General features: G+C 42.0%; 1 protein-coding gene across 2 annotated transcripts; it reads right to left on the bottom strand.

The window, feature by feature from the left end:
- Positions 1 to 20,267: 20,267 nt before the first annotated feature.
- Positions 20,268 to 96,359, bottom strand: LOC308077410 (uncharacterized protein). Of its 2 annotated transcripts, XM_080418088.1 has the most exons (22): positions 96,226 to 96,359; positions 81,755 to 82,093; positions 80,682 to 80,957; positions 72,000 to 72,116; positions 70,870 to 70,899; positions 68,239 to 68,283; positions 62,047 to 62,664; positions 57,112 to 57,159; positions 53,178 to 53,672; positions 52,503 to 52,666; positions 52,196 to 52,416; positions 51,912 to 52,035; positions 49,891 to 49,979; positions 49,410 to 49,554; positions 46,877 to 46,986; positions 43,349 to 43,450; positions 43,093 to 43,195; positions 40,011 to 40,077; positions 39,554 to 39,612; positions 38,584 to 38,651; positions 28,093 to 28,151; positions 20,268 to 20,386 (listed from the first exon to the last, which is right to left on the bottom strand). In XM_080418088.1, the coding sequence occupies exons 1-21, from the start codon at positions 96,341 to 96,343 to the stop codon at positions 28,100 to 28,102; spliced, it is 3,390 nt and encodes a 1,129-aa protein (XP_080274214.1). In that variant the 5' UTR covers positions 96,344 to 96,359; the 3' UTR covers positions 20,268 to 20,386; positions 28,093 to 28,099. The 2 variants fall into 2 exon arrangements, with proteins under 2 accessions (XP_080274214.1, XP_080274215.1); XM_080418089.1 differs by lacking the exons at positions 68,239 to 68,283; positions 70,870 to 70,899.
- Positions 96,360 to 103,123: the final 6,764 nt, after the last annotated feature.

Below are 103,123 nucleotides of genomic sequence, written 5' to 3'. Positions count from 1 at the left end.
CCCCACCCATTAGGTGGACTACAAAACAACTGGCCCAGGCACCCCTCGACATAATCCCCCCTATACCCTCAACTCCACCACCTGAAATACCCCCCCCACTCCCACAACCCCCATTCCCCCCAACCAGCACAACCCCCCCCACAAACCCCACCCACCCAAACCCTCATGCCCTCCAACTCCCCTAACTCATACAACTGGATCACCAACCTTGTGTCCGGTGTGGATAGTGGAATAGTATGTAAGATCATTGAATGTCTTAAAGAGCCTATAAGCAAGGAGGAAAGACGGATGCCTTGACCCTAGAATCACCACAGCCAGGGAGGAGATGAGAGCAGCACACAGGGACTCGCTGACCAAAAAGGTGAGGGTCTGAGGGAGGAATATAAGCGGAGGAAGGAGGAGCTATATCAAGTGTATGCAACTGGAACAACGGGAGCTGACCCAAAAGATCAGGGACATTAAAGAGGTGCATGTTAACCAGAAACATGGCAAGAGCTGGAAGCTCATCAATGACATTTCTGGCAGAAGCTCTTCTCAGACTTCCAAGATCTGGGGAGAAAGCGCAGAGGAACGAGTTGAAACATGGTACCAGCACTTCAAAACACTCCTAGGAAATCCTCCTTCAACCGAAGAAGAGGATGATCCGATGCTCCTGTCTTCCATGACCTTCCCAAACCAGACGGTTCACCATGGATGAGTACCAGAGGGCCAAGGCTACTATCAAGTGAGGCAAGAGCTGCGGGGAAGATGGAGTGACAGCAGAGGTTCTGACAGCAGAGGTTCTGATGTATGTGCCCATAGACGAGGTGGTGTTGGATTTTATCAAGCACACACGTCTAGCAAGCTGCCGAAGCTGTGGAGCAAAATGATCATCGATCCAGTACCAAAGTCAGGCGAACTCACCAAGGCATTAGCCTGAGCTCACAAGTTGCCAAGACGGCTAACAGGAAGATCCTCAACCGTCTTAGACCCATCTTAGACCCTGTAATGAGAAACTCGGGCAGATACTGGTGCTGAGGAGGATTCTGGAAGGAGTAAGGAGCGGAATCTTTCAGTGGTGATCACCTTCATGACTTCCAAAAGGCTTTTGGCACCATCCACCGGGGGAATCTGATGAACATTCTCCGGGCCTATGGAGTTCCTGAGAAGATGGTTCAGATGATGGAGACAAGCTACTCGAGGCAGTCCAGGACTTCTAATAACCTGGGCCTGGACTGCTTCAATGGAACAGGACCTGAAGGTCCGGGGGGCACTTGACTGGAATGCCTTGCATGGGATGAGGAGAGTGTGGAAATCAGACATGGGAGAAGACCTCAAGAGGCGGCTGTTCGTATAGCTACAGTGGAGTCAGTACTGCTGTATGGGGCTGAGACATGGACCGTCACAGGACAACAGGAAAGGGCCTTGGATGGAGTCTACACAAGAATGCTATGAATGGCACTAGGAGTCACATGGACGGACCACATCAGAAATGTGGTCCTCTACAGGAACCTACCATGGGTCACAGACAAAGTCAGAGAGAGAAGGATGAGGCAGGGCACTGCGTCAGGGACCCATAACTAGTGGCAAGCAAACTAACACTATGAGAGCCAACCCAGGGCAAAGCCAGGAGAGACAAGAAGTGCACCACCTACGTAGATGCACTTCGGTGTAACAGCTTAGCCAACAATACTGTAGAGCTATACCCTGATGCTAGATAGGAGAGTGTGGAGGGCAGCGATTCAGGAGTCCCAAGTTGGTGTTGGCTAGACCACACTCACACATCGCAAAGACCCTATTCTATATGATCCGGCCTAACTGACCCATGCCCCCCTCAACATAATCCCCCCCATACCCTCTACCCCCAACTCCACCACCTGCAATACTCCCCCACTCCTACAACCCCCCCCCCCCCCCCAACTGCCAGCCCACACCTCTCCACCTCCATAACTCAAAACCACATCCCACTTCAGGGGTCCCGAGTTGGTGTTGGCTAGACCACACTCTCGCATCGCAAAGACCCTATCCTGTGTGATCCGGCCTAACTGGCCTATGCCCCCCTCAACATAATCCCCCCCCATACCCTATACCCCCCAACTCCACCTACTGCAATACTCCCCCACACCCACAACCCCCCCCCCAACTGCCAGCCCACACCTCTCCACCTCCCTAACTCAAAACCCCATCCACCTTCAGTAGTCCTGAGTTGGTGTTGGCTAGACCACACTTTCGCATCACAAAGACCCTATCCTGTATGATCCGGCCTAACTGGCCTATGCCCCCCTCAACATAATCCCCCCCATACCCTCTACCCCCCCAACTCCACCACCTGCAATACTCCCCCACTCTCACAACCCCCACCCCCCCAACTACCAGCCCACACCTCTCCACCTCCCTAACTCAAAACCCCATCCCACTTCAGGAGTCCTGAGTTGGTGTTGGCTAGACCACACTTTCGCATCACAAAGACCCTATCCTGTATGATCCGGCCTAACTGGCCTATGCCCCCCTCAACATAATCCCCCCCATACCCTCTACCCCCCAACTCCACCACCTGCAATACTCCTCCACTCCCACAAACCCCATACCCCCCAACTGCCAGCCCACACCTCACAACCCCCATAACTCAAAACCCCATCCCACCCCATACCCTCATACCCCCAAATCCCACCCAACACATTACCCCCACTCCCAGAACCCCCGGTCCCCATGCCCCCAACCAGCACACCACAACCCCCAAACTCCACCCACCTAAACCCTCATGCACCCCCCACCCCATACCCCCCCAACCACCACCCACACCTCCCACACCCTATAACTCCAAACCCCATCCCACCCCCATACCCTCATACCCCCCAACCGACACACCACAATATTTTCACAGGGTTGTTGGCTGCCACGGTGTTCACGTGTGATTTTTTAATAAATAATCACGACAATGACGTTCACATTTAAGCAGCAATGACAACCTCTAACCACAAGTTCAAAATGTTCAATGCCAAAACCTCCTATCTATACCTAAAAATGACCTCCTATCTACATAGATGCACATAGGAGGTTTTTACCTAGAAATAGTTAGGCTTACAAACAAACATTATTTTTGTTAAATAATGCTTTTTTTAATGCTCATTTTCAGATCAAGACATTCTACAGTACTGTATCAAGTATTACCATTATTTATTTTTTTCAACTCACACTCTTGGTGTGATAAAAGTGTCACCACCTGACACTAATCATTAGCAATCAACAAGGCAATGCAATTAACTTGACAGAGTTACTAACAAATACTTAACTAGTAAGGGGAGAAGACACTTTTTTATTTTGAAAATAATAGATGACTACAAACTGAAAGACATTTAGACGGTCTACATAACATAGAATTCCCAAGTTTCAGCTCTGTCTGCTGCTCAACTAGTTCTGGTGCAGATAAGAGGCTTTGCGCTTCAACATTTTAGCACTAATTGGCACTGAACAAGATAGGAGGTTTTAGTCAAATGACTTTTTCAGACAAAATGAGGGGCGGGACTATCTTGCAGACAGATTGAGCATGTGCAGCATAGCCTTAAGTACTCATCCACAGTGAAATCCGAAAATCATGAAATTTGCACATAGGAGGTTTTGCATTTTGGCCATCGATATGTGGTAAGTGCACTTGTAGCCTTAGAGCTTCTACACCATTTATACCCAAGTCTTTTCAAATGTTTACAGGGATATGATCCTGAATGTAAAACGCTGTCCCTCCTCCATATTCATCTCTATCCAATCGAATAATGTTGTATCCTTGAATAGCCAACTCAAAATGTATGTTTTCATCTAAATGTGTTTCTGTGAGACTACATATGTTTAAATGTACAAACCTTAACCCTTTTTTGGGTAATTTTAGAGACTTTTAGAAATTTTTGAAAATTTGAAAAAAATAAGAAAAGAAAAACTACACGGTTAAAAACCTAAACAGCAGCAGCATTTCATCCCTGAACAGGAGTAATGATGGATACACATTATTGGTCTCTATCAAACCTCTCTAGTTTTCAATGCTTGTGATGCAAACCCCACCAGAGTTCTCTGCTGCACCAATAGATTTAATAAAGACCTTACAGCTGATACTCCAAGTGGACTGGATTTTACCTTGCTTTTTGAGAGCCCTTGCTTTTCTGGCAATGTCTGCATTTTTTTTTTTGGTAAGATGTTTGTTTATGTAAAGCCCTTTAGCTTCCTACCCCGTTTCAGCAGATTTACTTTATGTTTCCTGTTTGCAAATCGAATGATTATGGATGGTATTGTTGGCCTGTCGTTCAGCCTCCTGGATGGCAGCTTGTGACATGCCTCAATATTCTCAATGTCTTTATCAAAGAGGAATGATTTTACCTGTTCCTCAGTTGACTCTATGTGTTCAGGACTGCTCGCTGAAGCAGGGCTTTTCACCGCCTGGACAAAGCTCTGTGGTTTGATCTTCCAACCTGAGATGATGACATCGTTCAACCTTAAATATTGCTCTAAAGTTTAGAGCAATATTTAAGGTTGACAGTTTAGAGTCTAAACTGTCCAATCCATTTTCCAGGAAAACAATTTTTCTTCTCTTGATCAGTGCTTCGTTTTTTTGAGCTGCTTCACATCACCAATCAGCTCGATCTGTTATGATGGCCTGTTGCTTCATCATTGTCTCCACATTAGAAGACATCATTTCCACTGCTAATTTCAGCTCCTCCATGTCCTTTTGCAGCAATTTCAAACCCATCCCGAATCTGCTGTTCTAGACTAAAAACTAGTCACACAGCAGATGAACCGATTTACTGGTGATTTCACAGCAAACCAACTTTGAGTAACACTCCACGCTTGTAAGGCCTTCTGGAGCCTGGTGGTTGCCTGCTACTGCTTCAGGCCTGTTTGGGGCCTGGTGGTAGCTGTCCTCCTGAAGCCTTGTGCTGGCCTGGTGGATGCTGCTGCATGCCTGTATGGCATTGGTTCTCAAAGTGGGGTCCAGGGACCCCCAGGGGTACTTGAGGGGGTTCCAGGGGGTCCCCAGCTAAATGATGGATAGGAACCAAATGGACCCTTATGGGTCTGTAACTCTGAGAGTGTACAAATGGAACAAAATTGGTGTTTATCGCCATGGTGAATGAATTTAATGAATGTATTCTTTTTTTCAGTGGAAAACATACATTTGTTTCTAGTCTGCAGTTTTAGTGTTGTCACAAATATATAAGTTTTTCAATACATCTGAATATTTGCAACACATTTGCTGCACTATTGATACTGTACCAGCCATGCCTCCTTCTATGTGTCTTGTTTCTGTATAGTGGACACGCATATGTGTGTGTGTGCGCGCTCGCACACACACACACACACACACACACACACACACACACACACACACACACACACACACACACACACACACACACACACACACACACACACACGTGAGACTTTCATGGCTGTAGGTCAAACAGGGCATGAGTTGTACCTGTTCAAAGTTGGCATTTTCAATTGAGTGCTATAGCGCCACCCTTTGGCCAACGGTTGTGAGTTTCGGGCCTTGGCTGTTTGGCATAGCCCTCTACCATATTGCAGAGTTTCGTAAAAAGCGTATGCACGGTTAGGCCAGAACTGCAAAAACGGCGGAAGAACAAGAAAGCCAAGGAATGCAATAAGGCTTCGAGCCTGATAGGCCTCGAACCCTTAATTATAAAGAACACGTCCTCAGCTTTTTTCTTTGCCAATTCTTAGTATTTTGTCTGAATATGACATTTATCTTAATATTGTTTTTAGCTGTGCAACTGTGAATAAAATAAATTAAACAATGGTATGTTTTGTTGAATGTCTTTACACAATACGTTTTCCGATCTTTCTGAAGCTCATACAAATACCATTGGCCAGGTTTCCCAAACGAATTTGAGCTCCTGCGTAGCCTAGAAGCTGCGTGAGAGCCTCCACGCACCTGCGCAGTAGCAACCCCGCCACGCCCTATCTTCGTTAGTAGCAGCTGTGTGTCCCCAACGTGCCATCTAAACTGGCTTCAGGAGATACCATCGTCGTAGGTTCTCGTTACGTGTGTGCTAAAACTACATTCGTGAGACAGCATAGACGTAAAGTCCTCCTGGACGAAGTCTACGTAAAGCCTACGTAAACTACGTAGGGCTGTCCTACGCTACACTGCAGTTTAAACACCCTTTGCGAAAGTGAAATGGATCATAAAAATACCAGAGGCAACTGTCAGATGTCCTGAAGCAGTCCACTCCAAATACAACTTTTTAATAATATATTTATGAATGAAATTACAGTGGTGAGTTGACATCTGCAAGGTAAATAAAACACTAAAGTGTCCCCATTATGCAAGTAAATTAAATATACTTAAAATACCAAAAGGAATGCAGAATGTCCCATTTCCCAAAATTAATATGTATTAAAATCTTTTGAAAATAGCAAATCTACAAGCTTGTGAAGCGTTGTGAGCTTGTAGATCTGCTAGTTTCAAAAGATGTTTTAACCATTCATAAACATGGCGAGCACAACAGCTGTCACTTTGTGAGAGGAACTGGGGACTTTCATCATAACGTTTAACTATAAAACTTCGAAATTAAGTAAACATGTTTAGCTCAGCATCATTTATATACCTTTAGTTAACTTGGCATATGCTTAATATTTTTATCAGACGATCGGATCATCCGTGAGAGTACAATTTGTAAACTTCGGGTTCATGCATATAGAGGACGAAGCCCTGGTTCAGAGCGTTAGTGAACTACAGCCACACATGTCCGTAAAGCGTCCGTCAAGTTGCCGTACGGACGCCGGAGGTCCCATCCACTCCCATGTTAAAAAAAAAAACGGAACGGTACTTCCGGTTTTAAACTTAACATGGGAGTGGATGGGACTTCCGGCGACCGTACGGAAACTTGACGGACGCTTTATGGACATGTGTGGCTGTACCCACTAACGCTCTGAATCAGGGCTAGAAGCAGCGCAGCTGCCCGCGTTGTGTGTGTGTGTGTGTGTGTGTGGTCGGTCGGTCTTTTCATGGATCTATTTCGCTACGATGTGTTACTACCGCCCCAGGGCGCTATAACAAACTGCTTCGTAGGGCAGCACTGCAGGGCTACGCCTCTCGCAGAAGTAGGAGGAGAGTAGGATACGCCATTCTGTCTCCCAAATGTAGTTTTAGCAGACACGTAACGCTGTGGACGTGGGAAGCGATTGCACGTTGGGCACAACCAGCTGCTACTAATGAGGGTAGAGCGTTGGTTTCGCCGGGTCCCAGGCTCCTACGCAAGCTGCGTAGGCTACACATGACCTGAAATCTACGTGGCTGCTATGGTACTGCGCAGATTGTGTGGACGCACGTTAGACCCGTCGTACAACCTGCGCAGGATCTCAACGCAGCATCTCTACGAATCTCGTTGGGAAACGCGGCCATTATTATTACAATAAAAAACAAACTAAAACTAAGCCTTTTCACAAAATAGCTAAACTAGCAAACTAACCGGAATTCAAACTAAACTGAAATAGAAGTCAAAAACTGAGAACAAAATAAAATAATACAACTATTATATCAAATACTGCTAAACTATAATAACCCTACCGCAAGACAGATGTTTAAACTGGCCCTCACTGTAGATAAGTTACATCACATCCTGTACAGGTCAAATAACCATATATATATATATATATATATATATATATATATATATATATATATATATATATATATATATATATGTAAGTAACTGTAGGCCTCCAGGTGAAGATTCTTTCTGTATTGACAATTCTCACTAAGCTATGAAGACAACCTACCACCAGAGGGCACTATGAACATGTTTAGAAGATTTGTAGATGTAGCCAATGTTTGTTTTGTTTTGGTTATGTTCATACTACTGACTTTCAGTGCTTTTTCTTCTAGTCAAACAAAGTGGCCACTGGGGGCTTTGAGGGTTTTCCTCAAAATCAGTTCAAATGGTTTTTTTTTCACAGGAAACTTGATAGCATTCATAAAAAAATGTTTATTTGAATGAATTCAATTCAAGCCATTTGATAACCGTGGCCATTTTGTTGACTTGCGTGCAGTATTCAACACCATAGATCAGTTTATTTATTAATAGATTGACATAATGTGGTTTACATCAAATTTGAGTCATCATTGTGTGTGTGTGTGTGTGTGTGTGTGTGTGTGTGTGTGTGTGTGTGTGTGTGTGTGTGTGTGTGTGTGTGTGTGTGTGTGTGTGTGTGTGTGTGTGTGCGTGTGTGTGTGTGTGTCAGTTAATGTGCCACTTACTGCTGTGGTTCCCAAACTGGGGTTGCTCTCTCTTTTTAAGCCTTGTCGAGCCCTGAGGCCCATAGGGCATGCAGGAGCCTGTCTCCTGTTTCCTTAGCGTGAGGCAGCTTGATGTACAAGTACACCCCCTGGACATGACACTAGTATGTCACAGGGACTTACCCCAATCCGACCCTTGATGCTGACTGGGGTTTGGGTCCCCCCAAATGATTTTCATTCATTGTGAAAATAGCCGATCTACAAGCTCAGTTCAGCTATTCTACAATTCCAAGTGCTTGTCAGGGTGGGGGGTCCCCAGTTCAAATATGATTCATTAGGCGGGTCACTGCCTGAAAAGTTTGGAACCCCTTGCCTTACTTCTGTATACCTTGTGGAGTCCCCCAGGGTTCAATGTTGGGCTAAATCCTATTTGCACTTCCTGGCCTGGCTCAGTCATAAATAAGTAGTTATTAACCCGTTATGAGCCTGTATGTGCACAGCCGGGTCCTGAGGTACAAACAGGGAAGGTGTGTTTAACACACACCTTCCCTGTTTGTACACACACAGTCCAGAAATCTTGCATAGTCGAGCTTTAAGTTGCTCATAAATATAATAATTCATAATTGAAATACAGAGTAGCAATGCATGGCAATGACTGTCTAGTGTTTGGTTCCATTCAATGCCATTTATTCTGTACTGTTTGACCCATGGTCACTCTGACAGGGTACTGGAGCATGGAAGTCATTGAAGGTGGCCTTTCTTTGAAATAGTTGACATCTTTGCATGACATTTTAACCCATTAAGACCGGGAAATCATCTGTCATTTTAGCTTTTAACCACTTTAACCATTATCTTATACATTGGCTATTCAAAAATAGCAGATCTACAAGTTCATAGCGCTGCACCGAGTGCAGCGCTATGAGCTTGTAGATCTAATATCTTTCGAAAAATCATGAAAATGTGTGCAAATCTTTGAATATATATTTTTCAAAGTGAACATTTTGTAACTCAAATCTTCTACAAATGTCTTCTAAGGGCGCGCTCCCACCAAAACATGGTCGGCTAGCGTTAAACGCAGGTTCATTTAGACACTTAGACACTTTAGACACTAACCATAACCCATATATGCAATGATATTCCATTCAAGTTTGGCGGTGTGACTCTGCTCATGTCATATTACAGATTCCTGTGCAAACATGTCACAGATCTTCAATCACAAACCCCCAGAGCAGAGCATTCAATTCAATTCAATTCAATATTATTAAATATTAACTACAATTGCCACACGACATCATAGTATGACAATATTAACAAGTTGTCTCAAGACATTTTACATGTAGAGAAGAGACCCGACAATCCCACCCTGAGCAAGCAATTTTGCGACAGTGGCAACGAAAAACTCCCTCTTAACTGGAAGGAACGTCAGGCAGACCCTAGGCTGGCGGCCTTCTGCCTCGACCGTGTCGGGGGAAAGAAGAGAGAGAGAGAGGGAGAGACAGAGGAGAGACAGAAAGCATAAAATCATAAGCATAAAATACAGTTTTACATAACATTGAACCTTCAATGCAATTAAACAACCACAATCATAGTACAATCCATAGAACACAGTACAATACACAGAATCATAGAACCACAGTACAAACACAGAATCAACCTATAACAATAATAACTAAATGCCACGGGGAGGAGGCCGGGGAGGTGGAGGGAATTTGAAAACAAGCACTGTACACCCAGCTTAGACAGCGAAGCACGTAGACTGAACAGAGAACTGAGGCTGCTTAAATGAACCACCATAGTTGCACTGTGGGTATGAGGGCGTGAGCGAGTTAACTTGTAGCAAATGAAATGACTAGAGGTTGAACGTACTGACTTAAAGGTGTACGACTGAATAGCTTATTAGCGAATGGGGTGGGTCTGGGGAGTATGAATGAAGTATATAAACGTTCTGCCTTCCGTGTCTACATGAACTATCGTTACACTGAATTTGTGCGCAGCCACAGTTTTTTACAGCCAGCGGATTCTAAAGAACGGGAGTGACCTACCTGTCACTCACTTTCAAGACCCTCCCCGAGTCCCGTAGCCCGCACCGCCTTCTGCCTTGAGCACCATGTTGCTTCCTGAGTCTTGGGACGGTCCGCCTTCGACTCACCCGCATGACCTGGGGAAAATCAGCTCCTGCCTCCAGCAGTTTTATGCTTCAAATGGACAAGTCGTGTAGAGTGGATAAACGCAAGGTCTGCGCGACAGGCGGAAAGATCCGCTCTTGTGTGAATCCATGCATTTACATTGACAAAGCATTGGCAGATTCTGCCCCAGAGGTAAAATAAAAGTGCAGTGGGAGCACGCCCTAAATCAGTTTTTTGAAATGTTGCTATGATACGTATTTGGCCGTGGACCCCCATCTCAAAATATGTTCCAGGGACCCCTCAGAAGCAAAGATTTGAGTTATAAAATATATATATATTCAAAGATTTGCAAACATTTTCACGATTTTTCAAAAATAGCAGATCTACTGCCGCGCTATGAGTTTGTATATCTGCTATTTTTGAGTAGACAAAGTATAAACTAATGGTTAAAGTGGTTACACTGATGCGTACCCGGTTTTAATGGGTAAAAAAATTTAATAAAGAAAAACCTCCACATATAATTATCAGATAAAGCACCATTTGTTTGTTATAAACGACCCTCAAAGTTATGATCTTCTTCACAGCAAACTTGGCACCATAGAAGTCCCAACGTTCAACCCCAACAAGATCACCAGTCTCAGTATCATTCTGGTCAGCCAGGAGAATCCTATGTAAGATGTGCAATAATACTCCCATCATTAGGCCTGTCACAATTATTACATCATCGTCTAGTCGCAATTATTTCGTCATAATCGTTTGTTGAAAAATGTTCATACATTATAAAAAGCTGAAATAGCATATCTACAAGCTTACAATGCTAAGTAAGTTTTAAGTATAAAATGAATAAATATGTCAGTAATTTCTTTCTATATTTCAGTTATATGTCATATCTGCCATGTGCGTTTTTTTTATTGCGACGCAAACGGAAATGTATTTTTTATTCATATGTTCCGATGTTCAATGTTCAAAAACACAATTAAATCGTTCATCGCAATTATTAGTGTGACAATTAATTGTCAACGTAAATGTGTAATCGTGACAGCCCTATCCATCATACAGCATGGGAAAGTATGACCAATGTTTCCCATGCAGTATGATGGGATTATTGTTTTATATACTTATGTTGCTTCACAAATGTAATTTCTTCATGTGTGCTGTTGAGTTATGTCATTGCTGTCAGGGCAGAAACCTCTTATCTCCATATTTTATAGTGTTTTTTGTACATTAATGCCCTGATCTCACTGCAGCACCACACGAAAGTATCAAAAGTAGCAGATCTACAAGTTTATCTTTGACTCAGCGTTAACGATCTGGTACCACCCACCCATAAAACAAACATGGGCAAATTCTCCTTCTACAGCACGGCCACCCAGGTTTGGAATAGTCTAACTCTAACCCCATCCCTCAGAAAATGCAGTTCGCTGGGCTAATTTAAAACAGCCCTAAAAATGCACCTTTCTTGAGGCCAAAAGAGGAGGTAGTACCATTTTCCTGTTAGACAGACAACCCACCCCTCCCCCCCCATTCTTACATATGTTATTTTTTCAGATTTTTTAGTTTTTTGTTTGTAGTGTTATTTCTTTCTGTATTTATGTGTTGATATTTCAACTGTTTGGTTGCTACTATATGTGTCTATGAATTGAATACCCAGGACCCCAATGGAAACAAGAAGCAAGGACTTTTTTGGACGGACCTTTTAGACAAAGTATTATAAATGTAATTGTGCTGTTTACATGTTTTGCCTAATAAAATATTCAATCAATCAATCAATCAATCAATCAATCAATAGGGACAACTCCCGTTGCAAGTTGATGATGTCATATGTCCATGTGGAATGTATGGAATGCATGTTAAAATAAAAAACAACGTAGTACTCCCTAAGGTTAATATGAGCATCAAAGCAACATTTTTAATTTAAATAAAATTTTAATCCTGAAAAGTAACAGTTTTGGACATAATGAGGTTTCCACCCGACGATATGTTGTTAAAACAATACAAACTGTGTTAAATAACAATAAACATGTTTATGAACATTTTTATTTAGGAAAAATTGTGCCGATCCATCTTTACAAGACTTGCAGAACAGGCTGGCTCCAGGACTTAAATACAATTGCACGGTGATGACTGAGTGAGTAACAGTGTTGTGTGGGCAGTGGTGGAAGAAGTACTCAGATATTTTACTTAAAGGAGGAGTTCACCCAAAAAATTACTTATTTTCTATCAATTACACACCCCATGAAGCCTTGATTTCATGGATTTATTTTTGTTTTTGTGGCATTCCTAAGACAATAATTTGATGACCATGTGTATTTCCGGTAGGAGACACAAATAATCTACTTTGTGTCTCCTACCGGATACATTAGCCGGTAGGAGACGGGAATCAAATTATTAGCTTAGGAATGCGACAAAAACTAAAAAGAATCCATGGATTCAAGGCTTCATAGGGTGTGCAATTGATAGAAAATAAGTAATTTTTTGGGTGAACTCCTCCTTTAAGTAAAAGTAGCAATACCACAATATAAAAATATTCTGTTACAAGTAAAGTATAAGTAAGTAAAGTACAAGTTCAAAATGTTACTTGAGTGAAAGTACAAAAGTATTATACTTAAAGTACAAAAAGTAAAAGTACTAAAATGTTTGCAAATAGCAGATCTACATAAGCTCAAAACGCATCGCGAAGCAACGCGGTGTGAGCTTGTAGATTGGCTGTTTTCAAATAGCCTAGGTATAAAATAGAGCTAAAGTGGTTAATGTATGTTTTATAATGTAATAATTTATATCTGCAAAGTAACTAGTAACAAAAGTTTTCCAGCGTTTCTTCTTAAGAAACTTACTTATGGGATATCATCGCCCTCTGGCGATACACAGAGCACAACACATACACTCCCGAGAACAATCTTTGATTGGACAGGATTCTGTGACGCAAACCGGAAACCGGTTGGGCTATAAAGCCTCCTGCGTCACAGGATACATCCTCTTCCTTCACTCTGCTACTGCGAATGCACACGAGTCCTGAAAGAACACACAAACTAGCAACCACAAACTTCGTCGAATCCCAGCAAAACCCACTGCGAGGGCACGGATTGCCGCTCTACGGGAGTTTTCGTGTTATAAAAGTTTATCGTGATTGATTTTAGAAACGCTCCCGCGTACTTTTCTATCCTCTCAGTCTTTCCACCGCGAGGTGCGCTAACTTAGGCTAACGCCGTTTGCGCGACTACAGGCCGCGCTAGGCCAAGTAGCTAAAGCTAGCTTAACTTAGCTGCGATACCACCTCGTGGCGACGAGAGGACAAAGAAGATGGAGGAACCACGGGTCTGCGGCCTAGCAGGCTGTGGTCTACCGGTGGCAGCAGACGACCGCCATCGGCTATGTATCCAGTGCCTGGGGCCGAACCACGCCTCAGGAGGGCCCAGGGCCTGGCGGCCTCTAGCAGCGGCGGCAGTGCTAGCACCGACACCGGCCTCGCCTTGGGCCACACGGCGTCGGTGCGAAGCGCAGGCCTCGACGCGCCACGTTCCAGTGGGGCCCGGAGGAAGGTCCGTGAAGAGGCGCCTCCATCGCCTGTAGCGGACCACGCCGTTCCGGCAGAGGCCTGTGGGCCGCCTGCTGGAGACTGCAGGCCTCCCTCCTCCCCCTCGTTTGACGTCCTCGCCTGGGGCGACACACCGACGCCGGAGGGGTGCTCCGATGGGGAGAACTTTGGAGGAGCGGAGGCCTTCCCAGAGGTTGAAGCCTCGCCCCAACGAACACGGGACGCTCCGAGGTCCAGTCCGGAGCCCACTGTTCCTGCAGCAGCGCGAGCGGAGGCCCCAGCGACTGCAGCAGAGGCCTGGTCAGAGGCTCCCGCACCGTGGGTGATGGCCCCTAGCCAGGTGAGGGAGCCTCTGGAGCCAGTATCGGCGGTGCTGCGGAGAGCTATCGCCAGGTGCGGCTTGGAGTAGCCATTAGAGACGGCGAGGGCCTCGGTCGGGGTCCCCATCCCGGGCTTCCAAGGCCTGACGCCCCTTGCTCCCCGGCAGGTGCCGTCAAAGCTCCTGCCCGAGCTAGTGGGGGTCCGCGCGGCCCTGCATCACGCCTGGAGGCGGGGCAGGACAGAACCGGACAGGTTGGGGTTCGCGACAAAGATCGCCTCTGCAGCGGACCTGGGAGTCGCGGGCCTTCCCCCCATGGACCCTACCCTGGCAACCAGGATAGAAAGGGCGAAGGCAGGTTCGGTGGGAGTGGGCCCGGGACATAGGCTCATTTTCACCGAACGCTCCAGGCAGCTTCACTCCGTGGCCCACAACGCCATCTTCAAAGCCTCGGGCTCGGCGGCGGAGATGCTGAATGCTGTGTCGCTGCTCCAGGGGTCGGCCGCAGTCAGGCTGAAAGAGCTGGTGGCGAAACCCCCCCCCCTCCGATCTCCATGGTGGACCAGAGGCCTGCGGCGGCAGCGGTCCACAAGGAGTGGGTGGCAGACGCGACAGAGTTGGAGAGGCTAATGCAGATAGCGATCCTCTGCACCTGCCAGAGCCTGGTTTGGACGGGTCGGGCCATGGCTCTCACTGCGGACCTGGAGAGGGCCCAGTGGCTGGACCTGGCCGCAACGGTGGGGGCGACCGCGTCTACGGGACTTATCGCCCTCCCCCTCCAGGCCCACAACCTCTTCGATAGCAGCGCGGACCTGATCGGGAGGACACAGGCGGAGGAGCAGCAGAGGCAAGGGACGGCTACTAGTCTTCTCGCCGCCGCCGTCGCTGGACGCAGGCGAGGAGCATCCAGGTCGTCCTCCGCCAGGACCAGTTCCTGGGAACGTCCCTGCGGCTCCTTCGGTGCTGTGGACGTGAGGCTGCGCCAGGACGCCGACACCCCCCCTCCGATCAAATCCTCCCGAAAAGGCCTCGGGACCGGTCGTAAAGGGAGGGGCAAATGACAGTCTAAAGCTGATCCCGTCACGGTCATTTGGCCGGCATCATGCAGGGTCAGCTCCCCACTTGGGGACCAGGACAGGCGCTCTTCTTGCCCCGACGGACAGGGCCACGGGCGGCTCCGCGGGAACACAGAGACTATAAGAGACGCTAAAGACAATTCAATTGCCATGCTGTCCTTTAAGTCTGATGTGTGTAATGTGCTTTGTGTGTGTGGAATAAACCTGTTGCCGTAACCACAAATGCTCATTTCTTCTCATACTAATGCTAGAGGCGGATCGCATCCCGGTGGGGTGCCCTGTCCTCGTAATTATGTTATGGGCCCTCAGTGTTCAGTTTGCACCCTGGACGGCATTCCGAACACTGCAGGGACAACTCCTGTGCGTGCCATGAACATGATGAATCAATCGCAGGTACTACCATTTTCTGCTATGAATCTTATGTCACCAGAGTATTGTTTTCACAGTGTGAAACAGGGGTTTTCTGTAAATAAAACATTTCTAACTGCGACATTGCAGTTCCCTCTTCCGTCCGGCAGATGGCTGCAAAGCTCATGTGTAGGACGGTCGAGAGCCAAAATGGCGGCCTCTCTCTCCTGTCCTGAAATGGCGGACGAGAGAAGGCGGAAATGTAGTTTTCAGTCAGCCCCGGTGTTGCACAGTCAGAACTCCCCTAGTGGGAAGAAAGTTTTGTTCCGTGTAGCAACAACGTCTCCACGCAAGAGGCCCGCCCCGGAAGACCTTCCTAAGATGGCGGTCGTCAAGAGGCGGAAGTCGACGGACCACCGGACCTTGGTGTTGCCCCTTCAACTCCCCCCGAGAGGGACGGGTGTTGCGTTCCGGGTAGCAACTCAACCGAGTGAGGGTTCCGACGTCCGGTCGAAAGGAGTGACGACGCCTCCGGTTCCCATGGAAACGGACTCGTCCTCCGAAACGGTGAGCCCCTCGCGTCTGTCGAGACGGAGACGAGGGCCACAACTACTGCCCCCTGTGGACGCCTTCCCACGGGCTGCTACAGTAGGGCAAGCAGTTTCGTTGGTTACCTTGGTAACGGGGCAGCGCTCCTCGGAGTTGATGACGTCATTGACCCCCTCCGAACCCACGAACCCTCTGGCTCGTTGCCTGGCGCAGTGGAAAGATTGCAAACCGAATCCCTGGGTGCTACGCTCAATTACACGGGGTTATAGGTTGCAATTTTCCTGTAGACCTCCTCTGACGGAAAAGGTCATTTTCTCCTGTGCATCGGGCCAGGCGGCTGTGACGCTGCGGGAGGAAGTTGTGTCTCTGCTGGGCAAGGGCGCCATCAGAGAGGTATCTCCGAATCAGAGCCGGCTAGGTTTCTATTCGGAATATTTCCTGGTGAAAAAGAAAGGGGGGGGCGTGAGACCTATTCTGAACCTCAAAGGTTTGAATACGTTTCTGAAGGTTTTCAATTTTCGAATGCTAACAACGGCTAAGTTGTTACGATCGATATGGCAGGGTGATTGGTGGACAAGTATAGACCTGAAAGATGCCTATTTTCACGTCCCAATCTACCCGGCTCACTGGAAATTCCTACGTTTTGGCTTTGAAGGCAAAATCTACGATTACACGGTGCTCCTGTTCGGCATGTCACTAAGCCCTCGGGTTTTCGTGAAATGCACGGATGCGGCTATCACCCCGCTACGCCAGCAGGGTCTCCGTCTGTCGACGTACATAGATGACTGGTTGCTTGTGGCGGGGTCGAGGGAGGAGGTGGCACGGCACACAGAGTTGGCCATTGCGCACCTGACGTCCCTGGGATTCACGATCAATACTCGAAAGAGTGTTCTGATCCCATCCCAGCAGACCACTTTCGTGGGGATTGCTTTGGACTCCTCCACAATGGTGGCGCGCCTGTCCAAGGACAGAGTGGCTGGTTTCCTGGCATGTGTACGCTCCTTACGCGTAGGGCGCAGGGTCGCGTACAGGATGTGCATGCAGGTTGCGGGTCTTATGGCCTCGGCCATACGCCTGATCCAGCTGGGCAGGTTCCACATGAGACCTTTTCAGCGGTGGATGCGGGGTCTTAGAATACCGCACACCATGAAATCTCGGAAGGTGGTGGTTTCGCCCTGGTGCGTAACGACCTTGCAGCCATGGTCTCAGGCGTCCTTCCTGTCCGGTGGGGTCAGGATGGGCGAGGTAGTGTCGCGAAAGGTGGTCACCACGGACGCTAGCCTCTCGGGCTGGGGGGCCGTCCATGACGGCTACTCAGCCAGGGGTGTATGGACCCCTGCTCAAAAGTTGTACCACATCAACTATTTGGAGTTGTTGGCAGTCTGCCCTCCGACGGTTCGAGGACCGCGTGGTGGGGTGTCATGTTCTGGTTAGGACGGACAACACCACGACGATGTGCTATGTCAATAAACAAGGGGGCCTGGGCTCTGTTGTATTGGACAATCTGGCACGCGAACTGACGCTGTGGAGCACATTGCGCCTGGCCTCGTTACGCGCCTCCCATGTACCAGGTCTCCTTAACAGCGGGGCGGACCTGCTGTCTAGGGGTGAATTTCGGTATGAGGAGTGGTCCCTGAAACAGCAGGTGGCGAACTGGATTTGGTCCAGGTTCGGTCGGGCTCAGGTTGACCTGTTTGCGTCTGGGGAGAATGCAAAGTGTCCGAGCTTTTTCTCCTTGAGCCGCAAGGATTCCTCCTTGGGGGTGGACACGTTGGCACATGTCTTGGCTGTATGTGTTCTGCTGTATGCTTTCCCTCCTTTGGAATAGATCCCTTCCATTTTGGAGCGGGTCAGGGTCCAGGGTGGAACGGTTCTACTGGTGGCCCCGGCAGGTGGGACGTGGAGATCTGAGATCTCTCCCCTCCTTTACGCTGAACCATGGCCTCTTCCACCTATCAGGGACCTCCTGAGGCAGGGTGGTGATGAGGTGTTTAACGACTCCCCCAGGGATTTGGACCTGTGGGTCTGGCCTGTGGGGGGGTCGATGTTGGGCCAGGGATGGTCGAACCGGTGGTTCATGTCCCTTGGGGACGTGATCTTTGCTGCCAGTCGTCCGGCCAGGGGCTTTCACTGTGGTGTGGCCTCTGTGGCTCTGACTCAACCAGAATGGCACCTGCGGTGCCATGCAGGGCATGGCCTGTTTAAGGATGTGGTCGTGGTCGGGGTCGATGGGCGCTAGCTTGGCTAGTTTGCCATTCCCCTGTCTGTCTGATGTTTCCTTTTTTATGCTCCCTTGAAGCCGGCAGGGTCGGCTTGGGGGAGTCAAGGGTGGGACAGGAGCCTGGTTCTCCATGAGGGAACCGTCAGTGTCAGCTGAGAGGCTCCTGTCTTTTACTCTCTTTTCTAGTCCCTTGAGACTTGCGTCTGGGGGTCAGGATCTTGCCGGGTGGCATGATCATTCTGGCCTTCTTGGGCGTACAGATTGGATAGGGTTACTCATGGGACTCCCCAGGGGGGGCGTGTATGTGTCCCATAAGTAAGTGTCTTAAAGAAGAGACGCTGGAAAACTAGGGGTTACATAGGTAACCCCAGTTTTCTTAGTTTCGTAGTAAGAAACTTACCAGAGACCCCCCTTCTGTGTGCTTCAGCTAGCAGGCAGAGTGAAGGGTTTCAGAGGATGTATCCTGTGACACAGGAGGCTTTATAGCCCAACCGGTTTCCGGGTTGCATCACAGAACCCTGTCCAATCGAAGATTGTTCTCGGGAGTGTATGTGTTGTGCTCTGTGTATCGCCAGAGGGCGATGATGTCCCATAAGTAAGTTTCTTACTACGAAACTAAGAAAACTGGGGTTACCTACGTAACCCCTAGTTTTCAAATAATTGTAGTGGAGTAAAAGTACAACATTTGCCTCTGAGATGTAGTGGAGTAGAAGTAAAGGTATTGAACATTGTAAATACTCCAGTAAAGTAAAAGTACCTCAAAATTGTAATAAGTACAGTACTTGAGTAAATGTACTTAGTTACTTTCCACCGCTTTGTGTGAGGAGGTGAGAGGGGACTGAAGGTCATATGTGGTCAAGTTCAAGTCTTTACTTATCAAATGCACAACACAATAGCACTAATATCAATGAAGGCAAATAAACTGGTTTTTGAGCTTTCATTCTTTCTTTCTGTCATTCTGTCTCTCTCTTTAGGGCCGAAATCAGAGCCTGCATCATGACCAATTCAACCTGTGGGGCCTGTTGGTAAACTACTGTTAGCAGTGGTGTAAAGGCAATTTTGGCTATTTGGTCCTAAAAGTTAAAAAATAAAATATTTGGAAAACTGTCTAAAGTAATATCAAGTATACATGATTAGAACATGATTAAACATTTTACAATTAAGGTGTAAGATATCTACAATTGCCACATGACATCATAGTATGACTAAGAGATGAAGAGTATAAAATTGGGCTGAAACGAAGCTCAGCTGATGGTCATTGAATACAAAGATGGCTGCCAAAAGTGTACAGAGGTATTAACACATTGAATGCCAATCGCGTAGATCTACGCGAACCTATTTAAAGCCGCAGCGTGCCAGTCGCGTAGATCTACGCGAACCGCCGATTCGCGTTGAAAATTTTCCAGGTGCACTTTCGGATTTTTTTTTATCCATTTCCGGTTCCGGTTTCATGACCGGAAACAGAATTATTTGGGATCCGGTTTTGACGATCACGCCGGCTCCCATTCTAAAGCGCACACTGAAACTCAATTCTCTTCCTGTAGTTTTTTCTCCTCGCATATCACTGTTTAACGTAATCCGCTCTAACTACAATCATGGAAATCCGTTTGACATGCGGTTTTCACTGGGAGATACAGTGAGATGTTGCGGATGTAAAGAGACAGTGTACGGCTCAATCTTAAGGATTTTAACAAGATCTATGGCGACATGAAAAAAATAAACAATAACACGTTGGCACTGGTGAGTACATTATGAGATTAACCTCTGGCGGTCAATGTGTTAATAGGGGCAGAGAATCATGGTTCACTGACAGCACTGTAGTTATGATTGGAGTATGTTACAGTATCACCCCACTGTGTGATCAAGTGATGAACATGTCCTTCAGGGTTGGCCTTGAGTTCCAGCGTTGCTCCTGGGCAAACTGGTAAACACACACGAACAGAGCAGGAAACATCTCCATCAGGTCAGCACCAGCTGCCTCTTTAGCACTGTGAAAACAAAGCAGTGATCTCTGGAGTCACAACATTTGATGGTGAACACTTAATCTCACTCTCTCACACACACACACACACACACACACACACACACACACACACACACACACACACACACACACACACACACACACACACACACACACACACACACACACACACACACACACACACACACACACACACTCTCACACACACACACACACACACACACACACACACACACACACACACACACACACACACACACACACACACACACACACACAATTCAGTAATAATAATCAAAGAGAATATTCAGTCAAAAAATATCTTTCGTACTGTAGTATACAAATTTAACTCAGTTTGTCAGTTTCCATCACATAAGGTAAAGTCTATGAGATTCTAAATGAGATTAATAGGAAGCCCTAGTTGTTCAATGTCCTGTACTGTTCTGTTCATTCTAGATGAACACCACATTACTGTATGATGTATAAATGTATAAATATATCAATACATGCAAACCAACACCCTGATAATGGGTTGTGTGAACCACAACCCGTGGCCCATTGGGTTGATGTCTTTGATACATTAATATTTGACTGTACATGCAAATCAATGTATCGTTGATCAATCAATGTACCTTAGTATCATTGTCCTACAATTCATGTATAACACTGATTAACAGAACAGACTTGGACCAACACTCAGGGAATTATTTTGTTTTACATGCAGGGAAAGTGCTCCATGAGAAGTGCTCCAAATACATACATACATACATACATACATATTAAAGATCAAATGGATCAGGGAAACAGAAAGAGGGTTGTGAGCCTTAAAGGGGAATACCACCCATTTTCAACATTAATGTCATTTATATACATTACGGCTGAGGCTGATGTATGGAAACATACACAGCTTACACAACAAGTTCACAGCTTTCTTTAGGACGCGGAAACGGGAGAAATTATTTTTTTTGGGGTCATGTGGCCAGTGATGACGGCAAGAGAACATATCGCTCTACACTTCATAAACAACGTTAATTGAAGGCATAGGATATCTGTCTGTCTGTGTCTGTCTGTCTGTGTCTCTGTGTCTCTGTGTCTCTCTGTGTCTGTGTGTCTCTGTCTGTCTGTCTGTCTGTCTCTGTCTGTCTGTCTCTGTGTGTCTCTGTCTGTCTGTCTCTGTCTGTGTCTGTCTCTGTGTGTGTCTGTGTCTGTGTCTGTGTCTCTGTGTGTCTGTGTGTCTCTCTCTCTCTCTCTGCCTCTGCCTTATCCCTCGAAACCGCTTATTGCTGCTTGCAGCTATATTTATTATTATTATTTGGCTGATATATATTTTGTTTAGTTTCTCATGGTTTATATATATATATATATATATTATTTTTTTGTTTGTTTTGTTGTTATTATCATTATGATTAATGCTATCAGTGACAGTATTGGTGGTAGCTATGTTAGGTGAATTATTATTGCTGGTATTTTTATTTTTATCTTTACTACCATTAGTGCTGCTATGGATGGTGTTGTCGTCATCATAATTTGTGAGGACGATAATATCACCCATGGCATTACTCTCCTTAACCAATATCATTTATCATAAAGAAAGGGGAGGATTTTGGGTTGATGCTAGACTACAACCAGGGAAGGGTTCCATGATGTTCATATATAATTTTCCTATTTTTTAATTTTAATTCTACATCGCGACAATTTAATGCAAATAGAAACCCCCTTGTTCCTGTACCATGAATAATTCCAAGATATACATAACAATAATTGTGTAATGTAATTTACAGAACATATTATGGCAAAAATAAATATACTTTCATGGAATGTACAGGGTATAAATAAGAATATCAAGTATAGCAGCTGTCTCGAATATCTTGACAGGAAAAGGATTGATATAGCTCTACTACAAGAAACTCACATAATGTCACAATATTTTAAAAAATTTGAAAATAATAGATACATAGTTGTTTCTTCCTCATCTGCTATGAATAAAACAAAAGGAGTATTACTTCTAATATCTAGAAAACTTAAATTCAATACTATTGAGAAAGGGAATGACTCAAATGGCAGAATCACTTATGTAAAGGGTATTCTGGGTGGCAAAGAGATATTGCTGTTATCAACATATGCCCCTAACACCTATGACTCTGCGTTCTATGCTCAACTAACAAAAACCTTAAAAAAATGATTCAGATTGTGGGATAATTTGTGGTGCAGATATGAATACAGTGTTATCACCTTAGATAAGTCAGGTCCAACCTCAGTTAACTCATCCAATACAGCATTTAAACATCTGGTGTCAAATCATTCATTGATCGATGTTTGGAGAAATTATAACCCAAGTTTAAAACAATACACCTTATTTTCAAATAGACATAGAACATTTTAAAGAATAGATTATATACTCATTTCTGCTCATATTTTTCGCTGTGTTAAAAAGACAGATATCAGATGTATTCTTAATTGAATATCCAAAACGTGCTACTAGATGGAAATTGAATTTAACATTAATGCAGGATTCATCATTCTGTGAGCAATTTAGATCAGACTTCTGCCCTTTCATTAATATCAATAAAAATAGCGTTACAGATGTAAGATTTCTATGGGATGCAACTAAAGGGTTTATCCGCAATAATACAATATCATTTGCTTCAGCACGTCACAAAGCCCATCATCAAGAAAAATCCAGATTGGAAAGTAGACACTCATTGCTAACTGCAGAACAACAAAACAACTACGATCAAGAAAGAGAAAGGGAGCTTTGGAAAGTGAAGTCCGAATTAAATGCTCTAATGGCACAAAAATCAGAGTTCCTAGCTCATAGAGCGAGGCAAACTGAGTATTTGAATGGAAATAATCCAAGCTTTGTGTTGACTAGGAAAATTCAATATAATGAACAGAAAGCAGACATTACATCAATCCAAAATAAAGAAGGAGCGATGGTAAACGATCCGGCCAAAATAAATCTTTGAATTTAAACTCTTTTATCAGCAATTGTATTCTTCTGAAGCCCAATTTTCAAAAGCTGATTTAGACTATTTTTTCGAAGACTTGGATCTACCTAAATTAACAGAACAACAAATAACTTGGATTCTCCCTTTACCCTGGAGGAACTATACGATGTACCGAAATAAATGAAAAATGGGAAATCACCAGGTTTCGATGGTATCCCACCGGAGCTGTACTTGACCTTTTGGGAAGAGTTGGGCCCAATACTACTCGAGACGTTCCAACAAGCCATTATGAAGGGGAGTTTTAATAGAGACATAAGTAATGCAATTATCACACTGATACAGAAAAAGGGAAAGGATGGAAACATTTGCGCAAACTATCGCCCACTGTCCCTTCTTAATGGAGACTTAAAATGATATGCCAAGGTCCTCGCTCGGCATCTAGAGACGATACTGCCAATATTGGTCCACCCAGACCAAACTGGATTTGCTAAACAAAGATTTGCATCAGATAATTTAAGACGACTTTTACATATTATTGACAAGGCTCCAAAAATATCACCATGTGCAGTGTTGTCCCTCGACGCCGAAAAGGCCTTCGATAGGCTGGAATGGGGGTATTTATGGCACACCATGAAGAATATGGCATTTGGAGACACATTTATAAATATGCTCAAAATCCTATATCATAATCCAACGGCCATGGTTATCACATCCAATCAGTGTGCCACACCCTTCCCTATCAGACACAGCGTTAGGCAGGGCTGCCCCGCCTCCGCACAATTATTTGCGTTATCTCTTGAACCCTTAGCCCAAAAAAATTGAAATTGTGCGGAAATAAAACCCATAATAGTAAATAACACTTACCATAACATTTCACTGTACGCAGACGATTTGTTATTATTCCTTGACAATACACCACGGTCCCTACCTTTAGTCTTAGATACCATAACATTTTTAGTTTTATTTCAGGTTACAAGATCAATTTGAATAAGTCAATCTTACTTCCCCTAAATACAGCAACAAGTAGTCCCCAGTTACATACAGAAATACCAGTGGGTTCTTGATTCAGATATTTAGGTATAGATTATAGAAGAGTCTTAAGAAGGTAATATCTGACGAGTTAAACCGTAGGTCAGTATTATTAATTCCAGGATTTTGGGAGAAGCTACAGGGGCTGGTATTCAAATATATATGGCGTGAACAGCATCCACAAATTAGCAATTGCACACTCCAAAACAGTAGGAAGGCAGGAGGGCTATCAGTTCCTAATTTTGAACAGTATTATTTCTCCTTTATGCTCAGGCCGTTGCTAAGATAGTTCAATAATGATTCTGAAGTACCATGGGTGAATATGGACATTGTATCTCCATATACATTCAAAGATATCCTCTTTTCTGATCTATCCCAAAGCTTTTGCCATACTAAATTCGGCCCAATAGCACATTAAATTTACGTTTGGAACTATATTGCCGAAATGGGACAGTGGGACACAAAATGGCACCTAGATACTCCTATTTTTGATAACAACTTCTTACTGTTGGGTGGGAAACCAGTTACATTTCCCAATTTGCAAAGACAAGGTATTCACAAACTATCTGACAGTGAATACGGTCTCAGATCCTTTCAAGAGCTCAAACTAATTTATAATGTCCCTAGTACAGCCTTCTTTTCTTATTTACAGATGCGCACTGCAATGCACACTTATGGTGTCCCATGGAATCAACCTTTACCTGTTCATCCTTTAATGCTTATAGTGAGAGGCATAAATGTTAAAAGTGGTTTTGTTTCTGGGTTATATAATAAAATACAAGAAAAACTAAACAGAACTACTGGGCGTCGTCAAAATGCATGCTGCACGGCACATCAGACGAAGGGAAGCGCTTTCGCGTACCAACAGCTGGGACCGCTGGGACAGGAATTTACTTCCTGAAGCCACACTCACACAGTCACGCTAGAGAACGCGTCGGCCCCATATACAGCCATTAGGCACAGGGGGAGGGGACGCATGCTGCACGTGATTGTGTGAGTGTGGCCTCGATTCCTGACACACAGACAGTCAGTCGCGCGACTCGCTCGCAGCACGCTGCTGGCTGTGTTACAGGCACTCGTCACCGATGATGAAATCACCGTGATGGTGTAAAATATGCCGTGAACGTTCCAATCTGGCGGATAAAAGCAGCGCTGCACATGGCACCAACCTTGGTGGGGGCACCAAACGGCATGAAGAAAAAATAAAAGGCAAAAAACTGCGGAATTTAGAAGCAGGGCGCTACAACATTGACATTTTTTCTCGAGCACCCGGGGGGCACCGGGGGGCACCGGACCCTTTATTTACCATGTATTTGGCGCGCACCAAGTAACATCTCCAGGTGCTCTTCTGAGAACTAGACCAAAAAAGTTATGTGCACCCCTGATCATAGGTACACTTCAACTGTGAGAGACAGAATCCAGAAAAAAAAGAAAATCACATTGTATGATTTTTAAGTAATTAATTTGCATTTTATTGCATGAAATAAGTATTTGATCACCACCACCACTCGTTACCTGTATAAAAGACACCTCTGCACACACTTTAACCTCGACTCCACAATGGGCAAGACCAAAGAGCTGTCTAAGGACATCAGGGACAACATTGTAGACCTGCACAAGGCTGGGATGGGCTACAGGACAATAGGCAAGCAGCTTGGTGAGAAGGCAACAACTGTTGGCGCAATTATTTGAAAATGGAAGAAGTTTAAGATGACGGTCAATCTCCATCTGTCTGGGGCTCCATGCAAGATCTCACCTCGTGGGGTATCAATGATCATGAGAAAGGTGAGGAATCAGCCCAGAACTACAAGGCAGGACCTGGTCAATGACCTGAAGAGAGCTGGGACCACAGTCTCAAAGAAAACCATTAGTAACACACTACGCCGTCATGGATTAAAATCCTGCACCGCACGCAAGGTCCCCCTGCTCAAGCCAGTGCATGTCCTGTCCCCTTTGCAGGAAAGCATCCCCAAAGAATGATGTTTCCACCTCCATGCTTCACGTTTGGGATGGTGTTCTTGGGGTTGTACTCATCCTTCTTCTTCCTCCAAACACGGCGAGTGGAGTTTATACCAAAAAGCTCTATTTTGGTCACATCAGACCACATGACCTTCTCCCATTCCTCCTCTGGATCATCCAGAAGGTCATCTTAAACTTCTTCCATTTTCAAATAATTGCGCAACAGTTGTTGACTTCTCACCAAGCTGCTTGCCTATTGTCCTGTAGCCCATCCCAGCCTTGTGCAGGTCTACAATTTTGTCCCTGATGTCCTTAGACAGCTCTTTGGTCTTGCCCATTGTGGAGTTGAGGTTAAAGTGTGTGCAGAGGTGTCTTTTATACAGGTAATAAGTTCAAACAGGGCAGTTAATAATGAGTGGAGAATAGGAGGGCTTCTTAAAGAGGTCTGTGAGAGCTGGAATTCTTACTGGTTGGTAGGTGATAAAATACTTATTTCATGCAATAAAATACAAATTCATTACTTAAGAAATGTGACTTTCTGGATTTTTTTCTGGATTCTGTCTCACAGTTGAAGTGTACCTATGATAAAAATGACAGACCACTACTGGGAAAACCTGCAAAATCGGCAGTGTATCAAATACTTGTTCTCCCCACTGTACCTTGTTTGCCACACATTTTATTATTAAATGATGATTCATCTCTAAGATTAACACCTCACAAAAAGAGAGCATCACCAGAGTATCTGGCCGGTTTAACGGCAGCAAAGAAAATGTTTGTAATGAGATGGAAACCACCTCATAATCTCAATATTCACCGTTGGAAGCTGTCCTTCTAAGTCTTGAGATTGGAGGCATCCAGTGCTAGAGCACAGGGCGCAAGGACAGAATCGATTCAAATATTACTTACTGCGGCCCAGAAGGTTAAATCAGTACTCCACTAACACGTGTACTTTGACATCTGAGACTGAACAAAAAGCTTGTTTTTTCCGTTGTTGTTCTTTTGCTTTTTTCCCTTTTACCTTGTAACAGGATTGGAGGGTATCTAACAAAAACAATTATGATTTACGTTGTTTTTTCACTTCATTGCATTATTTAAAAGGTTAAGGTTAAGAAGTGACTGTCACAACTGCCAGCAGGCAGGCTATACAGTACATGACTATACTGACGGACAATCTATGTACTGAAAAGACACTTTTGTATGCCACTGTGGGAACTTGTATGAACTGCTTGCCCACACAGGGATGTGATCTAATGTCTCTTACCTCTGAAAAGCCTGTTTTAAAAAAGATAAAATAAAAAATTGGTCACAAAAAAAAAATAACAGTGCTGAATTCAGTGATTGGCAATCAAAATCAAGCATTCAACCAAGCCGTGTAGTAATGTTTTAAAGGTGAATTCAATTCCAGCTGATAACCCTCAACACACCCCTGGGTGCACGTCTACTGTTATGACGTATATCTACATTATATCTAACATATCTATATATCTATGGCATTTGAATGCATAAATGTTTTATGAACATAGTCATTATATGATTTCATAAAAACTTTTAATACACCATACATGTACCTTTAATTTCTTATTGTAGTAAAACTAACCTCGTTCTTTGGACCGGTTCTGTTGCACCAAGTTTATTATATAGTTATAAAAAACAACAACACTAAAACATAAAATATAATAACATAAGAAATAAAATAAACTAGTAAGTCTGTTTTAAAATGAATTAAAACTAAACTGAAATTAAAAAATAAAGTCAAAACAATAGCAAAAATAACCTTGTCTTCAGAAGGAAGGGGAGGTGTTGATGTCTGATCCATGGACTTCATCTTCTTCTCTACAGAAGAACAACAAACAAACATTCATTACACATGATGAGTATAGAAGACATGAGGTCTGATACATTGTTTTATGACTGTACATAAATATCACTGTAAACTCATTAACCACATTCACACACAACGGCCATTTTGTTCTTACAGCATACTGGGAGGTGGCCCCTCCACCTCCAGTATGAAGTAACAGTTAAATAGACACAGCCCCCAGGCTGGAACAGTCATTAGAAAGTTGACACTAAAGTTCTTATTCATATTAAAAAGTAAATAGTAAAAATGCTGCTATTAATTCACATTTAAAAATGCTGCTATTAATTCACATTTAGCCTTTATAAAAGTAAATTTTATTTTCACTATTTGAAACAGGGCTTAAGTTGTTAATTCATAAATGGACGTTGTGCCTTCCCTTTTCACTACCTTACATGAAACAACATACCCAAATGGGTCCATTTGGTTCCATTTGTACACTCTCTACAATCAAATACTTAGTTACTACTGGCATAATACCTTACATGAAAAATGTTGCTACAGTTGCTGGTTATTAGTGTTTATTCATTCATTTTTAAACAGGGTCATGTTAATAACATCAAGTATGATCCACCAGACTAAAATCTGAAGTGCTCAAACATCATCTCAAACATTTGCACACATACAGTAAGTAACAGAGTTACAATGTTACATTGTAATAATTGCTATAGAGTGCTATAGAGGAGTCTCCATGTCTCTCTAGTTTCTAGTAAACAAAATCTAGGCAAAGGGCAAGTCATGTTAATAACATCAGTATGTTCCACCAGACACAACACACTGGCAATTAATCTGCAATGAATGAGCAACGGAACACCTGCAAATTGGCCTATTATAAATGTAGGTACTCCAGTGTAATAAAATGTATCTGCTCCTGATCACCTGCAAATTGACCTATTTTAAATCAATACTGGAGTTCTATTATTGTATCTCCATCACAATTAAACTGGAGTACTATTGCATTCCTGCATAACCAGTAGTCAAGAATACAGTTCACAGGTTAAACATTAGGCTATTAATTCACATTTTAGAAAGTGTTTACAAAAGTGAATTCTAGTGAAGCTAAGTACATAGATATTATTAGAAAGTTGACACTAAAGTTCATATTCATATTATGATGGGGGAGGAGTGCAGTGTTCATTTGACAGCTAATTTAGATTTTGTCTTAGTCATGGTCTTTTGAATAAAATTCCATTTAGTTTTAGTCATATTTTAGTCATCTGAAATGTTAGTTTTTGTCTAGTTTTAGTCGACTAAATATCATAAGATTATAGTCGACTAAATCTACAGTTCATTTAGTCGACTAAAATGTATTTTGGCGGTGCCTTGATGGTGTCACGTAATGGCTGATTTTACACTTGGTTGCATGCTGAAAATAGCAGATCTACAAGCTCCACACCTGAGCGCAACCAACATAAAATGACTTGACTTTTAGTTCTACTGGATCTCTTCTCCACTAGTCCCTCACTAATATTTTAGTCTAGTTTTTATTTGTTGACAAAATTGTCAATATATTTAGTCCTAGTTTTAGTCATCGTACTGATCGTAGATGAGTTTTTATTTAGTTTTCGAATGTCTTATGGTTTAGTTTTATGAATGTCCGAAGAACTAGCAAAGTAATTGTAATGAAGCGAGGATATATCAGAGAGATAATGATAACTTGTATGATATTTTAATATTAGGACAAATTCATTATGTAAAACCTAGTTTATTTATGTTTTACTTTGGTGTATTTGCCCTTACAGTAGAACCAGTCCAATGGCCCAATTTTCCGGTCAGCACGAAGCGGTGCAATGTGGCTTAGCGCCGAGCGCACGGCGCAATCGCTATCTTACCCCCGACACAGTAGTTAATTTCACGCCTCGTGCCCGCGTTGTCTAGGTAGCAGATGATGTTGGGACGATTTTGCGAGTGGGGTTGTGTTGGACTTAAAATGAGTTCAGTCAGACAACTCTTGGATTGGATAAGAATATATATATTTATTGAGCAAGCTTGAGCATAGATATAGGAAACATAAAGAAGCATAGTTTGGCGTCAGGTCTCCCTGTAAGAATAACATTTTAATAAATGTTACGTGCCAAATAGCATTTACAGGGAATGAATAAAGACCCCCACGGGGATCTAGAAACAGAGCCTACAGGTGGATGCCGGGGAGGCGGTGGGATGAGACTATTCATGGTCAGCAGCATACGTAGGCAAGCAAAGGCAGCAGATCCGGCAGGATCTCAGCAGCAGAGCAGCAGCAGCGTCGGCACGTCAGCGCAGCAGAAGAGCGCAACCAGAATGAACAGGTAGGCAGAGCAGTACTTATAACCCACCGACCAGGAGAAGAGTGTATGTGACTAGTCACCTGATCGGTTGGCACAATCCCTTGAGTTGCCTGGCCTGAACTAGCTCCGTAAACTGCGCCTCATTTCAGTCAGACAACTCTTGGATTGGATTAGAATATATATTTATTGAGCAAGCTTGAGCATAGATATAGGAAGCATAAAGAAGCATATTTTGGCGTCAGGTCTCTGAATCCATTCACTCCCTGTAAGAATAACATTTTAATAAATGTTACATGCCAAATAGCATTTACAGGGAATGAATAAAGACCCCCAAAACAGCAAGAACCCCCAAAACCGCTTGGGAACACAGAGCCTGACCTCAGACCAACCATCTGTGAGAATGGTGGAGCTCCATGAACTTTGAGTTCAACTAAGCATGAAATGTCCGAGTTCCTCAGCATTTGATTGTTAAGCTAAACTTAACAAATGCAAGCATGCATCCATGTGTTCAACAGGCCTGATGAATCCAGGTACCTGTTGATTCCTGAACCCAGGAGTCCTAGACGGTATCCTAATACGGTGTCCACTGCTGTGCCGCACCGCGAGTAGGATTCGAAAAGGACATTCTATTTATTTTCTTTTTCAAAGAAATCTGATATATATATATACATTTATATATAAATGAGGTCATCCTATGATGAATTATAACTATTGTTTATCATCCATAATAAATAAAGTGTACTGACTATGTGTGTAAAGACATGCTATCTTTACTTTAATGAATGTCATCCTTATTAACCAATATCTACGTAAGCTCCTGAGGACCATTGCCCCAGAGATTTAAGATAGCATATGGACAAGCAGCGCTGTAGATGTAGCTGCACCAATATGGAGGTTGTAGAAAGCCCGCAGCTTGAGCCGATCTCTCGCAGCTTTGCAGTGAACGAGTTCAAGTTTAGGCCTACAGATGGAGAGACAAACACAATGTTATTGCAATTCTGGATTAGCCCGGCCATCCTATGACCAATTTAACCCATTTTGGGTTCATGTTGCCATTTACCGTATAGCAACATGCATTTTATATTTTTTAATAACTATTTGAAGTTTCCAGAACTTAGTCAGGATTTAAATGGCGATTTTAGAATCGGCCTCGGTCTAAATGGGTAAAGCGCCATGTGGCAGCATTAGCAATTAACATCATAGCAGTTGATGCAGAAAGAATACGGTATACAAGCTTAAATTATAGCTTGCAGAGCTTGACGCAGATTATTAGACATCTTCCTATAATTTGAGTAACCTCTGTCCGTCTTGGTTGGGTCGTCTGTGCCCGATCAAACTGCGCATGCGTCGCGACACACACGCTGGCTCTGTGTGTGCGCATGCGTCGCATCTACAGATGTAGAATCTAGAACCAGAAGCAGAATTATTCTTGCAATTACCATGGTAAGCCACCCTGCACGATATGACGCCGTTATAGACCGCTGGGACAGAAATTTACTTCCTGAAGCCACTCACACATCCACAATGAAAAGTGCGTGCTTCACTGTGGATGTGTGGGGACACATACTTGCACGCCAATGCGCGAGTGTGGCCTCAAATCCTGACACAGTCAGTCGCACACCGCAAGCTGCTGGTTGCGCTGCAACACTCGTCACCAGTGATGAACACACCGTGATGTGGTGCCAAATATGCCGTGAGCATCCCAATCTGGCGGATAAAGCAGCGCCTTTTATACGGGGACAAAGACTTCCAGTCACCCAGCTTTTGATAAGCATGAGAAAAGCAAGAGCCCATCAACATAGTGTAACTATTGATAACAGGAGCAGCCAGGATCGGAGTCCCTCTTTATCCGTCCTGCGAGATATGTCGCGGCAAAATATTTTTTTTTTATTTGGGGCGCACCAGCCAACATGACAAATGACTGATATCTTGACTCCACTAAAGCCCCACCATCTATCCTGTTGCAATAACTTTACTTCTGTAAGCTTGTTGCTCATAACATAGACTGACCCAACGCTCCTGATTTCGTGTATAGAGGGGCGGGTGTATAGAGCCGGCGAGAGATTGCGCCTGATCCCATTGGTTCACCGATCTGTCCGTCAACACCCGCCCCGTTAACACAACATTACGAGCGACGCCCACTGCACTCTGGTTGGTTGGGAAGTGAAACACTTCCTCATACCGAGTACACCGACGCGCTGGGCCAGGCTTTTATTTTTTAGCAAAACTAAACAATAAAAGCCTGGAGATCGAGGCTACTCATAACATGACAACATCACTTGGCAACCAACTTTTCTATATACCATATACCTTCCACATGGAAGCAAGCATGCCGTGTTAGCTTGTGCTACAACCATCCAGCTATCCACATAAGCAAGGCATGCTGAGTTAGCTTGTGCTACAACCAATTTGATAGCTTTACACATGGGAAGTAAAACATGCTGTGTTTAGCTTGTGCTACCAACAATCCAAGCTTCCACATAAGAAGCAAAACAACTGAATTAGCTACGAACAATCCAAGCTTCCACGTGGGAAGCAAAACATGCTGTGCTAGCCTATGCTACAAACAATCCAGAGCTATCCACATAAGAAGCAAAACCTGCTGTGATAGCTTGAGCTACAACAATTCAAGCTTCCACGTAAAGCAAACCTTCCGTGATAAGAAAAAATCATAATGTTTTCTTATGATTTAATAATCATAAGTTTCACTCACACACACACACACACACACACACACACACACACACACACACACACACACACACACAATATATTTCAATAAAGAAGTGTTTAATGCCGTCTGTGGCTGATTCTGTCGGAAGTTCCCAATGGGCGGTAGTGACGCGCCCATCTGGTGAAACCCGGAATTACACTCAATGTAAACAGGAAGTAAACAAGGGTGAAAAAATGGCGTTCGGCCACAGACGGCATTAAAACACTTATTTATTGAAAGATATGGATTATTACATTAAAGTACTACCCCGTAGCGAGAGTTAACATTTGGGGCGTGGGAATAAGCACCTTTATTTTCAATTTGTACATGTTTAGAGTGTCTACGGGGTATAGTGCTGAAAGTCCCTGTGTCCATGGGGGGTGAACCCTACAACTCTCGTAGATTGAAAACGTCATAACCATAAATACGTCTACGAGAGTTGTATTCTACAGCTAATGCAATATACAAGACCACAAATAGCCTACCGCGAATGAGACGTGTTGTGAGCTTGTAGATCTGCTCTGACGCGGTGCACTGTGTGTTTGTGTGTGTGTGTGTGTGTGTGTGTGTGTGTGTGTGTGTGTGTGTGTGTGTGTGTGTGTGGCTGCGCTGCGCTGCTCAGGAGCGCAGCTGGCTGTCGGAGAAAAACACTGAATTGACATATGAAAATGTACGGATTGTAATGTGTAACTTTATTTAATATCAAAATAATATAGGCTACTGATATAATATCTTATATAATCATAATTATTAATAATTCATAATTATTATTTTTTAAATATATTTTTCTATTTATTATTGCTGTTCGGGCAAGCCCGAGAATCTGGATAGAATCTTGTAGTGTGAGATGCCCCCGATTTTTTTAATCGTGTAGTGTGTGCATGTTTAAGATAATCTGAGAGAGAATCTTGAAAGATTATCTTGTAGTGTGTGATGATACCCGATTTTAAATATCGTTAATATTAAGATTATCTCGTAGTGTAAGGCCACCTTTAGGGTCCGGGAGAGGGATAAGGGTCTGAAAACGTGCTGCTTTATGGTCTGAGGGCGGAAATATTTCTAGCTCTAGGTTATTTAAAGAGACACCAGTGGATAGCACAAGATCCAATGTATGTCCCTTTATGTGGGTTGGACCATTAACTGATTGTACAAAGTTAAAAGATTCATAAAGACTAATAAAATCAGTGGCTAAAGCAGAGGAAGACGGGCAACAGAATGTTAAAATCACCGACGATGAGGACACTGTCGTGCTGGGCCATAGAATTCATCTATAAAACCAAGAAGTTTGGGAGGCCTATAAATGAATATGCATAAAAGTGGAATCTTGCCTTTAAGGCCAGGACCTCAAATGATAAAAAACTAACAAGTTCAACCAAGGAGCACTTAAAATTATCTCTATAAATAACCGCAAGACCACCGCCCCGGCTTGTCAGTCTAGGGAGATCAAGACAGGAAAAGTCAGGGGGGGTGGCTGCCTTGAGAGAAACCATGTCATGAGGACCCAGCCAGGACTCTGTGATCATGAAAAAATCAATTTTGTTAGACATGATAAAATCTTGACAGATAGCAGATTTCAGATGCAGAGATCTAACATTTAAGAGATACATTAAGACAGGGGAAGTGGCAGGGGAGCAGATCACAGAGTGATTATGAATAGGGGGTCTGATTAAAATATTATTATTGACTGAGCGTGCTGGTGGAGTAAACAGGCAAGGCCTATTTCTAATGAGCACTGGTATGAAGGAGGGACTAGCTAAGGTGTCGTGGGGTAGGGGAACAGGAGACACTGGGGCAGGGGGACAGACAGGGGCTGAGACTAGGAGGGACAGGGGATGTAATACCAAAGTAGAGGTGGAGGGGTCACTATTGGGTCCTGTCCTCCTGGCCCATCAAGAGCTTCGTAGCTGGGTTTTGATGTTAAATGCAAGTAAACTAGTCCCCTTGTTATTAAGATGGAGGTTGTCTGGCTTGTACAGGTCTCTTCTGGTCCAGAAGGAGTCGAAGTTACTTATGAAACCATGACCCGTTGCTATGGACCGACAGCGTGGAATAAACTCCCATTAAAACTAAGACAGGCAGCCTCTGTCGATAGCTTTAAAGCACAGCTCAAGACCTACTTCTTCACTCTTGCTTTTAGCTGATTTTTTGGTTGATTTTTAAATCTCTGTGTTGTTACCCATATCCTCACTGTATTGCCTGATTCACTGCCTTTTGCTATTATCTTAATGTTGTTTTATGCTTTTCTTTTTTTTTGCTTTATTGTTAAATTGGTACTGTAATTGTATTCTTGCTCAGTAAAGCACTTTTGAGCTGCATTTCATGCCATGAAAGGTGCTACACAAATAAAGTACAGAGCCAAATAAAAGGTCATGTTTGCGTGGAGACGGAGACAGAGCAAGAGATAGGCTACAGACAGACAGACAGACAGAGTAATAAGTAGAAAGTGAAAGTAAAAACTTTAGGGTTTAGAGAAACTTTGTAAGCAATACTGAAGGTTTCTGGTATAAGCTATAACACACTTAAACAACATTAACTTTAACAACATAAAATAAGTAATAATGTACTTAAAATGTTTACACACACACACACACACACACACACACACACACACACACACACACACACACACACACACACACACACACACACACACACACACACACACACACACACACACACACACACACACACACACACACACACACACACACACACACCCCACTGAGCATTTTTCGGGCTATTAGACATCTAAAATACGTCTAAGGTCTAGTCTAAAACAGGGTTATAATTGGTCTAACATGTTGTGAAAGTTTTTTAGACGTCTAGGCTTACCCAGACGTTGATCAGCTGTTTTTTAAGCGTCTATTTATAGACCGTCTATATTATAGCCGTTGAAATGACATCTATAATATAGACGTCTATATATAAACTCTTAAAAAACAGCTGATCAACGTCTAGGCTAAGCCTATATACGTCTAAAAAACTTTCACAACATGTTAGACCAATTATAACCCTGTTTTAGACGGAGGTCTAATAGCCGACTATGGCTCACTGACACACACACACACACACACACACACACACAGAATGAGGAGGGAGACAGAGAGACGGAGCGAGAGACAGAGTGAGAGATAGGCTACAGACAGACAGACAGACAGACAGACAGACTGACAGACTATATGAACTTAGTGGAGGACTGTGTTTACTTCCCACTTCTTACAGTGTTCAGTTCTGCCAGATTGTGTGTCAGAAACAAGCAGCCAGGTCTATGAAAACAAGCCCAAAAGAAGTGACTAGGTCACATCATGATCTCTCTCACTCGCCCACACACACACACACACACACACACACACACACACACACACACACACACACACACACACACACACACACACACACACACACACACACACACACACACACACACACACACACACACACACACACACACACACACACACACACAGGGTCCCCAGCTAAATGATTAAATAATGTAGCATCAACATCAGTTTAACTAGTTACACTACACCAGCTATTTGATAGCAGGTATACAAGCTCATAACACATCGTTTAGCGATGCGCTGTGAGCCAATGTATAATATTACTGGTTAAATGATGTTGATGCTAATATCAACCCCCCCCCCCCCCCAGGACCCCGCTTTAAGACTCAGAAGCACTGATTTACATGTCATCTTCAACAGGATGTGACCATATTGAAGATGATATTTTGAACCACTGATGCACTGCTTCTCAAAGTGGGGTCCCTGGGGAGGTTCAGTGAGGTACCAAGCAAAAGTTCATATTAGCATCAAAATAATTGAACCAGTAATATACATTGGCTATTTAAAAACAGACAATCTACAAGCTCACAGCGCATCGCTACAGTATACAATGTGTTGTGAGATTGTAGATATAGGCTATTTTAAAACCTTTTAACAAGCATTTTCAAATGCAAAATGTGTTTTCTTCAAAATAATTCAAAGCCTAGACTACTATAGAGTTATCTATTATGTATTCTATTGCTAGTTTGCCATTTAAATATTCTTTCATCTTAACCCATTAAGACCAAGAACAGATCTCTGTCATATTTAGAACTTTTTGGGGCTATTCAAAAATAGCAGATATACAAGCTCATAGCATATGAAATTGTAGATCTGCTGTTTTTGAAAAATACAGATCTACAAATATATATTTTTTATAAAACATTTTTCTCTGTTACAACTTCAGGGTGTCCCTGGAACAAATTTTTTTGAGATGGGGGTCCACGGCCAAATACATTTTTTTTTTAAAAACACTGATATTATAGCAATACGTTTTTTTCAAAAAACTGTTAGGATTTAGAAGACATTTGTAGAATCTTCCAGAAGCAAAGATTTGAGTTACAAATGTTTGCTTTAAAAATATATATATATATATTCGAAGACCCAGGATAAAAAAAATAAATAGCAGATCTACATGCTCATAGCGCGGCACTCGGTGCCGCGCTATGAGCTTGTAGATCTGCTATTTTTGAATAGCCAAATAAATAAAAAAATTACACACAGATGCGTTCCCGCTCTTAATGGGTTAAACCAAATGAGTGGAATCAGTCATGGTGACTGAGAACCACACGACCACTAGATCTGATACATAAAGATGCATCAGCCCTACAAGCTACAACAACACACTATCAACAGAATAAATACATCCAAGAGCCAATAGCAAAACACTAAACAAGGTAATTCTTCACCAGTGGTGTAAGTACTGTACTTAAGTACAATGTTGAGGTACTTTTACTTTACTTCTACTCCACTACATCTCAGGGCAGGCAAATATTGTACTTTTACTCCACTACAATTATTTGAAAACCTTAGTTACTAGTTACTTTGCAGATATAAATTATTACATTATAAAACCTACATCAACCACTTTAGCCCTATTTTATAAATAGGATATTTATTAGTTGTGTATAAATTACAAAAAAATATTAATAATAATTAGAATTATGATGACACGTGGAAACCGACATGTCATCTACAAGCTCATTCGGTGTGATCCAAAACATCTGGGGGTGATGTCATTGCAGAGCTCTATAACATCTATAACAGTGTTTACCAGAGACCCACCCCCAACTGTTTACTGTACATATTTATTTACTTTTTTAACTACTCGTTTATTATATGTTTTTGAATATTTTGTATATTATTGTTTGTCTTTAAATGTACTGATGAATTGAATACACAGGACCCCAACGGAAACAAGCCATAGTGCTTTCTTGGGTTTATCCATTTTACCAGCCCTTGTATAAACTGTACCTCTGTGCTTTTTTTAATGCATTGAACTCAGCATGAGATCAAATGGTTGTGATATAGTGTTATGTATATTGTACAATGTTATAGTGTTGTGCATATTGTATAGTGTTTATATTGTTTAGGAGGATTCACATACTTTGTGTGTGAAGGTCCAGGTTCAATAGTGTCAGGAGGTTTTCTTGTAGATGAGGACGCTTGATGAAGCTAGAGAGAACAAGAAGTTTAAGTAGGCCTTGAATGACTCCCAGATCATATAGAAGCTGAACATCTGGCATGATATTAAAATAAGTGAAAACATCTGTTTGTGTTTATAAATGCTGGATCTGCTTCACGTCAGCGTCTAATCACCCTGTCTGGGTTTATTTCTCAATAATGACCTGCTCTGCATTGATGATCCCGCTTATTATACGGCTACTTAATAAACAAATATATAACAAAAGTAACAACAAAAGAATTTCATTGCTTACAGTAATGAAAGGTGCGTCCAGTGCAACGCGGTCGGCTCGGAAAACAACGGATTGGACAAGTGTTGATCAGATAAAATCAATATTCTGTTACTGCATTGTCTATTTCTTCAAATGTTTTCAGGAACATTCTCGAGTGTACTGTTTAGCTGTAAATGACATTGTGTGTTTGTTTACATGGCTGCCATGTTGGATACGGCAAAAATCAAGCTACGTAGATTGAATTGAGCAGGTTCTATGAGTCTTTAATTAGACGGTCTGTAATTGAGTTCAGCGGTCATTATAAAAAAATAACATAGTGCTGAATTCAGTGATTTTCCATTCAGAATCAAGCATTCAACCAAGCCGTGTAATAATACGTTTTAAAGGTGAATTTAATTCCAGCTGGTAACCCTCAACTGTTATGACATAAAATACATAAGACTATGATCTATGACATTTGAATGCATAAAGGTTTTATGAACAGAGTGATTAATCCATGATATTCTTTCAAGTTTATTATATAGTTATAATAAATAAAAAAAACACTAAAACACAAAATATAATAACATAAGAAATTAAAAAAAACTAGTAAGTCTGTTTTAAAATGAATTAAAACTAAACTGAAATTTAAAAAATAGTCAAAACAATAGCACAAATTACCTTGTCACCAGGAGGAAGGGGAGGTGTTGATGTCTGATCCATGGACTTCATCTTCTTCTCTACAGAAGAACAACAAACAAACATTATTCATTACACATGATGAGTATAGCAGACATGAGGTCTGATACATTGTTTTATGACTGTACATAAATATCACTGTAAACTCAATGAACCATGTTCACACAGCGGCCATTTTACATCATACTTGGAGGTTAGCCCCTCCCCCTCCAGCATGAAGTAAGAGTTAAATGGACACAGTGTGAACATGTTAGTTTAACCACATCAACCCTAGACTCACTATTCTGGACAGCTCATAATAGATGAACATTCTGTGAAAATGTACGAACAACTGACAGAATTAGACGATCTCACAACGCGTCACATTGTGAGCTTGTAGATCTGCTATTTTTGACAAAGATATTTGGTGGGGGAAAGATGTGTGTGGCTAGAACCTTACCCATCTTCATCTGACTCTTGTTCCTCAGCTCAGACCTCTTCATAATATTCAGTTCATAGTATTCCTCCTGTATTTCACACATCAACAGACAATGACAGAGTGAAGCTACATCAAGTGTTAACACACTGTTCCTTAACCAGAGCTGCCAACTCTCACACAATGAGCGTGAGACACACGCAAATGACCCTCTTCACACACACTCACACCACAAATCATATTTCTCACGCTGTCAAATCCCCCCAAGTGGAAAACTGCACTAACTCAAATGCACCATGAGACGTGCACTTCAAAGCATAAATGTTAGGTGCGTGCGTCTCTTGTATGAAGGACGCTGCGCGCATTTACGCTCATGTCATTCCATTGATCATTACAGTGATATTCCCAGATGTCGCCGACAGGAGAATCAACAACATAGATCTTAAGATTAACTAATGTTCTATGCTTAACACATCCAAAATGTTAGCTGCCGGGTCTACCCTGCAATTTACCCTGTCCAGTCAAGTTTTTAACGTTAGTTTTTATTAACTGAATTTGAAAACAAACGTCTAATTATTTAGAACTCCTCTGTGTGTCATGCTGCGCTGCCAAGAGCAGGCAGTTAAAAGGGGGAGGGCCTTTGGATGCATGCGTGTGCAAAAATAACAGATCTTCAAGCAAAAAAGGTGATGCGTGAGAGTTCTATTGCTGAGGTGAGTGATTAAAGGGATTTGACAATTTGGAATAATGTGTGCAGTCTGTCTTGACTTTATAGCTATCAGACGTTTATGGTATCAATGTGAATATTGAAACATATGCACCATCTGACCAATAGGAGAGTGAGAGAGACACCATCTCACACATTTGAAAACTTGAAATGCGACAGTCTGTATAATGAGTACTTTTACTTTTGGTACTTTAAGTACATTTTGATGCCAATACATTTATACTTTTACTTAAGTATATTTTGAGACTTTTACTTTTACTTGTAACAGAGTATTTCTGTATTGCAGTATTGATACGTTTAACCCCATGTAAGTAGAACACTGTTAACCTCATGAACCCTAGCTTCCCTATTCTGGGGAAAACATTCCGTGGAAATAGCAGATCTACAAGCTCACAATAGTGTATAGATCTGTAGAAGGACTGTAGAGGGCCAAGAATAGACCCATGAGGTACCCTGTTCAATGTAAGTATATAGGGTTTATATTGTTAATAAAGCTAAACTACAAGTTCACAACGTGTCTGCTACGACTGTGGTCTTATTTGTGGTTATTGTTTAGGCCTGGCGAGAGAGTATGTTTTGCCCCCTGTCCGTCCGTCCGTGTGTCCGTGTGTGTGTCCGTCCTGTCTGTGTGTTAGCAGCTAATCTCCGGCACCGTTGGCCCGGTCGCTCCGAAACTGTGCCCCAATTTTTTCACATGGGCCTGTTATAGCGCCACCAGGAGGCCGATTTGTGCAAACCCCATTTCTTTACATTTATCCTACAGATTTTATCCAAACGTCATGCAAATCGGTACACAGTATCTCTATAGTCATGTGATCAACACAAATCTGTCCGATTTCCCATATTCCATCCTCATTGCCTATGGTAGGCTTCCAAAGTTTGCAGGATTGGTCCGTTTTGAACAAAAAGCCTCAAACTATGCACCCAGCTTGCGATTTCCGTGAATTTTCACACGCACATTCCCACTAGGCCAAGGAAGAAATGCCAACCTTTTCACATTGGCCTGTTATAGCGCCAACAGCAGGTCTAATTTAGCAAAACACATTTTTGGAACAAAATGCCTCAAATCATGAATGCAGTGTCTGATTGCCGTGAAATACCTAAGAATAAATGGCACCCTTTTCACATTGGCCTATTATAGTGCCACCAGGAGGCCAGAATAACGTACCTGACCTGGCGGAGACCTGTGCTCCGAGGAGCACTTTTTCTAGTATTTAGTTATGATTTGGTTCTAGTGTGGAATGGTGTGCGTGTGCCAGGTAGAGTTGAGACTGTGTGGGTGAATGTAAGCAAATTCAGGTGTGCCAAGCCCGGAAGGCGATTGGTGGGGAACACTTCCAGGCCGGACAGCGATTGGCCAACTCCTGGCCAAACTTCCAGGAGTTCTGCCTTCCGTGTGGCTATTAGGATGGAGGTTCCTTAGAGTATATGAGAAAAACACAATCTTCAGTGCCGCACGCAGGAGGCAGAGCCCGTCTTCCTCCTCTTCCAACTGGCCACCATAACTTCTGTTTGTTCAGTTACTTAGGAGTTCTCTGTTTTGATATAGTTACTTTGAGTTGGTATAGGTTGCTTTTGAGCTGGTTGATCCTTTTGCTTATTGTTTATGTTAGGAAGGTAAGATATTGTATTATTGGTAGGTCAGAGACATTCATTTCCAATTAGTTATTTTGATTTGTTGATCTAGTTGTCCTCAGTTATTCCTAAACCCTTATGTATGACCCAAACCTATGTTAACCACTTTGTTCTTACTACTTTTTGCATGTTAAACCCTTTGTTTGTGTGGCTACTTGGGAGTTGGGGAAGGCGGGAACATATTCATGTTGTGTCTCAGGTACCCCTAGACTGGGGCATAACAGTGTCGCATCGTGAGCTTGTAGATCTGCTATTTTCACTACTTTTGAGTGACACTCTTGTATGATGAAATGGGGCATTAAGTTATGGGGGGATTGAAACGTGGAGATACAAGGTTTCTGCCCGACAGCAACAATAACCACATTAACCCTTTATACATAGTTGAACGGGGTCCCCCAGGGCTCTGAACTAGGTCTGATGCTTTATTCTGTCAACACCAAATCTGTTTGCCTAAAATAGCCGATCTAAAAGCTCACAGCGGGTTGCATTGGGATGCATTGTAAGCTTGTAGATCGGCTATTTTCGTCGAACGTTCACCTCAGAAAAAGGACGCTAGGGTTCATGTGGTTACCTGGCATCCCTATTTTAGACACATTTTAAAACATTTATTATATTATTTATTTTTTTATGTCACTGAATGAGGAACAGTTAAATGTTAGACATGTATTTGGAACCGCTACATGTAGTTCATGTATTCATTAGAACATGTAAATAAATGTCATGGAGAGAATATTAGGTTCTTACATAGCTGTTAGCTGACTCATATATGTTCCTCTCTATGTTCTGAGCATCAGTCACCAGGTCTTTTATGTCCTCAGCTGGGTCTCCTGTTAACATGACCTTTACACTGCTCACCAACACACAGAGAATGAAAGAGACAAAGTCAGACATCAGATTAAACTCATCATTAAATAAGTGATAATAGTTCAGCTGGTCTGGGGTCTAGAAGATGATGAGAACACATTGTATTGGTTCTGCTTTCTGTGTGATGAACACTCACAGCCAGCGGACATGGAGGTCACGGCCAAACTGTGTGTCGTCTTTATGCCAAGACTTCCTCATGTCTGCTGCAGAGAGAGGGGGGGCTGTGATGGAGTCCCAGCTGAGATAAAGACAATGATAGAGAGGGGGGAGAAACAATGAGGAACACATTATTATCATGACATTATGAGATAATATTATATGATATATGCAACTGTACAGGTGGAAAAATTACAGTTTTTTTTTATGCAGGAGCCCTTTTAGACCCGCCCCCCCCACCAATCCCTCCTCCCACAGACAATTATAATTTAAAATGAATTAAAATAATTATATACACACACACACACACACACACACACACACACACACACACACACACACACACACACACACACACACACACACACACACACACACACACACAGTGAATGAAGCGCCATAGAAATGAAGTTACCAGGCCCAGCTGTTTAAAAGAAGAAGAGGAGACATTCAGATTCCATGTACTCAATCATCCATTCGGTTTATTCAGTAACAAACAACAAGTACAAACAGCATCATAGCAGAGAGCCAGGAGCGGAGAGGGACAGTACTGAAACTCCCCCAGCCTCACGGCGTGGGACAACACTCACTAACTTCACATTTCAGTTCAACTCTTATACTCTAGGTAGCTCACATTACAATAAGTTCTTGTGAGTGGGGGTCAGTGAGAATCCCCCCACCAGTGAGTGGAAGATCAACTCCTTTGATCAGTGTCATCCTCTGTCGAGGTATGTCCAGGAAGAGAAAACAAAGCCCGGCCTGTTGTCTCTCAGGTTAACAAAGGCAATGTAAATCGTACTTCACACCTAGCAGAGTCCTTGATCAGCTACAGTATGCAGACGCCAGTCTGGGTCTGAATCAACTCATGGCTACTCCTGACTTTAGTAAATAACTACATTTCTACCTGGTTTTGACTTGCATAATGTTCATAACTATATACGCAATAAGGTCCATAATACACAACATACTCTTAGTATATTTTGATATCAACACTTGTGTACTTCTACTCAAGTAACATTTTGAATAAATACTTGTGGTATTGCTACTTTAGTAAAACAAACAAATTGTGTACTTCTTCCACTACTGGTAATAATAATAGTAGTAATTGTTGTGTAAACATATAAATATTGACAAATAAAAACAAACAGCATTTTAAAGATGTTCTACTCTGTACATATAGTGTTTTATATTTGTGATGATATTGAATGTTTCGTGCTATTTTATATGTTGATGAATTGAATACCTAGGACCCCAAAGAATACACGACCGCAAGGACGTTTTTGGTGTTATCCTTTTAGACAAAGTGTTTGACTGTACTCGTGCTGTTTTTACATTTATGTCTATTACAATATTCAATCAATCAATCAAAAGGTTTAGTGTACATATCCCTGATCACCTTTAAACATATTTTATAAAGACATAAAACCATCCTCATAAATAGTTCAAATGTGAATGCATTCATTGTGTCTATCAGTTGAGGTTCACACAGATCAGTGATACTTTGTGTCTTCAGGTCCAGGTTCACAAATTAAGTTCAAAGGTCAATCCTTTGAACTGTCACTGTTCATAGACATGCAGCTGGATAATCAGAACAATGTTCACCAAGAAAGAAAGAAAGAAAGAAAGAAAGAAAGAAAGAAAGAAAGAAAGAAAGAAAGAAAGAAAGAAAGCAGACAGAGAGACACTTATGAGATGACATTGTGGCCAGGTTTCCCAAACGAAAATGAGCTCATGCGCAGCCTAGAAGCTGCGTAAGAGCCTCCACGCACATGCGCAGTAGCAACCCCGCCACGATCTATCTTCATTAGTGGCAGCTGTGTGTGCTCTACGTGGCATCTAAACTGGCTTCAGGAGGCACCATCGTCGTAGGTTCTCATTACGTGTGTGCTAAAACTACTTTCGCGAGACAGCATAGACGTAAAGACCTCCTGGACGAAGTCTACGTAAAGCCGACGTAAACTACGTAGTGCTGTCTGCCGCTACACTGCAGTTTAAACACCCTTTGCGAAAGTGAAATGGATCATAAAAATACCAGAGCCAACTGTCAGATGTCCTGAAGCAGACGCAGTCCACTCCAAATACAACTTTTGAATAATATATTTATGAATGAAATTACAGTGGTGAGTTGACATCTGCAAGTTAAATAAAACACTAAAGTGTCCCCATTATGCAAGTAAATTAAATATACTTAAAATACCAAAAGTAAAGGTATGCAGAATGTCCCATTTCCCAAATTTAATATGTATTAAAATCTTTTGAAAATAGCAGATCTACAAGCTTGTGAAGCATTGTGAGCTTGTAGATCTGCTAGTTTCAAAAGATTTTTTAACCATTCATAAAAATGGCGAGCGCAACAGCTGTCACTTTGTGAGAGGAACTGGGGACTTTCATCATAACGTTTAACTATAAAACTTCGAAATTTAGGAAACATGTTTAGCTCAGCATCATTTATATACCTTTAGTTAACTTGGCATATGCTTAATATTTGTATCAGACGATCGGATCATCCGTGAGAGTACAATTTGTAAACTTCGGGTTCATGCATATAGAGGACGAAGCCCTGGTTCAGAGCGTTAGTGAACTACAGCCACACATGTCCGTAAAGCGTCCGTCAAGTTGCCGTACGGACGCCGGAGGTCCCATCCACTCCCATGTTAAAAAAAAAAACGGAACGGTACTTCCGGTTTTAAACTTAACATGGGAGTGGATGGGACTTCCGGAAACTTGACGGACGCTTTACGGACATGTGTGGCTGTACCCACTAACGCTCTGAATCAGGGCTAGAAGCAGCGCAGCTGCCCGCGTTGTGTGTGTGTGTGTGTGTGTGTGTGTGTGTGTGTGTGTGTGTGTGTGTATATATATATATATATATATATATATATATATATATATATATATATATATATACATATACATATACATATACATATATATATATATATATACATATACATATACATATACATATATATATATATATATATATATATATATATATATATAAATAAATTAAATGTGTGTGTGTGTGTGTGTGTGTGTGTGTGTGTGGTCGGTCGGTCGGTCGGATAGATCTATTTCGCTACGATGGGTGTTACTACCGCCCCAGGGCGCTAGTAACAAACTGCTTCGTAGGGCAGCACTGCAGGGCTACGCCTCTCGCAGAAGTAGGAGGAGAGTAGGATACGCCATTCTGTCTCCCAAATGTAGTTTTAGCAGACACGTAACGCTGTGGACGTGGGAACCGATTGCACGTTGGGCACAACCAGCTGCTACTAATGAGGGTAGAGCGTTGGTTTCGCCGGGTCCCAGGCTCTTACGCAAGCTGCGTAGGCTACACATGACCTGAAATCTACGTGCCTGCTATGGTACTGCGCAGATTGTGTGGACGCACGTTAGACCCGTCGTACAACCTGCGCAGGATCTCAACGCAGCATCTCTACGAATCTCGTTGGGAAACGCGGCCATTGTCATGTTATAGTGTTGTGTATATTGTGGAGGATTCACATACTTTGTGTCTGAAGGTTCCATAGTGAAGTCAACAGGTTGTTCTTTAGACCGGTCACTCTTCATAGACACACAGCTGGATGGAGACTCTGGTCTGGGCATCAGCCCTACAAGCTACAACAACACACTATCAACACAATACATACATCCAAGAGCCAATAGCAAAACAATTAACAAGGTAAATAGTCACCACTGGTGTAAAGTAACTAAGTACATTTACATACTGTACTTAAAGGACGACTTCACCGCTTTTCAACCTATCTTCATATAATTGGTCCTCACTAATACTCATGATAAAATGGTACAATTTTTTTCTACTTGGTCTGTGTCTCATAGGAGGGCTGTGGACAGTCCAGAAACCTGTCTACCAGTGACATCATCGTTAGGCATGATTTTTTTTTCCAACAAGATTTCAAATTTTTTATTTAGATTTGTATTAACACGAGAACAATGGCTTCTTTTATTGCATTGCAACTTTCCAGGAATAGAAAGCCTGCAGTTTCTATTAGCTTGGATTCCCCATTGATGATGTCACTGGTAGACGGGACTCTGAACTGTCCACAGCCCTCCTCTGAGACACAGACCGAGTAGATTATTTTTTTACCATTTTATCATGAGTATTAGTGAGGACCAATTATATGAAGATAGGTTGAAAAGCGGTGAAGTCGTCCTTTAAGTACAATTTTGAGGTACTTTTACTTTACTGGAGTATTTTAAATTGTCGATACTTTTACTCCTACTCTACTACATCTCAGAGGCAAATATTGTATTACTCCACTACAAGTATTTGAAAACTTTAGTTGTTAGTTACTTAGAAAATTATTACATTATGCAACATACATTAACCACTTTAGCCCTATTTTATACATAGGCTATCTGAAAATAGCAGATCTACAAGCTCGTTGTGAGCTTTAGATGTACAAACGTACAAATGTACAAACATTTTAGTAGCCTACTTTTGGTACTTTAAGTACATTTTGATACCAATACTTTTCTACCTTATGAAAAGAAATAAACCTTCCCTCTGCTTCTCTTTGGAAGGAACCGCACACTCCCAATGATGATGGACTCAAGACTCAGTTAATGCTTCATTTTTAGGCTTTATTAGCACGACGCGTTTCGCCGTGTTGGCTTCATCAGGTGCTATATTTTTCTACCTTTACTCAGGTAAATTTTGAATTCCGGACTTTAACTTGTAACAGAGTACTTCTACATTGCAGTATTGATACTTTTACTTAAGTAAAAAAAATGTAGTACTTTTTCCACCACTGACAGTCACGTAGTGTAGAGAATGGAGTAGGCATTGTTGTGCCTACAACAATAGCCTCAGGCTAGTGTTGACACACTAGCCTGAGGCTAGTGTGTATACCGTCCGTGTGTACCTCTGTGTGTCCTGTCCGTCTGCGACCAGCTAATCTCCGGCACCGTTGGCCCGGTCGCTGCGAAACTGTGCACACACACTCCCTGGATGCCAATTCAAAACCTCTGCCCCAAATTCTTCACATGGGTCTGTTATAGCGCCACCAGGAGGCCGATTTGTGCAAAACCAACCAAGTTTACAGGATTGGTCCGTTGTGAAAAAAATGCCACAAATTGAATTTCTTTTAACACATTGAATGCCAAAAACGGTCCGGACCGTTTTTGAGGGTCCAAACGAGAAGTGCCGAAAACGGTCCGGACCGTTTTTGACCCAATTCTATTTTTATACATGTGGGCCACGTGGGGCGCTAAAACGAAACTTTGACATCACCCAAGGAGTTTCTGAGAAGAAGAGGCTGGATCTGGCTCCATGTCAAAAATCCTTCCGGTCGGCGTTTTCAATGTTATCTCCTTGACTAAAAGCTTAATATCTCCATTTCTTTTTAACGTGGTGGAAACGAGCCGTTTCCGATCGGCGATCACTCTGCAATGGAGGATCGCGTTGGAAATATTATTGTTCCAGGCGTTAGTCGGGACCCTCCGCCGTCTCGCACGCACGCTTTGTTTACATGCACTTCTGCGTCGGGGTTTCTGCAGCACGAAACGTATAACGCAAGTGGATGGAAGAAATGCAGGCACTCAACGTATAATATTTTAATAAACCTCTGGCACCCAATGTGTTAAATATTAAAGAAAATATTTAACCCGGAAGGAAAACATGTTTTTGATACTCTACTGCGCCCCCTACAGATCTGGTCAATGGAATTTTTCTATTGACCAGATTTTTCCTTCCTGTGAAATATTTTATTTTCTGGCCAAAAAAGTGTATTTTAGACGTGAGGTGAGGGGCTCAGAGTGTTCCCACTAAGTAGAGTAGGCTTTCAACTCCATAAAACCGTCTTTGTTTTGGTGAGTAGCGAAAGTGTATTTTCTATTTTTACTACAGACGCGAGGCTGTGCCCAGTCCTGTCCATCATCTTTGGAGTGTGCGGTCCCTTCCTGAGATATATATATATACACAGAGAGAGACAGAGACAGAGACAGAGACAGAGAGAGAGAGAGAGAGAGAGAGAGAGAGAGAGAGAGAATATCTTTCTATGAGAGTTTTGCTTTCATACGGCACTGTTGAAGACATCCTGTGTTTGAAACATGTCCTTCAGGGTTGGCCTTGAGTTCCAGCGTTGCTCCTGGGCAAACTGGTAAACGCACACGAACAGAGCAGGAAACATCTCCATCAGGTCAACACCAGCTGCCTCTTTAGCACTGTGAACACAAAGCAGTGATCTCTGGAGTCACAACATCTGATGATGAACACACACACATTTACAGTGATACCATAGCAGAGAAACACAAAATAATGTAATTCAGTAATAATAATCAAAGAAAATAAAACGTTTATTTTCTTTCGAACTGTAGTATAAAAATTAAACTCAGTTTGTCAGTTTCCATCACATTAAATATATATGTGTGTGTGTGTGTGTGTGTGTGTGTGTGTGTGTGTGTGTGTGTGTGTGTGTGTGTGTGTGTGTGTGTGTGTGTGTGTGTGTGTGTGTGTGTGTGTGACTTCTGTTTGTTGTTTTTAAGTCTAATGCAACTTACTGGTGCTCATGGAGGTTGTGAATGGAGCACAGCAGTCCAAAAAAGTTCTCAGGGTAGGACTCCATCTTCTGAAGCAACTCAGATGGGAGCTGGACAAACATATGAATTAAAGATGAAATGGAGCAGGGAAACAGAAAGAGGGTTGTGAGCCTTAAAGGGGAACACCACCCATTTTCAACATTAACATTGGCCGGGTTTCCCAAACGAATTTGAGCTCGTGCGTAGTCTAGAAGCTGCGTAAGAGCCTCCACGCAGCTGCGCAGTAGCAACCTCGCTACGCACTATCTTCGTTAGTAGCAGCTGTGTGTGCCCTACGTGCCATCTAAACTGGCTTCTGGAGACACCATCGTCGTAGGTTCTCAAGCGCACAGCGTTACGTGTGTGCTAAAACTACACACGGGAGACAGCATGCACGTAAAGACCTCCTGGACGAAGCCTACGTAAAGCCTACGTAAACTACGTAGTGCTGTCCTACGCTACACAGCAGTTTAAACTCCCTTTGCGAATATATACAGTGAAATGGATCATAAAAATACCAGAGCCAACTGTCAGATGTCCTGAAGCAGTCCACTCCAAATGCAACTTTTGAATAATATATTTATGAATTAAATTACAGTGGTGAGGTGACATCTGCAAGGTAAATAAAACACCAAAGTGTCCCCATTATGCAAGTAAATTAAATATACTTAAAATACCAAAAGTAAAGGTATGCAGAATGTCCCATTTCCCAAATTTAATATGTATTAAAATCTTTTGAAAATAGCAGATCTACAAGCTTGTGAGGCGTTGTGAGCTTGTAGATCTGCTTTCAAAATATTTTTTTACCATTCATAAACATGGCGAGCGCAACAGCTGTCACTTTGTGAGAGGAACTGGGGACTTTCATCATAACGTTTAACTATAAAACTTAGAAATTAAAGAAACATGCTCAGCATCATTTATATACCTTTAGTTAACTTGGCTTATGCTTAATATTTTTATCAGATGATCGGATCCTCCGTGAGAGTACAATTTGTAAACTTCGGGTTCATGCATAGAGGACGAAGCAGCGCAGCCGCTCGACCTACCCAAAAGAACTGATCTGCAAGCTGTCGACACGGCATGTCGCAGTGCGTTGACAGCTTGTATGTCTGTTTTTTTTGGGTAGGCATCGCACGTTACGCACCGGCCCGGCCGTAATTTATATATATATATATATATATATATATATATATATATATATATATATATATGGCGCTCGTTACAAACTGCTGCGTAGGACAGCATTCAGGGCTACAACCACTCCCAGGAGTAGGAGGAGTAGGATACGTGCATTCTGTCTCCCGAATGTAGTTTTAGCAGACACGTAACGCCGTGGACGTGGGAACCTACGACGATGGTGTTTCCTGAAGCCAGTTTAGATTGCACGTAGGGCACAACCAGCTGCTACTAATGAGGGTAGAGCGCCGGGTCTCTGCTGTGTAGGAGGCTCTTACACAAGCTGCGTAGGCTACGCATGACCTGAAATCTACGTGCCTGCTAAGGTACTGCGCAGGCTGTGTGGACGCACGTAAGACCCGTCGTAGGACCTGCGCAGCATCTCTACGCAGCATCTCTACGAATCTCTTTGGCAAACGCGGCCAATGTCATTTATATACGTTACGGCTGATGTATGGAAAATGTTCACAGCTTTCTTTAGGACGCGGAAACGGGAGAAATAATTTTTTAAGGTCATCATGTGGCCAGTGATTTGCCGTAGGGCTGGCAGTGGCTCAGGGGTAGAGTGGAGGGACTGGGTAGAGTGAACTGGAAACCGCAAGGTTCCCAGTTCAATCCCGGGCTACCCCAGAGTTAGTGTGGAAGTGTCCTTGAGCAAGACACTGAACCCTTAATCGCTATATAAATGCACCATTTATATCGCTCTACACTTCATAAACAATGTTAATTTAAGGCATAGGATTTTAAAGAGAGACAGAAAAACATATCAAGGTGAAAGGGCAATTGTGGTTAAGACATTCTCACACTATTAGTAATAAAGTCACCTTGTGTTTCCATGTGTTGAACTGTCCCTTCTCAGCATACTGGTCCAAAGACACGATCAGGTCCTGGTCATCATCTGGACAGTTCTCAACCTCCTTTCCAATCCTTCTCAAGTACTCTACTCTCCTGGAAAATAAACACATAAATAATGATAGCATTAGGCTAGAATATAAGTACCTTAACTTTGGATGAAACTGATTGAGATTAGCTTAAATAAGATATCAGAGAATGAGTGAATAACATGGAATGGAAACTGTTAGACCGTTTTTATTTTATTTTATCATACCTCTCCTTTGACCAAAAGAAGGGATGAGCCAAGCATTCCTCCACTGTAGGTCTTTTCTTTGGGTCTTCATTGAGCATCCTCTCGATGAGATCCTTGGCCACCGCATCCTTAACATGGTCCAGGTTGTACTTTCCATCCAGAATGTTGTCTTCACATCTAGCACCTCGACCAAATGGATGGCGTCCTCCAGACAGGATGTAGTATATCAACATCCCAGCCACCTTTAAGAATGAGCATGTAAATGAGTAAGAACATGTTCATGTCGTTGTCATTCAATACATTATTCTCACACAGAATAAAAAACAACCTGAATGTCCGTGCTTCCTTTATATGGGCTGTCAGCATCGTCTGGAGCAATGTCCTGAGCATCACCCTTCAAAGTCTCCTTTGCCTTCCAGCAAGACGTTCCTGATGTAATTTGTAATTGTCGACTTTTTCCAAAATCTGCCAATCTTGCCTTGTTTTGAATATCTGCAAAGCAAATTGGGTAGATCAATACAATCAAGAGTTTTAGATTGAACAAATAAATGCAGCATTATGTTGCTGATATTTCAGATATCATGTGCCTTTTTTCTTATTTTTTTGCTTAATAATAATAATAATAACTGGAAAAGTGCGCTCCTCTGAGTGGAGATCTCCACCAGGCAACATTTTGAAGGCAGTCACAGGCAGTTCTGAATTAATCTGCTAAATGTCACTGATGCATCTTGATCACATGACTCCACAGATAATACCAATTTGTGTGAGTTTTGGACACAATTTGTAGTAGTAAAAAGTGTTTTAAAAAAAACCTGAAATGGCGGAAAATCGAGTCCAGCACAAATGGCCGGGGCCTCTATGGAGGCACGTCATGATCCAAGGAAACCGTGGAAAAAATACATTTTGATTGTACGACCTATGGTTCAAGAGTTATAGGCCAAAACAAGAAGTTGGCTGTTATAGCTGCTATATACTGAGAAGGCTGTGTCTCCCTATAGCTTACCAATGAAGACATTCAGGGGCCTGATATCCCGGTGGAGAATTAGAGGATTCTGACCATGAAGAACACTTAAGCCCTTGAGAACTTGATGTGCAAGTTGTTTCCTCTCCAGTTCAGAAGGGTTGTGTTTAGTGACGTATTCTTCCAGGGAGTATTCATACAACTGAAGAGCAAGGTAACCAAAGTTCTCATCCTCTGCAGAGTCAACATATCGTACGATTGAAGGATCATCCAGCTCTGGTAGACGGAAAAACTGTTCTTCGTTCTTCAGCGTTTGGTAGTCGATTTTAGACATTCTCTTGATTGCGACTTCAGTGCCATCAGCTCTCAACCCCAAGAAGACCTCAACTCCATCACTTCCTGTGATGCAGAATTCTTTATCTTTCACAAACACAAGACTACCAACTTTGGTGACTTTACTGTCAGCAATGTTTGCAAGCTTTTCTAACTGTAGCCTCCATCTTTTACTGACTGAGATCCATTTCCGTGGTTTTGGTCCTGTAAAAGTTGGGATATGAGATAGTGGGTGGTCAGTGAGACACTAATCATTTTGATGATTTGATGATTTTGATCTTCACATTGTTATCATTATAGATATACAGTGCAGAGAGGACATGCAGGTGACAGAGAGGACATGCAAGTGACAGAGAAGACATGCCTGTGACAGAGGACATGCCTGTGACAGAGAGGACATGCCTGTGACAGAGAGGACATGCAGGTGACAGAGAGGACATGCCTGTGACAGAGAGGACATGCCTGTGACAGAGAGGGCATGCAGGTGACAGAGAGGACATGCCTGTGACAGAGAGGGCATGCCTGTGACAGAGAGGACATGCCTGTGACAGAGAGGGCATGCCTGTGACAGAGAGGGCATGCCTGTGACAGAGAGGGCATGCCTGTGACAGAGAGGACATGCCTGTGACAGAGAGGACATGCCTGTGACAGAGAGGGCATGCCTGTGACAGAGAGGACATGCCTGTGACAGAGAGGACATGCCTGTGACAGAGAGGACATGCAGGTGACAGAGAGGACATGCCTGTGACAGAGAGGACATGCCTGTGACAGAGAGGACATGCCTGTGACAGAGAGGACATGCAGGTGACAGAGAGGACATGCCTGTGACAGAGAGGGCATGCCTGTGACAGAGAGGACATGCAGGTGACAGAGAGGACATGCCTGTGACAGAGAGGACATGCCTGTGACAGAGAGGACATGCCTGTGACAGAGAGGACATGCAGGTGACAGAGAGGACATGCCTGTGACAGAGAGGACATGCCTGTGACAGAGAGGACATGCCTGTGACAGAGAGGACATGCAGGTGACAGAGAGGACATGCCTGTGACAGAGAGGGCATGCCTGTGACAGAGAGGACATGCAGGTGACAGAGAGGACATGCCTGTGACAGAGAGGACATGCCTGTGACAGAGAGGACATGCCTGTGACAGAGAGGACATGCAGGTGACAGAGAGGACATGCAGGTGACAGAGAGGGCATGCCTGTGACAGAGAGGACATGCCTGTGACAGAGAGGACATGCCTGTGACAGAGAGGACATGCATGTGACAGAGAGGACATGCCTGTGACAGAGAGGACATGCCTGTGACAGAGAGGACATGCCTGTGACAGAGAGGACATGCCTGTGACAGAGAGGACATGCCTGTGACAGAGAGGACATGCCTGTGACAGAGAGGACATGCAGGTGACAGAGAGGACATGCCTGTGACAGAGAGGACATGCATGTGACAGAGAGGACATGCCTGTGACAGAGAGGACATGCCTGTGACAGAGAGGACATGCCTGTGACAGAGATGACATGCAGGTGACAGAGATGACATGCAGGTGACTGGAGTGAGTGAGGAAGATACAGAAAACAGAACCAGATTGAAACAGATGATCTGTTGTGGTGACCCTTATGGGAATTAGCCAAAACACCCTGGACAACGCTCCACACGTCCTAGACTCTTCTCTTCTCTAAAACACCCTGGACAACACTCCACATGTCCTAGACTCTTCTCTCTTCCCTAAAACACCCTGGACAACGCTCCACACATCCTAGACTCTTCTCTCTTCTCCCTAAAACACCCTGGACAACGCTCTACGCGTCCTAGACTCTTCTCTCTTCTCTAAAACACCCTGGACAACGCTCCACACGTCCTAGACTCTTCTCTCTTCTCTAAAACACCCTGGACAACGCTCCTCACGTCCTAGACTCTTCTCTCTTCCCTAAAACACCCAGGACAACGCTCCACGCGTCCTAGACTCTTCTCTCTTCTCTAAAACCCCCTGGACAACGCTCCACACGTTTAGACTCTTTTCTCTTCCCTAAAACACCCTGGACAACGCTCCACACGTCCTAGACTCTTCTCCCTTCTCTAAAACACCCTGGACAACGCTCCACATGTCCTAGACTCCACGCGTCCTAGACTCTTCTCCCTTCTCTATAACACCCTGGACAACGCTCCACACGTCCTAGACTCTTCTCCCTTCTCTAAAACACCCTGGACAACGCTCCACATGTCCTAGACTCTTCTCCCTTCTCTAAAACACCCTGGACAATTCTCCACACGTCCTAGACTCTACTCTCCTCCCTAAAACACCCTGGACAACGCTCCCTGGACACCCTAGACTCTTCTCTCTTCTCTAAAACACCCTGGACAACGCTCCACACGTCCTAAACTCTTCTCTCTTCCGTAAAACACCCTGGACAACGCTCCACACGTCCTAGACTCTTCTCTCTTCTCTAAAACACCCTGGACAACGCTCCTCAAGTCCTAGACTCCACGCGTCCTAGACTCTTCTCTCTTCTCTAAAACCCCCTGGACAACGCTCCACACGTTTAGACTCCTTTCTCTACCCTAAAACACCCTGGACCATGCTCCACACGTCCTAGACTCTTCTCTCTTCTCTAAAACACCCTGGACAACGCTCCACACGTTTAGACTCCTTTCTCTACCCTAAAACACCCTGGACAACGCTCCACACGTCCTAGACTCTTCTCTCTTCCCTAAAACACCCTGGACAACGCTCCACACGTCCTAGACTCTTCTCTCTTCCCTAAAACACCCTGGACAACACTCCACACGTCCTACACTTTTCTCGCTTCCCTAAAACACCCTGGACAATAGTCCACACGTCTACACTTTTCTCCCTTCCCTAAAACACCCTGGACAACGCTCCACACGTCCTAGACTCTTCTCTCTTCTCTAAAACACTTTGGACAACGCTCCACACGTCTTAGACTCTTCTCTCTTCTATAAAACACCCTGGACAACATTTCACACGTCCTAAACTCTTCTGTCTTCTCCCTTCTCTAAAACACCCTGGACAACATTTCACACGTCCTAGACTCTTCTCCCTTCTCTAAAACACCCTGGACACCGTTCCACATGTCATAGACTCTTCTCTCTTCTATAAAACACCCTGGACAACGCTCCACACGTCTTAGACTCTTCTCTCTTCTCTAAAACACTTTGGACAACGCTCCACACGTCCTAGACTCTTCTCCCTTCTCTAAAACACCCTGGACACCGTTCCACATGTCCTAGACTCTTCTCCATTCTCTAAAACACCCTGGACAACGCTCCACACGTCCTAGACTCTTCTCTCTTCTATAAAACACCCTGGACAACACTTCACACGTCCTAGACTCTTCTCTCTTCTCTAAAACACCCTGGACAACGCTCCACAACTACACACATCAACACAACATCAACACAAATACACAACCTCAACACAAATACACAACATCAACACAACTACATAATATAAACACAACTACACAACATCAACACAAATACACAATACCATCACAACATCAACACAACAGCAACAATATCAATGAAACAGGCATGTGGGGTGTGTATCGGCCTGCACTAGTAAACAGTAAAGTGTATCCTAAGTTTCTGAATAGCAGTTCCTTCAATAAACAAAGGACCCACCTGAAAATTCTGCTGTCAGGTTTGATGAATCCATCAATGTTTTCAGCTCTGAAACATGACAAGACAATTCATGTTAGAGTAAAATCATGTGTATTGATCTGTATTTGAGGTACTCTATTCAGGGGTCTTCAACGTTTTTCAGGGCAAGGACCCCTTAGCTGAGAGAGAGATGAATCAGGGACCCCCCACTACATATTGTATAAAATGTGTGTTGCAGATTTCATAGATAGCTTCATGGACTATCAGTGTTGTGTAAATTAATAGTTTTTATTTATTTCAGGCTCAGCCATTTAAACTCTTAAACCCTCAATACTTAGTAAACTTGACCTTTGGCTCTGTACTTAGTCTGCTCCTTTTCCCCTCTAAACCAAACCTCTTTCTCGAAAATAGCCGATCTAGAAGCTCACACAAGTTGTGTTCTTGTAGATCTGCTATTTTCGGCAAATGTTGCTCAGAATAGGGATGCTAAGGTTGAAGTGGTTAATGTAAAAAAATAAAAAAAATAAAAAATCTGTAGCCCCCTGTAGTAATTCTGAGGACCCCCTGTTGAAGACCCCTGCTCTATATGGTAACACTATATGATATTAGTAATTTATTAAACCATTGCTTTAACAACTTTGTAGACAAACTAGACGCGTCGCAATTATGGGAAATTGCAAAGTGTGGTTGCGCCGTCGCCGGTCGCAGGTTGCCGCCGCCCGGACTTGAGGAATATGCTTGGAGGAATACCGTCGGAGGTCGCGTGACGTACCATTCGAATTTGGTGCTGATTGGATCCTGTGTTCGTGATCAGGGCCGCATTAACCGCGGAACTTAGTGGAACTTGTGTTCCACGGCCTGCAGCCTGCAGGGGCCCTGTGTGAATTATGTATTTAAAAAATATATATATTATTGTAATTTTTTTTAAATTTATATTATTTTATTTTAATATTATATATATTATTATTATTATTATTTATAAAAATTGTATACATTCGGGCCCTGCTGTGTGAATTATATATATTTAGAAACATATGTTGCTTTAGTTTTAATGTTGCGCGGCAGAACAGATGCAAACCTCTTGCATACCGTCGCTGGTACTGATGTGTCACTTCTACTTCCTGTAAGTAAACAAAAAAATAAAACTACTGTCGAGTAATCTTTACAAGCGGCTCTTATTTTGAAATCCTCCGCTTTTAGCGTAAGTTTGTTTCTGTTAACCAGTTTTACTCTGCTATCATGGTCTGTGACAGCGACACAAATAAACAAGAACCATGTGGATTAAACGCAAGATTTGGGCCAACGTTCATATTTACGATATGAAAACCAGCTCCTGTGACTTAAACATTGTACAAACTTTGGAAGTGCCGTGCGTTAAACTCTTTGAACCTCGGCGCAGCATGGTGAGTTAATCTTACAATGAAGATGTGTGTGTGTGTGTGTTTGTTTGTTTGAAGTTAGCTCCATAAAGAACCTCTCACTCCGCTATAGCGGAGTGAGAGGTTCTTTATGGAGCTAGTTTGAAGTAGGCTTAGCTTAGAGTTAGACTGTATCATTCTCACGTGCTGTGTTTGAATAATGTAGCTCACAGTTGTTAATGTCATCTCTGTCTGTCTGTCTTAGTGCTACCTAATGTACACTGTGAAAATCTAAATGAAATATTCTTAATACATTTGTACTGCGCAAATAGCTGAATAGGATGGGGTAGGTCTACCTACTGTATTTTAACATCAGTCAGTCATAATGGTGAGCCATAATATTATTTTCTGAGGTGGTAAAAAGGTTGAGAACCACTGCGGTAGACTTCAATAGGTCTTTTTGCTTTAACTTTTCAAGTATATTTCAGAGCCTGTACTTTTGTACTTTTACTTGAGTAATTAGTTGAATGAGTACTTTTACTAAAGTCGCTTTTTACATAAGTAAATGTATCTGAGGCTACTTCTACTTTAAGTAAAGAAAGTGAGTAGTACTTTTCCCATCTCTGCTGAGTATTGTATTCTCAATTCTAAACTTGAATTGTTGAATTTCTTATGAAGAATAAGAAAATAAATATGAAACATTTGTTACCCATCTCATCACCATATGTCTAGTAGCCTACGACTGTAATGACCATAAAGTAACCTCCTTAATAATAAATGTAATTTGTAATGATAGACACTGTAGTTATAGCATAGACTGAAGTTGGAAAGGCTGTGCCCAGTGCCTGTGTCAGCACCGATCGTGCTGGCGGTGGCACGTGCACCAAACGCACGTGCGCGTGAACGCACCCAATGTTGTCCGATTAATGTTGAGGGGGGGCCTTTGATTTGGTGTAGTTCCACGGCCCTGAGGGGCCTTAATGCGGCCCTGTTCGTGATACATGGCGTTTTGATTTGAAGAAATAGGCCCCTCCCACTAAAATAAATAAGCCCCTCCCACAAATGTAGCGGGCCAATGACATCGTCATGTCACTCCTGAGATCACCTGCTTTTCAATTTGAGAGGAGTGATCCCCCCAAAAATCATGTTTTTGCATCAAACGGTTACGTTTTGCAGAGTTGTGGCGCCCCCTATGGGTCAAAGTGGAAATGCTTTTGGGGATTTGTTGAGTAAACCACCCTCGACATGTGATTCAAATTTGGGATCGATTGGACGTTTCGTTCGTGATTTTTGGCATTTTTGGTAAAACGGGCTCCTCCCGCTAACTTTGGAAGCCAATTACGGACGAACGGTAAGGACTATCAAAATGCCGTTTGGATAGGTTTATCGCATGGGTCCATAGATGACCTGTACCGATTTGTGTGAGATTTGGACAAAATTTGTAGGAAAAGGAGCAAAAAGTGTGTTTTGAAGAAAATTCTAAATGGCGGAAAATCTATCCAGACGCAAATGGGCGTGGCCTATATGGGGAGATGCGTAGTGACCCAAGGAAGGACATTTTGATTTTACGACCTACGGTTCAAGAGTTATAGGCCAAAACGTAAAGGGCACTGTTATAGCGCCACCATGTGGCCGATTAGTGTAATTATTTTTTCAATAATTTCTGACTAAATTATGAACCTCCCCTCCAAATGAGGTAACTCTAGCTCTTACGGTTTCTGAGAAAAAAATACTTGAATTTGAGTTTTTTCACTTTTACATTAAAGCGGATGGGGAAATTTAATGCACTAATAAATCAATATATAATTAAACTATTTAACCAATCTCTTAGCAAAATACAAGCGCACGATTCCAGGTCAAGACGGTCATTTTGAGATATGGCACAACATTGGGGGATAAAAACTGTGGGAGAAATAGCAGTTCGAAATATTGTTTATCTAGAAATAATAAAGAACATCCAGTACTATAGTCTGGTTGCCCTATTAGGGCAACCACACTAATAACAATAGCTGGTCTACAAGCTCACAACGTTGTTGTCATGTGTTTTTGTTGTTGTTTTTTGGTGTGGGGGGGGGGGGCAAGTCTGAGAAATTTTTGACAATTCAATGATATGCTCTGGCCATGTGGGTGTGTGCGTGGGGTCACTGTATGTTGACCAATACACAGCATGAGTGTGTATTGGAAACCCTGACAAGACTGTGAGATCTCCATCTGATTTAAAGTGTGATAGCTCTAAGCTCTAAATGTACAAACGTATTGGCATCAAAATATGCTTAAAGTACCAAAGTATACATTTTTCACTATAAATTTCCTGTAGGTTTCCTGCTTTTTCAAAAATATCAGATCTACAAGCTCATAATGAGTCACATTGTGGATTGGCATAATGATGGCATTTTGACAACCCTACAGTAGCACACAATTGAAAATATCAGATCTACAAGCACACAACAGACTTACAAACACTCAACATATCTACAAGCTCAGAATGCATCGCAATGTGACACATTATGAGCTTGTAGGTCTGCTATTATTGGTGAGTGATACCATCGTACGACAAGGCTTCACAGGGGCCGGTGTTTTCGGCATGGTTTCGGGTTTCAAGCAGTGTTTGTGAGGCCACGTGTGGAGGAGGACCATGTATACGTCACGGGAGAAGGAAAATAAAACAAAAAAACGTGATGCGGAAGTCTTCCGCGAGGATATGTGGAGAGTGGTCAAGCGTACACTTCATGTACACTCGCTCAATGCGGAAGCGGAGAGCCGACTCGGCTCCTCCACTCGCCTCCTCCAAAACGCGAATGACCAAATGTGCCCAGACTATTTACGGGTCAAGCTGGAGTGACCGAGTGGGAGTGAGTGAGTGGCCGAGATTTTGGGTATTGGAATTCAGCTAGAGTGAGCTCTACAAGACGCTTGGAGTGTCTAACAGTGAGTGTACATCCAGTGTTCATTAAAGCCCGTTCTCGTCCTCTCGCCAGAAGTGTTGTCTGCCTATCTGTTCTGTTATTGGATGGACCGTCTCCTCGGGACCTGAGATGGAAACCATGACTTTGCCGTGTCACAGACTTCAAAGGGACGTTTTAGAGCCGATAAAACTTTGTTCTGCTCATATCCTAAATGTATAAACATAACGTGCCTGCATGCATATGTTGAACGGTTTGAGGGTGAAAGTGTCCCATTTGATTAAACTGCAGAGATACTGAAGTGCATTTACATTTATATAATATATCATTCTGAATAACAGCGATCTAAGCTACTGAAGCAACACATTAAATAATGGGTTGATCTTTATTTATACCATCATGCTGTTTGTTGTGGGAGAATGCATGTCAAACAGCTCATATACGAGAAATACAGCATCTAATATATAACATGACATGCAGGAGTAGAGAGTGAGTGAGCAGGAGTAGGAATTGTTATTTGTTCATCAGTCCAGCTGGCTTGATTCCTCTGGACTCACATATAATCCTATCCTCCTCGCTCGATGCTGGACTAATGCGCGAGGGTGTTGGAATTTGGCTATACTCCATTGACAGCTCCTTTAATGATAAGGATAAGGATAATGAGAATGAGAATGAGAATGACTTGTTTCTCTCACCTTGTTTCCTTGCTTCTTCTTGGAACATCTGGTTGGTGTAGTGGCTTCCACCGTTCTCCTTCACCATCTGGTTGATTTTCTCCAGCAGCTCAGTGACCTGAGAGGGATCCTTGCTTTCGTTGTTAAAGACATGATACAAACCACTATATGTCTTGATTAATTCTTGTAGTTCTGGAGAATCATTAAAAAATGCTTCAATTGAAAGTTCAAGCTTGTCACCATGAGTGAAGAGAATCATGGTGTATTTATCTGAACTTTGTCCAAATGCTTCCTGAATCTTTGCCACAACGTTCTTCTCCTCATCTGTGTATCTCCCTAGTTTGATCACAGCCAGGAACACATGAGGACCAGGAGCAGCACAAGTAATACAGTTTTTTACCTCTTTAATGGTTTCAGTATTACTGAACCCAGTGTCAAACAAGCCTGGAGTGTCAATAACAGAAACCTTTCTACCATCCACAACACCACTGGCCTTATTACAGCTCAATGTCACAGAATCGGGTGAAAACGCGGATTCAAATGCTTCAGGACCCAGGATGGTGTTTCCTGTGGCACTCTTTCCAGCTCCAGTCTTCCCCACCATCACAATACGAATTTCTTCATCATTTGTTATGAGATCTGTAGAAAGAAAGAAAGAAAGTTCACCAAGAAAGAAAGAAAGAAAGTACAGACAGACAGACAGACAGAAAGAAAAAGAGAAAAAAGAAAGAAAAAAAGAAAAAAAGAAAAAAAGAAAGAAAGCAATCAATCAATCAATCAATCAATCAATCAATCAATCAATTAATCAATCAATGTGTGTTAGCATGTTATAGCAACAGATGACTTGCTACACTTGTACAGTTTGGGGCCCTGAACATTTTCACATATGGAGCCATCACAAAAACACCCCCCTGGTGGCCATAACCAAATGTTGTATTTAGCATTATTTCTCTTGAAGTAAACATGACAACATAAGAGGCCACCATGTTGTTTTCTCTCGCCCTATTACTTTGAATGGTGTGCTTGTTCTTGATGTGATTCTACCTCTATTTGATGGTCAAGGATTACAGTGAAACCATGTAAAACAGAGGTTCTCAAACTATGTGTCGGGACCCCTAATGGGGTTGCAGGAAGGTGACAGTAGGGTCCAACATTGACAACAGACAAAGGAAAAATGTGTCTCTTTCAAATGAAGTGTGTTTAATGACATGCACAAAAGAGACACCATTGTGTCAGGTTCTTGACCTCTCTCTCTCCTTCCGGCTGTTTCATCATCACCAGTGATCATAAAACCTATCACTGTGGTGTTGCACCACACACCATCCAACCTGCCAGAGAACAGGTGATCTGATGGTGATATCACCCTAAAACCTGTCCTGATATGGAGCGGCGGCCATGGTGTTGTGACATTGCCTGAACCAATCAAATTTACTATTAGATGAATAAATAATAGGAGCAGAAATGTGGAAAGGAATGAAGCTGAACACACACACACACACACACACACACACACACACACACACTCTGTGTTAGAGGAACAACCAGTAGAATTAGGGTTACTACCCGTCTCGTAAAATACGGAATCAACCCGTAATTGGAAACTAAAAAACATCCCGTCCCGTATTTTGTTAAGGTTTGGGAATCAACATGAATGATAGGGCAATGTATTTGAGACATGTCCCCCTCTCGTTGATGTGTGACTGCCTGTTAGTGCCTGGGAGCCGTGCTAGTCTGAATCTAGGGTCTGAGAATCCACTCAGCAGCTCATTGGCTTATTTACTCATGACACGACCAATGAGAGTTAGTGCTTTCAGTGTTGCTAAGAAATCCCATCCCCCCCACACCCTGCCTCCATTCAAAACACAACAACAGACCTGCAAGCATGACAACGTGACGGTAGTGCTACCGGCTCAGAACATACAGTAGTTGACGTCTAAAGAAAAAACTAAAGACTGAGACGTCAGAAGTATAGAACTAGTAGTCTTCCACTCAAACCTAGGCAGCACTCTTCTAATCCTTTTGTTATTTCCACCTTACAAATTTGGCAACAAATTAGACAACATTATGGCTAGACCTCTTTGTCTCTAGCTACACCATTATGTAACAACCAACATTTTCAACCAGGCAAAACTGATGGAAGATTCTCCAGCTGGGCTCTACAAGGGTTGTCTTGCACATATGCCAGTTTCACACAAGTTACGCTCCACATTTAACCTTTCAGATACTTTCAAATTCGCAACTTCGCTAGACATAATACTTTATCATTTCCACAGATTCCGCCGGCTTCGGGTATTGACCATATTTTACCAGTTACTCAACTGTCAAAAGGCCACACATCTTTTTTATATGATCTCTTATCGGCAGCGACCCCTCCTGCTTTGCATAAGATCAAAGTGGGTTGGGAATCCGAACTGGGTACCACTTTGTCAGATACATTTTGGGATGCTGCATAAAAAACTATTAACTCATCCTCTTCTTGTGCGAGACAATGTCTCATCCAATTCAAAGTACTTCATAGGATACATTATAGCAAAGCTAAATTATCGAGAATATACACAGATCTTTCTGACATCTGTGATAGATGCTCTCAGGCATCAGCCGACTTGACTCATATGTTCTGGTCATGCCCAAGCCTGACGGAATACTGGAGATATTTCTTTGATGTTATTTCTGAAATATTAGGACTGAATGTGGATCCATCACCTTACATTGCTATTGTTGGTGTCCCTGAAGAGGGAACCCGAATGAATACCAGACAAAAGAATATAGTTTAATTTGTCTCTCTAATTGCTCGTCGTCGAATCCTCCTTTTATGGAAAAAACACTTACCTCCTTCAAACGCATCCTGGCTACGGGATTTCATGTCATTTTTTAAACTAGAAAATATTACATTTGCTGTCTGTAGCTCTGTTGAACACTGGCAGCCTCTCCTTTCACTTTGATGCACTACAAACCATCTCACCTGATTAGATAAACCACCCGAAATTTGAGGTTGTGGATTTTGAGTTCCGAATCACAACACATGAGGTGCATGCACCATTCGAAGCCGATACAACATGCTGTTTTCACTATTTTTTGGGCGGTGTAACCGCCCCTATAAGTGGGGTTGGGACATCTCATTAGTATTAGTTTCCTGCACTGTGATTGGCCCAGCTGGCCCAGTTAGCTGTACTGTGATTGGCTGACTCTATTGGCTGACTCTATTCAGCACTGTGATTGGCTAGCGAGACACATGATGACATTAATAACCTATAAATAAGATTATGGACTTCCAAAAATCCATTTTTTTGGAAGTGAGCCATCACTATGATGACCAATAAAGATTATTTTCAATAAATGCATTTCTTTTTTGAAGTGAGCTTCCATCACTGTGATGACCACACCGCCCACTTCACACTGGGTGTGATTTTTGGGCGGTGAAACCGCCCCTATAAGTGAGATTTGGAAAAATGTACAAATACTTTGGCCAGTGAAACCGGCCCTGAAAGTGAAGTTTGGAAATTAGTACAATTATCCTGCGCTGTGATTGGCCAATCACAATCTATTCAGGACTGTGATTGGCCAGTGTCACATGACACATGTGCATAGCCCTATATAAGCAACCATAACTCGAAAAAAACCCAAAACTTTGTTTTTTTCGAGTTATGGTTTCGTCCATCATAAAGAGTGTTTCAATAAATGTATTTATCTTTTGTACATGATTGGTTGACTCCATTCAGTATTGTGATTAGCTAGCAAGACACCGCCCACTTCACACAGGGTGTGATTTTTTCTTTCTTTTCTCTTTTTTCTTTTTTCCCTCTTCTTTTTTATTCTCCCTTCTCTTCTTTTTCTTTTTCTTCTTCCTTCATTTCTTAATTTCCTTCATTTTTCTATTCCTTTCCCCTCTTCCTCTCTTTTAACACTAAGGGGTGGGTAGGCGGGTGGGCATGTTGGGAGGGGGTATTTGGGAGTAGGGGGATAACCGAAGGGGATGTTAAAAAAAAAAAAAATCACACCCAGTGCTATTTAATATAAGGCAAACTTTTTCAGTTAAAGGACTCCACAGTGTTTATGTTGGATGCTCCTCTCCAGTCTCGAAGACGAGATTTCACCCGTGACGTCATCCACGTCACTTTGTAAATACTACGGCGGCCCATTTGGTACAAAACAAGACCAGGAGACCTGGTTCTGCCAGACCCAGACATGACGTGTCAGCCTGTGTCTATGGACGAAAGGGGGGACAGACTTTTATGGCTGGGGCCTAAGGACAAAGTGACCAAAACCTGTTTTTTGCCCATGTATGGAGAAAACAGGTACAAAACATGCCCATGTATGGACGAAAGGGGGACAGACTTTTATGGCTGGGGCCTAAGGACAAAGTGACCATGCCCATGTATGGAGAAAACAGGTACAAAGCCTCATGTAAGCCAGACCCCCTGGGTCCGGCAACAAGACCAGGAGACCTGGTTCTGCCAGACCCAGAATAAGTACTTTATAAGATCAGAGCACTACGTCACGGCTAAGCCGGACTTCACATGACGTGTCAGCCTGTGTCCCTTCTATGCCCATGTATGGGGACAGACTTTGGGGACAGACTTTTTTGGCTGGGGCCGGAGGACAAAGTGACCATGCCCATGTATGGACGAAACAGGTACAAAGCCTCATGTTTGCCAGACCCCTTGGGTCTGGCAAACATTGTGGAGGGTTTTCTGTCCATAAGAACGTTATATCTAAAAAAATAAATAAATAAAAAATCTAGCGTGATCTAGCGCAAGTCCCATAGCCTCGAGTCTTTAGCTGCGGTCGACTCGGGATGGAGTTGTGAATTGTTTCTACTGTACCACTCGTCCTAGGATATCATAATATCATATAAAAAGGTAAGAAAAATGACGGGCGGAATTCTACTTTAATAGCCAAGGTAATCCATGATGTAAACAACATACATTAAAGTGAGAACCAAGCAGCATATAGAAACCAGGGAGCACTGACACAGTTCCTTGTCTGCTAAGCGACCCCAGAGGCTAACATGGTATGTGAAATCATGTCAATTAAATCAAAGCATTTTGTTTTTAAAAGAGTGGACACCTGAGAAGCCTGTATGCTTTAGAAAATTGTCTGAAATAAGGTAAACATTTGACATTGAAGGCCTAATTATTATTTTTTTCTAAATCTTTATCCCTCGATTTTTGTACCCTTTTTTTCACCCGGTGCCAAAGTGATCCTGGGCACTACACTCCCCCCACCAGCCTAGGGAGGCCAGGGCCGAGCTCATGCCTCCTTCAATGCATGAGAGCCAACTGACCTTCTTGTCACCTGACAGGGGGGAGTTTCCCTGGTAGGACGTAGCGCGTGGAAGGAACACACCAGTTCCTTTCCCCTCCATCAGGCGCCCCGGCTGACCAGGGGGAGGAGTGACCAGGATTACTACATGTTTTTGTGAGGGTACCTACCCTAGGAGACGCAGGGAGAACATGCACACTCCACACAGAGTAGGCCCTTTCGCCAACCCCACCTAGGGTATGGGCGCTGGTGTCGTGGAGGAGAATACACGCCCCCCAGCGCCCACAGCGGGAATCGAACACAAGACCTTCTAGCTGTGAGGTGACATTGCTACCGACTGCGCCACCGTGCCCCTTTGAAGGCCTAATTTCAACTATTACTATAGAACTTGTGGATGTCATTATGACATAAACAATAAGTTGAAGGGTACATTTAGCAGGTTCAAATCATGTATACTTTACATTACATTATTTCAACATTTTCCAAAGCATTATTATTTTATTAACGTTTTCATATTTTGGAAACAATTGCCAATTTCAAACTGCAAAATATACATAGACTACACAATACATGTGTGGTGTATGGTTGAAGCATCACATTCCTTGTGATTATATGAATAGGACTTGTATGGGACATTAAGTGTAATGCAGGTGTAAGTATTGTATTATTGTGTGTTATAGTTATAACTGCTCCAAAATGCATAGATTTCTATGTATTTTAGGGGTTTGGGGGGCTGGCTCCACTTTTCTTTTTTCAATAGATTTCACAGATACATTACAGATACATTTAATTTAATAGATTTCTAAGCATTTCAGGGGTTTGGTGACCTGGCTCCCCCTAAAAGGTTTGGCACGCACGGAAGTGTCCCTTATTTCAATTTCTGAAAGGTGGCAACCCTAAGTAGAATGAATCACCTCAGAATACAGAGTGATAATAAAACAGAAGATCTACCTGAATACGTCATAGGCTGGTCTGCTGGATTCAATGGATTCATCTCTGAAACACATTAGAGTAAAATCATGTGTTAATCTGTAGACTGGAGCTTACAGTATGTGGTAACACTTCATGAATACAGTATTACATTTATAAATAAATACATAAATATTATGTATACTTTATTTTATTTAATCATAGTAAAGTAACAGATGCAGTACAGCAGTACTCAGTACATCATTAGCCTGGTTCCAGACAAATCTACCTTTGCAAAATCGCATCGCACTTTAGCCCTCGGCAGATTAGGTCTGGCCCCCCTCCATAGAGATTTCATTTCGCTCCCTCCGAAGTCGTGAGGGACCAATCAGGGCCCAGTATCCAAATGTGGGCGGGCTTATCACCTTATTTGGAGCAATGACGTACAAGCAAGCACTGCTCTGATTGGTTCGTACAAGGAAGCACTGCTCTGATTGGTTTAGGTCTAACCAATAGAGTCCGTTTGGATCTTTTTGTAACCGCCCCTTGGAAAAAAATCTATTGTTGATAGGGACCAGACTAATATCCACGCAGTGTGTCGTGTGATATTGTCTGGCCACGCAAGGCTAGTACATCATGGATTTATCTTAAAAGAGTCCAATGTCCAGGCAGAATTAACAGCTTTGCAGTGTTTTATTGCCTTTCAGCTTTTTCAGGAAAATTAGCATATAGCTGTTCTGCTTCTGATCTGACCCTGAGTCTGGTAAAAACTTGTGCACCTTCCCGGTGCCAAACTGAATCTGAATTCTGTGCCTGTCTATAAATGGGGATAAATAATGGGGATATGGGGGATAAATAATAATGAATAAATAAATTCACCTGTGCGCCCCAATTGCCCAATACCTTCAAAATAAAAGCCTTTAGCTGGAACACAAACTTAACTGAAATAATGATGCATACAGTTGTAATCAAACTAATTCTACAAAACAAATCAAATGAATAAAGACAATAAATGTGACATAATACAAACAGAGAATAGCTCCAACATTGAGTCTGTTTCACATCTATAGGGGAGAAAGATTACAGGTATAATACACATATTGTTAACTCTTAAAAACACTATATATACATTAACTACATGAACACAGGTTTGATCAATATAATCAATATATTGACAGAGTCTTTGTCATTATAGATGCATATATGGATGATATATCAAATATAGATTTAAAAGGTAGGGGAAGTGATTTTCTTTGGTGTTAAATAGCTCTAAATTCTGATAGTAATGGAGTGTTTGTTCAGTAACAGGCGTCTCCATGTCTCTCCAGCTCTTAAATAAACAGAAAATGCATTTTCAGGCCAGGATACCAATTGTATCCAATCAGGAGAGAGAACTCAGACCGAATACAGATTAACCCATTAAGACCTGAGGCGATTCTTTAAAAATAAATAAAAATCTAACAGTTTTTGGAAAAAAATCTAGCACGATCTAGCGCGAGTTTTTAGCTGCGGTCGACTCGGGATGGAGTTATGAATTGTTTCTACTGTACCACTCGTCCTAGGATATCATAATATCATATAAAAAGGTAAGAAAAATGACGGGCGCTGTTGCGAACGTTCAGGGCATACTTGCCAGCTGGATGCCCTGGTTAATCGAGTGTCCTCAGCGACGCTCGAAGATCATCTTAACTCTCTCCAGAGTACCAGGACGACTAGCTGGCCTTACAACCCAGCTAGGCCTCACAGTGGCTCTTGAGTCTGGTTCTAAACAACCAAGCTGATTATCTGTACTACAGGCGGAATTCTACTTTAATAGCCACGGTAATCCATGATGTAAACAACATACATTAAAGTGAGAACCAAGCAGCATATAGAAACCAGGGAGCACTGACACAGTTCCTTGTCTGCTAAGCGACCCCAGAGGCTAACATGGTATGTGAAATCATGTCAATTAAATCAAAGCAATTTGTTTTTAAAAGAGTGGACACCTGAGAAGCCTGTATGCTTTAGAAAATGGTCTGAAATAAGGTAAAGTATAGATAATTTGAACATACTTCAACATTTGACATTGAAGGCCTAATTTCAACTATTACTATAGAACTTGTGGATGTCATTATGACATAAACAATAAGTTGAAGGGTACATTTAGCAGGTTCAAATCATGTATACTTTACATTACATTATTTCAACATTTTCCAAAGCATTATTATTCTATTAACGTTTTCAATATTTTGGAAACAATTGCCAATTTCAAACTGCAAAATATACATAGACTACACAATACATGTGTGGTGTATGGTTGAAGCATCACATTCCTTGTGATTATGGTATGAATAGGACTTGTATGGGACATTAAGTGTAATGCAGGTGTAAGTATTGTATTATTGTGTGTTATAGTTATAACTGTTCCAACATGCATATATTTCTATGTATTTTAGGGGTTTGGGGGGCTGGCTCCACTTTTCTTTTTTTCAATAGATTTCATGGATACATTTGTATTTTTATTTGTTTTTAATTTAATAGATTTCTAAGCATTTCAGGGGTTTGGGGAGCTGGCTCCCCCTAAAAGGTATCGCACATGAAGTGTCCCTTATTTCAATTTCTGAAAGGTGGCAACCCTAAGTAGAATGAATCACCTCAGAATACAGAGTGATAATAAAACAGAAGATCTACCTGAATCCGTCTGGTCTGCTGGATTCGTCTCTGAAACACATTAGAGTAAAATCATGTGTTAATCTGTAGACTGGAGCTTACAGTATGTGTGGTAACACTTCATGAATACAGTATTACATTTATAAATAAATACATAAATATTATGTATACTTTATTTTATTTAATCATAGTAAAGTAACAGATGCAGTACAGCAGTACATCATGGATTTATCTTAAAAGAGTCCAATGTCCAGGCAGAATTAACAGCTTTGCAGTGTTTTATTGCCTTTCAGCTTTTTCAGGACAATTAGCATATAGTTGTTCTGCTTCTGATCTGACCCTGAGTCTGGTAAAAACTTGTGCACCTTCCCGGTGCCAAACTGAATCTGAATTCTGTGCCTGTCTGATGACTTAAATAAATTCACCTGTGCGCCCCAATACCTTCAAAATAAAAGCCTTTAGCTGGAACACAAACTTAACTGAAATAATGATGCATACAGTTGTAATCAAACTAATTCTACAAAACAAATCAATTGAATAAAGACAATAAATGTGACATAATACAAACAGTGAATAGCTCCAATATTGAGTCTGTTTCACATCTATAGAGGAGAAAGATTACAGGTATAATACACATATTGTTAACTCTTAAAAACACTATACAGTATATACATTAACTACATGAACACATGTCTTTGACATGTCATTATAGATGCATAGATGGATGATATATCAAATATAGATTTAAAAGGTAGGGGAAGTGATTTTCTTTGGTGTTAAATAGCTCTAAATTCTGATAGTAATTGAGTGTTTGTTCAGTAACAGGCGTCTCCATGTCTCTCCAGCTCTTGAATTAACAGAAAATGCATTTTCAGGCCAGGATACTAATTGTATCCAATAAGGAGAGAGAACTCAGACCGAATACAGATTAAACAAGTGAAATTGGAAGTGATGACACAAAGAAATGAGCAGACACAAATTGGAACTGGAACACTTAAAAACTTAAGCTGATAAATGGGTAGTCTCGTGATTGTGAAAATGTATTTAATTTTTATCAGAGAGCTGGAAAGACAGGGAGACTCCTGTTACTGAAAAACACTCTATAGCAATGATTACTAAAATAAATCAGTTCAAATCAGTTCAAGACTCACCAGGATGCTTCTTCTTCCAGTATAAATATCCCAGTACTGCTGCCACTAAGATACTCAGAATAAAAATCCCTGCAATCACTGCTCCAGTTGATCCTCCCTCTGTGTGAATCATATCCTCTGAAACACATAGTTACGACACAACTGTTAACATGATACAATCAAATCAATAGTGGTGTTATAATGGTTACAGTCCTGTGTTCCAAAGCTCACATGTTTGATTCCTACCTGGTCTCCATTAACAGCCATGTGTCCTGCGTGCTACACTAAGTCACAGTGCATAAATATATGTACATTTATAGTATTAATACATTAATACATGCACATGTATTGACAAATGAATACATGTACATTTATTAATACATAAATAAATGTACATGTAATGTTTGTGATGAGTCCATTTTAAACGCAGCTTCAAACATGGATGAAGAGTAGACTTTATGGGGGGAATACTTTTGGGGGGGGAAATCTTTTTTTTTTAAAGAAATATTTAAAGATTTTCACAAATGTTCATGATTTTTCAACCACAGGGGGAAAGAAAGGCTGTTCCATGTTGTTATAGCGGTTTGTTTGTTTGTTATATAGTTTCCATGAAACCATGGTAGAAGTGCATTCCTGACACTCCGCTGCCTCTAGATATCGCACTCGCTAGTTCTCCTTCCCATGACGACTCTTCATCATCATCGTCATCAGTATGCCAATGCATGGTTAAATAGTTATCTTAGCAACAGAAACCAGTATGTACACATGAACAGTGTTGACTCGGACAAACTTAACATCACACACGGAGTCCCACAAGGCTCTGTACTGGGACCCAAACTGTTCATAATGTATATTAATGATATATGTGAAGTATTGAAACATCTAAATTGTGTACTGTTCGCGGATGACACTAGCCTGTATTGCTCAGGAAAACACCTAGAGCAGCTCCTGGATACAGTAGAAAGTGAGCTAAGTATATTAAAAAAATGGTTTGATATCAATAAATTGTCACTTAACGTAAGCAAAACTACATTTATCATTTTTGGAAATAGGAAAATAGATAAACAGGTCAAAATCAAATTTGATGATGTTGAAATTGATCAAGTTGTTGAGAATACATTTCTGGGAATCACAATTGACAGCAAACTAAATTGGAAATCACACATAAACTCCGTAAGAACTAAAGTATCGAAAACAATTGCTATACTGTATAAAATGAAACCAATCTTGGACCAGAACTCACTCTACTTACTGTATTGCTCTCTCATACTTCCACACATCAGTTATTGTGTGGAAGTATGGGGGAGCAACTATAAATCAAATATCAATCCAATATTTCTACTCCAAATAAAAGCCATCAGAATTGTCAATCATGCAGAGTACTACACACCTACAAATTCACTTTTTATTCATTCAAACACCCTAAAACTACATGATCTTGTTGACCTTAATACTGCAGCCATAATGTTCAAAGCACATAACCATCTGCTTCCGCGATGTATCCAGGAGCTGTTTGAGCCAAGAGAGAGTAGGTATAACCTAAGGGGATTTGGAATCTTTAAGGGGACTAAGGCAAGAACAAATAAAAAAGGTAGATGCATAAGTGTCAGAGGGGTAAATCTTTGGAACGGTTTGGACGATGAATTAAAAAAATTTTGTTCCAAAAATAAATGTAAAAGAATGTATAAATCTAAAATAATAGATAAATATAGAACATTAATGTAAATTATAAATACTTGAAGGAATGTTAGCTTTGCTAGATTATCTTACAAATTATATAATTATACGTCAATTTGTTTTGTGTGCAAAAGGATAGGCAAAATAAGCCATTGGCTTCAGCCTACTCCTTTTTGGTCTTAATCATACATGATATGATATGATGATATGTTGAATATATTGAATGTATCCTGCTAAGATCAAAATAAAATACTACTACTACTACTACTAGTAGGAGACAAAGACATCATGGCGGCGAACGAGAACGACAACATTAGAGCAGTGCCTTCAGTTTATAAAGCTGATGTTTGGGTGCACTTTGGGTTCAAAGAAAAAGGAGGAAGCAAGGACTTGGACAAACGTAACGCGCGCGGTCTGCAAACTTTGTAATACTAAGGTGAAATATTCGGGAAACACAACCAACTTGAGATCTCACTTAAAACGACACCACTCTGATACATTAACACAGCCACTGCTGACACCGAAACGTATGGACCCAAAGCAGACTACGCTGGATAAAGCCAATATGCTTCCACCTGGCTGCTTTCGTGCACATAAGATTATCGAGTGGATTGTGCATTTCATTTGTCAAGATCTACGGCCTTACAGCGTCGTTGAAAACCGCGGATTCAAGCTCATGGTGAACACTTTGGATCCCCGCTATGTGATCCCGACTCGCAAACACATGACGGAGGTAGCCGTGCCTAACATGTACGATGAGGTGAAGATTAAAGTAAAAACATCTCTGAGCTCTGCAGAGAGTGGCCTTAACGTGTGACGGGTGGACATCACGAGCCGTCCAATCGTACGTTACGATTACATCCCACCACATCTCCCAGGACTGGAAGCTGATTTCACATGTTTTGCAGACGAGGGTAAAGGTCGAGAGACATACCGGCCCTAACATCTCTGAGTTACTTAAAGAAGCAATGAAGGAATGGGGCATAGAAGAAAAGGACCCAGTCATCGTCACAGATAATGTGTCCAACATGACCAGCACAGCGCAGATGGCCGGTATGTTGCACGTTAAATGTTTTGCACACACCCTGAATCTAGCTGCATAGTGCGCACTGAAGCTCCCAACAGTCGCACGCTTGCTGGGGAGAGTGAGACATATAACAAGCTTTTTCAGACACAGTTGCACAGTAACTAGGAGAGGCCGCTGCAGACGCCGAGGTCGGTTGCGCCACCATCTTTAGGTTAGGAAGAGTGAGAAGGACATCTGCACCCGCCATGACATCTATGAGAGAGTCATCACAGAAGCTGCAAGGAGCCAGGGCGCATTTTGGGTAAGTAACTGTATGCTATTAAACGCTTTGTAAAGCTTGTAGTTAGGGATGCACCGATGTGACATTTTGGCCGATATCGATATCCGATATGATATATTGCTGTTATGGCCGATAACCGATATAACCGATGTCGATATGATCGATAAAAAAAACAGTTTTATCCAGTCTGAAAAACATGTGTAAACACTGAATTTGAAAAAGCAATCCCTGTTTATTCCAAATAATTGTATATTATCATCTGGATAATCCCCAGAGCAAAACACATTTGTGTCAACTGCAAAAAGTACCAGTGACAGCAGCTTAGAAACTTATATAATCATATCTTGATGTAAAGAATAAAAAGTTTGGGCCCCAATACTGACCCCTGGGAGACGCCACAAGCTATGTCCAAATTATTTGAGCTGTATTTGCCCAGCTTCACAAACTGTTGACGTCTGTCCAAATAACTTTAAGTTTTAATACGTTTTAATTTTAGCTTTAATCCAGTCTACTGCAATCAATGCCTCTAATACCAATTTTCTCCAGTTTGTTTATTAATATGTTGTGATAGATAGTGTCAAAACTCAAAAGCTTTTTTGAGGTAAATTAATATTCCAATTGCATCTGTGATTCTTTCAATGGATTCCATCAATGCCTGATGTTGATCTGTTAGTTCTAAAACCATATTGACTCACTGAGAGTAGGCTACATTAAATCTATCCAAAAAAGAATCTAGTCTGCTATTGAAAAGTTTCTCCAGTAGGCCTATCTTTGTGACCAACACTGAATTACAGACCCATAAGGGTCCATTTGGTTTGTACACTCCGAGTTACAGACCCTAAAGGGTCCATTTGGTTTGTACACTCCGAGTTACAGACCCATAAGGGTCCATTTGGTTCGATTTGTACACTGAGTTACAGACCCATAAGGGTCCATTTGGTTCCTAAGTACCCATTACCCACCACTTTTAGAACCACTGTCCTACACTGTGTGTGTGTGTGTGTGTGTGTGTGTGTGTGTGTGTGTGTGTGTGTGTGTGTGTGTGTGTGTGTGTGTGTGTGTGTGTGTGTGCACGCACGCTTAATAGCATACATTTGTTTGTTGTTACTTGTTAGCACTTAGCACTCATTAGCATGCTCTATAGCAAAAAGTATTGCCAAACTCAGCGCCCAACTACTGCTATATTTGTCCACCAACACGGTCGCGGAGGCTCTGCTTTTGCCCAATGACCACTTTAATAAGCTTACACACCTGATTCAAATGAATTAACGAGTGGAGCAACACACAAGCACCGAGCAGCGCTCACAACGAGACACACACAGTCTCTCTGTCTGAGTGAATGAGAGGCAGCGTGTGCATCGGTACACCATGTGAAACCCGACACCTATCCCCCGCCCCCACACACACACACACACACACACTACTCTTGAGTCCTGCAGCTGCAGCAGCAAGACACAGAGGCAATCATCGGCTGTTCACATCGGCGCAATTTTGATATCGGACCGATACCGATTAATTAAAAAAACGACTATATCGGCCGATATATCGCGCATCCCTACTTGTAGTCAATACAATATGTATTTAAAAATAACTACCATTCACATTTTCACTTGACATAGAAACAAGGTGAAAGTTAGTCCAATACAATCATCAATATACAATTATTTTGATTTTAAAATGGTTAAAAGGCATAAATACATTCAAAAACTAGAAAAAGTGCTCCTCGGAGCACAGGTCTCTGCCAGGTCAGGTAGGTTATTGTGGCCTCCTGTTGAAGCTATAATAGGCCAATGTGAAAAGGGTGCCATTTCTTCTTAGGCCTTGCACGGCAATCGGACACTGCATTCATGATTTGAGGCATTTTGTTAAAAAAAAATTTTTTGCTAAATTAGACCTTCTGGTGGCGCTATAACAGGCAAATGTTAAAAGGGTAGCATTTGTTCCTCAACATAGTGTGAATGTGCATGCAAAGTTTGACCACAATCGGACGCTGCGTTCATGATTTGCGGCATTTTGTTCAAAACGGTCTCAAGTCTCATGATACTCAAACATGCACTGAAAGTTCCTGAGAGGCTAAGGCTAATGCCAAACGAGCTAACGCTGTTTGCTTATTTCTCTCCCTGGCAACACCGAGTTGCCAGGTTCTGGGAGAGAAACAACCAACCAGCGTTAGCTCGTTCGGCATTAGCCTTAGCCTCTCAGGAACTTTCAGTGCATGTTTGAGTATCATGAGACTCTACAATGAGTAGCAGTAGAGAAAAAAATTACTTTGCATCGGTTATAATAGACAAATTTCGCTTAGGCACGCGCTCCCATTATGCCAACGGAGGGGGTCGAAAAAATTACGACACGGGACTCTCTGAAATAACTCAACGTCCCTTTCAAGGATGGTGAGTGATAAGCGACACATCAAAGATAACACTTAAAATGTCCGGATCTCTCCTTTAACAAATTGGGTCAGAGATTCTGAATTGGCATCCAGGGAGTGTGTGTGCACAGTTTCGCTGCGATCAAGCCAACGGTGCGGGAGATTAGCTGTCCACAGACGGACAGACGGACGGACGGACGGACAGACGGACGGACGGACGGACGGACAGGGGGTAAAACATACTCTCTCGCCATGCCTTTCGGCCTGGCGGAGACAATAAATGTAAAATATTTAAATGTGAAAGTTTAAAAAGCCTAAAAACTGAATGATAGTAAAAAAATATTTATAGTACAGTAAAACATTGACATTCATGTTACATAATGTTGCAGTATTGAATTTTTGGGGATCACTGATTCACTAATTCACAGATAAAAAGCTAATTTAATGTGGTGTGTGTGTGTCTGTGTATTGCTGTTTTTCAGCAGAGAGAGACTGGAGTGGCGAGAGGAGAGGCTGATGTGGAGGTGGAGGTGGAAGAGGGGGAAGAAGCTCCTGGAATGAAGAAGCTCCTGTGCGTGTGCAGGATGGCATCACTGCAGCCCCAGCCAAGAGAGGTTCCTGCAATCTAGCCGACGTACTTGGTGAAACATAGCTGCTGGTCCGGCAAAGAAGCTGAAATCCACACAGGACCAGGCAGCAGAGGAGATGGCAAGATATATGGAGGCGCCCCCCATGCCACTTCAAGGAGTTGAAGGAGCATCAGCCAATCCACTGGACTGGTGGAAGGAGCATCAGAGCGAGTTTCCACTCTTGTCACACCTTGCAAAGATCTCCCAGGTACAAGTGTTAGCTCAGAGAGAGTGTTCTCTACCGCAGGGGATATAATCACAGCACAGAGGAGTCTGCTTACCTCAGAACATCTTGATGAAATTCTCTTCCTGAATAAAAATCTGTAGACAAAGTAGGCCAGTTCTGCTATTGTACCATGACTACCATCCATGTGTTTGCAAGTTCAGGTTTTCCACTTTGAACAGGCCTAAAGTTACCCCAAGAGTTCATATCAAACAAAGTATAATGGACACTTGGCAAACAACTTTTGAGTTAGACCACTGCTACATGGTCATGGTTACATTGCTTTAACTTAGTTTATTTTATAGCATACTTATTACCTCACTGCCTCAGTGTCGTCACTGTTGTGACAGTTTTATTGATTTTGTTCATATAATGCACAAATTGTTTTCATTACTTTTGTATACATTTAAAGTTCTGTGTGTGTGTGTGTGTGTGTGTGTGTGCTTAGTGACAGAATAGAATATGTATGCATATGCCTGTGCCATTTATTTCTCTCTCTATATACATTTGATTTACATTCGATAGATTCGAGAATACTTAAATTAGTTAAAAATGGCGAATACTAGTCTAAATGCACTTTTATTTCCATGTTGTTGTCAGTGTTTCTGTTGTGACACCAACAGAACAATAAGAAGAACTTATGTGCACAATGAATGCACATTGTGCAGTGCACTTTATTATTTGTTGTATTAATTAATGACTGCAGTGTGTGCAGTGCACTTTATTTGTGTATTAGTGACTGCAGACAGTCAGTGAGTGTGCACTTATCTTTTTTTTTATTGATTATGACTGCAGTGCACTTTATTTTTGTATTAATGATTATGGACACTCCAGTCCAGACAGTGAGTGTGCAGTGCACTGCAGTGCACTATATTTTCTTTATTGATTTATGACTGCAGTGTCAGTGTGCTGTCTGCACTGCAGACTGCAGTGCACTTTATTTTGTTATTGATATGGCAGGCTTGGAAGTTGGCAGCTACGTTCATTCAGTCAGTGTGTTCACTGTTCAGGTACTTTTTTTTGCATAACGTTCAATAAATGAAAGTGGAAAGTTTGAAAGAAATCTAAATGATTTTGACTCAATTTGTCCATTGAGTTATCAATATATATAATGTGATGTACAATTCATGCATATTATTAGACTCCCCAGGGTAGGTGCCAGGTGGTACACCGCACGTATTTTCAGCTCTACAAAAACAAATCTGTAAATTCGGTAGAATATCGCAATATGTATCGTATCGCCATATATCGTGATATCGCAATATATTGTAATATATGGCAATATGTATCGTATCGCAATATATCGTGATATAATCGCATCGTGACCCAAGTATCGTGATACGTATCGTATCGTGAGATTCTTGCCAATACCCAGTTCTACTTGATAAGCTGAGGGCGATTGGTTTTGATTGCATATCACTAAATTGGAGGGTAGAGAGCAAGTGGTTGACATCAACGGAACCATGTCCTCATCCCTCCCGGTGAGCTGCAGGGTTCCTCAAGGCAGCATTCTAGGGCTTTTACTGTTCCTACTATACATTAACGACATGAATGCTGCCTGTAACTGCAAACTGTTCCTGTTCGCTGATGACTCGGCACTCCTGATCTCGGGTGAGGACAAGTTGCAAGTTGAGGACAGCTCAAACTGTCACTACACCTTGGGAAAACTGAATCCATTCTCTTTGGGACCAAACATTCCCTCAGTAAGATGAAGGTAAATGACTTCAAGGTCAACGTCGATGACACAATCATCTCTAGCAAAGAAGAGATTACCTATTTGGGATGTATTCTTGACAAATACCTGACAGGTGAAAGCATGGCAACAAAGGTGGTCAAAAGAGTAAACCAGAGAACCAGATTTATGGGCAGAGTTTCCTCTTTCGTCAACCCTCAGGCCCTCAGGACCCTCTCAGGGGCCCTGATTCAGCCCCTTTTTGACTATGCTTGCTCCTCTTGACACCTCCTCCAACACCTCAGTGTCACTGAAGACTAAGCTTCAAACCTCCCAAAACAAACTGATCCGACTACTTCTCGGACTGGGGCCCATGACCCACCTCTCTCCCACTCACTTTGCCAGGCTAGGCTGGCTCAGGGTGGAAGACAGGGTTAAACAACTAAAAATGGGACTGGTCTTCAAAATTGTAAATGCAGATTTGCCCGAAATGCCCCCTATACCCGCATATCTGTCTAAATACCTCCAAAAGGTTAGTGACACCCACAGTCACAAAAACAACAATCTGGTACCACCCACCCATAAAACAAACATGGACAAATTCTCCTTCTACAGCACGGCCACCAAGGTATGGAATAGTCTAACCCCATCCCTCAAAAAATGCAGTTCGCTGGGCACATTTAAAACAGCCTTTTAAACTGACCTTTTAGACAAATGTATTATAAATGTAACTGTGCTGTTTTACATTCTTTTGCCTAATACAAATTTCAATCAATCAATCAATACCCATCCCTAGATCCTTTAATAAACATAAACATAAACATTACCTGAGATGACACGGTGTGTCTCAACAGTGTGGTTGAAGCGTGGCAGGTGAACTCTACAGGTCACATGGCCTGGTAGTGTCACTGTCACGTTGCTCTGGACATCATAACAGTATTGAGAAGGTCTGTGTGTCACTGAGGGTCCAGCAGGGAGGAGGGTTCCATCACCGTCCAGCCAAGACATCTCAGGTTCAGGATACCAGCACCGAGAGTCACATGTCAAAGATAAACCACCGTCTGTTTGTCCATCTGAAGAGATCACTGGCTGAGACCCTGACCCTGCAAAAACATAAAAGCATACATATGATAATCAATCAATATATACATCCATCCATCCATCCATCTATCTACAATGCTGACAATATTTACACATCTAAAATCTAAAGCTATGGATGCTACAACAAGAGAGAACATGTAAAACATTCTTTACAGACACAGCTCGAGGTGAAGCTACAAGATTTGATAGCCCCGCTCCTTAATTATTATTATTTTTTAAACATAAAAAAAAGGGGTTTTAATTATTTCTTCTGTCTTATGTCTTTATAAACTAAAGTTATACTATTTGTGCTACTATTTGTCCCTAGAGGAAGGCAGAGATAAAGGCAGAGAGAAGGAGATAAAGTGATGCTATGAGTGATACAGGTATTTAAGGGTTTTCTTAACGTGTTTCACATGTTTTTGAAAAAAAATAAAAATAACTCAAGATAACCCAAGATATTTGCAGCTCCATCCACTCCTTGTTTAACTTATAACTTAAAAAGGCTGTATCTCGCTTCCTAAGCACTTTTTTTTTAAAGTAGTAAAACATTAAAAAATTAAAATCATAATGGCCAGAAATAGATAATAATAATTTGGGCACTCAATGAGTTAACAGGCAGGTAGGAAGTGACCAATATTTGGGTCCTCATAACACCACACAGGTTACAGTGTTGAGAGAGGGAGGTTAATTAGTGGTTGTTTCCTTGCTCTATGGAGTGCAGTGTTGTCTTTGATGTGAAGTGTACAATGTTGTGTTGAAGTGTGACTCAGGCCAGTTGGATCTTTGGTCACAGCATCACTAGGACAATAAAACTTACCAACAAGGAGCTGGATCAAAGTGTAGCTGTGCAGTTGTGGAGCATAACATCTGTAGGTCCCCTCATCTGAGAGCTTCACCCTGGACAGTTTCAGTGACATGTTACCATCAGGAAGCACCTCAGGAAACAGAGACGTCCTCTCTTTGTACAACGGGTTCAGATCGTCATTATTGTAATCTCCATTTTGGAAAATATGCACATAAGCCGGCGTCAGGTCAGGTCTGGACCACTCCACTGTCTTCCTGGCCATGTTGACTGGTGGTTCAATACGACATGGAAGGATCACATTATCCCCCTCTTTGACCAGGATGTCCTGAGACCCAATCACCTGATGTTGTCCTGAAAACAAAACCAAATGAAGCATGGTGTTAGTTCATGATGCACACTGGACTCATACTGTAATCAGCTGTCAGTCAGCTAGTTTTTTACAGCCACACTTTTCTACATGTCAAGCTCATGTTCTCAACAGGGTGTTCTCTTTAAATAGAGCTTCCTCTTTCATTTGATATCGCGGTAATCTGTTCCATAATTGCAGCCAGTTGAAAATAGCATGTTTCACCAAAAACAATGTACATATGAGCCGAGATACAGGATTTTAAAGTAATAAGTTAACCAGGAAGTGAATGGAGCAGTAAATCTTCAGATCACGTTATCTTGGGTTCTAAAAATATATATATATAAACGCTGATGAACACTGATGAACACTGATGAACACTGATGATGATGATGCTGTAAGCTTTCCTCCTTCACCCCAGCTTCCTCTATAGTTCAGAGTCTGGCATGGCTCAAATGTTTTTCTGAATTTAATGTCTGCTGACTCAAGTTAATCTGATTCAATGTATTTCTTACGCCCTGTTCAAATATAAGAGTGTCTGCGCTAGACCACGGCATAATATATTATATATAAATATTATTAATTTGCAGTAGATGAACTGATATGCATTGAGTCCATTCCCTCTTCTATCTCCATTTGTTTTCTCTTTCTTTGTTGTTTTCCCTTCTTTTTTTTTCCTTTTCTTTTTTACTTCATTACTACAACATAATATTCAATGGGTATATCTACATATTTCCATGCAATACATTACAGATTGATTTAGAATAGTTATTTTACTTTTATCTTCTACTTATTATTTGTTATAGATTACTAGGGATGCAACGAATATTCGGCTACCGAATATATTCGGCTGAATATGGCCAAAAAATGCATATTCGGTATTCAGCCGAATAGATTTTAACGCCGAATACCGAATACTGAATACCGAATGTATGTATGTGTGTGTGTATTAAGCGTGCCAACGTGTCGTCACCACGGGGGGGCGAGGCATTGGGCGTGGCATTGGGCAATGTTAAGTCAACCTGGTTTTTACCCCTCAAAGATGTCTGCAGCTACCAAAAGACACTTGTTGACGCCCCTTTCAGTTTTTTTTGGCACGCTCTATATATATATATATACCGGTATATATATATATATATATATATATATATGTATATATATATATATATATATATATATATATATATATATATATATATATATATATATATCAGGGGACGCGCTAGGATTTTAATCTGCCGGTCCCAATGTCCGGAAGGATTCAAATTTATCGGACATCTGACAAAAATAACGTCATAATTATTTGTATGCCTTAATGACAAGCAGGTGCGTAAATACAGCCTAACACTCACGGTGCGTTTTAACAGCGGGCGATCAGGATAGTATTTTCCGGAAGTGCATTATATGTCTATGAGAGCCGGCGACTACTGGCGATAGGGCGAAGTGGGCGGGGGGGCGATGAAAGATGGATTTTCTTTATCTTTTGGACGATGTCGCCGGCGATCGCCCGAGAGTCGCCCGCTGTTAAAACGTACTGTTAGGCCTACAGCATTATATTTTGGATTGAGCTATTTGAACATGAACCATCATAATATACACATTTTATATAGCAGGGTCATCTTACACAAATACATTAATTACCTACATTACCATTTGCGCATGCTGCGTGCGTAATGGTTTCTCAATAATCGTTTGAATGCAATCAAAGGGCACTGCACAAAATTGGGCATTACAGATGAATCCTTCATAATGTGGCTCAGCTGACCTGTTAGGGCAATAAGTTATAGACCACTACTCACTCACAGGAGGTTATACTGTATAGTTAGGCAGTGGATGTCTAGTTGGGACAGCCGTGGGAAAGTTGATGAGTTGTGAGAATATTGTCGTCTCCTCATAGAGCTATTCAGTTCAAAGTGGTAACGTTTTAACGTGTCCACCTCATAGAGTTAAAAATAGGTCCACGATTTTGATTAACGTTGTGTTTCACCTGGATGCCATAGTTGCAGTAGCCTATAGCTGTTGTGGAGAGTATTTACGCATCTGTGCTGGATATTTCATCTACAACCTGCACTGTTGTTAAACTGTAGGGCAACTTGCCAACTTTACTCTCAAGTGCCCTTATAGTAGCCTAGTATCTGTGACATATTCTAACTCGTAATGATACAACTTGTGTGTGACTGACTGTTAAATGCACAACTTTATGTAATGTAACTTGTAACCGGACCGCGGTCTGTCTGACTGCCGAGACAGCAGTCTCTACGCAGCAGCAGCAGCAACAACTACGCAACAGCAGCAACAACTCTCTTCTTCCTATTGTACCTTCACAATAAAGTGTCTCCCATTTACCGCCAAATGCAGCACATTTTACACTGGTTATTATTAACAGGAAATAGGTGTAAATTAACAGCGTGTGACGCACTCTTTCTTTCTACCTCTCTCTCTCCCAGAAACACACGCACGCTGTTAAGAGAGAGAGCGAGAAAGAAAGAGCGAGCGAGAGAGAGAGAGAGAGAGAGAGAGAGAGAGAGAGAGAGAGCTTGCAAAGAGGATTTGAAATGTGCCTGATTTGCGGTGATAATTAATGAACTGCCGTGTCATTGTCAACCTGGAAAGCATCCCAGCCCAAACATTAACGTAACTAATAATTGGGCCACGCGACCCTGAAATGACCGTAATAATCCTAAAACGGGAACGAAAATATTTAATAAAAAAATAAAAAAAAGCGGCCCACCGGGCATTTGCCCGGTACGCCAAATGGCCAGTCCACCCGGGATGTACTGTAAACCATACCACACCTTAGAGTGGCAGGAGACATTCCAAACCATCCTAATACCAAAATACCAAAAACGTATAATTGAGAGATCCAATGGCTTTCCACTGTCTCTAAAGTTGTGTGTGTCAATTATTGAAAGAAATACAATCACATCATAGTAGAAAAAGTACAGCAAAATCCATAGTCAACTGCTCTACAAACATTCAATCTATGAATATGCTATGATCTCCCTTAAAAGGTGACTCTCCATCACCTTTCTCTCCAGAGAGAAAACACAATGAACTCCCGTCCACTGGATGAGCTGAATTGATGCCACATAGCAACATTATTATTACTATTTGACCACTTCCTCTACAAAGCCTAACTGTAAATATTTTTAATAAGTTGTATATTCAACGCTGTGTATATTCCCACAGCACACCACTAAACTAGCTTTGGATTAAGACTATCATATGTATTTTATAGAGTCTGATTTTTATGTTTGTATCTATGATATTTGGTCTCTCCCCCCTAATAGTCCCTAGACATCCTCGCACAAAGCCCGTACATCTCCGTTAATGTACAAAAAAAACCCACAAAGTGCTGCTGACCCTGTTGCCACGGATGTTAACTAGACATTAGGAACCTGTAAGCACTGTATTAGTCCATATTTTTCAATAGATATGTGTTTTAATCCCGTCTGTGGCTGAACGCCATTTAAATTCCTCGTTTACATCATGTTTACATTGAGTGTAATGCCAGGGTTCACCTGATGCGCCCCGATACTACCACCCGTTGAGGAATACAGGGAAATCTGCGGTGGAAAGCCTGGTGACGCGAGGTTAGATAGACAATGGTGGGAAAAGTACTCACATTTTTTACTTAAGTAAAAGTATCAATACTGCGGTGTAGAAATACTCTGTTACAAGTAAAAGTCCGGAATTCAAAATTGACTTGAGTAAAAGCACAAAGGTATTGGTACAAAAGTAGAAAGTTCTCATTATGCAGAAATTGGGGCTCCTAATGTCGAGTTAACGGGAGCGTACTCAAGTTCCCTCAGCCCTATGTTCCCTCAGCCTTATGTTCCCTCAGCCCTATATTCCCTCAGCTCTATGTTCCCTCAGCTCTATGTTCCCTCAGCCCTATGTCCCCCCCATCCCAAATTAGACCCTATGTTCCCTCAGCCCTATGTTCCCACTTCCCAAATTAGACCCTATATTCCCTCAGCCCTATGTTCCCTCGGAAGAGTACAAATGAGCTGATGTTTTTGCTCCTGTTTGTTTGTTCATTAACCTGTCTGTCTGTCTGTCTGTCTGTCTGTCTGTCTGTCTGTCTGTCTGTCTGTCTGTCTGTCTGTCTGTCTGTCTGTCTGTCTGTCTGTCTGTCTGTCTGTCTGTATCAGATATCTTTTAGCAAGATATCTCAAAAAGTTATAGACAGTCACGATGTGCGCAGACAAACTATATGCAGACTTTTGTGTTATGCGCTTGGTATGTATAGTTATGTTTTGGACACTGATTTAATCCTGTTGAAGTGTAGTGTGTGTGTGTGACAACTCGATCATTTACGACCCGATGTGTAATTGTTGCCACCCACAACCATGAGAAGTTTACGCTGTTTACGCCGTTATTCCGACATGCTAATAACACAACCTGGATTCGAACATGGCACGTGTCAGTTTGCGTGCTAGTGCTATGGAGATGATATCTAAAGCGCCGTCCTAAAACAGTCCTTTATAAGTTTGCAGGCAGCGTCTGTCTGTCCTGGCATTTTCTGGCGTCATGGGTGTAAAAGCATGTAACCATGACAACAGATCCTATAGCCCAAACTCTGAATCTCCGGTGTTTACACAAAAACGTTAATAAACAGCTTGAATTTGGGGAAAGTGAAAAACGGGCCACGTCACTGTCTGCATATGCTAATGGTCAATGCCTGTGTGCAAGTTCAGATCAATTGCTCAACCCACTGAGGAAAAACATGCAGAACAGACAGACTGACTGATTGACTGACCGAGGTTTCCTTAATATATAATAGGATAGGATAGGATTAAAAGAGGGTGTGGCAATGTCATGTCACAAAAAGTACAACATTTTGAAAACAGAGAAGTTAAACAATATAGGCCCAGTCCAGCACATACTTTATATAGAAGTTAGAAAAATGAATGATAATGATTTATTGATAAGCCCTAAGCATTTTTACAGTTTAACCCATTAAAAAGCCTGTCAGCAGAACGTACTGTACCAAGTCCACACTTTTGAGTGTGACTCGAATGATGTCCTATATATTGTAAACCACAGTTCACACCCACATGTATGATACATTGTGTCCATTTCCTTCTGCTGCTGTGTGTTATTAAAAGTGTTAGCATAGTGCCATGTCATTATTCAGACAGCCCATTATTCTGACGTCCCGTCTCTCTCACACACACACACACACACACACACACACACACACACACACACACACACACACACACACACACACACACACACACACACACACACACTTTTGGGGCTGGCCACCATGGCAGGATTATATTTTACCGGCCAAAGAATACATTTATCGGCCATATATTATAATTAACGTCACATGCGTGTTTGCACTGCATACATGCACCCAACTGATCATTACACCTTGTTACGTTAGAGCTGCGCTTCTTTCCACTTTATCACAGATGCAATCTGTCCCTGTTTTTATAGAACTAAATTATATGATCTACTATATCATGCAGAGATGTCGCTTGCCAAAAATGAAATGAATAAAGAGGGCATGCCATGAGTGAGCTGCTGCACGACGAATACCAAAACGCCCGCTCGCCCCAAAACACAGTCGCCCCGGGGAAAATCCGGAGGTATTTGCCTGGTATTCCTAAACATATCAGTAAACTATGCCTAAACCTAACCTTATTCCTAATCTTAACCTCAGTAAAACTATGCCTAATCCTAAACCTATTTCTACCCTTATCCTCAGTAAAACAAATACAAGAATACAAGAACCGCTGGTCCGCCTGAAAAATGGGGGCGAGTCCTCCGATTACGCTGCGCCAGAGCCTTTCCCTGCACGACACCGTCGCACAGTATAAACAAATGAATATATATTTTGGGCTTTACATCAATTCTCATTCATCCTTGATATGCAAAAGTAGGTTTTGTTTTGTTTTGTTAACGTTAATCCCGGTTCTGTTTATCAACACCCGAGCGAACCAGCCTACTCATTGTGATTAGGAGGAGACACAGCTGTGTCTCTCAGTTGTGTGTTATAAATTCCCTTCTCTTTTGTCTTGAGTTTCATGTTACGTTTGTTTTGTTCAGGCACCTTTTTGGGCAGCTACGTTTTCCACTTCAGTCAGGCTTTTAGGTAGCCCTGCGAGTGTTGGGGTCCTCAGTGTTTACATTGAACTCACGTTGAGACGGTCCGCAGCGTCTCACGTCCCTTGTATTTTATGAGTGCGTTCATGAAGAGTAAGTTACTACTGTATTGCACAACTTGTATTAATGTTTAATGCTATGTGCAGAGAATGTTGTGTAGGGTACATGACGTTTTTAAGGCCATATGTGTGTGCATTTCTGTGCTGTTGGGTTGGTTAGCTCACATGCTAATTTAAGCTAGCCTGGCCAGCTAGTTGTGGCCATTCTATTAATTGTAAAGGAATTTCATTACCCTGTTAATTGTACATCATAACTACATGTTAATTCACATACATGCTGTACATTATTAGTGATGTAGCTAATTCATGTATTTTGGTAATTAATTCCAGTTGAAATTATTGTACATTTGTTATTTTATTCTGTTTACAGAACTACCACTCAAATACAGTCCTTTGCTAACATTCATATCATCACCCATGATCCAATCTGCCATTCCCTTGTACTTCTGCAAATCTATAAAGACAAACAAAGTAATTCTGGAGTCCACGTCTGCTCTTTTACCGGAGTAACTGTCCTGGGTGAAGAGGTCCCAGCAGAAATATTTACAACACAGAGTAATCTTCAATACCGGTTCTGTTTATCAACACCCGAGCGAACCAGCCTACTCAGCGCTGAGTAGGAGGAGACACAGCTGTGTCTCTCAGTTGTGTTGTGGCGTATCAAAAATAGCAGACATACAAGCTCACAACGCGGCGCGTTGAGACGTGCTGTGAGCTTGTAGCTCTGATATTTTCAACGCCCGACACCATCGTACAACGAATAGGCTAATCTATAACAGGCTGTCTGAATTAAACCACACAGTCAGATCATGATAAAAAACTTTAAATGATTATGATATTAATGGTTGTAGACAACTATTTTATCCAAATAATAATATTAATAATAGGCTTAAATGATAAAATAGCCTAAAAACAGCATTTTCCCAACCGGCCACCGGCCAATTAAACATTTCCAGTATTTACCGGTCAATGGCCGGTAAATACCGGCTAACGGAATCCCTGACACACACACACACACACACACACACACACACACACACACACACACACACACACACACACACACACACACACACACACACACAGAACCACTTTTACTGCTATTTAGTACCATTTACTTTTATTAGTGTGAAATATGATCTACTGGTCCACAAATTTCAACATAAAGTTGATGATGAAATTGACCACTTCTGTAACTGCTCACTTCTATATTATTTTATCTTTCTGTAATCAGTTTCCTCCCACAACGTAAAAGGCAAGTAGTGTCAAAATGTGATATAGTTTCATAAGCCATGTGCAGTACAATACTGGTTTGTAAAAAACACTGTAGGGGTCTTGCCCTCTAGATTATCATGCTGGGGCCCTTTAATTTGTATTTATTTTATTGTATTTATTTGATTGACAGATGAGCTTTCACTACTTATCATTATTATTGTCTCCGCCAGGCCGAAAAGCATGGCGAGAGAGTATGCTTTACCCCCTGTCCATCCGTGTGTGTGTCCGTCTGTGTGTCTGTCCGTCCGTGTGTCTGTCTGTGAACAGCTAATCTCCGGCAGTTAGCCCGGCCGCTGCGAAACTGTGCACACACACTCCCTGGATGCCAAAGCCGAACCTCTGCCCCGAACTTTTTAGATTGGTCTGTTATAGCGCCACCAGGAGGCCGATTTGTGCAAAACACATTTTTGGATATCACTCCTACAGATTTTGTCCAAACCTCACGCAAATCGGTACACAGTATCTATATAGTCATGTGATCAACACGGATCTGTCCGATTTTCTATATTCTATCCTGATTGGCTAAGATTCGCTTCCAAAGTTTGCAGGATTGGTTCGATGCCTCAAATCATCAACACAGCGTGCAATTGCCGGGAAATTTTGCGCACACCTTCCCACTAGGCCGAGGAACTCTGACTTGTTCTATACTCTCTTTCTTGCCATTAAGGCTAAGGTATTTTTTTCCCCTCATACATTCAGTTTAAAATACCCAACAACAGGTTTGATAAGGACAGAGGAGGAGAGACGTGTTTCCAGTACAAAAATATGATTATTTTATTTAGGCTCAAGTGTGGTATGCTATGTCCAAAAAACACCTCCCGTAGGATTTTTGTCCAAACTATCAGAAATTGATGGGGTTCAAGTTGATGAAGTTTTGAAGCAGCCAGAAGAATATTTTTCTGACTTTCGGTTGGGGTCTTTCCTCAGCTGGGAAACACCAGACTGACCCCAGACTGACCCCTCATTGTTAGTATAGGAAATAAAACGTTGTGTGGAGACCATGTAAGTCCACTTGTCTCTGCGCCATCTTGTTTTCACAGGATGAAGTGAAGTTGGCCGCTGTGCATGTCGCACCACCATCTTGTTTTGACAAGGTGAAGTTAACGGTTGTGTGTGTTGGTACATATGAAACTGCAGCTAACAGCTCTGTCTGCTGTGGTGTAGAGAACATCACGAGAGGAGAGGAAGTGGGCACAAAGAAGGCTGTAGATCATATTTAATACTGAGAAATGACAGATGTGAAACCTTCAACCTAACCACATCCCTATGCCTTGCAAACAACACCTGCCTCTCTGCAACCACCATCGAATCGAAAACATATTCAGTTCTGTCTGATGTAGAGCAAAGCTCGAGAGGACACTTGTCATGTAATTATTGGCAGAAATGTTCATTAATTGCAAAAATCCTTAAAACGAACACAACACATCACAATGCTGACTTGTGAGCTTGTAGATAGTTATTTTTGTGTGACATAATCGTATATGACTGAAGTATAAAATAGGGCTTAAGTGGTTAATATAAGCATCTAATCAATCTATTAGGATAGTATAGGATTATTATTGTTTGCCATACTTAGATCCAAAACTAAAGGTGATAGTGACAAAGTACTAGCTCGTGAGAAAGTGTCACAGTCCACATAAAGTAGCTTTTACTGGTATAATATACAGTTAGGTCCATGAGGAAAGCAAAGTCCAAGGCCAACCTGATGACAGGCAGTGGTCAACAAGCTTTAATCTGGGTCGAATCTTTATTTTGAGTAGTTCAAAATAAAAACATAGGATTGGGATCAATTTGATCCCAAACAATCAGGATTACCTTGATTCCACATTTTGTGGATTACCTGAGCAAAATAGAATCAACACCGACACCGAGAATTCCCGGTCAAAAAGCTCGTACTGTGGGAACCAACACACGGGCATCGATCAAGAGGACGTCCCACTGACTCCCACACCTACCTACGTGGATGTACTAAGAAAAGATGCTAGTGCAGAAAGCACAAAGGAGCTGGCCAGATGTATGAAGAACCGAGATGACTGGGGACGCCGATGGAGGGCTCGTCTGAAGACGACGTAGAGAGATGTTTCAATATAAATAAGCTTTGTAAGTTTGTAAATTGAAATGGTACATCATTTTTTGCCTTTTATGGTTGATTATTCATTTATTTTTGTCACATGTATACTTGCTGACCACTCCTTTGGGCCCTTCTTATCTTAAAGTCAGGCCAGTCCTTACTGCCGCAAACCTAGAAAAGGTCATCCATGCTTTAATCTCCTTTCTGCACTTTATTCGGGTATCAGAAAGCTAAATATTGCAATTGATACAAAACACTGCTCCTAGGCTTTTGACACACATACTCTTTGACACACAAGAGAAGTGAGCACATTACACAACCTTGCTGCCCTTCATTGATTATATGTGAGTTTTAGTATTCATTTAATGTGTTTACTGCTTGTTTTTTAAAGCCGTGACTTATATGTGTGATCTTTTAGCTCCCTATGAGCCTGGGCATTGCCTTAGATCATCCAGCAGTGATACAGGGCTTTAGCAATGCTGCTGTTGAACTCCCGGCCTGGGGATCTCAGGAAAACTCAGTATCCTCTTTTAAATGTCTTCTTAAAAGCTTTTTCTTAATTAATTAATTGTTGTCATTTATTTAGTCTTGATCTAGGATTCACTTTTTAACCATTTAACAAGAAGCTTTATGTTTTTCCACTCCAGCAATAACAGCTACAGCATGAGGAGGGCTGTGCATGTTGGTGAAACAGAAACGAACAGCTCTGTCTGCGGGTTGCATGAGGACAACACGAGAGGAGAAGACGTGGGCACAGAATGTCATGTCTCACATGCACAGATAAATGGAAGATGTGCCAGTTTTAACCTAACCACAAACCTATGCCGTGCAAAGAACCCCTGCCTCTTTGCATCCACCATCTCTGCATATCCTGCATGTGTACATTATGCTGATGTTCTCTTTTTTTGGCTCTTTTTTGCATTCTCTCTCTTTCTTTTTTTGGGCGGTGAAACCGCCCCTATAAGTGAGGTTTGGATATTTGTACAACAAATCCTGCGCTGTGATTGGCCAAAAATGTACCCCGCCTAACCCTGCACCGTGATTGGCCAATCACAGTCTATTCAGGACTGTGATTGGCCAGTGTCACATGACACATGTGCATAGCCCTATATAAGAAACCATAACTTAAAAAAACTATAAATTTGTTTTTTTTAAGTTATGGTTTCTTCCATCATAAAGAGTGTTTCAATAAATGTATTTATTTTTTGTACATGATTGGTTGACTCCATTCAGTATTGTGATTAGCTAGCAAGACACCGCCCACTTCACACAGGGTGTGATTTTTTCTTTTCTTCCCTGGTTTTTATTATTGTGGGATCGCTTTAGCGATCACACTAATGTTATCTTCACTATTTATTATTATCATTATTATTTCCCCCCCCCCATTTTTTGGGTCATTTCAATGGAGAAATGCCATTCAGTGACGTCATAATGCGTAATGCCATTCTAGTGAATGGTAATGCCATTCTAGTTATTATTATTCCCCCCGTTTTTTGGGTCATTTCAATGGAGAAGTGCCATTTAGTGACGTCATAATGCATAATGCCATTCTAGTGAATGGTAATGCCAGTGATGTCATAATACTGATGTCATTGTATTATTACTATAACACTACTAACACTATCAATACCAGCTCAACATTCTTAGCGATCCCACACTGTTTCTTCAGGAACAGTACTTTCTAGTTATTATTATTGTCTCCGCCAGGCCGAAAGGCATGACGAGAGAGTATGTTTTGCACCCTGTCCGTCCGTCCGTCCGTGTGTCCTGTCCGTGTGCGAGCAGCTAATCTCCCGCACCGTTGGCCCGGTTGCTGCGAAACTGTGCACACACACTCACTGATGCCAAATCAAAACCTCTGCCCCACATTTTTCACATGGGCCTGTTATAGCGCCACCAGGAGGCAGATTTGTGCAAAACCCATTTTTGGTTATTACTCCCACAGCTTTTATCCAAACGTCATGCAAATCGGTACACAGTATCTCTACAGTCATGTGATCAACACGGTCTGTAACTTAGTCATACTTCTCTTTTTTTTAATCTTTTGTCTTCAGTTTTCTCCCATAAAGTGAAAAAAAAGCTGTTTCATAAGCCTGTGCAGTACCATACTGTATGGTTTGCAATTGCAAAACAGACCTACAATTTACAATTTAGGCATTTAGCAGATGCTCTTAATCCAGAGCGTACAATAAGTGTAGTGCCTCAGTAATAGGATTATAGGTCAACCAAGAACCTAGCATCAGTCTACACAGTGCAATATAAAAAAAGATAATGATATGTACATTGAAACTATACAAACTAAACGAAATTACATTTTAACCTTTGCATAAGACTGCATGGTCGTCAAGGCTAGTACTACAGGCTAAAGTGGAGTCTGAGGTGATGTCTTCAGAAAATTGGGAGTGAGTCTACAGTTCTAACTGCAAAGGGGAGTTTGTTCCACATTTTGGAATACTGGGACTTATGGACCGTTGTCCCGGATGTTTTAGGGAAGGTTCTGACAGTTTCCCTGTGTCCCCTACACCCAGACATGCACACACATTTGCACCAAATGATGTTGCTATGTTTACAGTTTATAGATTAGACGCCTGTGGTTGCTGGAAGTACTGTATATCAAATTGTCCTTTGGGGCGGGCGTAGCTTAGTGGGTAGAGAGGCATTCTAGTAAGAGCATCAAATGGCACACATGAGTCAATACTAAACAGTAATGATCAAGAAGATGAGTGTAAAATAAATAAAATAATATGCAGAGAGTAAAATAAATAAGAATATGCAGAAAGTAAGATAAATAAGCACACACACACACACACACACACACACACACACACACACACACACACACACACACACACACACACACACACACACACACACACACACACACACACACACACACACACACACACAGTGTGTGTTCCACAGTTTGGAAGTCTGGGACGTATGGAGCGTTGTCCTGGATGTTTTAGGGAAGGTTCTGACAGTTTCCCTGTGTCCCTTACATACACAGACATGCACACACATGATGTTGAGTTTACATGTTTACAGTTTACATGTGTGCCAAATGTCATGCCTGTATCCACCTCGTAATGATTTTTCACATAATTCCTACTATCAGTTATCTTTATGCATTTGGAATCACACGCCGGTTTTAGTTTTAGTTGACAAAAATGTTGAAACTTTGTATTTATTCTACACATTTTAGGCTTGTCATAAGGCCAAGGGATAGCCAACGAAATTAAATAAAATCGGACGTGGCCTATCCTACATTAAAATTGCCTAATGCGTACGGTGAATGGTGGGTCGACGTCACAAACGTAATATCCGGACTGGCGAGACGCATCATTGCACCCCCTTTCAGAGGACCCCAACAGGTGACCTCACCAACACATTATGGAAGGGACCGCAATGGAAACAAACTGTAAGCTTTTTTGTGTCATCCTTTTGATTATGGTGGCTCAGATGTATGTGTTACATGTGACATATGTTTTATTTCATGATCAATAAAGATATCAATCAATCAATCAATCAATCAAAGGGCTATGTGTGATCCTGAAGGAACATAGGGCTGAGGGAACATAGGGTCTAATTTGGGATTGGGGAACCTAGGGCTGAGGTAACATAGGGTCTAATTTGGGATTGGGGAACCTAGGGCTGAGGGAACATAGGGTCTAATTTGGATGAAAAAAATGTTTTAGGTAGGCTATTGAGGGAACATAGGGCTGAGGGAACATAAGGCTGAGGGAACATAGGCATGACCCCGAGTTAACATCCGGGGCTGAAGTACAGGGTCAGGGTGTGTGACAATAGCCTGGTATCCAGCCTGCTTCGCTACGTTCGGCGGACTTTATTAAAAGTCCGCCGAACGTAGCGAAGCAGGCTGGATCCCAGGCTAGTGTGACAAGGGGGAAGAAGCTAGTTCACATGGTTCACACGAGCGTCATGGCGGAACTTCTACCTGGTTTTGGTACTTTTCCCATTTACAACCCGTACATCTACATAAACGTTCACATTTCAAATATAAAGTGTTGACCTCATGGCCATGGATGTGACTAGTTGAATCGGGTCGGTCTGAGTACCCGTAGCTTCCCTATTGTTGAATAAAAAGCATTTTAATCCGATTGGCGGCCATTTCCTCATAGAGTTATAATGTATCAGAGTGTAGTACACCTCCCAACCGATAGGGTCACATAGTTGAAAGCATGGAGAATATTCGGAGAAAATGGCCACCGATCGGATTAAAATGCTTTTTATTCAACAATACGGAAGATACATGTACTAAACCCAGCCGATTCAAATTGTAACATCCGTGGCCATAAGGTCAGCACTTATATTTGAAGTCTGAACGTGTATGTAGATGTACGGGCTGTAAAAGGAGAAAGTGCCTGGTCAGGGTTTAGTACCCCGACCGTGCCTAAAACCAGGTACAAGTTTGACAGTCATGTTTCAGGGCTAGTTCCAGAAACAAAACATTAAAACGTGAACATATTGTATTTATCTAAAACAGCCCCTACCTTCCCAGTACTTAACTATGCTGTCGCCCCGTTTGGAACCATACGTTTAATTGGAACCTGAAAATATCTTGTATAAATAGTATAATTTAATGTAAAATTACCTGTGAAAGATGTGTTGTAACAGCTGCTCCACGTCAGCAACATGTAGAAATAAATACATGATTTTACTGTTAAAACACTGAGTTGTAAAGATAAATGTGAGACGGAGTGAAGCTCCATGTTTTGCTGATTCTACACAAAGGATCATATGAGGTTCTTTTTACTTTCGTTTCTAGAGTTTGTTACAGAGACAACCCGCCCAGTGGGCGGGTTGTCTCTTGTAGTTTTCTTACAGGGGAAATGCAAGGCAGACGCTCCAGTACAAACACAACACATGCACTCTGACAATAAATGTAAACGTCCTTATTCATTTGTGGTGAATGAGAATGGCCTGAATACTTTGCACTGTTTAAGGGATAAACTAAACTTTAGTTTTCCCTTCTGAATAGCTTATTCAGAAGGAATTGCTGACAGAGTACAGCAACTTGCTATGGGCCTGGTCTTCAAGATACACCACAACATTGGGATCCCCCTGTATTTGTCAAAATACAGGGGGTGGTACACACAACCCCCCCCCCCCCTCTATACCACCCACACAACCCCCCCCTCTATACCACCCACACAACCCCCCCTCTCTTTACCACCCACACAACCCCCCCCTCTATACCACCCACACAACCCCCCCCCCCTCTATACCACCCACACAACCCCCCCTCTCTATACCACCCACACAACCCCCCCTCTCTTTACCACCCACACAACCCCCCCCCTCTATACCACCCACACAACCCCCCCCCTCTATACCACCCACACAACCCCCCCCTCTATACCACCCACACAACCCCCCCCTCTATACCACCCACACAACTACCCCTCCCTTGCATGCACACACACTCCATCCTGTTTCCTTTCAGTTATTGTTTGCTGCAGCTCACCCACAGTCAGTCAGTTAGAAGTGTGATATTAAACATCCTGTTGAGTAAAACCACTAAACTCTGTGTATGAGATGACCACGGTCACATGATCCATGAAGCAGATACACAGAAAAACCACCAACAAACACCACCTCTACAGGATGATAAACTAAACTACAATATTTGCAATTCTGGGAAATTGCAAGTGTGGTTGCGCCGACGCTAGTCACGGGTCCTACGCTGGTAGAAATACAGTCGGAGGCCGTGCGACGTGCGATTGGAATTCACATTCTGCAAGCCAACGCAAGCTACGTTATGTCACTCCTGAGATCACTTGCATAGGGTTAGGGTTCATTTTGAGGATTGGTCCCCCCAAAAATCATGTCACTCACTCACTCACTCACTCACTCACTCACTCACTCACTCACTCACTCACTCACTCACTCACTCACTCACTCACTCACTCACTCACTCACACACACACACACACACACACACACACACGTGCTGCTGATAATGTGGAAAGGAAATGGTTGATATATGGTGGTATTACACGTCACATGGTTTCTCTTTCCTTTCTGATAGCTCAGCTGTGTCTGTGGTTATTTATTATTATATTTAGCCCAGTGCCCCGCCCCCCACACAAGCACACAAACCACTGACTGGCTTTGACCAAGTCCAATGAATTAGTCTATTTTAATCTGATCAAAAGAACATGTGTAAGAACAGCGTTTTAAGGTGTATATAGTCAGTGATGTACTCAAGTACTGTACTTAAGTACAATTTTGAGGTGTTTTTAGTTTACTTGAGTATTTCCAATTTTCAATAGGCTACTTTTACTTCTACTCCACTAAATCTCAGAGGCAAATGATGAACTTTTACTCCACTACAATTATTTGAAAACTTTAGTCACTAGTTACTTTGTAGATTTAGATTACAAAACATACATGTACACAACTTCAGCCCTTAAACGTTGGATATTTGAAAATAGCAGATCTACAAGCTCACAACGGCGTTGTGAGCTTGTAGATCTGCTATTGTCAAAATCTTTGCCTCTTTCTTATATGATTTGACAATTAGTCCAATGTTTGACCAGTTCTTATAGTGCTGTATAGTTTGTTGATTACTTTTCATGCAGTAATGGTCTTTTTTCATTTCATTTCATTTATTTTAATCACTTTTTAAGGTATTAAAAGGGTCTTAAAAGTTCTTAAATTGTCACTTTACTGTGACCCCCCCCTCATGTGGGGACCCCCGACCCCCAGTTTGGGAACCACTGGCCTATAGATCCATATTGCTGCTGTGCTGAATCACCTTGATGTGATTACCAGAACATGCAAGAGAAGAAGTTATGGTGGGTCTTTCCTAAATTACCCCACACTTTTTTTCCTACACACGTAGCCCTGATACATGACTGTCATATATTAGCTTGAAAATAACGTTTGCGCTATTTTCTCTTTCTAGCCCGTACATCTACATATACGTTAAAATGTCAGATATAAAGTGCTGACTTCATGGCCACGGATGTTGCAATTACGTACGGACCCTCAAAAGTACCCGTATCTTCACATTGTTTAATAAAAAAAACACATTTTAATCCGATTGGTGGCCATTTTCTCCGTATTTTCCCCAGATGCTTTCAATCACGTCACCCTATCGGTTGGGAGGTGTATTGCACTCTGATACATTATAACTCTATGAGAAAATGGCCATCGATTGGATTAAAATGGTTGTTATTGAACAATACGGAATATACGAGTACTTTGGAGGACCCGTACATAATTGTAACATCCGTTGCCATGAGGTCAACACTTTATATTTGAAAATTCAACGTTTATGTAGATGTATGGAGCAGAAAGGGAAAAAGTGCAAACACTATGTTGAAGTTCATCCATGACCGTCTTGTGATCCATGGCTACTGCACACGCTGCTGCGTGACCGCTTTGAAACAGAAGGAACAGAGTGATTTGTGATGATATAATAATGACATGGACTAAATTTAGATAACGAAACTCCCACGGTTTTTACCATGTCCGTTGGTTTCGGAAGGAAGTGGTTATTATTCATTACTGTCTGTCGGGAATATCATGTGAATGTGAACAAACGGACGGGTATCAATTATACGCAATATTCGGATATTGGCTCGCTATACTGGGTTTGCCCCACGATAGCTCTGAGATGAGGTCCCGCTGTCTCTGCACCCGGCAGAGGTAGAGTCCGACAAAAGTTAGTGAAATTTACCCTTTTCTGCACATCGTATTCAAAAAATAAAGGTAGTCTGACACACCTACAGATGTTTTCGAAATATTCGGAAAGTAAAATTTAACCGACGGGGTTGAAACAACCGTTTAAATCGCTTATGTATGTGTTCCCTTTGTAGCCAAATAAGGAGCAGTACCGGCACCTGCCGATAGGGGCTCTTCCGGGTTGAATGGGAAAACATAGGCACAGGCTTACTAGATAAGCGATTTAAACGATTGTTTAAACCCGTCGGTTAAATGTAACTTTCCGACTATTTTGCAAACATCTGTTGGCGTCTCGGACTACCTTTACTTTTTGGATACGATGTTGCAAAAAGGGTCATTTTCACTTTTGCTGGACTCTACCTCTGCCGGGACCACCAGTGGTGGAAAAAGTAGCCTATCTATTGCATTGTAGAAATACTCTGTGTACTCTATGTAAAGTAAAGTATTGGCACCAAACTATACTTAAAGTACCAAAAGTAAAGTAGGCCTACTCATTGTGCAGAATGAATGTCCCATTTCACAAGTTCAAAATGTATACACATCTTTTGAAAATAGCAGATCTACAAGCTTACAATGTGTCGCATGGCAACGCATTGTGAGCTTGTAGATCTGAGGAGTAGAAGAGTAGAAGTAGAGGAGAAGTAAAAGTATTGAAATGGGAAATCCTCAAAAGTGTACTTAAGTAGTAGCCTACTTGAGTAAGTGTACTTTACACCACTGCTCATTACTCCTTGGTAACTCGAGGTGCCGTGTCGTGTCACCCTATGGGTGTCACTTCTAGTCAAGGTGTGACTAAAAAAAAGCATGGGTTTCCGAGGCTAAGGTGTGACTGACTGTGTGTGAACTTTGTTTCTCTTTCCTTTCGTCCCATAAACGCCTCCTCTGTCCTCATCTCCTCTGCTCTGCTCTGCTAGTTCACGACCCTGAAACATGACTGTCATAGTGTCATATCATGACAGTCATGGCGCAACGTGTTCTTGGTTTAGAATATTTCTCCATTTACAACCCGTACATCTACAAAAACGTTCACATTTCAAATATAAAGTGCTTACCCCACGGCTATGGATGTAACAAGTTGAAACGCTTGGGTCTATAAGTACCCTTATTTTCAGTATTGTTCAATAAAAAGCATTTTAATGCGATCGGTGGCCATTTTCTCATAGAGTTATAATATATCAGAGTGCAATACACATCCCAACCGATAGGTTCGCGTAGTTGAAAGCATATGGACATTTTGAGAAAATGGCCACCGATCAGATAAAAATGCTTTTTATTGAACAATACTGACGATACGGATACTTAAACCCAGGCGTCTTAACTTATTACATCCATGGCCGTGGGGTAAGCACTTTATATTTGAAATGTGAACGTTTATGTAGATATACAGGTTGTAAATGGAGAAATGTCCTATACCAGTAACAAGTTGCGCCACGACGCCTGTGACAGACGAGCCCCATGTGAACCATGGCTTTAGACGACGAAGCGTGAGTGTAGAAATCCACCCACCAGAGAGGGAATCCCAGCAGGTCACGTGGGCGGCAGAGGAAACTTAAAGGCGTGTCCTTATGTACAGAACATGTATGACGTCATACCAGATCAATAGTTCACACTGACACAATATTTAAAACATCACACTTTGCTGGGGGGCTCCACGTGAGAGGAGGGTAAGTCACCCACATTTTGACAATACATAAATAATATCTAATAAGGATTATGATAAAGAGCACATTCATGCATGTTGGAAATGTGTATTCATTTGTAAGATAGGTTACTTAAGTAGAAGTATCAATATTGCAATGTAGAAATACTCTGTTACAAGTAAAAGTCCGGAATTTTCAGTACAAAAGTATTGGCATCAAAATGTAGTTAAAGTACCAAAAATATAAAGTGCTCATTATGCAGAATGTCCTGTTTCACAATTTTTCAAATGTATAAAAATGTTTGGAAAATAGCTGATCTACAAGCTCACCATGCGCATTGGGAGCTTGTAGATCGCTATTTTCAAATGGCCGAAATGTATATAGGGCTGAAGTGGGTAATGTTTAATGTTTTGTAATAATAATCAAAACTACAAAGTAACTAGAAACTACCGTTTTTAAATAATTGTAGTGGAGTAAAAGTATAATATTTGCCTCTGAGATGTAGTGGAGTAGAAGTAAAAGTACTGAGACTTGGAAATACTCCATGAGTAAAAATACCTCAGTACTTGAGTAAATGTACTTAGTTACTTTATACCACTGCCTAATGGTGATGGATAGGCTACACTACAGTAAACGGATGGTGTGATTCTGCTCTTTATGGACAGTCCATTAGGCTACATCATTACCAGAAGAAGATGGACAGACATACAGACAGTTTAGGAGCCAAAGGCAGGAGAGCTCCTTCCATGGACCTACAGAATGACAGACTGCACCTCCTGGATGCTCCTCATTCACAGAGGTGAGGCTATAATCTCTCCCATTTGTGGATGAATTTAGCGTAATGTTCAACAGTGGTGTAAAGTAAAAGTATCAATACTACAATGTAGAAATACTCTGTTACAAGTAAAAGTCTGGGTTTCAGAATTTACTTGAGTAAAAGTACAAAGGTTTTGTCATCAAAATATAGTACCAAAAGTAAAAGTACTCATTATGCAGAAAGTACTTGAGTACATTTACTTAGTTACTTTCCACCAATGCATGCATGCAGAGTTCTCCCTTGGAAAGGTGCTGTGGCATATTATTATGACAAGGGAGTGGCTTAGGAGTTGAATGTCAAATTATATCACTATCATCATCATTATTATGACACATTATGGTTTCTGTCATAAAGCTGAGAGATTTCTACAGTGTAAAATAATTTTCATTTTTCCTAAATGTCTTACTTTTGGCACATATTGCTGCCAATACATTTGTACTTTTACTCAACTACATTTTGAATATCTGTAAATGACTGTAATGTAATGTAATGTACTTGTATTTCTTTACCTTGTGGTATTGATACTTTTACTTAGGTAAAAACATGTGAGTGCTTCTTCCATAACTGTAGGTGGGAGAGAATGGAGCAGAACCGTTCCAGACCCATCATAGAAAAGCTTGGAGCCCAAACAGTGGATCATCCTGAGAGCAACACACAGGTAACATGCAACATAAACATACACAACATCACAGAGCACACAGGTAACATGCAACATAACATGTAGATAACCAAAATCTACAAAGTAACTAGAATATTCAAATAATCATAGTGGGAGTAAAAAGTACAATATTTGCCTCTGAGATGTAGTGGAGTAGCAAAAATATAGAAAATTGAAAATACTTCAGTAAAGTAAAAATACCTTTACACAACTGCATTACGCCTCCCTATTTTTGGCCTGTCATTATAGGCAAAACCATTTATATACAGTATAAATATATATATTTTCAAACAAAAAAGAACTTTCGCAACACAAGCTTATATATTTTACTGGGGCTTCAGTTATTAAATCGACTTTTACTGCATGTGTAATACTAATAATTACACACACACACACACACACACACACACACACACACACACACACACACACACACACACACACACACACACACACACACACACACACACACACACACACACACACACACACACACACAATGTATACATTCCTTAGTCACACTTCTGTCCAGGAAATGACCTCGTTGGTTTTGTCTTACTGGAAGCCAGCCGTAAAAGAGGAAAACTTCCACATTTTGTACAAGGTAGAGAACGGAAATCGATGTGGCTCTGTCAGCTACTGTACACTCACAGGCAGTAAGTCTGTCACTTGAAGCAGTAATGCC

This window comes from Gymnoscopelus braueri (genome assembly GCF_963280865.1).
Source record: "Gymnoscopelus braueri genome assembly, chromosome: 21".
NCBI lineage: Eukaryota > Metazoa > Chordata > Actinopteri > Myctophiformes > Myctophidae > Gymnoscopelus > Gymnoscopelus braueri.
Note: the sequence above shows the minus strand (reverse complement) of the source record. Positions and strands in the feature narration are given on the sequence as shown.

What these genes read in the sequence shown, in the direction of transcription:
- LOC308077410 (XM_080418088.1), bottom strand. Translation starts at nt 96,343, where the DNA reads ATGGAGCTTCACTCCGTCTCACATTTATCTTTACAACTCAGTGTTTTA. An exon ending in AGAAGAAGCAAGGAAACAAG is followed by an intron (nt 57,160 to 62,046) that starts GTGAGAGAAACA and finishes GTCATGTTTCAG; the next exon opens with AGCTGAAAACATTGATGGAT. An exon ending in ATGAGTCAGCTAACAGCTAT is followed by an intron (nt 40,078 to 43,092) that starts GTAAGAACCTAA and finishes TGTGAAATACAG; the next exon opens with GAGGAATACTATGAACTGAA.